The following is a 144179-nucleotide window of genomic DNA, read 5'->3' as shown; positions in this document are numbered from 1 at the left end:
AAGGGGGGGTCAAAATCAAAAGTAACAGTCAGTATCTGGTGTGGCCACCAGCTGCATTAAGTACTGCAGTGCATCTCCTCCTCATGGACTGCATCAGATTTGCCAATTGCTACTGTGAGATGTTACCCCACTATTCCACCAAGGCACCTGCAAGTTCCTGGACATTTCTGGGGGGAATGGCCCTAGCCCTCACCCTCCGATCCAACAGGTTCCAGACCTGGGTCATGTCAGGATGAGCCTGCAGGAAGGGTACCACCTGAGGGAGAAGGATGTCTTCCCTGTAACGCACAGCGTTGAGATTGTCTGCAATGACAACAAGCTCAGTCCAATGATGCTGTGACACTCCACCCCAGACCATGACGAACCCTCCTCCTCCAAATCGATCCCTCTCCAGAGTACAGACCTTGGTGTAACGCTCATTCCTTCGACGATAAACACGAATCCAACCATCACCCCTGGTGAGACAAAACCACGACTCGTCAGTGAAGAGCACTTTTTTCCAGTGCTGTCTGGTCCAGCAACGGTGGGTTTGTGCCCATATGCGACATTGTTGCTGGTGATGTCTGGTGAGGACCTGCCTTACAACAGGCCTACAAACCCTCAGTCCAGCCTCTCTCAGCCTATTGCAAACAGTCTGAGCACTGATGGAGGGATTGTGCGTTCCTGGTGTAACTTGGGCAGCTGTTGTTGCCATCCTGTACCTGTCCTGCAGGTGTGATGTTCGGATGTATGGATCCTGTGCAGGTGTTGTTACACGTGGTCTGCCACTGCGAGGACGATCAGCTGTCCGTCCTGTCTCCCTGTAGCGCTGTCTTAGGCGTCTCACAGTACAGACATTGCAATGTATTGCCATGGCCACATCTGCAGTCCTCATGCCTCCTTGCATCTTTCTTTTGTTGTTTTCAGAGTCAGTAGAAAGGCCTCTTTAGTGTCCTTAGTTTTCATAACTGTGACCTTAATTGCCTACTGTCTGTAAGCTGTTAGTGTCTTAACGACCGACCGTTCCACAGGTGCATGTTCATTAATTGTTTATGGTTCATTGAACAAGCATGGGGAACAGTGTTTAAACCCAATACAATGAAGATCGGTGAAGTTATTTGGATTTTTACGAATGATCTTTGAAAGACAGGTTCCTGAAAAAGGGACGTTTCTTTTTTTGCTGAGTTTATATCCCAACCCTACCTTGTCACAACACAACTAATTTGCTCAAACGCATGAAGAAGGAATCAGATCTGTATTCAAATAGTTTTGAAAAGTAGTCACATTCTGAGATCTGTATTCAAATAGATTTAAAAGTAGTACTTTTTTGGATGTGTATTGAAATAGATTTAAAAAGTAGTACTTTTTTGGATGTGTATTCAAATAGTTGTAGTCACCTCCCAAGTAACTATTTGTTCCCTACATATGCGTTCAAAACTCTATGTAGTTCCTGTATCACTAAGAGAATGTCCCAATTAATAATGTATACATTTATGCAGTACAAATAATACAGTAGAAGGCGTATTTGTATTTCCATATTCATCTTTATATTTTAATACTTCCCATAGGTAATAACCTTGAAGTTTATCTGAATTTGGATGGGGGAGTGCAGTAGTTGGTTGGACTGAATTAGTCTCAGTAGTTTAGCCAAGCTCTGGGGGTTAATGCAGCTGGATCCGTGGCTGCATGGCAGTATAGAGTCAAATACTTAAACAGTAAAGGCAGTGGTGTAAAGTACTACTTAAGTCGTTTTTTGGGCTACCTTTACTTTACCATTTATATTTTTGACTACTTTTACTTTTACTTCACTACATTCCTAAAGAAAATAATCTACTTTTTACTCAATACATTTTCCCTAACACCCAAAAGTACAGTACTCGTTACATTTTGTAAGCTTAGCAGTCCAATTAACATACTTATCAAGAGAACATTGCTGGTCATCCCTACTGCCTCTGATCTGGAGGACTCAACACAATTGCTTCGTTTGTAAATGATGTCTGAGTGTTGGAGTACGCCCCTGGCTATCAGTAAAAAATAAATAAAAAGAAAATAGGGGAAAGTACAACTGAATGCCTTCAACTGAAATGTGTCTTCAGCATTTAACCCAACCACCCTGAATCAGAGAGGTGCAGGGGGCTGCCTTAATCGACATCCACATCTTCGGCCCCAGGGGAACAGTGGGTTAACTGCCTTGCTCGGGGGCAGAACGACAGATTTTTACTTTGTCAGCTCGGTTACTGGCCCTACGTTCTAACCACTAGGCTACCTTCCGCCCCAATAGAGCTGTCTGGTGTGTTTAATCAAAATAATTTGAAATTATTTATACTTTGACTTTTACATTTGATACTTAAATATATTTTTTTCAATCACATTTACTTTTGATACTTAAGTATACTTAAAAACAAATACTTTTAGACTTTTACTCAAGTAGTAATTTACTGGGTGACTAACACTTTTACTTGAGTCGTTTTCTATTAAGGCAATCTTTACTTTTACTGAAATATGACAAGTACTTTTTCCACCACTGAGTAAAGGTGTTATTATTATAATAATTACTATAAATAATATTGTTTTTTCAGAGAGACAACATCTGTTTGGACACATTTCCTTTGTTTAGACAATTTGTATTATTTATGACAGGCTGGCATTGGTCATGCTTCTCTGTGCAACAGAGTTGTGCAATAGTAAATTAGCATGCGCTTGGATGTCAATTTTGGAACGGGAAACCCCTGTTGATCTTTCTGTGAATATTGATTCGATTCACCCATATTTACATAACAGAGGTAGTTTTGTGAAACAAGCTCATGTGATGAGTTACCTTGTCTGGACCTGAAGACTTGCATTAGCTTCCCGAGCTAATACCGTGGTTTTAGCTTAATGGGCTAACACTGCCTTGTGGAGTGCAGGAGAACCAGATCACGTCAGTAATGTAACCGGGGTCTCCTGCAAGCAAACACAAGTCTTCAGGTCTCAGGCAAGGTAAAGCATCATGCAATCCTGTATTACATTTGCAAAATGTGTTAGCAAAGCAGTATTAGTGAGACAAGATGTATTTACCCATTCACACATGAAAGTGTCTATCTTGATGCCACAGACCAGGAAATCAGAAGAAAAAAATCTATCTCTATTGGTTGAATTCTAACAAGAGGAAAATACAATGACAGCGCCTAAATTGGGCTACATTCATTCAGTATGAACTGTAGCATAACTCATATAAAAAAATATTTGAGTTGAAAAGTAAATCAACAATTCTGTTCCTTTCCGTCCAAAAAAATGACTTGCTCTTGCTACATAAAGTACATTGGTTGGTGCATGAAATGTTCTCTAAATGGTTGAGGTAATTACATCTAGGTCGGCATCTCATTACAGAAGACGTGCAATCACAAGTGAATGACTCCTTCAAAATAGATCTATTTTGGGCACTTGATTCAATAACACTGTGTTCTTTGTTCATGGAAAAATAATGTGTTTGCAAAACCCCTGAGGGTAACAAGTTTGTTATAATTTTAGGAAATAAAATCAGTTTCAAACTACTGTATATTATGGGCAAGAAAGCCTTCCGTTGAAAGCTGTGCCCCTTGTTGTCCTTCTCCTTTGTAGCGTCATGGTGTCAGTGTCCCTGTCTAGTTGTGTCCTTGTTTTGTCTCATATTTAATTTACATTTTAATGCACTCACTGTAGTACTTTGATTGTATTTCAGTGAAAAGTGTGAAATAAATGCAATGTATTATTATGATGAAGAATTTTTCAAAAATGTTTTATAAGATTTGAGATCCATTTGCAGCCAAGTTTCACCCTCCTGGCAGAAGCAACTGTGTTTTTGGCTAAAAATGTCCTGGTACTTGGTAAAGCTCATGATGTCATTGAACATAACAAGGGCCTCAAGACCAGTGGAAGCAAAATAGCCCCATAACATAACCTGATATGGATAGGGGGCAGTATTTTCACGGCCGGATGAAAAAACGTACCCGATTTAAACTGGTTACTACTCTTGCCCAGAAATGAGAATATGCATATTAGATTTGGATAGAAAACACTCTGAAGTTTCTAAAACTGTTTGAATGGTGTCTGTGAGTATAACAGAACTCATATGGCAGGCAAAAACCTGAGAAAAAGTCAACCAGGAAGTGTAGGATCTGAGAAATGTAGTTCTTCTTTCTAGTCCCTTTCGAAACTACAGTATCTGTGCTGTTACGTTGCACTTTCTAAGGCTTCCATTGGCTGTCTAAAGCCTTCAGAAAGTGGATTGAGCCTTCTCCTGTCTCTGGGCAGAGTATAGGAGCTCAGTTACTGAGTGGTCTGCCTGAGGACAAAGAGATTGGATATGCGCGTTCCCACGAGCACGCTGTTTTTTCTTTTCTTCCTTGAATGAATACACTATTGTCCGGTTGGAATATTATCGCAATTTTATGTTAAAAATACCATAAAAATGTATTTTAAACAGCGTTTGACATGCTTCTAAGTACGGTAATGGAACATTTTGACTTTTTGTGTCTCGAATTGCGCTCGCGCGTTACCCTTTGGATAGTGACCTGAACGCACAAACAAAACGGAGGTATTTGGACATAACTATGGATTATTTTGAACAAAAACCACATTTATTGTGGAAGTAGCAGTCCTGGGAGTGCATTCTGATGAAGATCAGCAAAGGTAATACAATATTTCTAATACTAATTCTGAGTTTAGGTTGCCCCGAACTTGGCGGGTGTCTGAATAGCTCGCCGTGATGGCGAGCTGTGTACTCAGAATATTGAAAAATGTGCTTTCTCTGTATTTTGTCAACGTTTATGATGAGTATTTTTGTAAATTCAAAGGAAGTTTTTGGTGGGAATACATTTTCTGAACATCACGCGCCAATGTAAAAAGCTGTTTTTGGATATAAATATGAACTTGATTGAACAAAACATACATATATTGTATAACATAATGTCCTAGGAGTGTCATCTGATGAAGATCATCAAAGGTTAGTACTTCATTTAGCTGTGTTTTGGGTTTTATTGACATATATGCTTGCTTGGAAAATGGCTGTGTGGTTATTTTGGTCTATGTACTCTCCTAACATAATCTAATGTTTTGCTTTCGCTGTAAAGCCTTTTTGAAATCGGACAACGTGGTTGGATTCAGGAGAAGTTTATCTTTAAAATGGTGTAAAATAGTCGTATGTTTGAGAAAATTGAATTGTGGTATTTTAGTTGTTTTTGTATTTCGCGTCATGCGATCCCATTGGTTGTTGGCTACGGGTTCCGCTGGCGGAACGGGGTTCCGCTAGCGGAACGCCTAGATGTAAGAGGATAAAATATCCACTACCATATTTTAAAGTAGGTGTTAGGTACTTTTCTGCATTATTGGCACCCCTGTTTTATGAGATTGGAGAACACATTGGGAGGGATCTTAGACCATTCCTCCGTACAGAATATTTCCAGATCCTTGATATCTTTCATCTGCGCTTATGGACCGCCCTCTTCAATTCAAACAACAGGTTTTCAAAGGGGCTCATGTCAGGATACTGAGATGGCCATTGCAAAATGTTGATTTTGTGGTCAATTAACCATTTCTTTGTGTATTTTGATGTGTGCTTGTCATTATTGTCTTGCTGGAAGATCCACAAGTTTCAGCCTCCTGGCAGAGACAACCAGGTTTTTGGCTAAATAATTTTGACCCCTCTTTAAAATATATATATTACTTGTGAAACACAGTCTATTTCTCTGAGCAATTGCATTTGTATAAAATAATATCACTTTCCAATTTGAGCATATAATACAGCTCAGTATTTGTGTTATTTACTTTATACCGTTTTTGTTTTGCTCATCTTTATCAATGGTGCCAATTATTTTGGACCTGCCTGTATGTGACATCCATTTCAATCAGTCTCCCCAAAGCTCTCATTTACATTTGCTGCGGGCAAATATTATTAACAAGGTTATTCAAAAACTGCTAGATGTTGTTAGTTCAAACTGCAGTTTAACTGTCACCTACACTGAGACAAGCAAAACTTTCCGTTCCTATTCTTTCCATTCATTATTTCCATTCTCCCCCTCAGGTGTTGTGTCCCCATAGACCACAATGGCTCAGTATAACTGTTCCTCTCTGGGTCTACCTGCCACCACTCCTGACCAGCTGGGTTGGAATTTGTCCTGGGCCCTGGGCAACATCAGTGCTGATGACATGGAGGACATGTGTCTGAGTCGGAGTCAGTACCTGGAGAGGTTTCTAGGCTTCCGGCGGTCACCCATGTTCCTGCCTGTCTGCATTACATTCCTCATCATCTTCATTGTGGGATTGTTAGGGAACATGCTCACCTGCAGCGTCATTGTGCGCAACAAGGTGATGCGGACGCCAACCAACTACTACCTGTTCAGTCTGGCCGTGTCCGACTTATTGGTCCTTGTCCTGGGTATGCCATTGGAACTCTATGAGATGTGGAGCAGCTACCCGTTCCTGTTCGGTGCTGGCGGCTGCTACTTCAAGACCTTCCTGTTCGAGACGGTCTGCTTTGCGTCCATCCTCATTATAACAGCGCTGAGCGTAGAGCGATACATCGCCGTGATTCACCCGCTCAAGGTCAAGCACGTCGCCACTCGTGCCCACGCCAAGCACGTCATCCTGATGCTGTGGGCCATGTCCATGGTGTGCGCCGTGCCCAACACCAGCCTCCATGGGGTGGCCGTGCTGGGAACCCGGTTCGGGCGCCAATTCCCCGAGTCGGCCATCTGCATGATGGTGAAGCCCCGGTGGATGTACAACCTGATTATCCAGGTGACCACGCTGGTCTTCTTCCTGCTGCCCATGCTCATCATCACCGGCCTGTACCTGCGCATTGGCATGCAGTTGGGGATGGAGAGGGGCATGCAGGGGCTGGGGACCGGGCCGAGTTTTGGTTCTGACAGCCACTGGAGTGTCCAAAGGCAGCAGCAGACGGCACGCCACCGGCAGGTCACCAAAATGCTATGTGAGTTTCACATCCACTGTCTCTATAGTACCATAATGTCCTGGACATGTGCAGATTATAGACCTACTGTATAGCTATATTCAATTGTGATTTAAAACTCTTTCAATTAGCAAGATGCTGTGTAAGTCCTCACCCACTTTCTCTACAGTACCAGAAGGGTTGAGAGGAGAAAATAGGAAATTACAAATTATATCTCCATTGAATTGGGCTTTCAAGGTATTTTCTGAAGTACAAACAAAAAGATTAGTTCCTAATCATGTCCATTGTTACTTAAATATTGCTCTTGCTTTCAGATGATAAGATGTTCTGGAAAGTGACAAATTATAGACCGATCTCTTTTGAATTTGGACTTAAAATTCTCTGCTGAAGTACAAACCAATATATTAGTTTCTAAACATGTTTATTGTCACTTAAACATGTCTTGTTCTCAATGTCTGCAAATGCATTTTCTTCTATCCGCCTGTCCACTTGTCTGTCTGTGTCACGTTCTGACCAGTAAAGGGGTTATTTGTTATTGTAGTTTGGTCAGGACGTGGCAGGGGGTGTTTGTTTTATGTGGTTCGGGGTTTGTTGGGTTATGTTATTATGTAAGAGGGGGGGGGGTTAGTTTAGAGTGTTTCGGGGTTTGTTGGGCTATGTGTTATGTAGAGGGGTGTTTGTTTAGAGTGTTCCGGGCTTTTTGGGTTATGTTCTAGGTTAGTGTATTTCTATGTTAGATCTAGGTTGTTTAGTTCTATGTTTAGTTTATTGGGATTGGCCTTCAATTGGAGGCAGCAGTTCCTCGTTGCCTCTGGTAGAAGGTCCTATGTATAGGGGTGTGTTTGTAATGGGAATTGTGGGTAGTTGTCTCCTTGTTTAGTGTCTGAGCACCTGACAGGACTGCTAGTGTCGGTCGTTGTGTTTGTATACGTGTTTTGTTTGTTTTTCCTTCTTTTAACCAATTAAAGAAGATGAGTATACACGTTCCCGCTGCACCTTGGTCCAATCATTACGACACCTGTTACAGTCTGTCTGCATCTGTCTGTCTGAGTGCCTACCTGCTGCTCCGTCCATCTGTCTGCCTGCCTTTCTGTCCATCCATCCGTCCATCTAACTGTCCGTCTTTCCACCAGGCGTACTGGTGATCGTCTTCGGCATCTGCTGGGCTCCTTTCCACATTGACCGCCTCATGTGGAGCTTCATAAACTCCTGGACTGGCCACCACCACCTGGTCTTCGAGTACGTCCACATCGTCTCCGGTGTCTTCTTCTACCTCAGCTCGGCGGTCAACCCCATCCTCTACAGCCTCATGTCCACCCGCTTCCGGGAGATGTTCCGGCAGGTCACGTGTCGCTACGGCCCATGCGGCGGTCACGTGCACCGGCTGACCTCTGGCTGCACCCAACTGACCCTACGTAGTACTGTCAATGAGAAGCCACAACACAATGGGACCCAACAGAGAAGAAACTCAGACAGAGAGGAGCAGAACGTGTACGTAGACTTCCACCACCAGTCTGTATATGCCAACACAAGCCCAGATTAGATATGGGTGAGGGGGTGGGGGTACCAAAACGAGGCACCAAAATGAACCAAGATTTGGTACCAAAATGACCATATTTGTGACTGAATGAACGTGTACAGTACAGTGAAAGTTTGGATGGAGCGAAAGCAACAGTGTTGAAGTTTTGGTCTTGACTTTGGAGTAGAATTCTCACTGGGGATACCAAAATGAACAAGGATGAGGTACCAAAATGAAACAAGATTAATATCAAATGTATCACTGATTGAATGTGTACAGTGAGAGTGGCTAGAGCGAAAGTTGGCTTTGGATTTAAAATAGATTTCCCACAAACATGCTAATTGTTTTGTGGGATATTCAAATGATTATTCTGTGCCGATGAAAGTGTTCTTCATTCGGATATTAATATTCAGGTGGAACACGTCATTTATAAAGCTTATCTAATAATTGAACTGTGAAAAAGAAACAATACCCAGCTTTGTAAATTAGCTTATTAATGTGTAATCAGTGAAGCTTGAATATCTTATTCTGTTCAAATGTTTAAGGAGACACAATTATAGATTGTAACGGTCTTCTTAACTGTCTTCTTCAATGTGTTGTTGTACTGTTCGGTGTACTAGCTATACCATCAAAATCCCACTCACTATGAATGTTTAGCACAGGCAATATGGAAGTACAGTACATGGGAGATGGAAAGGACAGCTTTCATAGAAATAGAAAATGTGACATGCGATTCACGAATGACATCCTTAAAGAAATGTAAAAAGGGGGGAATTTCCATCGACAGTAAGTAAATACATATGCTAAACACGTGTGCCTTTGTGGTACTACTCCAAAATGTATAGTATTTAGCTTCAAGTGCTATCTGAAAACTGCAATGTTTTATTCCTGTGTAAACTGATTTAGAATTGAATATTTTTAAAATGACAAAAGTTTGCAGCATCACTTACATTTTCATTGCTAAACAAAATGTATCATATTTAGGAATTATTTGCATGCTCCCATAGTCTCATATTTTGGAATGGTCTTAAGTATAAAGAGATATAGTTGAGATACCTGTCATTTGGGTTTAGTAAGGGCTTGATTGTTTACAGAAGACTAATTACATTGCTTTTAAGAAGCCTATTGTAAAGCATGTACATTAAACAGTGCTTGAGGTGTCACTACAGGCACCCTGATTCGAATCCAGGCTGTATCACAACTGGCTGTGATTGGGAGTCCCACAGGGCGGCGCACAATAGGCCCAGGTTTGGCCGGTGTAGGCTGTCATTGTAAATAAGAATTTGTTCTTAACTGACTTGCATGGTTAAATAAAACAATTATAAAAACAGTTTCAACTTTATGGTTTTATTAAGGAGATGCATGACATAAGTGTTTTTATTTTTGTTATTTCCGTCTTTCAATTGCAACAGTGTAATTGAAACTTAATAGAAAAAAGACTGCATGGGGATGTCCAATGAATGCATCGCAGGCGTATCCTAAAGCCAGTATGTGTTTGATCCCACAAGTGTGATAGGAACACATTCCTTCAAGATGAATAAGACTTCTCTTGAACTTTCTCTGTGTGCCCTTGAGAATATCTCATAGGATTTAATATAGGGATAGCTAATTGTATTCACAATCTTTCCGGTTGAATGACAGCACTGGGGGAACAGTATAAATGTCCCACAGTTCCCCGGGATTACCTTTTACCTCTGCTGGATTTCTGCTCTCCTAATCAAGTAGTATATTAGACCAAAAAGGTCATTAGCTTTAAATATAACAACACTGTTCGACTTGTAGTAAAAAGCCTAATGTATACTGCATGTACGCAATGCAAGAACGCTACGAAAAATGTAGATCCTGTGTACATGGGTCAAGTTTATAACTGTGGGGCTGCACACGGTATGAATTGGGCTTAATGCAGCATCTCAGTGGAATCTCGATTGAATGACAGCATTAAGGGCACAGTACAAATGGCGCACAGTTTCCCCGTTATTACCCCGATCCATCCAGGATGAGTCTACTGACTGCTCCGGTAGCTTTCTGCTCTCAAGTAGTTTAGTAGACAAACACTTTCTTTAGCATTCTAGCTAACGACAACACCGACCGACCGGCATCTCTCCTCAGCAAGTATTTTATTAGATAATGACCAACACTTTTCTAGTTAATGACATACTTATCATAACATCTCAGAATCACAATCTGTCAGGTCAAATGACAGCACTGAGGGCACAGTATAAATGCCCCTTGTCACATCTGTCGGATGTATTAGACCAAAGCACAGCATGTTGAGTGCTAATCTTCTTTTATTAGAGTAACGTGAACTTAGAGTAACGTGAACACTTAAACAAAAAATAACAAAACGACACACGCCAGTTCCGTTAGGTAACATAGACTATACGAAAACCAACCACCTACAAACCCAAAGGAAAAAAGAGGCTGAGTATGGTTTCCAATCAGAGACAACGAAAGACACCTGCCTCTGATTGGAAACCATACTCGGCCACACATAGAAAATGAACATAGAAAATGAAAATTAGAACAAATCCCCATGAAACAAACCAACCCCAACACACAAAAACACCCCCTGCCACGCCCTGACCATACTACAATGACAAATGACCCCTTTTACTGGTCAGGACGTGACACCCCCAAAATTCCCAGGATGATTACTTTTTACCCTGAGCCATCTGGGGTAATGAGTCTACTGAATGCTCTGCTGGCTTCACTCTGCTGTGGGGCGGTAGACAGTAGAGTGCTCCTACTCAGAGAGAGGTGTGTGTGTGTGTGTGTGTGTGTGTGTGTGTGTGTGTGTGTGTGTGTGTGTGTGTGTGGAGGATGGGGGGGGGGGGTTCCCAAGTGGTTACAGAGTGACTGGCACAAGTTGAGGCGACCAAGGGATTTAATACAAAAATATCAAGACAAAATTCAATGGAATTGAAAAGCAGTGCAGGTGGTGCTTTTGAAGATACATCCTGAGATTGTCTGGTGGGAGCACGCTCGCCTCTGCACACGCCAGTTTTAGAAAATGGTCAGAATGCATTAGTATCATACTCATTATAGTCATGTAATGAACATGGAGATACAATGATTAATGAAATCATTAAATGGTCAAAAATCTATTAGATTCATAATAATTATAACATACATTTTCCGAGGTAAGTTGAGAACAAACTCCCATTGACAATGACAGCCTGACATCAAATACAGAAACAACATCAAAGACAGATGAATGATCTGTGAATTAATTGTTAGAGTTCGGGAAATTGGAAATTCAAGTGCCAGAGGCAATATTCGGTCTCTCTCTTAACTGTCAGAAGTTGCTAATCTGAAGATAATGACTGCACACACTGAATGTCAGTGTTATTGATTGACAGGCACCAACTCCAGAAGCTTCTAAGCTGAAATACAGTTGAAGTCGGAAGTTTACATACACTTAGGTTGGAGACATTAAAACTTGTTTTTCAACCACTCCACAAAATTGTTGCTAACAAACAATAGTTTTGGCAAGACGGTTAGGACATCTACTTTGTGCATGACACAAGTAATTTTTCCAAAAATTGTTTACAGACAGATTATTTCACTTATAATTCACTGTATCACAATTCCAGTGGGTCAGAAGTTTACATACACTAAGTTGACTGTGCCTTTAAACAGCTTGGAAAATTCTTTAGAAGCTTTAGAAGCTTCTGATAGGCTAACTGACATAATTTTAATCAATTGGAGGTGTACCTGTGGATGTATTTCAAGGCCTACCTTCAAACTCAGTGGCTCTTTGCGTGACATCATGGGGAAATCAAAAGACCTCAGAAAAAAATTGTAGACCTCCACAAGTCTGGCTCATCCCTGGGAGCAATTTCCAAATGCCTGAAGGTACGACGTTCATCTGTACAAACAATAGTACGCAAGTATAAACACCCTGGGACCACGCAGCCATCATACCGCTCAGGAAGGAGACGCGTTCTGTCTCTTAGAGATGAACGTACTTTGGTGTGAAAAGTGCAAATCAATCCCAGAACAACACCAAAGGACCTTGTGAAGATGCTGGAGGAAACAGGTACAAAAGTATCTATATCCACAGTAAAACGAGTCCTATACATAGAAGCCACTGCTCCAAAACCACCATAAAAAAGCCAGACTACGGTTTGCAACTGCACATGGGGACAAAGATCGTACTTTTGGAGAAATGTCCTCTGGTCTGATGAAACAAAAATAGAACTGTTTGGCCATAATGATCATCGTTGTTTGGAGGAAAAAGGGGGAGGCTTGCAAGCCAAAGAACACCATCCCAACCATGAAAATTATGTGGATATATTGAATCAACATCTCAAGACATCAGTCAGGAAGTTAAAGCTTGGTTGCAAATGGGTCTATTGGAGTCACCATCACAAAGCCCTGACCTCAATCCCATAGAAGATTTTTGGGCAGAACTGAAAAAGTGTGTGCGAGCATGGAGGCCTACAAACCTGACTCAGTTACACCAGCTCTGTCAGGAGGAATGGGCCAGAATTCACCCAAATTATTGTGGGAAGCTTGTGGAAGGCTACCCAAAACGTTTGACCCAAGATAAGCAATTTAAAGGCAATGCTACCAAATATTAATTGAGTGTATGTAAACTTCTGACCCACTGGGAATGAGATGAAAGAAATAAAAGCTGAAATAAATCATTCTCTCTACTATTATTCTGACATTTCACATCCTTAAAATAAATTGGTGATCCTAACTGACCTAAGACAGGGAATTTTTACTAGGATTAAATGTCAGGAATTGTGAAAACTAAATTTAAATGTATTTGGCTAAGGTGTATGTAAACTTCCGAATTCAACTGTATGTAAGTCAGTTAAAGCGATGTCCTGTTTACGAGATTCATAGGTTAACTCACTGGAGACAAAATTGCAGTGTCAGAGGCAATATTTATTTAACTAGGCAAGTCCTCTTGAGGATCCACCCCTTTTTCAATTTTCGCCTAAAATGACATACCCAAATCTAACTGCCTGTAGCTCAGGACCTGCAGCAAGAATATGCATATTATTGATACCATTTGAAAGGAAACACTTTGAAGTTTGTGGAAATGTGAAATGTATGTAGGAGAATATAACACATTAGATCTGGTAAAAGATAATACAAAGAAAAAAACACACTTTGTTTTCTTTTTTTGTACTATCATCTTTGAAATGCAAGAGAAAGGTGCAATTTTGATTTTGGCCACTAGATGGCAGCAGTGTATGTGCAAAGTGTTAGACTGATCCAATGAACGATTGCATTTCTGTTCAAGATTTTGCTTCAAAACTGCCCAAAAGTGCTAATTGGTTTATTCATAACTTTTCAAGTTCATAACTGTGCACTCTCCTCAAACAATAGTATGGTATCATTTCACTGTAATAGCTACTGTAAATTGGACAGTGCAGTTAGATTAACAAGAATTTAAGCTTTCTGCCAATAACAGATATGTCTATATCCTGGGAAATGTTCTTGTTAATTACAACCTCATGCTAATCGCATTAGCCTACGTTTGCTCAACCGTCCCGTGGGGGACCCACCGATCCTGTAGTGGTAAACATATTCTTATTTTACAATGACGGCCTACCCCAGCCAAACCCTCCCTTAACCCAGATGACTCTGGGCCAATAGTGTGCCACCCTATGGGACTCACGATCATTTCAGGTTGTGATACAGCCCGGGATCAAACCAGGGTCTGTATTGATGCCTCTAGCACTGAGATGTAGTGCCTTAGACCACTGCGCCACTCAGAAGCCCAATATCATCACAGTGAGGTAGCAATAAGAAATCACACAATACACTCTTTGAAGTTGCTCATTTTCAGCTGAATATAATGACTTCAATGTATTTACTACTAACTCCAGAAGCGTTATTAACCCCCTTTATCCCCTAATCCTGCTTACAAGATTCATAGGTACACTCTCTGGAGAGTCCGAACATCATCTCTGAGTGTCAATAACACTTTAGGATTCATGAGGGATAGTTGCATCCCAGAGCACCATCAACAATCTCCTGACATTGCACTCTCCTTGTTTCTATAATCTTACACTTGTGTTCAAAATGGTTCATAAAAATTTCAGTGGTGAAGGAAGAATTTTATTAGTGCCAAAGAAAGAAGTTTCTTCAAATCCTACAAAAATAAAAATCTTTAAAGAGGGACTGAAGGCACTGATTCTGCATGGCATTTCTCTGTTTCTCACTAAGAAAAATTTGATTTCAGTCTTGGGGGTTTGATGTGGCAGTTACTGATGTTTGTCCACCATGAGACACATTAGGAAGAAAGCCTAAAATAGTCTGAATGAATCTAAGATTACTAAAGAAATCTGTAATTAAATGTTAGGCTTTTGCAGTGATTTTACATCTACATAAGGTTTACATCTACATAAGGTGTTTGGTACAGTATTTATCAAGTAAAAACATTAGCAATGTGTTGTTTTATGTAAACAATGTCCGAGCCGCAGAGGTAGGATTGGATAGAGCGCAATTACTGCAGCTGGGTATCCCGTGTTAATGGGCAAGTGAGCATTGTCGAAATCAAAATTCAACCCCAAGTCATGACAAACTCACTTAGGCTGACTTTATGCAAAAAATGTACTATTTACACTTGAGCAAATTATGACACTAGAATAATATCGATGCCACATAGGCCGTTTTCTATCAGAAAAGTTGTTTATTGCCTAAAGTTGAGGATTTAATTGTTATACCTGGAGGGGTTCTTCAAAGCCTTCTTGCCTGGAAATAAGCAGAGCTCTGAACAGTGCCTCGTTGATTTTGTTGTTAAAACCGGAATTAAAAATGTATTAAATATATGTTTGTTCTTACCCATCCACACACAAAACCCCATAATGACAAAGTGAAAAAATGTTTTTAGAAATGTTTGCACATTTTATCTCTATGAAATACAGAAATATCACATTTTTGCTAATTTATTGAAAATGAAATACAGAAATATCATATTTACATACATAAGTATTCACACCCCTGAGACAATACATGCTAGAATCACCTTGGTCAGTGATTACAGCTGTGTCTCTAAGACCTTTGCACACCTGGATAGCACAATATTTGCAAATATATATATTTTTATTCTTCAAGTTCTTTCAACTTGGTTGTTGATCATTGCTAGACTATTTTAAAGTCACCATTGGCCTCGTGGGGATATTCCTGAGCAGTTTCCTTCCTCTCCGGCAACTGAGTTAGGAAGTTACACCTGTATCTTTGTAGTGACTGGGTGTATTGATACACCATCCAAAGTGAAATGAATAACTTCCCCATGCTCAAAGGGATATTCAATGTCTGCTTTTTGAATTTTTACCCATCTACCAATAGGCGCTCTTCTTTGCGAGGCATTGGAAAACCTCCCTGGTCGTTGTGGTTGAATCTGTGTTTGAAATTCACTGCTTGACTGTTTTCACAATTATTGCACACAGAATGAGTCCATACAACTTATTATGTGACTTGTTATTCCTGAACTTATTTAGGCCTGCCATAACAAAGGGTTTGAATACTTATTGACTCAATACATTTCAGCTTTTCATTTTTTATTATTTTGTAAAAATTTCTAAAAACATAATTCCGCTTTGACATTATGGGGTTTTGTGTGTAGATCAGTGACACAAAATCTACATTTATATCATAAGGTGAATGCATCAATTTGTAAGTCGCTCTGGATAAGAGCGTCTGCTAAATGACTTAAATGTAAATGTAAAATATTTACATTTCAGGCTAACACAATAATATGTGGAAAAAGTCAAGGGGTGTGAAAATGTTCTGAAGGCACTGTAAATCAACTTGCTTTGTGCCCACAAGAAGAGCCATCAGCTCTGTGTAGGTGTACTTATACCCTTATCACACTACTAAGCTGTGCCGAACTGTACTGCGTTGGCCTGGTAACGCATCCAACATAGTTGCTGAAACCATGCTGGAAAGGACAACTTGAAAGAAGAACCTCAGAGCCAGCACTGTACAGTTTGGCTTGATAGTGTGAAAAGGGTATTACAGAGCAGCTGAGCCGAATATTTAACTGAAGCTTATATATACAGCATATACTCTCAGCGCAAGCAGGGCTATTCCAAGAACCGGATGACTGGAAAACCTTAATTATAAAACTTTCTATCAGAGCCCTCTGAGCTCTATGAAACGAACAACAACACAAAAGTTTACATGACAAAAAGTAACCACCAACATAAGGCACTAATGTGAGAATAAAAACACTAAAGAAGATACACTGTATATATGTGGCTTCTAACCCCCTTGATATTACATCAGTCTGTGTAAACCCATTATATTGAAACTGTGTTCAAGCTAAAACAGCTCATTACATGAAACATAATAGCATCTATTCGAGTCAGCATGCAGCAGTGCCACTGAGTTAATACCTCCATATATGGGTATTCTTCACAATTCAAAGCCACACCCCCATAGGAAGAATCTGTAAGAATAATAACTGAGATATTTACTGCAGCCCTCATCCTTCCACATACAACACCCGTTCTGCCAGTCACATTCTGTTAAAGGTCCCCAAAGCACAGACATCCCTGGGTCGCTCCGCTTTTCAGTTCGCTGCAGCTAGCGACTGGAACGAGCTGCAACAAACACTCAAACTGGACAGTTTTATCTCAATCTCTTCATTCAAAGACTCAATCATGGACAGTCTTACTGACAGTTGTGGCTGCTTTGCGTGATGTATTGTTGTCTCTACCTTCTTGCCCTTTGTGCTGTTGTCTGTGCCCAATAATGTTTGTGCCATGTTTTGTGCGGCTACCATGTTGTTTTGCTGCCATGTTGTTGTCATGTTGTGTTGCTACCATGCTGTGTTGTCATGTGTTGCTGCCATGCTATGTTGTGTTGTCATGATGTGTGTTTTGTCCAATTATATATATATATATTTATATATACAGTTGAAGTCGGAAGTTTACATACACCTTAGCCAAATACATTTAAATTCAGTTTTCACAATTCCTGACATTTAATCGTAGTAAAAAATCCCTGTTTTTGGTCAATTAGGATCAGCACTTTATTTTAAGAATGTGAAATGTCAGAATAATAGTAGAGAGAATGATTTATTTCAGCTTTAATTTCTTTCATCACATTCCCAGTGGGTCAGAAGTTTACATACACTCAATTAGTATTTGGTAGCATTGCCTTTAAATTGTTTAACTTGGGTCAAACGTTTTGGGTAGCCTTCCACAACCTTCCCACAATAAATTGGGTGAATTTTGGCATCTGGTGCGGAATTTTAATAGGCAGTCAACCAAGCAAGCTTTCTACATTGACACCTTTGAAATGACTGGCATTTGGGGGAGCAAGAAATCAAAACTTAAGGTTGGTTGGATAATTCTCATAATATAATAATATATTATATGTTATATTTGACAGATTTTGAACTCAATCAACTGTATCCTTGCTCTTTTAAATTTTAGATTGATCCAATGATGTACAAGTACATTATTGGCATCATCAATGAACACAACCACTGGACTGTGACAGTAAGAGCCGCTAAGGCAGTACTAAGAACTAAGAAATACATACATAATACAGAATATACATGTGAACACATACACGTGTGTAAAATGTGTGTGTGCCATATGTGTGTATTTATGTGTGTGTAATATTTGTGAATGTAATATGTGTGTATGTATGTGTGTGTAATGTGTCTGTCTGTCTGTCTGTCTGTCTGTCTGTCTGTCTGTCTGTCTGTCTGTCTGTCTGTCTGTCTGTCTGTCTGTCTGTCTGTCTGTCTGTCTGTCTGAACTTGAAAGTTTATGCTCTCATCCCAAAAGAGGGCTCTGTTCCTCGACCCAATGGGGGAAAGTGCCAGAAAGATAAAAAGATGCCAGGGGGTGACAAGGTAAAAACTGCTTTTAATATTTGTTTTACAATGGAATCAATAAAGTCTTTGAAATGCTATACTGTTACTAATCTCTATATTGTAATCATTAAAGTGTTTCAAAATGCTGTATTTTTATTAACATATATGTTCAGATCATTCCTGTGGTACCCTTTGTCACGACGGCTCCTCTCCTTGTTCGGGCGGCGTTCGGCGATCGACGTCACCGGCTTTCTAGCCATCGCCGCTCCATTTCTCATATGTCCATTTGTTTTGTCTTGTTCCATACACACCTGGTTTTCATTACATAATCACACTGCATGTATTTAGTCCTCTGTTCCCCTCCATGTCTTTGTGTGTAATTGTTTATGTAACGGCTGTCGTATAGAGGGGACCAAGGCGCAGCGTGTTGAGTGCTCATAATTACTGTTTATTAAACTCAGAACACTAAAGAAAATAACAAAGAGAAAACGAACAGCGAACAGTTCTGTCAGGTACTGAAGTATACACAGAACACAACTAAACAGAATACAACTGCCCACAAACACACTAGAAAAAAACCCAACATAAATATGATCTCCAATTAGAGACAACGCGAACCAGCTGCCTCTAATTGGAGATCATCCCAAAAACCTCCAACATAGAAATAGAATACTAGAACATTTTACATTTACATTTTAGTCATTTAGCAGACGCTCTTATCCAGAGCGACTTACAGTAGTGAGTGCATACATTTCATACCTTTTATTTTATTTTTTTCTTCTTTTCATACTGGCCACCCGTGGGAATCAAACCCACAACCCTGGCGTTGCAAACATGTTGCAAACACCATGCTCTACCAACTGAGCCACAGGGAAGCATAGAAATACATAGAAATACAAAACATAAACAAACCACTCAAAACACCCCCTGTCACGCCCTGACCTACTCTACTATAGAAAATGACATCTTACTACGGTCAGGACGTGACAGTACCCCCCCCCAAAGGTGCAGACTCCAAATGCAACTAAAAAAAAAAAACAACACAAAACAAAACAAAAAGGGAGGGTAGGGAGGGTGACAATTGTCTATGGTGGCTCTAGTGCAGTACCCAGAACCTTACCATCCAGCAGATCCTCCAGCAGCGGAGGTGGCTCCGGTTCGGGGCGTAACCCCCGCTCCGCCCCCAGATCCCTCTGCTTCTGTACCACCAGACCGTGGATCGTCGTCGGATGACCCGGACTGTAGATCATCGCCGGAGGCTCTGCACTGCAGACCACTGCTGGAGGTTCCGGGCTGCAGGCCGCCGCTGAAGACTCCGGGCTGCAGGCCGCCGCTGAAGACTCCGGGCTGCAGGCCGCCGCTGAAGACTCCGGGCTGCAGGCCGTCTCAGGAGGTTCCGGACTGCAGGCCGTCTCAGGAGGTTCCGGACTGCAGGCCGTCTCAGGAGGTTCCGGACTGCAGGCCGTCTCAGGAGGTTCCGGACTGCAGGCCGTCTCAGGAGGTTCCGGAATGCAGGCCGTTTCAGGAGGTTCTGAACCGCGGACCGTCACTGCAGGCTCCGCGCCGTGGATCATCACTGGAGGCTTCGTGCCGTGGATCATCTCTACAGGCTCCGGGCCATGGATCATCCCTACAGGCTCCAGGCCATGGATCATCCCTACAGGCTCCGGGCCATGGATCATCCCTACAGGCTCCGGGCCATGGATCATCTCGACATGCTTCGGACCATAGATCATCACTGGAGGCTTCTGGAATAGGTCTCACCGGACTAGGGAACGTCGCTGGGAGTTCTGGACTAGGGAATGTCGCTGGAGGCTTCCTTCGTGGAGCTGGAATAGGTCTCACCGGACTAAGGAACGTCGCTCGGAGTTCTGGACTAGGGAACGTCGCTGGAGGCTCCAGACTGGAGAGCGTCGCTGGAGGCCAGGTGCGCAGAGCAGGCACAGGGTATACTGGGCCGTGGAGGTGCACTGGAGATCTGGAGCTTATGGCTGGCACAACCCATCCTGGCTGGATAACCACCGTAGCCCGACAAGCGCGAGGCATTGTGACAGGTCGCACAGGTTTGTGTTGGCGAACTGGGGGTAGCGTGCGTAGAGCTGTCGCAGGATAACCTGGGCCGAAAAGACGCACCGGAGACCAGGAACGCTGAGCAGGCATACTCCTTCCTGGCTGAATGCCAACTCTAGCACAGCACCTGTGAGGAGCTTGCACCGAGCGCACCGGGTTGTAGCTGCACACTGGCGACACAGTGCGTATCTCAGCATAACATGGTGCTTGCTCGATCACTCGCCCCCGCACGGGGAGTTGGCTCAGGTCTCCAACCAAACATTTTTTGGGGGCTGTCTCTCGCACTTGCCTAGTGGTTTGTACAGCGCCTCATAATAACGGCGTTCCGCTTTAGCTGCCTCAATCTCCTCCCTCGGACGGCGATACTCCCCAGCCTGCCTCCAGGGTCCTTTTCCGTCCAGAATTTCTTCCAAGGTCCATTCATCTGCACGCTGCTTGGTCCTTTTGTGGTGGGCAGTTCTGTAACGGCTGTCGTATAGAGGGGACCAAGGCGCAGCGTGTTGAGTGCTCATAATTACTGTTTATTAAACTTAGAACACTAAAGAAAATAACAAAGAGAAAACGAACAGCTAAGAGTTCTGTCAGGTACTGAAGTCTACACAGAACACAACTAAACAGAATACAACTGCCCACAAACACACTAGAAAAAAAAAACATAAATATGATCTCCAATTAGAGACAACGCGAACCAGCTGCCTCTAATTGGAGATCATCCCAAAAACCTCCAACATTGAAATAGAATACTAGAACAAAACATAGAAAACATAGAAAACATAGACAAACCACCCAAAACACCCCCTGTCACCTACTCTACTATAGAAAATGACATCTTACTAGGGTCAGGACGTGACAGTTTATTGTTATGTGGATATTGTCAGGCGCCATACTTTTGTTATGTTCCGTGTTTTTGGCACATTTATGTTTTTATGTGCTGTCGTTTTTGGACCAGAATTAAAGTGCGCCTGTTTACTACACTCTGCTCTCCTGCACCTCCCGTACACACCCCTAACACCCTTCCTCACAAATGCCAACAAGATACTTACTTCTTGTGGAGTCTTTGCCTTGAAAGTATGTATGAGAGTATAAGTAATGCACAATTAACCTACTGAAAGTATACTGACTAAAAGGCAAAACAGAACTGTCAAATGATATTATAGCTGTTTCGTTGTATACTTGGATAATTAGAATCTTAAGTGTAACATAATTTTGTTGGAGAAGACTGAAATGCCCATCAAATATTTTTCCCAGTTTGCTGAAGGTGTTCTGAAGGAGGAGCCTTTTCAAAAACGGACAAAGATGAGGAGTCTTTTCAAATACGGACAAAGATGTTATCATGAGAAAAGAAATAGCAGTCACTCTCCTCCAAAACACTGGTATGTTCAATTTCTAATTTAATATAATTGTAGATAAAAAAAACATTTATATGGATCTTTCAAGGTTATCTCTGATCCAACTTCTGACTAGATGGCTACTAAAACACATGTATTTAAATAATTGTGTTACAAGAAACCTTTACTATTGTCACGACTTCTGCCGAAGTCGATGCCCCTCCTTGTTCGGGTGGTGCTCGGCGATCGACGTCACCGGTCTTCCAGCCATCACTGATCCATTTTTCATTTTCCATTGGTTTTGTCTTGTTTTCCTACACACCTGTTTCCAATCCCATTCATTACATGTTGTGTATTTAACCCTCTGTTTTCCCCTCATGTCCTTGTTCGAGATTGTTTTGTTTGTTATTGATTTTCGTGTATTTTTTTGTATTGGTGAGCTATGGGTATTTTTACCCATGTTATTTTATGTACGTTGGTTTTTGGAGTTCGTGTTAGTTTATTATTTATTAAACAACTCCAGTTATACCAAGTTGGTTTCTCCTGCGCCTGACTTCCTTGCCACCTACACACACGTCGATGACAACTATTCCCTTGTTCCCTGTTCCCTGTTTGCTCTGAAAAATACATGTAAAGATGTATAGACTATTTGACATGTTTTGCTAGATGACCTGAGCCACTTCTGTGGGGAGGTGGACAATAATGAGGAAAACACTGGGTAACTGGGTAATTGCTTGTTCACTTCTAAAGGCACATTTTTACGAGTACGAATTTGTATAAGCAGTAATATTTATAGTGGTAGTATTATCCGCTATGTCTGACAATGAAATAATTGTAACTCAAGAAAATGTATTTAAAGTTTAAAATATCTTAACATTTTTCACCATACATTTCAGATTGGTTGTGGAACCATCGCTGCCCACGATGGTTCCACCAGTCCTGTATGAAAACTTTCCCATCATTCGAGGATTATGTCTGCGCTGCCTGTCAGGACTAGGTTAGGCATGAGTTTCAGGTGACGGTATCACCTGGAAAATGTTCCATAAAAAGTGGACTAAATGTTCAGTCGAGCTGTTGCTGCTTTCCAATATTTGTTTAGGTTATTTATTGTCTTTTTATATTATATTTATTGTAATTTTCTATCTTATTATGCAAAGATAAAAACGTGTATTTCCTATTTAATGTTTGTTAACAAACGTAACTTTCTGTGATGTTTTTGTGTTATTGTGTGATAATATTTGTGTATTATCTTTATTTTCTTAAACATTACAAAATGTTTCTAAAATAAATGTTTATGTTTCTTCATAATCTAATTTGGATTTCTACTGGTCGACATGAGCTACCAAAATGATTCAGAAGTCTGCCAGGCAATGCAGTCCCAAGATAAACGGTGGGGGGGAATTTTGCCAGGCAAGAAAATAGCCTTCCCGAAATCCTTCCCCTCTTCTAATATCCTTAATTTTGTGGCTAAGGTCAAATACTTTCTGTGGCACACACTACTGGTCAACATGAGCTACCAAAATGATTCAGAAATGTGACAGGTCTTGCAGTCCCAAGATAGAAGGGGGGGATGGGGGGATTTCGTCAGGCAACAAAAAAGTAAAATACTTTCTATAGAACAAACTTAACAATTAGCCTTTTAAAATGATAAACTTGGATTAGCTACACAATGTGCCATTGGAACACATGAGTGATGGTTGCTGGTAATGGGCCTCTGTATGCCTATGTAGATATTCAATAAAAAATCAGCCGTTTCCAGCTACAATAGTCATTTACAACATTAACAATGCCTACACTGTATTTCTGACCAATTTGATGTTATTTTAACAGACAAAAAATTAGCTTTTCTTTAAAAAACAAGGACATTTCTAAGCGACCCCAAACTCTTGAGCGGAAGTGTAGTTATTGTAAAAAATCTGATAAAACAAAATCAAAACCGTGATCATTTCTTTCATAATCACTCAGCACTAGTGTTTAGGATTAGGGGGTACCATGAAAGTTTAGAATTAATTGCATCAGATTACAGAAAATCCAGATTACAATTACCGGTCCATTTGTACCCGATAAAATGATATCAATTTACAAATATGTCTTAAAATATAGAATTACAGCAGGCATGCATCTGAGGAGAATCTCAGACTCAGAAACATAATTGTGCTTTGCAAAGTGTCCCACAGACAGAACAATTCATTTAGAAATATACTCTCCTCTCACTGTCTGTACATCCAAAGAGCTATTACTAGTTACCCATACATTTACAGATAAGGCCAGTGAAAATCAAAACACTGCCAAAGGTAGGCTACACATCATCACTTGACACATCTGTTCAGTGATTTTAGATATTTATCAAATCAAATCAAATGTATTTATATAGCCCTTCTTACATCAGCTGATATCTCAAAGTGCTGTGCAGAAACCCAGCCTGTGGTTCCTTATCTTGAAAACTGTCACACCCTGATCTGTTTCACCTGTCTTTGTGCTTGTCTCCACCCCCCTCAAGGGCACTCGGAGTGTGGTGTCAGGAAAACAACCTCTCACTCAATGTCAAGAAAACAAAGGAGATGATCGTGGACTTCAGGAAACAGCAGAGGGAGCACTCCCCTATCCACATCAACAGAACAGCAGTGGAGAAGGTGGAAAGTTTCGGCGTACACATCACAGACAAACTGAAATGATCAACCCACACAGACAGTGAGGTGAAGAAGGTTCAACAGCGCCTCTTCAACCTCAGGAGGCTGAAGAAATTTGTCTTGTATCAACCACCCGAGCCACTGCCTGTTCACACCGCTACCATCCAGAACGCAATGGCCACTTGAATAAATGGATTGCTAGACACTTTATACATTGCCACTCTAAATAATCCCACTTTAATAATGTTTACATATCTTACATTACTCATATCATATGGATATACTATATTTTATGCCATCTATTGCACCTTGCCTATGCCGCTCGGCCATCGCTCATCCACATACTTACATGTACATATTCTCATTCACTCCTTTAGATTTGTGTGTATTAGGTAGTTGTTGGGAAATTGTTAGATTACTTGTTAGATATTACTGCACTGTCGGAACTAGAAGCACAAGCATTTCGCTACACTCGCATTAACATCTGCTAACCATGGGCTAACCATGATTTGATTTGTCTACCATCTTCCCCATTATCCCCAGTGTATTTATACCTGCGTTCTCTATTTGTCTGTTGCTCCTGTTTTCCTATTCTCTGTTTTTTAGCCCTCCCTGTTCTGCCTGCCCTGACACTGAGCCCGCCTGCCTGACCATTCAGCCTGCCCTGACCTTGAGCCTGTCTGCCCCCCTGTACCTTTCGGACCGACCTGGTTAATTAACTTCTGCCTGTCCTCGACCTGCCTATTGCCTGCCCCTTGTATTTGAATAAATATCAGACACTCAAACCATCTGCCTCCAGTGTCTGCATCTGGGTCTCGCCCCGTGTCATTATAGAAAACAGTCTATGAACAAGAAGTGACTCGAATACACACTTTTGGATTTGTTAAACAAGCCACTGCCAGCAGTTATCAACATGAGCATTTTGGCATTCCCCATGTAAGTCAAGTCACTGAAATGAAAGCCCTTAACCAACAATGCAGATTTAAGAAAAAATAAGCGTTAAGTAAAAAATAGATAAGTAAAAATGTAGAATAAAAGTTAGAAATAATTAAAGAGCAGCAGTAAAATAACAATAGCAAGGCTATATACAAGGGGTTCCGGTACAGAGTCAATGTGTGGGGGCACCGGTTAGTCAAGGTAATTGAGGTAATATATACTGCTCAAAAAAATAAAGGGAACACTAAAATAACACATCCTAGATCTGAATGAATGAAATAATCTTATTAAATACTTTTTTCTTTACATAGTTGAATGTGCTGACAACAAAATCACACAAAAATAATCAATGGAAATCCAATTTATCAACCCACGGAGGTCTGGATTTGGAGTCACACTCAAAATTAAAGTGGAAAACCACACTACAGGCTGATCCAACTTTGATGTAATGTCCTTAAAACAAGTCAAAATGAGGCTCAGTAGTGTGTGTGGCCTCCACGTGCCTGTATGACCTCCCTACAACGCCTGGGCATGCTCCTGATGAGGTGGCGGATGGTCTCCTGAGGGATCTCCTCCCAGACCTGGACTAAAGCATCCGCCAACTCCTGGACAGTCTGTGGTTCAACGTGGCGTTGGTGGATGGAGCGAGACATGATGTCCCAGATGTGCCCAATTGGATTCAAGTCTGGGGAATTTGTGGAACTGCTGACACACTCGAGCCACATGAGGTCTAGCATTGTCTTGAATCAGGAGGAACCCAGGGCCAACCGCACCAGCATATGGTCTCACAAGGGGTCTGAGGATCTCATCTCAGTACCTAATGGCAGTCAGGCTACCTCTGGCGAGCACATGGAGGGCTGTGCGGCCCCCCAAAGAAATGCCACCCCACACCATGACTGACCCACCGCCAAACCGGTCATGCTGGAGGATGTTGCAGGCAGCAGAACGTTCTCCACGGAGTCTCCAGACTCTGTCACGTCTGTCACGTGCTCAGTGTGAACCTGCTTTCATCTGTGAAGAGCACAGGGCGCCAGTGGCGAATTTGCCAATCTTGGTGTTCTCTGGCAAATGCCAAATGTCCTGCACGGTGTTGGGCTGTAAGCACAGCCCCCACCTGTGGACGTCGGGCCCTCATACCACCCTCATGGAGTCTGTTTCTGACCGTTTGAGCAGACACATGCACATTTGTGGCCTGCTGGAGGTCATTTTGCAGGGCTCTGGCAGTGCTCCTCCTGCTCCTCCTTGCACAAAGGCGGAGGTAGCGGTCCTACTGCTGGGTTGTTGCCCTCCTACGGCCTCCTCCCCGTCTCCTCATGTACTGGCCTGTCTCCTGGTAGTGCCTCCATGCTCTGGACACTACGCTGACAGACACAGCAAACCTTCTTGCCACAGCTCGCATTGATGTGCCATCCTGGATGAGCTGCACTACCTGAGCCACTTGTGTGGGTTGTAGACTCCGTCTCATGCTACCACTAGAGTGAAAGCACCGCCAGCATTCAAAAGTGACCAAAACATCAGCCAGGAAGCATAGGAATTGAGAAGTGGTCTGTGGTCACCACCTGCAGAACCAGTTCTTTATTGCGGGTGTCTTGCTAATTGCCTATAATTTCCACCTGTTGTCTATTCCATTTGCACAACAGCATGTGACATTTATTGTCAATCAGTGTTGCTTCCTAAGTGGACAGTTTGATTTCACAGAAGTGTGATTAACTTGGAGTTACATTGTGTTGTTTAAGTGTTCCCTTTATTTTTTTGAGCAGTGTATGTACATGTAGGTAAAGTTAAAGTGACTAAACAGAGAGTAGCAGCAGCGTAAAGGGGGGGGGGGGCAATGCAAATAGTCTGGGTAGCCATTTGATTAGATGGTCAGGTGTCACGGTTGTCGTATAATGAAGGAGCCGACCAAAGCGCAGCGTGTGTATCGTTCCACATTTTCTTTATTAAACTGTGAAACTATGCAATACATACAAATAAACTAAAGAACAAAAACAACAAACCGTGACGAAGAGGTGAACCATACACTAACTCAAAAATAATCTCCCACAAACCCAGGTGGGAAAAACAACTACTTAAGTATGATCTCCAATTAGAGACAACGATGACCAGCCTCTAATTGGAGATCATCCCAAAAAGCAACAACATAGAAATAAAAAAACTAAAACATAACAACATAGAAAATCTAAACTAGAAAAAAACCCTGTCACGCCCTGACCTACTCTACCATAGAAAATAACAGCTGTCTATGGTCAGGACGTGACATTAGGAGTCTTATGGCTTGGGGGTAGAAGCTGTTAAGAAGTCTTTTGCACATAGACTTTCATAGACTATCATCTCCTTTGTCTTGATCACGTTGAGGGAGAGGTTGATGTCCTGGCACCACATGGCCAGGGCCCTGTTTCAGAAAGTGGGTTTAGTGAAAACTCAAAGTTATTTGACTCTCTGGATTTTCAGTTTCACAAAGCCAGTTCAGCTTAACTCTGAGCCAGTTACTATGGCAACATACTCTGTGAAGCTAACCTGCTCATTGGCAGGTTTTCTTCAACTAACCCTGAGTTTCTCCTCCTCTTTAGCTGAAGCCTTGCAGACTGAAGGAGGTGTCAGACATGGCGTGTCCTTTTCTTGAAGAGCCAGTTGATATTGAAGCACAAATAGTCCACATAAATCTCCGTCAGGAGAGGGTGATCAGACCCTGCTTGGATGTTTTATCATTCCATGATGATTATCTGTTTGAGTGTTTCAGTTTTTCTGCACAATCGATCATTCATCTGAACAATATTCTCAGCCCTCATATCGCTCATATGACACATCGTGGACATGCTCTCAGTTCAGAACAAATTCTTTGTGTTGCACTTCGTTTTTTTGCCAACGGGAGTTTACTATATAACATTGGTGACGCTGAGCACATTTCCAAGGCAACCATCTGTCGGGCTGTCAGAAATGTGACTCTTGCACTGAAACGTTTACTGTACACTTTTGTGGTGTTCCCAAGTCACAGACCCACAGCATTAATGTGCAGGTCAGCATAAATTGCAGCCTTTAGCATTCCAAATGAAAGATACTTCACAATACAGCTACTGCAGCTAATTACTGTTCTGCACTGTGAAGATAATACAGCCCACACCATCAGCAATGTGGAAACAAGGTGTGCATGACCCTCACATTTTTCGTGAGTGTACACTGAGAGCTAGATTTGCCAGTGGTGAGTTTATTTCCTGATAACGATCCTGACCACCCGCTGACGCACCAGATGGAAGAGCAGTCAGAGACACAATATGCTACCATCATTTCTGATTGACCCATCACCTCACCAGTGTCAAATAAATACTCCACAGATTTGTCATATCCCTTTATGACAAATCTGTGGAGTATTTAGAGGACTTACAACTGCATGGAGGTCTGTTATGGCAGAAAGCTCCACCAGACAGATTTACACCATCAGTAACTGGTAGAAGATGAAGAAGATTTGACAATTACATTTTACCCCAACTAATTTGAATTTTGTTTTTACAACAGTGTGCAGGCCACATCACAATTTTTCAAATATATAACTCGGAGTCACCTTAAAATAGATTTTGATGTCTGAAGGACAACTAAGAATCTGAAAAAGTAACAGCAGTCAATTACAAAGAATTGTACCGCTACAAGAAAATCAATGTGCAAAGTGTTTAAAATGGATGGGTGGGCATCACTGAGGTAACGCTGGCAAAAGGATGAATGTACGTATATCATTCATTTGAATAACTAACCTCTTATGTAGGCTCCTGTGCCCTGGGGGGTGGTTGGGTCAGATGAGCTTCCTCCAGAGATGCCTTTAGCAATAGGTTGCCCACTGTTTTCACTGAGGGCCTTTTCTTCAGCCTCTGTGAGTGCTCGTGGTGGTGGATCCCCACCTGTTTTTCGGCCATCAGCCTTTTTTCTGTTGGCTATAATGGAGGTCAAATTTGAAATGTATAGTAAGCACAAATGTATATTTCATCTTCAGTTGCTGCCAAGTACGTTTTGTGCCTGCTGGGTTTCACCTGCATAAATATATTACTCATCCCCAGTCTAATGGCCAGTCGGAGAAAACAAATCAGGACCTGGAGACGACTCTTCGTTGCCTCGTCTCCACCAATCCCACCACCTGGCGCCAGCAACTCGTGTGGGTGGAATAAATCAAATCAAATTTTATTTGTCACATGCGTCGAATACAACAGGTGAAATGCTTACATACAAGCACTTAACCAACAATGCAGATTTAAGAAAAAATAAGTGTTAAGTAAAAAATAGATAAGTAAAAATGTAAAATAAAAGTTAGAAATAATTAAAGAGCAGCAGTAAAATAACAATAGCGAGGCTACATACAAGGGGTTCCGGTACAGAGTCAATGTGTGGGGGCACCGGTTAGTCAAGGTAATTGAGGTAATATATGTACATGTAGGTAAAGTTAAAGTGACTAAACAGAGAGTAGCAGCAGCGTAAAAGGGGGGGGGGGCAATGCAAATAGTCTGGGTAGCCATTTGATTAGATGGTCAGGAGTCTTATGGCTTGGGGGTAGAAGCTGTTAAGAAGTCTTTTGCTCATAGACTTTCACAGACAATCATTTCCGTTGTCTTGATCACGTTGAGGGAGAAGTTGTTGTCCTGGCACCACACGGCCAGGGCCCTGTTTCAGAAAGTGAAAACTCAGAGTTACTGAGGGCCTTTTCTTCAGCCTCTGTGAGTGCTCGTGGTGGTGGACCCCCACCTGTTTTTCGGCCATCAGCCTTTTTTCTGTTGGCTATAATGGAGGTCAAATTTGAAATGTATATTAAGCACAAATGTATATTTCATCTTCAGTTGCTGCCAAGTACATTTTGTGCCTGTTGCGTTTCACCTGCATAAATATTCAGCAAGCGCACTCACATGCGCGCGCACTCACACACACACACACACACACACACACACACACACACACACACACACACACACACACACACACACACACACACACACACACACACACACACACTCAGCAAAAAAAGAAACTGCCCTTTTTCAGGACCCTGTCTTTCAAAGATAATTCGTAAAAATCTAAATAACTTCACAGATCTTCATTGTAAAGGGTTTAAACACTGTTTCCCTTGTTAAATGAACCATGAACAATGAATGAACATGCACCTGTGGAACGGTCATTAAGACATTAACAGCTTACAGACGATAGGCAATTAAGGTCACAGTTATGAAAACTTAGGACACTAAAGAGGCCTTTCTACTTACTCTGAAAAACACCAAAAGAAAGATGCCCAGGGTCCCTGCTCATCTGCGTGAATGTGCCTTAGGCATGCTGCAAGGATGGCATGAGGACTTCAGATGTCGCTAGGGAAATACATTGCGTGGTCCTGCACGCCTCCAACACAATCATCAAGTTTGCAGACGACACTACAGTGGTAGGCTTGATTACCAACCATGACGAGACGGCCTACAGGGAGGAGGTGAGGGCCCTCAGAGTGTGGTGTCAGGAAAATAACCTCCCACTCAATGTCAACAAAACAAAGGAGATGATCGTGGGCTTCAGGAAACAGCAGAGGGAGCAGCCCCCTACACATCGACGGGACAGTAGTGCAGAAGGTGGAAAGTTTTAAGTTGCTTGTGGTACACATCACAGACAAACTGAAATGGTCCACCCACACAGACAGCGTGGTGAAGAAGGTGCAACAGCGCCTCTTTAACCTCAGGAGGCTGAAGAAATTTGGCTTGTCATCAAAAACACTCAAACTTTTACAGATGCACAATCGAAAGCATCCTGTCGGGCTGTATCACCGCCTGGTATGGCAACTACTCCGCCCACAACCATAAGGCTCTCCAGTGAGTCTGCACAACGCTTCACTGGGGGCAAACTACCTGCCCTCCAGGACACCTACACCACCCAATGTCACAGGAAGGCCAAAAAGATCATCAAGGACAACAACCACCCAAGCCACTGCCTGTTCACCCCGCTATCATCCAGAAGGCGAGGTCAGTACAGGTGTATCAAAGCTGGGATCAAGAGACTGAAAAACGGCTTCTATCTCAAGCCCATCAGACTGTTAACCTCTATGGGACCCCTTCCCGTTCTCATCCCATTAATGGGATTGATTTTGACAACAGCCAGTGGAAAATCAGAGCGCCAAATTTAAAACAGCTAAAATCTCATAATTCCATTTTCTCAAACAATCAACTATTTTACACCATTTTAAAGATAAACCTCTCGTTAATCTAACCACATTGTCCAATTTCAAAAAGGCTTTATGGCGAAAGCATAAAATTAGAAACACCACACAGCCATTTTCCAAGCAACTAGATGCATCACAAAAACCCAAAACACAGCTAAATGAAGCACTAACCTTTGACGATCTTCATCAGATGACACTCCTAGGACATTATGTTACACAATACATGTATGTTTTGCTCGATAAAGTTCATATTTATATCCAAAAACAGCATTTTACATTGGCGCGTAATGTTGAGAAATGATTTCCCTCCAAACCTCCAGTGAACGAGCACAATGAGCACACATAGTACGTAAATTCTCATCGTAAACATTGATCAATATAGAAGTGTTATGCACAGAATTATAGATACACTTCTCCTAAATGTAATCGCTTTGTCAGATTTCAAAAAAGGTTCACGGCGAAAGCACAATTTGCAATAATCTGAGTACAGCCCAGATGACACTAACAACTAGCAAACAGAAACCCGCTATCTTGGTGTCAATAAAACTAAGAAATTACATTATAAATATTCACTTACCTTTGATTATCTTCAACAGAATGCACTCCTAGGAATCCCAGCTCCACAATAAAAGTTTGATAAAGTTCATATTTATTTCCAAATAATCAATTTTGTTCGCGCGTTAGGTTCACTATCCAAATCCACAACGCGCATGCTTACTTAGTCCAGACGAAAAGTCAAAAAAGTTATACTACAGTTTGTAGAAACATGTCAAACGATGTATAGAATCAATCTTTAGGTTGTTTTTATCATATACCTTGAATAAAATTCCAACCGGACCTATCCGTTCTCTTTAGGAGTGAATATGAACTCAGCTCGCTCCCAAGTCATTGTGCGTGACTTGAGCCCATGCATTATAATGGGACACCAGTTTACCACAGCTGGTATTCCCTTCAAATTCACCATAGGTATCCCATAGAACACCGTTCTAAAGACTGCTGACATCTAGTGGAAGCTTTAGGAAGTGCAAAATGAACCCTAAGTCACTGTATACAGTCAAGGCAATCACCTGAAAGGACTACAAGCACCAGACTTCCCACTTCCTGCTTGACTTTTTCTCAGGTTTTTGCCTGCCATATGAGTTCTGTTATACTCACAGACACCATTCAAACAGTTTTAGAAACTTCAGAGTGCTTTCTATCCACATCTACTAATAGTATGCATATTCTAGTTTCTGGGCCAGAGTAGTAACCTGTTCAAATTTGGTACGTTTTTCATCCGGCCGTGAAAATACTGCCCCCTAGCCCTAAGAGGTTTTAAACAGCCATCACTAACTTTGAGTGGCTGCTGCCAACATACTGACTCAATCTCTAGCCAGTTAAATAATTAAAAATTGGATTTAATAAATGTATCACTAGTCACTTTACACAATAATTTATATAATGTTTACATACCCTACATTACTCATCTCATATGTATATACTGTACTCTATACCATCTACTGCATCTTGCCTATGCCGCACGGCCATCGCTCATCCATATATTTATATGTACATATTCTTATTCATTCCTCTACACTTGTGTGTATAAGGTAGTGTGTTGTGAAATTGTTAGATTACTTGTTAGATATTACTGCACGGTCGGAACTAGAAGGACAAGCATTTCGCTACACTCGCATTAACATCTGCTAACCATGTGTATGTGACCAATAAAATTTGATTTGATTTGAGTAGGCCATCTATCCCCTTTCTGTTTTTCCTGTACCACCCAAATGTGTGCCTAACCAAGGTACCATGTTAGCTAGCCAGCCAAGTAACATGACTAAACAAGGTTGTTTGTTATCAAACCAAAAACCTGTGGCCTGCGACATGGTTAATAAAATGATGTAAAATGTGTGCCAATTCACGGTATGAAGGGGAGAAGGTAGCTCCGGTAATATGAGGCATAACTTTTTAGTGCATGACTTTCACTGTGCTCTGTTTTTCCTCTATGGCATAGGCACTCAGAGGCTGCTTGTTCTTACAGGAGAGAATAAAAAGATACTGTATGAATCCACTTCGCTCACGCTGCGAGCCGCTCCAATAATTAAACCAATGTAACAAAAGAAACCCCATCACTGCCTGCACACCCCAGCTCACAATCATGGCTAAAACATTTAAAAACTGATGCAGAGATGCAGCTGAGTAGGATAATGGCTGCTTTGGGGATGCGGCTGGCTGCTGACAGCTGTCACACATAATATTGGATGAAGCGCTCATTCAATTATATTGGATTATATTGGAGACTGGTTTATAGCAGTGAATGTCATCTATTAATGTACTGTTATAGTATTTCTAAGTAGCAGCCATATCAGCCAGGGAAATGAATTGTTCTTACTTTATGATAGAACATTCCGATTTTTCTGCGTGACTTTGGCGCTCTTTACCTGTATTCTTAGGATTTTCTTGTGATCACAACCAAATGAATTATTGTGTTCAAAGACAGAGATAATTAAATTGTGTTTCCTTTGAAAAGATGGGCCTGTCTGAGAACAGAACATTCAGAGTGTGGCACTGTTTACCGCAACTTTCTGGATTATCTTGTGAACAGAACCAAATCAATTATTTTACTCAATTAGAAATTGAAATAAAAGATGTTTCTTCAGGAAATATAGGCCTAGCTGACATGGACTGTTTCCTCACCTTATTCTCCTTGTGGTTATCCATGATTGTTGGTTATTTACCAGGTAACAATAAGTGAAAACAAAACAAGGACTGGAGCAAAAGCCTCCTTGTTTTACTTAACTCGAGATTGAAATAAATGGTGTGTCTTTGAAAAGATGGGCCTAACTGACATGAAAAATACGTAAGGGGAAAGGATCCACAGACTCAGAAGCTGATTATCTTTATGCACCCCAGGAGGTTGGTGGAACCTTACTTGGGGAGGATGGGCTCATGGTAATGGCTGGAGTGGAATTAGTGGAATGGTATCCCATTCAATTTGCTCCGTTCCGGCCATTATAATGAACCATCCTCCCCTCAGCAGCCTCCACTGGTCTGTACATCTCTTTATTTACGCTGGCTGTCATGGTTTACGCAAATGCAGGACATTGAATGCTACCTGAATTGACTCAGAATAGTAACATAAGTAGGCCTACAGTATCATAGCGAGGTCAAACAGGTGTTTGTTAGTCAGATTGTCCAGTGTCCACAGCAACACTATTGATTATTCTCTGTCCCCAGTGCATGCGGTGTACTTTGCTCTTAGCCATGCTCTCGCTAACCCTAATACAGTATGTACTCTTTCTCTGTCTCCCCTTCCGGAGGGCCTGAGGCTCTTAAACCGCAACTGAGAACACCCTGTCCTGACACCTGGACGTGCCTGGCCCAATCCCACCTGGCCCCGCTCTACCTGCCTGCGGCTGCCTCCACTGGTTATTTCTCCCGCTCAAGTCACTATCTCCCCATGCACCCAGAAACTTGGATTCCATTACTTACCGTGACATCTTTGTGAAAAGCCATCTGACGATAGGGTCTTGAAGTGTTAGAACTTCCTCTATAGTCATTATGGGTATTGTTTGAGCCTGTTGGCCATTAATACTGGCATTGCTCATTCCTTATTGAAATGGTAAATAAAGGAAGACTATGCATTCATTTTCAATTAAGACACATTGAAGACAAATTCAAACAATGTTTACTTTTATACAGTCTGCATCTCTGTTTTACAGCAAGTCAAAAAAAGATTTGTGCAAACTGGAAGTGTGACTTATTTCCCCAATGATTTCCTAAGGATGAGGTATTTTGTCAGTTATCAGTTATCCCATACCAAGGCTGAATGGCCACTAATTCATCTCATTGGTGCATGACTGTTGACACTGTTGAATACTCCATCAATGAAAATATGAATTTCTTGCCTGAATGAAGGTTTTATTAAACCTTTAAAAGTGACACACATACACAATAAAGGCAGTTGATCAAATAAAGTTATTGATAGGAAAATTAATTTATCACATAAATTATAGTCACAGCTTCTCCCTTTCATTTACTTAACTGGGGGAATGGGACGGAGAAATGGTTTACAATAGGTAGGGTGGGGCTCAACAGGTGGAATGAGTCCCAAAGGGCACCCTATTCCCTACAACTTTTCCCTGTAAAATGCACTACTTTTGACCAGAGCCCTATGGGCCCTGGTCAAAATGAGTGCACTGTCTATAGGGAATAGGGTGTAATTTGGGACATATTCCATCTGTTGATGAAGCCATGTGAAATCAATGGCTGCATACCAATTGTACATTCCTCTCCTCATGGAGATCCAAGCATTGGATAGGTGTAAGCATTGGCTTCAGCTAATTTACATCATTGCTAAATGCCACTTTATGAGAAGGGCAATGGATATGTAGTCAATGCTAATGGTCACTCACCCTTGAGTCATTAGTAAGTAAAAAGGGGTATTCTAGAAAAGGTCAAATATTAAAGTTGTTGCTGTAGTAAAGTCCACAATTAACCTATAGAGTGGTTGGTTGTTTAGCAACAAAACTGAGGAGTGCACAATTAATGCAGGGACTTACTGGAGTTGAAGCCCCTGGGCCCAGGCCTGTGGGGGGCCCAAGAGGCAGCAATGTAAAAAAAGTATATATATATATATATATATATATATATATATATATATATATATATATATATATATATATATATATATATACAGTACCAGTCAAAAGTTTGGACACACCTACACATTCAACCGTTTTTCTTTATTTTTTACTATTTTCTACATTGTAGAATAATAGTGAAGACATAAAAACTATTTGAGATTCTTAAAAGGCTACAATGTTTGGTTTTCGTTGATATCCCAAATGATGACGTTCTAAACCAATTCGTGAGTAGGCAAAATGGAGACTGCATCTGTTTCCCTGCTGTCTCGGGTGCCAGGCTTATTATGGACAGAGAGCGACATCTACTGGGGACTGAGAAGGTGCCAACCAAGTTAATACATACTGATCCCTCCAAAGCGTTACATATTAATCTTAAAATAATATACGTTTAATCAATATTTAAGCAGAAAGTGAATATCCAACAGATTGGTAATACAAATATAGAGTCACTTTTTGAAGGTATACTAAAATAAAAACAATGCCTTCCAATATGGAGAAAGTTATCATGTTTGTTTTGTTTTGTTTTAAACCTTGCAATAGGGGGAAATGCAGAATGTTGTTTGAGAATTATCTGTGTGTATAAGTAGCAGATTGAGAAAGTCTTCCTATGGGGAAGAAGGGAGCCCTAGTTGAAGGAAACAGATTATGGAGACTAGTGAAAGTAACAAAGTGAATGGTAATTGGCTTTCACATTGTATTCTAATAATGCATTATCTTAGTAATTTGTAGAAGATTGAGCATTGGGACTGATATTAAATTAGAGGCTGCTCACTCTTCAAGACCTGGTCCATTGCTCTCGTGTTTAAGTCATCTGTTGTTTGTGATTTAAAATAAGCTTAATGTGGAACAATACATAGCCGCACACTGAACTCAAACAGGCTGTGAGAAACACAGTGGGGAAATTAGGGATAGTTTATACAGAATTGTATGTCAAAGCAACATGCCAAAATATTAACATTACAAGAGAGTTGTTTACTTTAGAGCGTGCCCAATTCAGCTTTACGGGACACCGTATCATCTGATGTATCTGAAGTATAAATGTGTATAATTCTGTAAAAGCATGAGTTTATTAACTTGCTGCCCAAGATGCAGTAAACTCAATTATGTTAATTTTATTTATTCCAGGACTGATGGAATGTGAGCTACCAAGTTGTTTTTTCATGTTTATCAATGATTCTGTATCTCTCCCTTCCTTAGGAGAGAAGTTAACAGTACCCAGGATCCAACTTTTAAGGGATCTCCCAAATTAAGCAAGGCCTGGCCATTTTGTTTGTGTTTATCCTACAATTTTTGAATAGAAAAACATGAGCTGGCGCACACCCAGAAAAAATAATTTTATGTGGAGGTGCTGACTAACGGCGAATAAGCTATAAACTATAAAAATAAAGAGAGTTGCACACTCCAAATATAAACGCCCAGTAATTTATTGGGTAAATCACCAACATTTCGGCATCACTATGCATTCTTCAGGGTACCCCACAACTTTTGCCACACACATGCCAGCAACCACACACAACCTACCTGTTAATTAATATTTGATAGTGGTTAATACTATGTTAGGTTTAGAATTGTGGGGTCTTTTTATTTGGTTTTAGTGGGGGTTTTTATGGGTTAGAAAGGATGCTATACATAAATGAAAGATTCTACTGTCAGAGTTTTGGTTTCACACATGTAAGTTCTCATGATAAGAAATGTACTGAAAAACCCAATGTACACCTGATACACACAATGTTTTAAATGTTTGAAATATCTTTAAATAATGTCTGAGGTACAGGAAAACAAACACTCACTTAATAGGGCTGACTGACCTCTGACCTTTGTTCTGACTTCCTGGTGAGGACTGATAACCCTCATTAGAAAGACTGGAGACATTGGGTGAGATTTAAATAGTCTATGTAAACACTAATGATTAGAAGTTTATAATTTATCAATAGTCCTATGTGTGATTCGGACCACGAGAAGGACAGAGAGAAAGCGTTGCCCCTGAATGAGGGACAACTGTCTCTAGTCTATTTTAGCATTACCTTAAGGGATACAATTATTTCCTTATGGAGTTATCAAGAGTTGTAATTCTAATTTGATTTGTTCTAATTTGTTTATTTTTCATTTAGAAAATCAAAATCAAATCAAATTTTATTTGGTCACATACACATGTTTAGCAGATGTTATTGCGGGTGTAGCGAAATGCTTGTGTTTCTAGCTCCGACGATGCAGTAATATCTAACAAGTAATATCTAACAATTTCCCAACATATACCCAATACACACAAATCTAAGCAAAGGAATGGAATTAAAAATATATAAATATATGGACGAGCAATGTCAGATCGGCATAGACTAAGATACAGTAGAATAGAATAGAATAGAATACAGTATATACATACGAGATGAGTAATGCAAAATATGTAAACATTATTAAAGTGACTAGTGTTTCATTTATTAAAGTGGTCAGTGATTTTAAGTCTATGTATATAGGCAGCAGCCTCTAATGTGCTAGTGATGGCTGTTTAACAGTCTGTTGGCATTGAGATAGAAGCTGTTTTTCAGTCTCTCGGTCCCAGCTTTGATGCACCTGTACTGACCTCACCTTCTGGATGGTAGCGGGGTGAACAGGCAGTGGCTCATGTGACTGATGTCCTTGAAGATCTTTTTGGCCTTCCTGTGACATTGGGTACAGTAGGTGACCAGGAGGGCAGGGAATTTGTCCCCGGTGATGCGTTGTGCAGACCTCACCATCCTCTGGAGAGCCCTGCTATTGTGGGCGGTGCAGTTGCTGTACCAGGCGGGGATACAGCCCGACAGGATGCTCTCAATTGTGCATCTGTAAAAGTTTGTGAGGGTTTTAGGGGCCAAGCCAAATTTATTCAGCCTCCTGAGATTGAAGATGCTCTGTTGCGCCTTCTTCACCACACTGTCTGTGTGGATGGACCATTTCAGGTAGTCAGTGATGTGTATGCCATGAAACTTGACGTTTTCCACCTTCTCCACTTCTGTCCCATCGATGTGGATAGGGGGGTGCTCCCTCTGCTGTTTCCTGAAGTCCACGATCAACTCCTTTGTTTTGTTGACATTGAGTGGGTGGTTATTTTCATGGCACCACACTCCCAGAGCCCTCACCTCCTCCCTGTAGGCTGTCTCGTTATTGTTGCTAATCAAGCCTACTACTGTAGTGTCATCTGCAAACTTGATGATTGAGTTGGAGGCGCGCGTGGCCACACAGTCATGGGTGATCAGTAAGTACAGGAGGGGGCTGAGCGCGCACCCTTGTGGGGGCCCATTGAAGGAGGATCAGCGAAGTGAAGGTGTTGTTTCCTACCTTCACCACCTGGGGGTGGCCCGTCAGGAAGTCCAGGACCCAGTTGCACAGGGCGGGGTTCAGACTCAGGGCCTCGAGCTTAATGATGAGCTTGGAGGGCCCTATGGTGTTGAATGCTGAGCTATAGTCAATAAATAGCATTCTTACATATGTATTCCTCTTGTTCAGATAGGATAGGGCAGTGTGCAGTGTGATGGCGATTGCATTATCTGTGGATCTATTGGGGCAGTATGCAAATTGAAGTGGGTCTAGTGTGACAGGTAAGGGGGAGGTGATATGATCCTTGACTAGTCTCTCAAAGCACTTCATGATGACAGAAGTGAGTGCTACGTGGCAATAGTCATTTATTTCAGTTGCCTTTGCCTTCTTGGGTACAGGAACAATGGTGGCCATCTTGCAGCATGTGGGGACAGCAGACTGGGATAGGGTGAGATTGAATATGTCTGTAAACACACCAGCCAGCTGGTCTGCGCATGCTCTGAGGACGTGGCTAGGGATGCCGTCTGGGCCGGCAGCCTTGTGAGGGTTTACACGCTTACACGTTGGCCACATAGAAGGAGAAGCCACAGTCCTTGGTAGCAGCCCGCGTCGTTGGCACTGTGTTATCCTCAAAGTGGGCGAAGAAGGTGTTTAGCTTGTCCGGAAGCAAGACGGTCGGTGTCCGCAACGTGGCTGGTTTTCCTTTTGTAGTTTGTGATTGTCTGTAGACCCTGCCACATACATCTTGTGTCTGAGCCATTGAATTGCAACTCCACTTTGTCTCTATACTGACGTTTTGCCTGTTTGATTGCCTTGTGGAGGGAATAACTACAAATGTTATATTCTGCCATATTCCTAGTCCCCTTGCCATGGTTAAATGCTGTGGTTTGTGCTTTTAGTTTTACGCGAATGCTGCCATTTATCCATGGTTTCTGGTTAAGGCAGGTTTTAATAGTCACAATGAGTACAACATCTCCTATAAAGTTCCTGATAAATTCAGTCAGCGTATCAGTATAATTGTCAATGTTACTATCGGAGGCTACCCGGAACATTTCCCAGTACGCGTTATCAAAATAATCTTGAAGCTTGGATTCCGATTGGTCAGACCAGTGTTGAATAGTCCTTAGCACGGGTACTTCCTGTTTGAGTTACTGCCTACAGGAAGGAAGGAGCAAAATGGAGTAGTGGTCAGATTTTCTGAAAGGAGGCCCGGGGAGGGCCTTGTAGGCATCCTGGAAGTTGGAGTAGTAGTGGTTGAATGTTTTAGCAGCGCGAGTACTACAGTCAATGTGTTGATAGAGTGGGGGAAAAAAGTATTTGATCCCCTGCTGATTTTGTACGTTTGCCCACTTACAAAGAAATGATCAGTCTATAATTTTAATAGTAGGCTTATTTGAACAGTGAGAGACAGAATAACAACAAAATCCAGAAAAACGCATGTCAAAAATGTTAGAAAATGATTTGCATTTTAATGAGGGAAATAAGTATTTGACCCCTCTGCAAAACATGACTTAGTACTTGGTGGCAAAACCCTTGTTGGCAATCACAGAGGTCAGACGTTTCTTGTAGTTGGCTACCAGGTTTGCACACATCTCAGGAGGGATTTTGTCCCACTCCTCTTTGCAGACCTTCTCCAAGTCATTAAGGTTTCGAGGCTGACGTTTGGCAACTCGAACAGTCAGCTCCCTCCACAGATTTTCTATGAGATTAAGGTCTGGAGACTGGCTAGGCCACTCCAAGACCTTAATGTGCTTCTTCTTGAGCCACTCCTTTGTTGCCTTGGCCGTGTGTTTTGGGTCACTGTCATGCTGGAATACCCATCCACGACCCATTTTCAATGCCCTGGCTGAGGGAAGGAGGTTCTCACCCAAGATTTGACTGTACATGGCCCCGTCCATCGTCCCTTTGATGCGTGGAAGTTGTCCTGTCCCCTTAGCAAAAAAACACCCCCAAAGCATAATGTTTCTACCTCCATGTTTGACGGTGGAGATGGTGTTCTTGGGGTCATAGGCAGCATTCCTCCTCCTCCAAACACGGCGAGTTGAGTTGATGTCAAAGAGCTCCATTTTGGTCTCATCTGACCACAACACTTTCACCAGTTGTTCTCTGAGTCATTCAGATGTTCATTGGCAAACTTCAGATGGGCATGGATATGTATTCTTGAGCAGGGGGACCTTGCGGGCGCTGCAGTATTTCAGTCCTTCACGGGACAGTGTGTTACCAATTGTTTTCTTGGTGACTATGGTCCCAGCTGCCTTGAGATCATTGACAAGATCCTCCCGTGTAGTTCTGGGCTGATTCCTCACCGTTCTCATGATCATTGCAACTCCACGAGGTGAGATCTTGCATGGAGCCCCAGGCCGAGGGATATTGACAGTTCTTTTGTGTTTCTTCCATTTGCGAATAATCGCACCAAATGTTTTCACCTTCTCACCAAACTGCTTGGTGATGGTCTTGTAGCCCATTCCAGCCTTGTGTAGGTCTACAATCTTGTCCCTGACATCCTTGGAGTGCTCCTTGGTCTTGGTGTAACAGGGTTGGTTATGTTTCCACTTGCCTCTAAAGAAATGTGTACTTAATGTTCAAGCATTCGTATTGGTTGGTTCAACTGATGACAATAAGGTGTGTTGTGATTGGCCCCGCTTGCAGATAGGGGGAGATCGCGAACGTCAGGTCTTCCCAGTATGAAAATGTGATGCAAGGGGTAGGTCACGTTCTGAACACTGTTTTATATTTTATATTTTACAATGTGTACAAGTTTGCTGTACGTTACTGATTTATACATGTGTGGGTATATGGTACCTGTTAGGGATTGAGGGGCTTTCTGTGATGTGCTTTGGCATATGATTGCTGTAGATAAGTGTTAGCTAGCATTCACCGTTGTAATGGTCACATAAGCCCACTGCTAACACAGTTGTCTTCATGCTACAGCTTTTGCCATCGACAGCCATCAGTATCATTAAGCCCTGCACAACTACCGTGCTGTTTCTCATTTAACAACAGGTATTTACACATGTTATATTTTGTATTGTATTTTTGTATTTTGTGGCCCAGTATGAAAATGTGATGCAAGGGCTTTTGCCATCGACAGCCATCAGTATCATTAAGCCCTGCACAACTACCGTGCTGTTTCTCATTTAACAACAGGAATAAATGATGCTCAACTGGGACCACTGGCTGATGTGATTTATTAGGAGAAAACACAACGCAAGGAGAGTACGATATACATCTGTTACATTGGCCATGGTGGAGAGTTTGGAATCTGAATGATTGATTGCTTCTGTGGACAGGTGTCTTTTTTACAGGTAACAAGCTGCGGTTATAATCTCAGCTCGTTACCTGTATAAAAGACACTTGGGAGCCAGAAATCTATCCGATTGACAGGAGGTCAAATACTTATTTCCCTCATTAAAATGCAAATCAATTTATAACATTTTTGACATACGTTTTTCTGGATATTTTTGTTGTTATTCTGTCTCTCACTGTTCAAATAAACCTACCATTAAAATTATAGACTGATCCTTTCTTTGTCAGTGGGCAAACGTACAAAATCAGCAGGGGATCAAATACTTTTTTCCCCCACTGTAGAACTTCGGCAGCCTTTTTCTCAAATTTGCTTTGTTAAATTCCCCAGATGCAATAAATGCAGCCTCAGGATATGTGGTTTCCAGTTTGCATAAAGTCCAGTGAAGTTCTTTGTGGGCTGTCGTGGTATCGGCTTGAGGGGGGATAAGCACGGCTGTGACTATAACCGAAGATAATTCTCTTAGGAGATAATACAGTCGGCATTTGATTGTGAGGTATTCTAGGTTGGGTGAACTTGTAACGGTTGTTGTCGGGAATGGAGGACCAAAACGCAGCAGGAATGTGGATGCTCATCTTGTATTTATTTTAAATTAAAGAGAACACCAAAATAACAAAAACAAAGAACTCACGAACAACAAAACAGTCTTGTCAGGCTCACACAGGCAAAACAAGAAACAATCTCCCACAAACACTAAACCAAACACATACCCATATATAGGACTCCCAATCAGAGCCAATGAGAAAACACCTGCCTCCAATTGAGAGTCCAAGCCCAATAAACCAGACATAGAAATACAAAAGACCAGAGACCACAGAAATACAAACATAGAACATTACCCAAAAACCCGGAAATAATAAATCAAACGCCCTACTAAATAAACCACCACCCCGAACCACATAAAACAAATACCCTCTGCCACGTCCTGACCAAACTACAATAACAAATAACCCTTATACTGGTCAGGACGTGACAGAACTAAAGGACTTGAGTTCTTGTATGTTATCACAATCACACCATGAGTCGTTAGTCATGAAACATACACCCCTGCCCTTCTTCTTCCCGGTGAGATATTTATTCCTGTCTGCGCAACGAACTGAGAACCCAACTGGCTGGACGTACTCAGACAGTATATGCTGATAGAGTCATGTTTCCATGAAACAGAGTGTGTTACAATCCCTGATGTCTCTCTGGAAAGAAAACCTTTGCTCTAAGCTTGTCAACTTTATTATCGAGAGACTGAACATTAGCGTGCAATATCCTCGTAAGTGGTGGGTGGTGAGCGTGCCTCCTAAGTTGGATTAGAAGACCACTCCGAGTACCTCTCCTCCGCTGGCATTGTTTTGGGTCGGCCTCTGGAATCAGTTCAATTGCCCTGGGGCGTGCGAACAAAGGATCCGATTGGGGAAAGTCGTATTCCTGGTCGTAATGCTGGTAGTACTGCAGAGTTTCCGCCGCTCTGATATCCAATAGTTCTTCCCGGCTGTATGTAATAACACAACAAAAATCTGGGCTAATAATGTAAGAATAATACATAAAAAACGAAATACTGCAAAGTTTCCTAAGAGCTTGAAGCACTGCAGCCGTCTCTGTCTGCGTCATTTTCTGTGGTATGTAGTGTTGTTGATTTTTTTGGTCACATGAATCACGATGTGAGTCATGTGTCAAAAAGGGATTTACCAGTCCCCTGGGGCCCTTTGGTAAATATCCAAATTGATTTTCTCCAGATACCTGCCAATAACAGGAAATATATGTTGGTAATGGTTGACAGTTACTCCAAATGGATTGAAGTTTTCCCCACCTTGAGTGATATATGTGTATTTCTGTTGTTGTTGTTTCTTTTCTTTTCTTTGTTTTTATCTTGCATCAATAACAAATCTCACCAGATTGGGTCTGCTGGATGGTCGGGATTTCTCCCCAAAGATTAGCTCTCTGACTACCTGACCTGTAACTCTGTAGTGAGATCGCCATGATGATTGGGGAGTATAAGACAATTTGGGGGGAAAAATTGTTTCAACTGTGTGTTGTTATTCTCTTTGACATTTGTTTTAGAAGTCTGGATTTCCTGAATCAGGTGGTAATAATAATTTCTCATACAGTCAATAATTTTTCTAGATTTCCTGAATTAGAAATGTCCTACACCAAACTGTTGTTCTGGTCTGTCCTTTCTAGAGGTAATGGCGAAAGTGACCACAGATGGTGTCTAAATTGCATGGAAGGGATAATTTGACCAAGAACAGTGTGCACCTCAACACCCCCTCTAACAGGCTGAAGTAATGGTGACAATAGCGTTCAATATGGTACTTCATCACTTCTACCGTGAGACCTGAGTCCGAGCTAGCAACCTGTACACAGCATCCAGTCGAAGCTATAAACTGCCTTTTCTCTCATGCTTTTTCTGTCAGGAGTGTGACATGGGTCCACATGGAGTGAGCATGGAGAGAGATCCCGTCCAAACTTGCTGGTGCACTGGTAGGAAAATGGACAAAGACATAATGGACTGTAAAGGGCAGTGGCGGCTCAGGTGAGAGACATTATCAATGGCCATCCACTTTGAACATGTGCCATTGGAAAGACAAACTGAAACACTATCTGAAGAAGAACATGAAGAAACGGCAGGAAAGGAAGAATGAGTGCTGTGAAGGTGGGTTGGGGGCAACCGTGCCCGTAAATGACTTAGGCTTATCCAAAGTTGTTTATTTGGGGTATCAGGTTGATTGTGAAGGTCTGCACCCTACGAAATGTATAGTAATTTAGACTAAAGAATGCATTGAGATACCAATCTGTCATTACCACAAGTGATGATAAAAGTTAGGGTCTTAAATTAAAGTGATAGAACCAACGTGAAGCACTAAGGACCGTCATTCTAAATTTGGGTTGGATAATTTATCAATAGTTAAAATTATGATTTGGAAAGGCGAGGCTTCTAGAGACAGAGCTGTGCCCTAAAATGTGAGGAGAGCCACTAGATTGTAGCTTGGGCTGACCTTGCCCCAATCTCATTCTTAGCAAAGTTGGTGTGAAACTGTTAAAACATGTGTTCTCTCTCTCTTCCCTGTGAAATGTTAACATACTGTGCCTCTCTGGTTGATAAGATTTCAGTAGCTATCATGTTGAAACTAATGACCCGTCAACTCTAGATGAGCTCCCATTTCCTCCTGTAGATACGGACGATGAGTAATGATTGAAGGTTGTTTTCATTTAACAAGAATTATTAAACAACAAGGTTTTATATTTTGACTAAGTTGATGTCCCAGGGACAGTTAGTGAAAAACATAAGTCAATCCAACCCCATTGTGGTAAGATTTGGAAACAATGATTAACATTGAGAGATGTATTAACTTCTGAATCTACAGATCCCTTGTGTATGTGTGTGTATTTTTGATACTCCCATTAATAGAAGTATAACCTTTATGATTATATTATTATCATACTAATTGGATTGTACAACCCAGTATGAAGGGTTTGAAATGATGAAGTGTCTTTTTCTGTGTTCATGCAAGTGTCTGATTGAACGAATTCTCACTTATCAGCATCTGCAATTTGGCAGTACGCCAAGACCTTGTTTTGAGAACAAAATATATCTCAGTTTCAAGGTCTCAGTTTAGAGAGAAGATATCAGGGCACAAGGCGAGACCCAGATGCAGACACGGGAGGCAGATGGTTGGAGTCTTAGATGTTTATTGATCCAAAAAGGGATAGGCAAGAGAACGATCACAGACAGGCAAAAGGTCAAAACCAGTTCAGAGTCCAGGAGGTACAGAGTGGCAGGCAGGCTCGAGGTCAAGGCAGGCAGAATGGTCAGGCAGGCGGGTACAGAGTCCAGAAACATGCAAGGGTCAAAACCGGGAGGACTAGCAAAAAGAGAATAAACAAGGCAGGCGCACAGGAAAAACACTGGTTAACTTGGACATACAAGACGAACTGGCACAAAGAGACAGGAAACACAGGGATGAATACACTGGGGAAAACAAGCGACACCTGGAGGGGGTGGAGACAATAACGAGGACAGGTGAAACAGATCAGGGTGTGACAGAAGAAGCCTTGTGAGGTATTGGTCGGTCACATGAATGAAACAAACCGGTAATGATTAATTAATTATGCTAAATCATGCAAATATAACTTGTCTGTGTATAGCCGTATAAGACAACTGCTGCGACTGTCCCAGCACAGCTTCTGACAGACGTTCACTATGGTGCATTAAGTTTGTTGGAACCTCTCCAGCACGCTGACAAATAAACAATGATTCCTTTAAGATTGACTTTGAGTGTCTCTGTGTAATCATTTCAACAGCAGGTGTCCTTTAGTAGTGGTTTCTTTGCAGCAATTCGACCATGAAGGCCTGATTCACGCAGTCTCCTCTGAACAGTTAATGTTGAGATGTGTTTGTTACTTGAACTCTGTGAAGCATTTATTTGGGCTGCAATTTCTGAGGCTGGTAACTCTAATGAACTTATCCTTTGCAGCAGAGGTAACTCTGGGTCTTCCTTTCCTGTGGCGGTTCTCACGAGAGCCAGTTTCATCATAGCGCTTGATGGTTTTTGCAACTGCACTTGAAGAAACGTTCCAATTTTCCGAATTGACTGACCTTCATGGCTTAAAGTCATGATGGACTGTTGTTTCTCTTTGCTTATTCTTGCCATAACATGGACTTGGTCTTTTACCAAATAGGGCTATCTTCTGTATACCACCTCTACTTTGTCACAACACAAGTGATTGGCTCAAACACATTAAGAAGGAAAGAAATTCTACAACATTAACTTTTAACAAGGCACACCTGTTAATTGAAATGCATTCCAGGTGACATGAAGCTAGTTGAGAGAATGCCAAGAGTGTGCAAAGCTGTCATCAAGGCAAAGAGAGGCTACTTTGAAGAATCTCAAATAGAAAATATATTTAGATTTGTTTAACACTTTTTTTGTATACTACATGATTCCCTTTTCTACAATGTAGAAAATAGTAAAAAAAAAATCAGAAAAACCTTTGAATGAGTTGGTGTGTCCAAACTTTTGACTGGTACTGTATTTCTGTAAAAAATAGGTATGACAATGGAAACAAGTCCTCGACTTTATTGTGCGATCCCGGTCACTGAAACAAATTTTTGTGTATATACACTACATGACCAAAGGTATGTAGACACCTGCTCTTCGAACATCCCATTCCAAAATCATGTGAATTAATACAGAGTTGGTCCTCCTTTTTCTGTTATAACAACCTGCCCACTTCTAGGAATGCTTTCCACTAGATGTTGGAACATTGCTGCGGGGACTTGCTTCCATTCAGCCACAAGAGCATTAGTGAGGTCGGGCACTGATGTTGGGCGATTAGACCTGGCTCGCAGTCGGCATTGCAATTAATCCCAAAGGTGTTCGATGGGATTGAGATCAGGGTCCTGTGCATGCCAGTCAAGTTCTTCCACACCGATCTTGACAAAGCATTTCTGTATGGACCTCGCTTTGTGCACAGGGGCATTGTCATGCTGAAACAGGAAAGGGCCCCCAAACTGTTGCAATCAAGTTGGAAGCACAGAATTGTCTAGAATGTAATTTTATGCTGTACAGTTAAGATTTCCCTTTATTGGAACAAAGGGACCTAGCCCGAACCATGAAAAACATCCCCAAACCATTTTTCTTCCTCCACCAAACTTTACAGTTGGCACTATACAAATTCTGGCAATATACAAATTTTAGTTTTGTTCTACTTTTTTGTTCACACTGACTGCTTACTGTACTATACCAGAATGTCAGTTTTGTCTAGCTGAATGCTATTGTGTATCACACTGAGCTTTTTAGATACCGACTTCAACAGTAGGTAAAAGTTTACTGGTAAAAGTCAATATTGTAGTACACAGAAGGATATGCACATTTATACACTGCTCAAAAAAATAAAGGGAACACTTAAACAATACATCCTAGATCTGAATGAAAGAAATAATCTTATTAAATACTTTTTTCTTTACATAGTTGAATGTGCTGACAACAAAATCACACAAAAATAATCAATGGAAATCCAATTTATCAACCCATGGAGGTCTGGATTTGGAGTCACACTCAAAAGTAAAGTGGAAAATCACACTACAGGCTGATCCAACTTTGATGTAATGTCCTTAAAACAAGTCAAAATGAGGCTCAGTAGTGTGTGTGGCCTCCACGTGCCTGTATGACCTCCCTACAACGCCTGGGCATGCTCCTGATGAGGTGGCGGATGGTCTCCTGAGGGATCTCCTCCCAGACCTGGACTAAAGCATCCGCCAACTCCTGGACAGTCTGTGGTGCAACGTGGCGTTGGTGGATGGAGCGAGACATGATGTCCCAGATCTGATCAATTGGATCCAGGTCTGGGGAACGGGCAGGCCAGTCCATAGCATCAATGCCTTCCTCTTGCAGGAACTGCTGACACACTCCAGCCACATGAGGTCTAGCATTGTCTTGCATTAGGAGGAACCCAGGGCCAACCGCACCAGCATATGGTCTCACAAGGGGTCTGAGGATCTCATCTCGGTACCTAATGGCAGTCAGGCTACCTCTGGCGAGCACATGGAGGGCTGTGCGGCCCCCCAAAGAAATGCCACCCCACACCATGACTGACCCACCGCCAAACCGGGCATGCTGGAGGATGTTGCAGGCAGCAGAATGTTCTCCACGGCATCTCCAGACTCTGTCACGTCTGTCATGTGCTCAGTGTGAACCTGCTTTCATCTGTGAAGAGCACAGGGCACCAGTGGCGAATTTGCCAATCTTGGTGTTCTCTGGCAAATGCCAAATGTCCTGCACGGTGTTGGGTTGTAAGCACAACCCCACCTGTGGACGTCGGGCCCTCATACCACCCTCATGGAGTCTGTTTCTGACCGTTTGAGCAGACATGTGCACATTTGTGGCCTGCGGGAGGTCATTTTGCAGGGCTCTGGCAGTGCTTCTCCTGCTCCTCCTTGCACAAAGGCGGAGGTAGCGGTCCTGCTGCTGGGTTGTTGCCCTCCTCCACGTCTCCTGATGTACTGGCCTGTCTCCTGGTAGCGCCTCCATGCTCTGGACACTACGCTGACAGACACAGCAAACCTTCTTGCCACAGCTCGCATTGATATGCCATCCTGGATGAGCTGCACTACCTGAGCCGCTTGTGTGGGTTGTAGACTCCGTCTCATGCTACCACTAGAGTGAAAGCACCGCCAGCATTCAAAAGTGACCAAAACATCAGCCAGGAAGCATAGGAACTGAGAAGTGGTCTATGGTCACCACCTGCTGAACCACTCCTTTATTGGGGGTGTCTTGCTTATTGCCTATAATTTCCACCTGTTGTCTATTCCATTTGCACAACAGCATGTGAAATGTATTGTCAATCAGTGTTGCTTCCTAAGTGGACAGTTTGATTTCACAGAAGTGTGATTGACTTGGAGTTACATTGTGTTGTTTAAGTGTTCCCTTTATTTTTTTGAGCAGTATATGTAAACAGTACATTTCTTTTTTAGCAATGTGTTACATGTAAACAGAAAATTCACGTGTTTCTTACATGTAAAGTCATATAGTGAACAGAAAATTTGCCAGAAAATGACATCCATGCAACATTTTTTTTATAAAAACGCAACAATGAAAAAACCTGCTGTAGTTCTGTAAAAAACAATAAATTGTACCTCCTCACAATACGTAACACTACAAGTTCCCATCTTCTTGGTGGACACCCGGTCGCTCTTGTAGGTCTGGCCAGAGATTTTCGTCAACGTCACATCTGATGTTTTCCCTTGCGATGCACGAGGAGAAAAATCTCCTTGCGTGGCGCAACCATTCCCTGCAATGATCGCCTGTGATGTCCTCACAAGCAGCGTTCCTGGCATCTAACAGAGACATCTGATCTTATGCCCAATAGTTATATTCTTTCCACCTCCATGCTGAAAAAAAACCTCTTCTATTGGATTCAGGAGTGGGGAGTATAGTGGAAGGAACTCCATTGTTATCCTTTCATGCGCAGCAAACCATTCCCTAACAATGTTGGTTCGGTGGAAGCTGACATTATCCCACACAATTACATCATTTGGCAAATCTGGTCGAACGAAACCTCTTTCGTGTTCTGGTATTAGGTCTCTGTAAAGTGTATTTAGGAAGGCCAGGAGAATTTGGGTGTTATAGGACCCAATGTGTGGAATATGTGTGCTCACACCATTCTCAGAAACAGGAGCACACATTGTAATATTGCCCCCACATTGGCCTGGTGTTCCAATTGTGGCTCGGCGTCCAATGATACTGCGTCCACATCTCCTGCCTTTGGCCAGATTGAACCCAGCCTCATCCACAAAAACAAGAATGTGGGTCATTTCATGACCTTTCAGCTCCATTATTCTCTATATAGTAACACAGAAACAAAATATAAAGTTAGTCTATTCTACAATCAGGCAGTTTAGTAAAGTAGAAATGTTTTCTGTTCTTATGGGTATCTACAACTTCAGGAAGTATATACAGGCATCATTGAAATACAGTAAAACTCCCTGTGTCACAAGCGGCGTATTGAAGAGACCAAGGCGCAGCGTGTATAGTGCTCATCTTTAGATGTTAATGAATGCACTTCAAACAAACGCTCAACAGTTCCGTCAGGTACAACAACTAAACGGAAAGTAACCACCCACAAAACCCAAAGGAAAACAGGCTGCCTACGTATGGCTTCCAATCAGAGACAAAGAAAGACACCTGCCTCTGATTGGAAACCACACTCGGCCAAACATGGAAAACGAAACATAGAAATAGAAAACTAGAACAAATTCCCCTAGAAACAAACAAACCCCAAAACACACAAAACAACCCCCCTGCCACGCCCTGACCATTCTAATATGGCAAATGACCCTTTTCACTGGTCAGGGCGTGACACCCTGTACAATATACCATGTGCACACCAATGGTTTACCCAGACATACTGGTACCGCAGCTCCTTCACTCTGTCACTATTCCTCTCAAATGGCACCTTGTCGAATTGTTTCATAGTCATTTGATTTTTTTTATAGTGGTGTGCATAGTGGAAATGCTGACAGAATTGATATTTGCGAAGATATCGTTGTCATTTATGATTGCACTTTGGATCTCAGCCTGACGGAATTGTTGGCCATGACCATGTTGCAAATTTCTTGTTCTTGCTGATGGCTGAATACTGCTGCTCTGCCACCAGCATGAGGTTGTTGTGCAGTCCTATATATGACATGTATAATTCACAAATAGACCATGTTACAGATAGTATATTGTATTCAAATGGTGCTGTATATTCCTCATACATATCTTACGGTACATTGTGATTTTCAGACTTGCATTTACCTTTACAATAGTTGCTGTATTGTTGTGAAAGAAATGCTGTAACAAAAGTAAAGGACGAGTACATATTTACCCGTTTTCCCCATACGGAATGTTAGCACAATTTATGACACTGTGGACCTGTTTACATTAGACTGTACTCTCCGACCAGCCTCTGTCATTGTAAGACCATGGTTTATGACATGGTCCACAATTGTGCCTCTGGCTTCCTCTATTATGTCTTCCCCTAACACCACCACCAGGCATTCTTACACATCTTATTTCTCTTCCACGAGCATGTAGCTGCTGTTCAGCGTTGTGATGTTCCTCCATATTCAAAAATGGTAGTTATTGTGCTGTGGGCAAACTCTATATATATGCTTCCAAACTTGATTGGTAAGATTGTGATTCTTATTTCATTACGATGTCACCTGGCAGGTAATTTGCCAATTTAGCAGACATCACAAACATTCCATGTCATAGATATTTATGGTATATACATGTATGTCTGACAGATTTTGATAATTGAGTGGATAATGTTGCATGTGACTGCTCACACGATGACAGAATGTTTAGAAATTGTGAAGAGTATGACAGTTTCACTGAGAATCAACTCATCAGTTTTGATCAGCAAGCCTTGTGTATGTAGTTATTGTGCAAGCTGATCTGGCGACTCACTAAACACATGCTTCGTTTATAAATGTCTGAGTGCTGGAACATGCCCCTGGCTAGCCGTAAATAAAATTTAAAAAAGACAATTATGCTATCTGGTTTGCTTATATAAGGAATTTGAAATTATTAATACTTTTACTTTTGATACTTAAGTATTTTTAAAACCAAATTCTTTTACTCAAGTAATATTTTACTGGGGGACTCACTTTTACTTGAGTAAATTTCTATTAAGGCATCTTTACTTTTACTCAAGTATGACAATTGGGTACTTTTTCCATCACTGGTAGTAACCCCAAGGTAGTTGTTACTGACCGAAGTCCAGTGCTCTCCAGTGAGAGCAACAGCTGTTGTATGTTTCAACTCCTCCGCTTTCGTAGCCCTCTCGCTTTCATACAGCTCGTGTATTCTTGTAACGACGGTGGCACTCGAAGGTAACTCATACGTTGAGTCGTTCGATGCTATCCAAATGATAGCCTTTATCCTCCAAAATGTGGACAGGCCTCCAAGCTGTAGCTATCCACTTGGCTGTTGCTTGTGTTAGCTTGCTGCTAGTCGACTTGTCCATAGGCCTCCCGTGCGTACACTCTTCTAGCCTGCCGAAGATGTCCTCCATTGCTACTAGTAACGTTACTTGTATTGCCGGCGTCAACAGTATGTTTCTGTAAGGACCGATGCTGGAGAAGAGAAGCAGGTACGGGGAGTCAACATTTAATTGTAACAGACATGAAAACAGGACAAGAACAGTGTCAGATCCGGGTAATACACAGACGCAAGTCAATTAATGCAGCAGCGGGGAACAGAGCTGGGGAACTGATAAATATAGGGGAGGTAATAAACAGGTGATTGAGTCCAGGTGAGTCCAATAAATCGGTGATGCGCATGATGAGGGAAGGCAGGTGTGTGTAATGATGGTGGCGGTAGCGCGTAATGCATGGCAGCCTGGCGCCCTTGAGCACCAGGGGGGAAGAGCGGGAGCAGGCGTGACAGTACCCCCCCTCCCTCTAGGTGCGCCACCTGGCGTCCCACCTGGGAGAGCCTGACTGGCCAGCCGAGGCACGGGCGCTGAACAAGCCGGCTGGGCGTAAAATCCCGATGAACTGGCAGAGGCGTGGGAGTCTAGCGAGCCGGCTGAGGCGTGAAAGCCTGTCAATTCCGCTGAGGCGTGGTAGCCCGATGATCCGGCTGAGGCATAGCAGCCTGACGAGCCGGCTGGGCATAAAAACCTGACGATCCGGCTGAGGCCTGACCTGGGATGGGCGCCTTCTGAGCCAACCGGGGCAAGGAAACCTCTCGAGCCGGCTAGGGCATGGAAGCCTGATGATCCAGCTAAGGCACACCTGGTAAGGCACACCTGGTTCGATCGGCGGCAGCCCCCGGACCCAACGTCACCACCAACCGAACCGCCAGCACTCCCCGATGCTTCCTTTGATGACTGCTGCATTCTGTAAGGGCCGACACTGGAGAAGAGAAGCAGGTACGGGGAGTCAACATTTAATTGGAACAGACATGAAAACAGGACAAGAACAGCGCCAGAACCGGGTAATACACAGACGTAAGTCAATTAATGCAGCAGCGGGAAACAGCCGGGGAATTGATAAATATAGGGGAGGTGATAACAGGTGATTGCAAATTACTTTGGTTTTATCCAGAGAGCCATCTGGGAGTGATTTGAAATTGAATTAGCCTTACTAGCATTCTCCATCATTCAGTCATACAAGTAGCTTTCTAGTAAAGTGGTTGTCAAACTAGCGCATTGGCTGCCAGACTTGAATTTGAACTATGGAATAATCAGGGGGTCAAGCTAAAAAGTATGCAGTAAAAAGTACATTATCTTCTTTAGGAATGTAGTGGAGTAAAAGTAAAAGTTGTCAAAATATAAATAGTAAAGTACAGATACCCCCAAAAATTTACTTAGATAGTACTTTAAATATTGTTTTACTTAAGTACTTTACACCACTGTATGTATGTATGTATGTATGTATGTATGTATGTATGTATGTATGTATGTATGTATGTATGTATGTATGTATGTATGTATGTATCAGAGGTTTATTGGTTCCACCGGCATCCAAACTACACATCCCAAAATGCCATTCGTGTCTAGTGCGCGTGTATTAGACGTTTGCAGAGGGAGTTTAATTTCACGTAGATAGCTAGGCTAGCTAGCTTGCTATAGTTTGCAGTTGAAGCGCAGTTTGTAATTTTATCCATAACATTCTCCAGATTTTTACAGTATGAGTAACGTTGGTTTTTCGGCTGTACGGGGGAGCACTTCTGAGGGACCTGATAAGGTTGACATGTCTTTAGGTAAGGCCGCTCGCGACACTTGATGTGGTGGTTACCAGAAGCTCGGGTTTGGTTGTTGTAACTAGCCATGGCTAATGTTCGCATGTAATGTAGCAAGCCAGCTAAACGGTTATAAGGTCATAATATACACTGTTATATAACTAAATATATGTATATATATTCCACTGTCTATTTCAAAGTCTAAAAGCTCTTACTACTCTGGTAACTTTGTTAGCTAGCTGGGTTCATTCAATGCGACCAAGCCAGCTAACGTTAGCTACAGTAACGTAGTATTTTGTAGGTATTATGAGTTGAACATAAGCTATTTTTATATATTTGGCCCATCCAAACGTCAGTGTGTGTAATGAATGTAGCTACTGTTAGCTATAATGTACAAAGTCAGCTCAGACTTCCAGGAGTCAGACAAACTTTCATTCATATGCTTGGCATTTAGATTTTACATTGACTAGAAAAAGAGCTCACTGACGAGTCAACTTATATTGTTTTGTTCATCTTACTTCCCTAGATGATATCATTCGTCTGAACAAGAAAGAGCAACAAGCACGGAGGCCAGGCCCAGGGAACCGCAGGCCATTACAGAAGGGAAAGGGCTTTGTACAAGGGAAACCAGTTGGAGCGAGAGCTGGAGGACCGACCCAACGAGGTGTGTACAGGAGCTTTGTTTGTGGTGCTCAGTAATGCAGCTAGTCTTCTATTGTTGAATAACTTCATACAGTCATTCCTGTGATATTTGAAATGGCAGACTTTAGCTCCACTTATAATACCAATGAACCTGTTCAAGACATCACATTTGGATTGTCCCCATGTCATTTCCAGGAGGTGGTGTAGCAAGAAGGGGGCTAACGAGAGTGGGTGTTGGAAGAGGCTGGAAGATTCCCCCTCCAGTTGGTCAAAGCCGGGGTCAAGGGGTCATCACTGGACTGGCGGCCCGGAAGACGGCAGCCATACAGAAAGGCATCAGTCCACTCAACCGACCGACTGTCAACCAGGTACTAAGGGCTCGTACATCTGGGACATGTTCATTAGGGCAAAATGTTGCACTGAGTTTTGGACCGTTTTCCTGTTTCATGACTAATGAACACAACCCTTGTTGGGATCGAAGAGGAGGAGCGAGTTAGTTTCCAAAGGAGCCCTCGCTCCTCTGCTCACCATCTCTATTTACGTTTTCCCTCTTAGAAGTCGCGGCCCTTCAACAACCAACCGCGGCCCTTCAACAACCAACCGCGGCCCTTCAACAACCAACCGCGGCCCTTCAACAACCAACCGCGGCCTTTCAACAACCAATCGTGGCCTTTTATCCAATCAGCCCAATTCAGACAGACGCAAGGCCAGAGGAGGCCGTACAGACAGACAGACGTACAGAGAGGCCCCAACACGACGACACAGACAAGACCCGTTCAGCTGCGGGGACGGTAACAAAATTACAATTGCAGAATTTACTCCTGGAATACTCCCCTCCATGGAATATAACCACGTCACACTGTCAGTCGGTATGAATTCGCTATCTACCCCTTCACCTTAACCCTTCAATGTTTGCAGATCTGTACCATTCAAGTAATGTGGTGGAAGCGCCATATCAGGTTTTCCATTAGAAAAATGTGGCGTCGGACATTTGACCGGCAACATTTGAATTTACCGGACATTTTAGAAATGTACCAGACCCATGTGCGTTGGGTGCGTAACCTGATTACGGCGTCCAGCCGCTGTGCTCAGAATGACAGAAATCATATTTAGAATATGGTAATTCATTTTAACAGAACGTGCAAGTCGAGAATGCAGCAATGTGTGGTCCTTACCGAATTCTGATTTAAACATGTTAGAATAACTGTCCGCATTTACGTTTCCTCAGCCAACAAGACGATTAACAGCTTATTGTTTTGAATAGGCTATTTCTTTCTCAGACTATGGACAGTTGGGGGACGATAGATCTGAAATTCATACAATTATTAGGCCTAGGCTAAAAAAAGTGTTAAATAAACTTTAAAAAGCAATCAGTCTGACGCAACCGATCAGAACCTTTAGCTTAAAATGTTGATAAACTATTATTTCTTCACATATGCGTAGCAATGTGCACAAGGCAGTAGGCTACGTGCGAATGTTCGTTCCATGATGCAATTAGTGGGAAAACACTGTTTTCAAAAGGGAACTGCAGATGTGAGCAGTTTCATGTGACAGAGATTACATTTTGAAGCAAGGTAAGATATTGCCTCAGTATGTATTAAAACATTCAAGTTTCAAGCAATTAAGTATATGTTTTCAAAATGCATACTGCCTCCAATTCATTGCAAAGTGGTGTGTGCCATGCTGATGAAGCCTGCCTGCCTTCTGTTGCCATTTGATGCCGCGTTCAAAACAACTCTGAGCTCTGACTTCCAACTTCTGTGTGTTCAAGACCACTGGGAACTGGGGAAAAAGAGCTCTAACTGGGCAAAATCGGTTTGATCGGTCATCCAACTCGGGAACTTGAGCCTCTTTCTAGAGCTCAGACTTTCCGACATGAAGATCACTGACGTCATGATGTGACCAATGCCCCCCCCCCCCTGGTTGTCTTAAAAGCGCCACAAGATGCAGCAGCTCTTGCGCTGTCTGACAGGTTTTCCACTCAAAGGCTCTGTATGCTGTAGGTCCTACACGTGTGATAAATAGATTATGCAAATGAACCTATCGACTAATAAAAATGACCCGTCAAATTAATGTACAGTGAAATATTTCCATCAGTGATTAGGCTAAAAAGCATTAATTCGCAATGGGATTTTTTCTTCTTTGCGTTAGCCGGTGCCAATTTTATTTATCGGCTTTTCTTCTATTTTTTGGGTCAAAAGTTGGCAATTACCGGTTAACGGAAACCCTGCGCCATACTGTATACACACCGTATACCTATCCAGGCCTGTAAAATCTGCAAACATCGAAGAGTTAACTTCAGGGCAAAAGGGTAGGGAATGAATTGGGACTAGCTCAGTCTGACACTGAGAATCACTGTCTCCTGTTAAGTATTTCCAAGTGCTTTCCAATGACATTGCATAAACGAAGGACGTCATGGAACATTTTTTAATCTCCGTTCCTGTCTCAACCAACCTTCCATCTTGTGTCCTCCTTTTAGGCCCCTGCCCCCTGTCCATCAAACCCAGAGAGAAGCCCGCCAGGCCACGTTTCTCTTTCACAGGGGCCTCAAGGTATGCTCTCTATTTGCCTGTAGGTGTCTGATCGTAGGCAGACTTTTTTTTGTTAGAACAGACCCAGTGCATGAAAGGTTGTCTCACTTGTACATTCGTCCATACTGCAGGTTCACGCCCAGGTGCAGAAGCCAGCTCCAACCTCTCTACCCCCTACTCCAGTTAGATCTCGCCAGTGAGTATTTGACCTGTGTGTGGATTAGGGCTGTGAATATCCATATTACAAGAGGCTGCGATTATTTTGAAATGCCACTTAGCTATCTGTCATGGCCACTTTATAAAAAAAGGTTTTGTTTATTGCTTAATCCCACACACACCAAGCCCCGCTCCCTGTCACTCAAGCAGGCAGATCCTAATGCTCAAATAGACTGGTACCAGTGGTGGAGTGTAACAGCTTGTTCTTAATCAGAGAGGATAAGGTGAAGAATATTCTAAAATCTTTGTCTGAATGTACCTTATTTAAATCTAATTAGGGTCCCATGGGAATCACTGACCAACACTTTAGTTCCTACTGTCACAACCATCTCATCCCTTACTTTTTCATTTGTTGTCATGCCAAACAAAAGTGCATTCAAAGTTCCAACCACAGAATTATAATGAGGATTCTACTTTTATGATTCCAACAGTTTACCTAAGTGTTCTGATCTATAATCGCAAGTAAAATCACGATATTTGGTACAAAAATCTCAGATGTTTTTATTATTTTTTACCATATCGTGCAACCCTAATGTGGATGGGTGTGTTTGTGTGAGAGAATGAACACATTGACTGTCACCTCTTGACAGACCACATTCCTCTGTATAATTTGGTGCACCCTCATCATTCTTGAATACCACAAATGTTACCTTTGCTTGTCATTATCCACAGGTTGTCTTACGCTATGTTTTCTGTCTGTCTACCTGTCTGTCCACCAGATGGCGCACGTCAACAAACAGCAGTGGGATCCTGACCGTTTCCATCGACAACCCAACTGCCACCATGACGCAGCCTGAGTGAGTCCCATTATGAGCTCACACAGACCACTTTCAGAACAGAGGCTGACTGAATACACAGGACCAGTAGTTTTTCCTTAACATATGACCTGATCATAATGAAGGGCCAGAGTTTTGCCTGGACAATTCACATTGTCAGGAAATACTCCTGGGCCGAGATAAACAACCACTCACCATGTATTTTCTTCTCTGTTCCCCCAGGCCTCCCAGTGCTTGGTCCCTGCACCCCTCGGCACCCATCAGCCCGGCCCCAGTCAAGGTGGAGGAGGAGAAGAAACCAGTACCACCTAAAGGAGTCCCCCTGCAGTTTGACATCAACAGCGTGGGGAAACAGGTGAAAATAAGATACAAGTGCACAATCACACAGCGGCTGCGTTTACACAGGCAGCCCATTTCTGAGTTTTTGCCCAATTATTGACAAGAGTCGATCTGATTGGTCAAAAGACCGATTAGTGGAAAAACATCAGAATTAGCCTGCCTGTGTAAATGCAGCCCAAGTGGCTAGGTTTTGTCCTGATGAGCGTTAGTATACATTTTATGAACTGTGTTTGAACTAAATAGTCAAAAGTATAACTCTCCCAGGTGGTTCAAAATCAAGGTTTCACCCTGTGAATTGGTGAGTACAGGGTCCTATTCGTTAGGGTACACTCTATCAAAATGTGAAACCGTTTTAAAACATGCAATGCAAAGGTAGTCAAGCGTTTCTTATTTGAAATGTTCTGATTGCCTACATTTTGTGCCTAGTCAACATGACCCAGTTGTGTGACGTGAATTATTGGTTTTCTGACAATCTTTCTCTCTCCAAACTGTTGTCACAGCAGACGGCGATGACTTTGAATGAGCGATTCCGCATCCTGAAAGACCAGCGCATCGCCACTGCGCAGACCAGCAAAGGCAGCCGATTCGTCACCGTGGGTTAAGCCAACGATAACGAAGGAAACCTTTGTGTCCCACTCAGACAGACACGCACACTGACCCACACTTAACTGATTTGCTGGAACCATTCAAAGGTCTGAAAAGGCCTGCGCTGATCTTAAGCTGATTCTCCTGAGTGACTTTCCTCATGGAGCAGCAGAATGAGATGCACAAAGTGCACTACTCCTCAAATGTGAGAACTATATACGGGTGCAGTTATTGTGGAAGATTTTTTGTTTTTTTGTACCATAATAGGACACTATCATTATTCTTAACAATGTATACTGAACAAAAATATAAACGCAACAATTTCAACAATTTTACTGAGTTACAGTTCATATAAGGAAATCGCTCAATTTAAGTAAGTAAATTAGGCCCTAATGTATTGATTTCACATGACTAGGCAGGGGTGCAGTCATGGTTGGACCTGGGAGGGCATAGGCCCACCCACTGGGGAGCCAGGCCCAGCCAATCAGAATGAGGTTTTTCCCCACAAAATGGCTTTATTACAGACAGAAATACTCCTCAGCTTCACCAGCTGTCCGGGTGGCTGGTCTCAGATGATTCCGCAGGTGAAGAAGCCAGATGTGGAGGTCCTGAGCTGGCGTGGTTACACGTGGTCGACGGTTGTAAGGCCGATTGGACATACTGCCAAATTCTCTAAAACTACGTTGGAGGCGGCTTACGGTAGAGAAATTAACATTCGGTTCTCTGGCAACAGCTCTGGATGACATTCCTACAGTCAGCATGCCAATTGCACGCTCCTTCAACCTGAGACATCTGTGGCGTGTTCTGTGACTGCAAATGTTAGTGGCTTTTTATTGCCCCCATCACAAGGTGCACCTTTGTAATGATCATGCTGTTTAATCAGCTTCTTGATATGTCACCTGTCAGAAGGATGGATGATCTTGGCAAAGGAGAAATGCTCACTAACAGGGATGTAAACAAATTTGTGCACATAATTTGAGAAATATTTTGTGAATATGGAACATTTCTGGTATCTTATTTCAGCTCATGAAACATGTGACCAACGCTTTACATGTTGCGTTTGTATTTTTGTTCAGTGTACTTAGCTGTTGTCTTCAGGAGCTTCAACATTTGTCAGGACGTAAAGGAAAATCCTTTTTCTCACAAGGAGGTGCAGCTGTGGGAGTTGTACTGAAGGCCATTGGAAGAATGTTTTTCAATACAGATGTTGCTTTGTGCCAGTAGGAAAGGGTTTTGTTTAGTGTCTTTTATTAAATTCTTTTTTTATTGATGGGCCATTTTTTTTAAATACTGTTTTGTTTCAAATAAAGAAATGTGGCACATTGTTTCTCTCTAGCTAGATTTCCATTGAATTCGTGACAGATTTTCATGCTAAAGTTCTAAAATCTGCATAAAGAAAATACATATTTTCCCACCTGTGGAGGTTTTCCACTAAAACAGACTTGTTGCAGATAAAAATCAGGGGTGTGTGATGACGTAGTGTAGACAATTTACTTTTAGCTTTCATGTACCGAATAAAAATCTAAAGTTCGTTGTTTCCATCTCATTTTCAACTCTACTGATAGTTTTGACACACTGTTACTTGCATAAACTACATTTTCAGCCACAGTTTTTATGTTGAAAAATTAAGTGCTCAAGTATTTTTGCCCAATACAATCCTTAACCACAGTTCACTTCACCTTTGAAACCCTTCACAGTTATAAAATAACGGAATTTATGTAACGTAAATGTGGTAAAAATGTGTATTTCTTTTAGTTCTGATAAATGTGGGCGGCTGTCCTATAGGAAATGCTCGTCGGCGTATCTGTGGCATCATTTTTTTGCTACCTTTTCATACCCAAGTAGAGAACTGTAACCAGGTTTCCTTCCAACCTTTTATAAACTCAGCAACAAAAAAAACATCCTCTGTCAACTGCATTTATTTTCAGCAAACTTAACGTGTAAATATTTTTATGAACAAAACAAGATTCAACAACTGAGACATAGACTGAACAAGTTCCACAGACGTGACTAACAGAATGGAAAAATGTGTCCCTGAACAAAGGGGGGGGGATCAAAATCAAAAGTAACAGTCAGTATCTGATGTGGCCACCAGCTGCATTAAGTACTGCAGTGCATCTCCTCATGGACTGCACCAGATTTGCCAGTTCTTGTTGTGAGATGTTACCCCACTCTCCCACCAAGGCACCTGCAAGTTCCCGGACATTTTCTGGGGGGGAATGGCCCTAGCCCTCACCCTCCGATCCAACAGGTCCCAGGCGTGTTCAATGGGATTGAGATCCCGGCTCTTTGCTGGCCATGGCAGAACACTGACATTCCTGTCTTGCAGGAAATCACGCACAGAACGAGCAGTATGGCTGGTGGCATTGTCATGCTGGAGGGTCATGTCAGGATAAGCCTGCAGGAAGGGTACCACATGACGGAGGAGGATGTCTTCCCTGTAACGCACAGCGTTGAGATTGCCTGCAATGACAACAAGCTCAGTCCGATGATGCTGTGACACACATCCCCAGACCAAGGCGGACCCTCCACCTCCAAATCGATCCTGCGCCAGAGTACAGGCCTCGGTGTAACGCTCATTCCCTCGACGATAAACAATTTTTCTATTTTGCGATGGCCGGTTCCGATTTTATTTATCTGCTTTTCTTCTATTATTTTTGGGGTCAAAAGTCAGCTATTACCGGTTAACGGAAACCCTGCGCCATACTGTATACACACCGTATACCTATCCAGGCCTGTAAAATCTGCAAACATCGAAGGGTTAACTTCAAGGCAAAAGGGTAGAGAATGAATTGGGACTGGCTCAGTCTGACACTGAGAATCACTGTCTCCTGTTAAGTATTTCCAAGTGCTCTCCAATGACATTGCATAAACGAAGGACGTCATGGAACATTTTTTAATCTCCGTTCCTGTCTCAACCAACCTTCCATCTTGTGTCCTCTTAGGCCCCTGCCCCCTGTCCATCAAACCCAGAGAGAAGCCCGCCAGGCCACGTTTCTCTTCCACAGGGGCCTCAAGGTATGCTCTCTATTTGCCTGTAGGTGTCTGATCGTAGGCAGACTTTTTTGTTAGAACAGACCCAGTGCATGAAAGGTTGTCTCACTTGTACATTCGTCCATACTGCAGGTTCACGCCCAGGTGCAGAAGCCAGCTCCAACCTCTCTACCCCCTACTCCAGTTAGATCTCGCCAGTGAGTATTTGACCTGTGTGTGGATTAGGGCTGTGAATATCCATATTACAAGAGGCTGCGATTATTTTGAAATGCCACTTAGCTATCTGTCATGGCCACTTTATAAAAAAAGGTTTTGTTTATTGCTTAATCCCACACACACCAAGCCCCGCCCCCTGTCACTCAAGCAGGCAGATCCTAATGCTCAAATAGACTGGTACCAGTGGTGGAGTGTAACAGCTTGTTCTTAATCAGAGAGGATAAGGTGAAGAATATTCTAAAATCTTTGTCTGAATGTACCTTATTTAAATCTAATTAGGGTCCCATGGGAATCACTGACCAACACTTTAGTTCCTACTGTCACAACCATCTCATCCCTTACTTTTTCATTTGTTGTCATGCCAAACAAAAGTGCATTCAAAGTTCCAACCACACAATTATAATGAGGATTCTATTTTTATGATTCCAACAGTTTACCTAAGTGTTCTGATCTATAATCGCAAGTAAAATCACAATATTTGGTACAGAAATCTCTGATTTTTTAAAATCTTCTTTTTACCATATTGTGCAACCCTAATGTGGATGGGTGTGTTTGTGTGTGAGAGAATGAACACATTGACTGTCACCTCTTGACAGACCACATTCCTCTGTATAATTTGGTGCACCCTCATCATTCTTGAATACCACAAATGTTACCTTTGCTTGTCATTATCCACAGGTTGTCTTACGCTATGTTTTCTGTCTGTTTACCTGTCTGTCCACCAGATGGCGCACGTCAACAAACAGCAGTGGGATCCTGACCGTTTCCATCGACAACCCAACTGCCACCATGACGCAGCCTGAGTGAGTCCCATTATGAGCTCACACAGACCACTTTCAGAACAGAGGCTGACTGAATACACAGGACCGGTAGTTTTTCCTTAACATATGACCTGATCATAATGAAGGGCCAGAGTTTTGCCTGGACAATTCACATTGTCAGGAAATACTCCTGGGCCGAGATAAACAACCACTCACCATGTATTTTCTTCTCTGTTCCCCCAGGCCTCCCAGTGCTTGGTCCCTGCACCCCTCGGCACCCATCAGCCCGGCCCCAGTCAAGGTGGAGGAGGAGAAGAAACCAGTACCACCTAAAGGAGTCCCCCTGCAGTTTGACATCAACAGCGTGGGGAAACAGGTGAAAATAAGATACAAGTGCACAATCACACAGCGGCTGCGTTTACACAGGCAGCCCATTTCTGATTTTTTGCCCAATTATTGACAAGAGTCGATCTGATTGGTCAAAAGACCGATTAGTGGAAAAACATCAGAATTAGCCTGCCTGTGTAAATACATCCCATGTGGCTAGGTTTTGTCCTGATGAGCGTTAGTATACATTTTATGAACTGTGTTTGAACTAAATAGTCAAAAGTATAACTCCCCCAGGTGGTTCAAAATCAAGGTTTCACCCTGTGAATTGGTGAGTACAGGGTCCTATTCGTTAGGGTACACTCTATCAAAATGTGAAACCGTTTTAAAACATGCAATGCAAAGGTAGTCAAGCGTTTCTTATTTGAAATGTTCTGATTGCCTACATTTTGTGCCTAGTCAACATGACCCAGTTGTGTGAAGTGAATTATTGTTTTTCTGACAATCTTTCTCTCTCCAAACTGTTGTCACAGCAGACGGCGATGACTTTGAATGAGCGATTCCGCATCCTGAAAGACCAGCGCATCGCCACTGCGCAGACCAGCAAAGGCAGCCGATTCGTCACCGTGGGTTAAGCCAACGATAACGAAGGAAACCTTTGTGTCCCACTCAGACAGACACGCACACTGACCCACACTTAACTGATTTGCTGGAACCATTCAAAGGTCTGAAAAGGCCTGCGCTGATCTTAAGCTGATTCTCCTGAGTGACTTTCCTCATGGAGCAGCAGAATGAGATGCACAAAGTGCACTACTCCTCAAATGTGAGAACTATATACGGGTGCAGTTATTGTGGAAGATTTTTTGTTTTTTTGTACCATAATAGGACACTATCATTATTCTTAACAATGTATACTGAACAAAAATATAAACGCAACAATTTCAACAATTTTACTGAGTTACAGTTCATATAAGAAAATCGCTCAATTTAAGTAAGTAAATTAGGCCCTAATGTATTGATTTCACATGACTAGGCAGGGGTGCAGTCATGGGTGGACCTGGGAGGGCATAGGCCCACCCACTGGGGAGCCAGGCCCAGCCAATTAGAATGAGGTTTTTCCCCACAAAATGGCTTTATTACAGACAGAAATACTCCTCAGCTTCTCCGGGTGGCTGGTCTCAGATGATCCCGCAGGTGAAGAAGCCAGATGTGGAGGTCCTGAGCTGGCGTGGTTACATGTGGTCGGCGGTTGTAAGGCCGATTGGACATACTGCCAAATTCTCTAAAACTACGTTGGAGGTGGCTTACGGTAGAGAAATTAACATTCGGTTCTCTGGCAATAGCTCTGGATGACATTCCTGCAGTCAGCATGCCAATTGCACGCTCCCTCAACCTGAGACATCTGTGGCATGTTCTGTGACTGCAAATGTTAGTGGCTTTTTATTGCCCCCATCACAAGGTGCACCTTTGTAATGAAAATCCTTTTTCTCACAAGGAGGTGCAGCTGTGGGAGTTGTACTGAAGGCCATTGGAAGAATGTTTTTCAATACAGATGTTGCTTTGTGCCAGTAGGAAAGGGTTTTGTTTAGTGTCTTTTATTAAATTCTTTTTTTATTGATGGGCCATTTTTTTTAAATACTGTTTTGTTTCAAATAAAGAAATGTGGCACATTGTTTCTCTCTAGCTAGATTTCCATTGAATTCGTGACAGATTTTCATGCTAAAGTTCTAAAATCTGCATAAAGAAAATACATATTTTCCCACCTGTGGAGGTTTTCCACTAAAACAGACTTGTTGCAGATAAAAATCAGGGGTGTGTGATGACGTAGTGTAGACAATTTACTTTTAGCTTAAGTTTTCATGTACCGAATAAAAATCTGAATTCATTGTTTCCATCTCATTTTCAACTCTACTGATATTTTTGACACACTGTTACTTGCATAAACTAAATTTTCAGCCACAGTTTTTATGTTGAAAAATTAAGTGCTCAAGTATTTTTGACCAATACAATCCTTAACCACAGTTCACTTCACCTTTGATACCCTTCACAGTTATAAAATAACGGAATTTATGTAACGTAAATGTGGTAAAAATGTGTATTTCCTTTAGTTCTGATAAATGTGGGCGGCTGTCCTATAGGAAATGCTCGTCGGCGTATCTGTGGCATCATTTTTTTGCTACCTTTTCATACCCAAGTAGAGAACTGTAACCAGGTTTCCTTCCAACCTTTTATAAACTCAGCAACAAAAAAAACATCCTCTGTCAACTGCATTTATTTTCAGCAAACTTAACGTGTAAATATTTTTATGAACAAAACAAGATTCAACAACTGAGACATAAACTGAACAAGTTCCACAGACGTGACTAACAGAATGGAAAAATGTGTCCCTGAACAAAGGGTGGGGGGGGTCAAAATCAAAAGTAACAGTCAGTATCTGGTATGGCCACCAGCTGCATTAAGTACTACAGTGCATCTCCTCATGGACTGCACCAGATTTGCCAGTTCTTGCTGTGAGATGTTACCCCACTCTTCCACCAAGGCACCTGCAAGTTCCCGGACATTTTCTGGGGGGGAATGGCCCTAGCCCTCACCCTCCGATCCAACAGGTACCAGACGTGTTCAATGGGATTGAGATCCAGGCTCTTCGCTGGCCATGGCAGAACACTAACATTCCTGTCTTGCAGGAAATCACGCACAGAACGAGCAGTATGGCTGGTGGCATTGTCATGCTGGAGGGTCATGTCAGGATAAGCCTGCAGGAAGGGTACCACATGAGGGAGGAGGATGTCTTCCCTGTAACGCACAGCGTTGTGATTGCCTGCAATGACAACAAGCTCAGTCCGATGATGCTGTGACACACATCCCCAGACCAAGATGGACCCTCCACCTCCAAATCGATCCCGCTCCAGAGTACAGGCCTCGGTGTAACACTCATTCCTTCGACGATAAACGCGAATCCGACCATCACCCCTGGTGAGACAAAACCGCAACTCGTCAACGAAGAGCACTTTTTGCCAGTCTTGTCTGGTCCAGTAACGGTGAGTTTGTGCCCATTGGCGACGTTGTTTCCAGTGATGTCTGGTGAGGACCTGCCTTACAACAGGCCTACAAGCCTTCAGTCCAGCCTCTCACAGCCTGTTTTGGACAGTCTGAGCACTGATGGAGGGATTGTGTGTTCCTGGTGTAACTCGGGCTGTTGTTGCCATCCTGTACCTGTCCCGCAGGTGTGATGTTCGGATGTACCGATCCTGTGCAGGTGTTGTTACATGTGGTCTGCCACTGCGAGGACGATCAGCTGTCAATCCTGTCTCCCTGTAGTGCTGTCTTATGCGTCTCACAGTACGGATATTGCAATTTATTGCCCTGGCCACATCTGCAGTCCTCATGCCTCCTTGCAGCATGCCTAAGGCACGTTCACGCAGATGAGCAGGGACCCTGGGCATCTTTCTTTTGGTGTTTTTTAGAGTCAGTAAAAAGGCCTCTTTAGTGTTCTAAGTTTTCATAACTGACAAATGCCTAACGTTTGTAAGCTGTTAGTGTCTTAACGACCGTTCCACAGGTGCATGTTCATTCATTTTATGGTTCATTGAACAAGCATCGGAAACAGTGTTTAAACCCTTTACAATGAAGATCTGTGAAGTTATTTGGATTTTTACGAATGATATTTGAAAGACAGGGTCCTGAAAAAGAGTTCATGTGAGTAAAGTAGAAAATGTCACGACTGGTCTGATGGAAACAGCTAATATGTCGTTAAACTTTCCAAATGTCGACAAAACAAAGTACACTAGAGAATGTGGGGTCTTTTTGAATCGGTAAATAAATTATGCAAGAAATATAAGTGGAAACGACTGTGCTAATATTGATATAACCATCATATTGAAGTAAAGATTCGTGATGATATGATGTATAGTCCTCACACTCAGGGCCAGATTATTGGGGGGGGGGGGGGGGGGACACAGATAGCATATGAACATGTCATAATCAATGGTAAAATGTGTAGAATTGCAAGAAATTTCATTCAAAACTGAAAATGTTCATCTCAGCCTAATGGCAAAATGTGTAGAATAGCATGAAATAAGCTTTAAAACTGCTAAATGTTCTCTCATCCTCATGGCAAAATGAGCATGAGAGATCTATGAAACAGCACATTTTTTCTCCGCGCTATGGCAAAATGTGTAGATTTGCAGGAAATTAGCTGTTTAAAACAAAAAGTGGTAGTCCTCCTCCCACTACAACTCGGGAAAGCATGCAGTTTATTAGGCTACAGATTAAATAAATAATGACGAGTTCACAGGGTGTTGAAAGAGCACGGTGATGAGCTTGATGCTCTTTCCAATCAATAGCCTATTCAGGGTCTTATTTTGGTGGCATGATCAATGCTTGGCTGCCATTTGAAAATAAAAATAATCTTACTCTTTTGTACATAATATTACGTAGGTAGCCAGAGGCGTCATGCCCAAAGGGGGCACAGGGGCACGTGCCCCCTCAGATTTGTCCTTTGTTTGTTTTTTTGTAAAACAAAACATTTTGTTTCTCTGTAATACTGCTAGCCGCCTAGTAATTTTATGAAGTTGGCTTTAGCTAGCACAGATAGATTCCCAATCTCCCAAACTCATAACTAGCTACCAACAAGCCATTTCAGCCTAACAATCAAGTTAGAGTAGCTAGCTTGTCTAACTATGCCTGCTGGCAAATTTGGTAGACTTTAGAAAAGCAAGCAAATACTAAATGTACTTAATAAGACTCATTCCTTGCAATCTTTTACCCAGATTTTAGCAGATAAGCGTATTTAGTTTCTTTAAAAAATAACCACCAGTCAGGAGGAATGCTTAGACATGCAGAATTAAGCATAATGATTATGGCTCTAGATTGCAGGAAAAAGCTATTTCAGGTGTTTAAAGTCATTCTACATTTTCCAACGGACAGGGGCATAGCCCATCTTCGGACTACCATCACATACTTTCTGCCCCCTCAGATGTTTTTGGTGCATGACTCCCCTGACGGGAGACTACCTGCTCTGTCTGTAAGCAGTTGGCTGGAGGCACTGACTAGAGTGCACATGCCAAGACAACATTGGGCACATTCGCTGTATAATGCAAAAATAAATTATTACAAAACCATCAGTAGAGTTGAAAATGCAATGGAAACCCATTTAACTTGTACGTTTTATTCGGTACATGGGGATTAACCTGAAAGCATTATTTTCATTTACACTGTTATCACACAGCCTTTTATTTGGAAGAAGTACATTTTTTATTTATGATTAGGCATCGCTCAATACGAACTACAAAATCATTATTTAGTTGAATACAATGAACGTACTTAATCCCGGTAGGCGTTTACCCTCCACTACACCACTGCTACAGAGCATACCCAGTGTTGCGCTAGGCTAGCCATCTAACATTTGCTCCCCAGTTTATTTTAGGAGAGCAGTATGCCTCCAAAAGTTTGGTTGGGATCAGAGAGAGAGAGAGGGGGCATTGGTTGGTTGGCTCCCATCCATATTCTTTTTTTTTTATTCTGTAGCAGTTGTTTCTTTGGCCTTGAATGTAACAGAAATGGCAAAAACACAAGACTGTGTGTCCCAAATGGCACCCTATTCCCTGTATAGTGCACTACTTTTGACCATAGCCCTGTTGCTACTTTGGCTCAGCATGGCTTATTGCATCACCATGGCATATCATGATGTCATCATGGGGTAGGCTAGAAAAGGTCCGAACAGCTGTTTATAACTCAAACACCTGTTTTATTATTTTATGGACAACCTTTTAGCCTACTACTACAGCTTACCACTTGCTTGTGATCATGTATTGTCATAGCCCAATACCTCGGCCCTCATCTGCGGAGAGCCAAACCATGGACATCCCCATCCACCCCAAAAGCCGCTTGGGTGAATGCAGGGACGGATCAGAACGCAGCCAAACTAGCCTATGCTCCAGTACCAGCACCGTTGAGTCATGGCCCTTCTCGGTCTACCCAAGGTGCGAGGACATTGTTATCCACCACGAGAGGGTACCATCGCTTGAGATGGTGAGAAAGGGGTCCGGTAAGTGCCGGGCCAGGTCTGCCCAACCACTGGGCTCCAATGCCTCGGAGCAGACCCTCACCAGTGTCCCAGAGGATGCCCCCATCCTGGTCCACCACATCACCCAGGCTGTGCCCGAGGAGACTCCAGGAGGTCAGAGCTGACCTGGCTAAGGATGCTGCACCTAAACCTGCCAAGAAGTCCCTCTGGAAAAGGCTGCGAGGTTACTTCAATAGGACTAAGACCCGTGCCAAGAAAACTGAGATGCAGCAAGAGGACGATGACGACAAAGACACAGATGAAGATTTGACCAGGGGATGCTGCTTCCCCTACCTGGATTTCCTGAAAAAAAATGTAATTACTTTTTAAAAATAAAAATGTGACAATGTATACTTGTGTTTTCTTGATAGGCTAAGTTATAACAGGTTCTCTACTCTTGATGAATTTCAAAATATTACACAAATTAATTGAAAATTCAGGTTGGGTTATTATAGGTATTCAAGCTCTTCATAAAATGTTAATAAATAGGGTACAATATCAGCCATGTGGAGAGTCCAACTGCTATGACATGGCTAATAGTCAAGTCATGAAGTGAGACTCAAGACAAACATTATCAGCAAAATAAACAAATTTGAGAACACTTACAAAAATTCCAACTGAGGGTTTGTTCTGGACAGGTCACAGGTAATTGCAGAGGAGCCAGGGGCTGATTTGGGATTGGGCATATTTTCAGACCAAATCATTCAGTAAGGAATGAGTTGCTCTCGACAGGCTGGCAAACCAGTCTTGTAGGAAAGACTTTTTAGGCCAATTCCAAATCCTCCTGTAAACCCTGCGCCCTATAGACAGGTTGGTTGTTTAGCAACCAAACTGACATGTGCACAACTATGGGGCAAAACAGACCGGATTGGCTTAGACTATTAATATGTAAACTATATTTAGTTACCAAAAGTTTAAAACAAATACATTTGCACAATGAACACTTATCCTTTAAATGCATTATTACAGTATGTTAGCATAAACAGTCAAAACATGGTATCAAGATACAAGCCACCTACGATTCCCAGCATGGCAGATTCTTGTCATTGTCGCTAGCCATCTGACCGTTCAGAATCATAACACGCCTTCCAGCCACATAGATGATTTGATTGGTATAAGCAATATGGTGAAACTCACCTAGCCTATCAGAGGGCAAGATGGCGCCATTACCAGTTAGATTACACCTGTCAATTCCTCCTAGGTGCAGGGTTTAGGGGAGGATTTGGGATTACTCCTCTCTGGTTAAGTGTGTGACATTTGCTAGAAGCAAACTAATTAGAATGGTACCATTCTTTAGGCATTTATGGAAAGACTTTAAAACGCAGTGACACAATTTAAAATACTTCAAGTCTCCCGTGGTTCCGAATGGGTAGTCATTTCACAAAAAAGTACTCAGGTTTTCACAAAATTTGAATCGGAAGATTGCATTTATTTAAATAGATACAAATTTGCAATGTAACAAAACTATTGGCATATGAAATTCAAACACCATTTAAATGAACAAAACATGGCTCACTTCATTTTTTTGCAGCTATTGTCTAACACTAGTTTGTGTTGCTCAACCAAAACCCTAGCTCTGTCTCCATGTCTTCCCCCCCCCCCCATTTACATTGTTCACAGATCTTACAATAAGAGTGCTGAATAAAAATGAGGTAAGAAAGTGGTTTGAAGATTACAGATCATGCAGAACATGCTAAACAGCAACAAAAATATTTTGTTGTGAAGGAGGAAAAGTAACAAAATACATAGGAGTGTGCAAAATAATAATAGAATTACACAGCTTTGCATCTTTGGTTACAAAGTAGGTTTTGAACGATTTCACAGCATTTTTTTTGCCCCCATCCCGGAAACAAATGCACAAGACGACATTAGGGTAGGGGCGGGGAAGTATGGCAATAAACTGTCAATTTGAGACAAAGAAACTAGCAATTGGATTGGAAGTTGTCGTCAAAAAAAGCCTACCGCAGATTCATGTTCAAATTTCCTGTCACAAGAGTTGGTGTTCACCTGTACAAACTTTGCTACGCGCATAATACTTTACACTCTATACAAAATGTACATTCAAACTAGATCTTGACTGATGCGGATAAACAATTGTAAAACAGCCCGTTTAGTGTTAGACATGTCAGAGTTTCTTTATTATTGCCTACATATTCAACTGGTTAATGCAATAAACTGCCCATTGGATGTAGGGCCAGTTATTATTAACACTAATGACAAAAAAAAAAGTAATAAAGAAAAAAAAAGGCTCAATGTTTATTTTAATTTTTTTAACCTTTTTTTTTTTTTTTTGTGAGACATTGTTCCTTTATGAAAATAGCAGCCCAGTAATAAATAAACATTAACAGTAGAACTTTAGACTGATGCATGGATTGGACTTATGTCGAAGAAGAAATGGTGGCGCGGCTCCGAAAATAGATCTCTCCCACTTACTTACAACATGAAACTGCAAGGCTAAAAATAAACCCCTTCCCGACTCGATTCTCTTTAAAAAAAAAAAAAAAAACTGACACGATGATTTGCCCTCATGAGTTTCCCCTTTCCTCTGTGTGTTGCCCCTGGGTGGGTGGGGGGGTTGGTCAAAACTCCAGCATGGCGCCCCACAAGAAATGCCCCCCTTTCTCTCGATGATTGCATTAACACTGGGAAGGCCGAACAGCCGGCATACAGTACACACACAGACACACTGAAGCACTGCTCTTGGTTGTGGTGGTCAAGCTGGTGGCGAACAAGACAATATTGTTTTTTGCTTCGTATGCCAATTTAGAATTGGAGGATGTTTTCTACTTTTTTCTCCCCCCTCTCCTGTCACGGAGAGAGATAGGGAGGATGCACTTCAAGCAGAGTTGACGTTGGGCTGCGGTTGCTGCGAAGGCGGGGGCTGGCTGGTGTCAAGCTGGAGCTGGGGTTGAGACAAAGGCTGTAGTTGCTGGGACTGGAGCTGAAGCAGCACTTGAGGCTGGGTTTGAAGTTGCTGGGACTGGGCCTGGAGCGGAGGCTGTGTTTGAAGCTGGGCTTGTGGTGGAGCCTGTAGTTGTAGTTGCGGCTGGCCTTGGCCCACCCCTTGCTGTGGAGGCGTGCTGCAGGAGGAGTGTGTGTCGGCCGGCCGGACAGAGAGCTGAGACAGCTGGTCGCTGTTGGCCAGGGATTTCAGCACTGCGTTCTCCCGCTCCAGCATAGAGTTCCTCTCAAACAGCTCCTTGATCTGCTCCTTCAGCACCTCCACCTCCTCACGCACCGCATACATCAGATGGCTTTTCACCAGGTCCTGAGGAGATAGAAAACAAGGGACATGCTAATAGCATTTAGCTCGCTAACAGTCATTACGAGAGGACAGAACAGAACACTAGCCAGTAACTGAACAAAGCAGGCCTCTAACATGCACATATTGCAATCAAAATTCAGCCATAAAACAGACCACATGCTTGTTTACGTCCTCGTCATCAACACAGCGACCAGCTCAGAGCAGGAAAACTAGGTGATGGCGTCTTTAGATGGCAACTTATTTGAATTAGTTTAGATTTTTTAGTTAAGTACCAAGAGAAGACCTAAACCAGTGGCACCTGAGCAAATGAGTTGAGATCCATTCCTTACCAATACAGTAGTTCCATTTCATCAACACGGTTTAAAACCAAAATGACAGCAAAATTTGATACTATAAAATGATTATGATTCAACAAAAACCCTTACCATGGCCTGTTCTATTTTATTATCAATGGCAACAACACTGGCTCCAGAGGCACTGTAAAAGGAAGAGAGGAGGTTAGAATGAAGACAAATCACAGGTGAATTATTCAACCAATCATAAAAATAAATGTAAAAAAACAGAAAAATCACCTTTATCTAACCAGGTAAGCTAGTTGAGAACAAGTTCTCATTTACAACTGCGACCTGGCCAAGATAAAGCAAAGCAGTGCAACACAAACAACACAGAGTTACATATGGAATAAACAAGCGTACAGTTAACACAATAGGGGGGAAAAGAAAGTCTATATACAGTGTGTGTAAATGGCGTGAGGTGGTAAGGCAATAAATAGGCCATAGTAGCGAAGTAATTACAATTGAGCAAATTAACACTGGAGTGATAGATGAGCAGATGGTGATGTGCAAGTAGAAATACTGGTGTGCAAAAGAGCAGAAAAGTAAATAAAAACAATATGGGGATGAGGTCGGTAGATTGGGTGGGCTATTTACAGATGGGCTATGTACAGCTGCAGCGATCGGTTAGCTGGTCAAATAGCTGATGTTTAAAGTTAGTGAGGGAAATATAAAAGTCTCCAGCAATTTTTACAATTCGTTCCTGTCATTGGCAGCAGAGAACTGGAAGGAAAGGCAGCCAAAGGAGGTGTTGGCTTTGAGGATGACCAGTGAGATATATCTGCTGGAGCGCGTGCTACTGGTGGGTGTTGTTATTGTGACCAGTAAGCTGAGATAAGGCGGAGCTTTACCTAGCATAGACTTATAGATGACCTGGAGCAAGTGGGTCTGGCGACGAATATGTAGCGAAGGCCAGCCAACTAGAGCATACAGGTCGCAGTGGTGGGTGGTATAAGGAGCTTTGGTGACAAAACGGATGGCACTGATAGACTGCATCCAGTTTGCTAAGTACAGTATTGGAAGCTATTTTGTAAAATGACATCGCTGAAGTCGAGGATCGGTAGGATAGTCAGTTTTACGAGGGTATGTTTGGCGGCGTGAGTGAAGGAGGTTGTGTTGCAAAATAGGAAGCCGATTCTAGATTTAATTTTGGATTAGAGATGTTTAATGTGAGTCTGGAGAGTTTACAGTCTAGCCAGACACCTAGGTATTTGTCCACATATTCTAAGTCAGAACCGTCCAGAGTAGTGATGCTAGCCGGGCGGGCGGGTGCGGGCAGCGAACGGTTGAAAAGCATGCATTTGGTTTTACTAGCGTTTAAGAGCAGTTGGATGCCATGGAAGGAGTGTTGTATGGCATTGAAGCTCGTCTGGAGGTTAGTTAACACAGTGTCCAAAGAAGGGCCAGATGTATACAGAATGGTGTCGTCTGCGTAGAGGTGGATCAGGGAATCACCCGCAGCAAGAGCGACATCGTTGATATATACAGAGAAAAGAGTCGGCCCGAGAATTGAACCCTGTGGTACCCCCATAGAGACTGCCAGAGGTCCGGACAACAGGCCCTCCGATTTCACACACTGAACTCTATCTGAGAAGTAGTTGGTGAACCAGGCGAGGCAGTCATTTGAGAAACCAAGGCTGTTGAGTGTGCCGATAAGAATACGGTGATTGAGAGTCGAAAGCCTTGGCCAGGTCGATGAAGACGGCTGCACAGTACTGTCTTATTTATTATTATGGTCATATGACGAAAAAGAGAGGTCTTTGGCGACGCACACCAATGTGTTCTCCAAATAATCTCGTTAGCCTCACAAGGGGAGGGTGCTAGAGTAGCCTATTGAAAACCGGGGATCCAATAATTAGATTATTTGTATTGTTAAACTTTTTTCTCTGAGCAATTGTATTAGTATAAATTATTTGTAAAACGTATTAACAGTATTTCTATTTTTTGCTAATCTTCATAAAGGGATCCAATAATTCCAGACCCCACTGTATATACTGTGCTTTTCACAAGTTGAATGTGCAACGGAAACTGACAAAAACTACAGCGAACACATAGTGTGGTCCTGTCCGTCAAAGTTATGAGGGCCAGAATGGAAATAAGTCTCAACTTTTTGGATCCTCAACAATTGCATTGCATTGTTTGACGCAACCATGTTTTTTAAAATCTGTCAAATGTATTCATTCGACAGGTGTAATTATTCTGCACTTGTGACCTTTTATCATCTATTGCCCTGTAACTCACATCTGTAATCCTGAAGTGCTTTAAAAGCTGGTCATGGCACACAACACCATCATCCAATACCCACTCCAATTAACATATCACCCTAACAGATCCATAGATGACGCAATCTCAATTGCACTTAGGGCTGGGCGACATACTATTTTTCTAAATTCTTGACAGTATAATGGCATAAATTAATTTTTTTATTTTTATATATACTGCTCAAAAAAAATAAATGGAACACTTAAACACATCCTAGATCTTTATGAAAGAAATAATCTTATTAAATACTTTTTTCTTTACATAGTTGAATGTGCTGACAAAAATCACAAAAATAAATGGAAATCCAATTTATCAACCCATGGAGCTCTGGATTTGGAGTCACACTCAAAATTAAAGTGGAAAACCACACTACAGGCTGATCCAACTTTGATGTAATGTCCTTAAAACAAGTCAAAATGAGGCTCAGTAGTGTGTGTGGCCTCCACGTGCCTATATGACCTCCCTACAACGCCTGAGCATGCTCCTGATGAGGTGGCGGATGGTCTCCTGCGGGATCTCCTCCCAGACCTGGACTAAAGCATTCGCCAACTCCTGGACAGTCTGTGGTGCAACGTGGCATTGGTGGATGGAGCGAGACATGATGTCCCAGATGTGCTCAATTGGATTCAGGTCTGGGGAACGGGCGGGCCAGTCCATAGCATCAATGCCTTCCTCTTGCAGGAACTGCTGACACACTCCAGCCACGAGGTCTAGCATCGTCTTGCATTAGGAGGAACCCAGGGCCAACCGCACCAGCATATGGTCTCACAAGGAGTCTGAAGATCTCATCTCGGTACCTAATGGCAGTCAGGCTACCTCTGGCGAGCACATGGAGGGCTGTGCGGCCCCCCAAAGAAATGCCACCCCACACCATGACTGACCCACCGCCAAACCGGTCATGCTGGAGGATGTTGCAGGCAGCAGAACGTTCTCCACGGCGTCTCCAGACTCTGTCACGTCTGTGTGCTCAGTGTGAACCTGCTTTCATCTGTGAAGAGCACAGGGCACCAGTGGCGAATTAGCCAATCTTGGTGTTCTCTGGCAAATGCCAAATGTCCTGCACGGTGTTGGGCTGTAAGCACAACCCCACCTGTGGACGTCGGGCCCTCATACCACCCTCATGGAGTCCGTTTCTGACCGTTTGAGCAGACGTGTACATTTGTGGCCTGCGGGAGGTCATTTTGCAGGGCTCTGGCAGTGCTTCTCCTGCTCCTCCTTGCACAAAGGCGGAGGTAGCGGTCCTGCTGCTGGGTTGTTGCCCTCCTCCACGTCTCCTGATGTACTGGCCTGTCTCCTGGTAGCGCCTCCATGCTCTGGACACTACGCTGACAGACACAGCAAACCTTCTTGCCACAGCTCGCATTGATGTGCCATCCTGGATGAGCTGCACTACCTGAGCCACTTGTGTGGGTTGTAGACTCCGTCTCATGCTACCACTAGAGTGAAAGCACCGCCAGCATTCAAAAGTGACCAAAACATCAGCCAGGAAGCATAGGAACTGAGAAGTGGTCTGTGGTCACCACCTGCAGAACCACTCCTTTATTGGGGGTGTCTTGCTAATTGCCTATAATTTCCACCTGTTGTCTATTCCATTTGCACAACAGCATGTGAAATTTATTGTCAGTGTTGCTTCCTAAGTGGACAGTTTGATTTCACAGAAGTGTGATTAACTTGGAGTTACATTGTGTTGTTTAAGTGTTCCCTTTATTTTTTTGAGCAGTGTATATAATAAAAGTTCTAAATATGCTCTAGGGTGGCAACAATTAAGTGATTTAAAAAAGAACGGCTTTCTCCGTTCTGATTGTTTTATACCAGGGCTGTCCAACCCTGTTCCTGGAGAGCTACCATCCTGTAGGTTCTCTCTCCAACCTTAATTAGTAGAATCAGGTGCGCTAGATTAACTGGTTGATAAGCTGAATCAGGTTAGTTACAACTGGGGATGAAATGAAAACCTACAGGAGGGTAGCTCTCCAGGAACAGGGTTGGACAGCCCTGTTTTATACAGTTCAATTCAACCCCAAAATAAATGTATAGCATTTACATTCATTTCTGAATTTCCCACACGGTGCCAAGCAGGGCTGCATGATATAGGCCTAGTTTATTGGTGTACTGTTGGAATCATGGAAATATGATTATTGTAATTCAATAGTTGGAATAGAGTGGGCAGCCCTTTGAATACATTGTTGTTTGACATGATAAATGAATAAGCCAGGGAGGAATTATTGTGACAGGGTAGGAGCCAAAGTGTTGGTCAGCATTTCCCAGGGGATACTTCTTCGTGTAGCTAGCTAGGTAGCTAACATATTTATGCGTCGCCTATTCCTCTCGGATTTACAAGATACCGTTGTACAAACATACTGATCCAGACCTACACCAGCACTGATATCAGGCTGTATTAGCTAGTTAGGTTTGCTCTGACTGATTACATTTAGCTAGCTAGCCCTCTAACTAGCAATTAGCATTAGCAGCTAACAATTTATTTTCACTTAAGAAACTAGCTGTTTGCAGGTAGTGAGCTACACAAACTAATAGTGTAATTATAGAACACTTTAAAAGCAGCATCGTTGTCACCAACATCTTCTTGCGTCTGACCATGCAGACTGAGCAAACGGCAAGTGAAGTGCTCATGACTCCGTGATCGAGCAACACCAATAACTACTCTCCTTGAGTGACAGGGGGCAGGGCTTGTTGTGGGAAGTGGCATGCAGGTCATGATGTAGATCTAAATCAGGGATGGGTAACTGATGGGGGTGGTGGCCACCAAAAAAACGAAACTCATCATGATGGTCCGCAGCGGCTTGTGGATCTGCGTATACATCCATACACACACCCCCTTGCGAGCAAAATATTTTAGTGGCCCACCTGACACCAAAGAGAAAAACATTTTGTTTTAAAGTTCATTTCCTGTAAAATTCCTGAGAAAATGTTGCCGTTTTAAAGCAAGTTTGCTGCAATTCTACACATTTTGACATGAGGCGGAGAGAGGATTTTGCAAGTTTATAACAAATTTCCAGCAATTCTACACATTTTGCCATAGGGTGGAGGCAGTTTTTAATATGATAAATGATTATCAATGGGCCCGACCCTGGTCGGTAATTCGACCTTGCTTACTACATTGTTTAGATTGAGAAAGACGCCTCACAAGTCCTCAACTGGCAGCTTCAGTAAATAGTACCAGCAAAACACCAGTCTCAACGTCAACAGTGAAGAGGCGACTCCGGGATGCTGGCCTTCTAGACAGAGTTCTTCTGTCCAGTGTCTGTGTTCTTTTGCCCATCTTTTCTTTTTATTGGCCAGTTTGAGATATGGCTTTTTCTTTACAACTCTGCTTAGAAGGCCAGCATCCCGGGGTCACCTCTTCACTGTTGACGTTGAGACTGGTGTTTTGCAGGTACTATTTAATGAAGCTGACAGTTGAGGACTTGTGAGGCGTCTGTTTCTCAAACTAGACATCAATGTACTTGTCCTCTTGTCCCCAAACCTTTGAACGGTAGTGTATATATAAAATCAGGAGGTTGGTGGCACCTTAATTGGGGAGAACGGGCTCGTGGTAATGGAGTGGAATGGTATCAAATACATCAAACACATGGCTCTGTTCCTGCCATTATTATGAGCCGTCCTCCCTTCAGCAGCCTTCACTGAGATATATATGAAAATATTGGTCCGCGGGCCTACAAAAGGGCCGCCAGTTGCCCATCCCTGACCTAAATCATTGCATGCAGGAGGGAGCTGACTTGCAAGTAGCAAACGGAATAAACTATAAAAACGGACATTACACGCGCCGGAGTTGCATATCACACCTAACAAACATTGAAGTACAATTATAGAAGGTAAAGTAAAAATCCAAACCAGTCCATGTATAAATACCGGCCCTATTTCACACTGCTCTCTCCCACCTGGACAAATGGAATACCTGTGAGAATTGTGTTCATTGACCACAGCTCAGTGTTCAATGCCATAGTCCCCTCCAAGCTCATCACCAAGCTCAGGACCATGGAACTGAACACATCCCTCTGCAACTGGATCCTGGACTTCCTGAAGGGCCACCCCCAGGTTATTACAAAGCATGCGCATCAATACAAAGCATGCACATCAGTTGTGTTTTTTTGTTGGTGTAATTTCAGAAACCCAAAATATTTTGGCTGGTAAAAGACATGTGTTGACATGTGTAGCTTGTAGATTTTAAATCTACCTGTCACTGTGGCTGGTGTACCAAAAATTAACATTTTAGGCTCTGCCAAAGACTTCAGCCACCTAAGCCATGGAATGTTCTCTCCGCTACCTTCCGGCAAGTAGTACCGGAGCATCGGGTCTCGGCCAACAAGCTCCAAGACATGAGACTGCTGAATAGTTTATCAATCAAATGGCTACCCGGACTGTCTGCATTGACTCTATTTGGCACTGACTCTACGTACACTCACAGGACTCCACACACACACAAATACGCTTGCTGCCATTTTATTTATTAACTTTATTATCATCTATTCTAATATTCACCTTAAACCTGCCTACATGTACATATCTACCTCATACCCCTGCACATTGATATGGTACTGGTACTCCCTGTATATACAGTGCCTTTGGAAAGTATTCAGACCCATTTACTTTTTCCACATTTTGTTAGGTTGCAGCCTTCTAAAATGGATAAAAAAATCCTCAGCAATCTACACACAATACCCCATAATAACAGTGAAAATAGGTTTATAAATGCTTGCACATTTATAAAAAATAAATACTTACATAAGTAATCAGACTCTTTGCTATAAGAGACTCGAAATTGAGCTCAGGTGCATCCCGTTTCCATTGACCATCCTTGAGACGTTTCTACAACCCGATTGGAGTCCACCTGTGGTAAATTCAATTGATTGGACATGATTTGGAAAGGCACACACCTGTCTATATAAGGTCCCACTGTTGACAGGGCTCGTCAGAGCAAAAACCAAACCATGAGGTCAAAGGAATTGTCCGTAGAGCTCCGAGACAGGATTGTGTCAAGGTACCAAAACATTTCTGCAGCTTTGAAGGTGCAAGAACAGTGCCCTCCATCATTCTTACATAGAGGATTGGAACCACCAAGACTCTTTCTAGAGCTGGCCGTCCAGCCAAACTGAGCAATTGGGGGAGAATGGCCTTGGTCAGGGAGGTGACCAAGAACCCGATGGTCACTCTGATACAGCTCTAGAGTTCCTCTGTGGAGATGGGAGAACCTTCCAGAAGGACAACCATCTCTGCAGCACTCCACCAATCAGGCCTATATGGTACAGTGGCCAGACGGAAGCCACTCCTCAGTAAAAGGCACGACAGCCAACTTGGAGTTTGCCAAAATGCACCCAATGGATTACGACCATGAGAAACAAGATTCTCTGGTCTGATGAAACCAAGATTGAACTCTTTGGCCTGAATGCCAAGTGTCACATCTGGAGAAAAACTGGCACCATCCCTACGGTGAAGCACGGTGGTGGCAGCATCATGCTGTGGGGATGTTTTTCAGCAGCAGGGAGTGGGAGACTAGTCAGGACCTAGGCAAAGATGAACAGAGCGAAGTACAGAGAGATCCTTGATGAAAACCTGCTCTAGACCACTCAGAACCTCAGACTGGGGCAAAGATTCACCTTCCAAAACAACAACGACCCTAAGCACACAGCCAAGACAATGCTGGAGTGGCTTCGGGACATGTCTCTGAATGTCCTTGAGTGGCCCAGCCAGAGCCCGGACTTGAACCCAATCGAACATCTCTGGAGAGACCTGAAAATAACTGTGCAGCAACGCTCCCCATCCAACCTGACAGAGCTTGAGATGAGCTGCAGAGAAGAATGAGGAAAACTCCCAAAATACATGTGTGCCAAGCTTGTAGCGTCATACCCAAGAAGACTTGATGACGTAATCGCTGCCAAAGGTGCTTCAACAAAGTACTGAGTAAGGCGTCTGAATACTTAGGTAAATGTGATTTATGTTGCTTCATTATTGTATTTTTTATTCCTCATGTTTTTATTAAATGTTTTACTCTGCATGGTTGTGAAAGAGCATTGTAAATACGCATTTCACTGTGAAGTCTACGCCGGTTGTATTTGGCAAGTGTGACAAATACATTTTGATTAGATTCAGGAAATGTAGTGTACATTTATTGAACGGGTGCACAAAACATCCAATTGAGACTACTTTTAACCTCATTTTAGGAACATAAATCCAACGACAACTAGACCCCGTCATCAAAACCAACACTCCACTATTGAAACGAGCAATACACTTACCTGTGTTGTTCCCTGTAATGGACCAATGATACTGAATAACTAAAGAGGAGAACCAGGACAGCAAAGTAGTTTGTAGGATAGTGTGTAGCGCATGGTTGAGAGAGTACTCCATGAGAGTACACCACGAGAGCACTGAAGGGCTTAGGCATCACTAGGCTACATAGAGAAAAATAAAACATGAAGCTGCGCACGTCAAGAAGACATGTGTTGACAAGTTGGCCAGGGATACATTTCATACCTTCCGCGGTCACTTTGATGCGTATGCAGGGAGATTGCAAATGTATTCAGATATTCAAAATCATGTCAATCAAATAGAAACAAAGTCAAAGTTCATCTAGCTGCGCAACAGTTATCACGCCACATCATAGATCAAAATGGCAATAGAACGGTGGTTTATGACCGGGGTCAACGGCATTTATCCAAGTGCGAATGACTCAACAAAGCAGGGGAAGTAGTAAAACGGAATGGGTCCGCAATCATCACCTTGCTTTTTAGGACCGGTAACATGTATTGCTTGTGTGCATTTTGGAGCAGGTTAGGCTGACTATGCACTAAAACACTGGTTGAAATTTTAAAAAAAGGTTAGGGAAGGGGCAACCCTCCCCACACCCAAAGGATTTGTGTAGTTTCATGACATAAGACATTGTGATACTACACTGTGTACAAAATATTAGGAACACCTTCCTATCATTAAGTTGCACCCCCCTTTGCCCTCAGAACAGCCTCAATTCATCGTAGCATGGACTCCACAGTGAGCCCATGTTGATGCCAATGCTTCCCACAGTTCTGTCAAGTTGTCTGGATGTCCTTTGGGTGGTGGACCATTCTTGATACACACGGTAAACTGTTGAGTGTGAAAAACCCAGCAGCGTTGCAGTTCTTGACACACTCAAACCAGTGTGCCAGGCACCTACACAATACCTCGTTCAAAAAGGCACTTACATTTTTTTGTCTTGCCCATTCACCCTCTGAATTGCACACATATACAATCCATGCATCAATTGTCTCAAGGCTTAAAAACCCTTTAACCGGTCTCCCCACCATCTACACTGATTGAAGTGGATTTAACAAGTGACATCAATAAGGGATCATTTAGAGGTGTACTCAGTCTAAGTCACGGAAAGAGCAGGTGATCCTAATGTTTTGTACACTCAGTGTTTATCATATGTAGTTTACGTAACCATTATTACCTTCCAAGTTGTTCGATTGATGCTCCAGGCTCACAACCTATTATACACAAAGGCTAGAACTTTCAGATCTGCTATCAAATCTTACATTTACATTTTAGTCATTTAGCAGACGCTCTTATCCAGAGCGGCATACGTTTCATAAAAATGTTTTTCCCGTACTGGTCCCCCGTGGGAATCGAACCCACAACCCTGGCGTTGTGGGTTGCAAACACCATGCTCTACCAACTGAGCCACACGGGACCAGATCTTCAAAAGGTATGACATATATTATATCGCCATTTCTGACTTTCGTGTCGCAACTCCCTGGTTGAAAATGATTTGTTATGCATTTGTGTGCTGGACGCTGTCCTCAGATAATCGCATGGTTTGCTTTCGCCGTAAAGCCTTTTTTTAAATCTGACACGGCGGCTGGATTAACAACCAGTTAAGCTTTATTTTGATATATTACACTTGTGATTTCATGAAAGTTTAATATTTATAGTGATTTAATTTGAATTTGGCACTCTGCAATTTCACCGGAAATTGTCGAAATTGGACGGTATCGTCCCACTAATCCGCAAGAAGTTAACAAGAAATTTGTGGAATGGTTGAAAAACGAGTTTTAAATGACTCCAACCTAACTGTATGTGTATTCACCACCAGATATGGATGTGGTTACCTTCATCAGCTAAAGACTGATTGCATGGGTTGACATTTGGTGCCATTCTAATGGTCATTCTAATCAGTGTGTCAACTAATTGCACCATGTCATAACACTTCAGAAGGATGTGTAGGACAGCGGCTTCTTTTTGACGTCTCGGGCTCTAATGCGCACAGGGGTTCCCTCAAAATAAGTGTTGATGAACACGGCGCAGCACAAGACATTATGTTCTTTCACCGTCCAAATGTACTTGTCCAAGAGGAGCGGAAGCACAAGCAGATTACCATCAACGGGCTCCTCCAGGGAGAAATGTTCTCCCAGCCCTTCAGCCAGTACAGTGACTTTTTGTACCACAAACCTCCACTTTGGTCTCGCTGACGAGAGGATGATGGATAACAAAAGGCTGAGTAAGACAAAACATTTATACATTTTGGGGGAAGTGTGCCTACTGCCTCCTCGCATGTGAAAACACAAAATGTGTACACAAGCAAGAGGCAAGCTCAGCGCACACTCCCTACACCAGACCTGGATTCAAATACTATATCTGTGGTTGATTGAGCTTGCCTGTTGCCTGAACTAATTGAAAAGTCTTGGAAGTATAAACCCCCCCCAACACCTGGCCCTTCAGGCAGGCTAAAGCAAATGCTCAAAGTATTTGAAAGATTTCAAATAGTAATAGGTCCCAACAGCCAAATAGTTATGGATGCCAGAAAAACCTTAAGAGAAAGAGGCAAAACAAACTTCACCCTACATTGCCCAAATTTGTTTCAATTAGGTCAGTTCCTAATGTGCACACAGTCCCTCCTATAGGTTTCCTGCCTGCTGTGAGTTTCCAATGGGTCTGACCCAACGGCTCTCTCCCCTGTAAAAGCACAGATCTTGTGGTGGGCCCTAAGCCCAAATACCTCCAGACTGGTCCTGTGCCAGTATGAGACCAAAACAAGAAATCAGTTCAAATGATTAAATCAAATGCATGAACTAGCCTAATCATTTGAAGTAGGCCTAGTCATTTTCCTAAACCAAACACTGGTCACTGGTCCAATTGCACTTTAATGACAAGAAAATCTTAGACAACTAGGCTAGTAGTGCATTAATAATATAAAAAACAACCAGTAATAAAACATTGGGCTTTCTAGCGAGCTACTGTACACTAAACTGCCTAACTGGGCATAAACCTTTAATACCAGCGTTCCGGATTCAGACACTGGGACAGACTCAAGTGGAGTGTGTTTATTCGTCTCAATTAAAGACGGCTTGAAAAAGACCAACACGAGAGAACACAGGCCCGGTTTACAGGAGAACATAGAATGGAGTACATTAGTGTAGTTTTCCCATGTTCGATAAAGAGGAGTTTGGATAAAGCCAGTCACTGGCAGGGCTATGGTGGAACCCCCACACATTCTGGGGAGGATGGTAGAGTCTAACTACACGGCTGTGGCAGAGTTGAATTTACACTAGACGTGTCACTGTCCTCATGGTCACACCTCGGTCAGTTCTGGCCTACAGGCACAGTAAATAGAAGAGACTGTGCTATTCAGTGTAAAGGACATGTGGGGGGAGGGGGGGGTGCCAAAAATAGCTCGTGCTGGACCAGAACAGGTGGTATTCAGCACAGGTCAGCGCTGCCACAAACCAGCTGGTCATAGATCAGTCTGGGCAGTGCCCACTTTAAAGAATTTTTTTCAGTGAAATCCTACCAATTGAATAATCCTTGCACTCCTCAACAGACCAAGAAAAATAACAGAACTAGCTACCAAAGCCAGAATGGCAGCATGAGTGTCTAAAAGTCCTACGCCAATTCTCAAACAAACTAAATTACTCCTGAGAGTTGTGATTTTTTTGGTTGAAGGCAAAACAATGTGTGGCCAGGTGGTGTAACAAGCTCCAGTTTTCCCAAGCCCCTTTGAACATGTGATCTTCTCTTAGCCACTAGTTAAAGCCACCGACTTCTCGGTAAAGCCATGTAGGCCTAACTCTTTGCTAAAGCTTCTGACTTCAAACACGTACAGTACGTAGTATAAAGGTACTTCTCCGGCTCTACCTGGGTAAAGGTAAACAGTGTAAAACCACCTCTGTTCGTCAGAGCCCACAGGGCTTAGGGCTGGGGCTGAGATCAAACAGAAAGCTGCCATCGTCCATTTTGCGAAACTCTATAAAGTTTACCTTGTGCAATTCACTGGACCGAGCTTAAATGGAGCTTGAATTCTTTTTTTGTTGTGGTTACAAACAGAATGACCGAGACGTTCCGAACCTCAAGGGTTCAAGAGAAGAATGTGAATCAAAAGATGCATTAGCCACCAAAGAGTGGACAGTCACAAAGCGCTCCTACATTGACAGGGACTGAGGCGGGAGCAACTGAGTAGGAACCTGGGATAGTTGTCATACCTTGCCCCTGGCCACTGTTGCCTCATGCCATCACTGGGATCAGTAACTTCAGTGAGAGGGAAGCCCAGTTGGGGCCTCTGGCTCAGCATATGATAAAAACAGCTCAAAGCTGAAAAGCGAGGCCAGTCCACATGTTCAGTATCTGCAGGTGGGCTTAACTACCGTGACACTTGAATGTACTTACCTGCTTCTACCATGAAAGACATTTCCCAAACATGCGTGACTACAAGCAGATTCATTTCGGAACTAGAAGGAACACACTAGCATTTCTTCATGCAAGAGAACTGGCTATTTGGCAATCCATCTCGTTTTTACAGAGCAAAACATCAGTGGGAAACAGTGGAGCATGATGTTGAGAGACATCTGAACAATCTCAAAGGTACCATGTTGAGAGAGCCCAAATCGGTTACCGAATGAGGTCGAATAAAACTGACATGAAATACAAACTCGGAGCACCAGGGGCAACATTGAGATCTACAGAGGACTTGCGCACAAAGCCTGGCCTGTTTGCATTTCTGCCACGGAAACAGGCACTCGTGGAAGTGTGTACCCACGGAACGCCCTACATACAGCACCTCTAAAACAGGAAGTGAAGCGCAACGCCCCTGCCATCCCGCGGTGGTGCTGGAAACCAACTCCAGATATGCAGTACATTCCAGGTGCTTGCAGTAACAGTAAAGTCTCCAAACACAGCACAACTGAAATCTGCATGTACTATTCCAGGCAGAAGAAGTACATGATGTTACTGCAGCGTCCCAGTTAGAAAGCACTCAGTCAGTGCTTTCTAACTCAGTCAATCAATCGATGCTTTAGTGCGAGTGGGTTTCAGGCACACAGCGTAATGGCTGGAGGTGGTTGGGTGTATGAAATTACTGCCTGTGTGTACAGTTCTCCTCCGTGGTGTCTGTCAGCTGAGCGTTGCTTTAACAACGCGCTTTCATTTCCCGTCTGGTGCTCTCCTGTCAGATATAGTTTTATATGGTTCCCTTTTCACTTCTATAGAGGCTTCTCAAGAATGTCCTGCCTCCTGAATGCACACTCCATCTAGCACTCGGAAAGGGGTAGGTGAAAGGTCATAATAGATTGACAAATCATCTGCTTTGTAAGTGGGAGTGTTAGGGAACGGTATTGGATTTGGCATGTTCTATTTAAATCATCCGATTATTCCTATTGATGACTTCATATGACTAAAAGTGGTTTGCCCTTTATAGCACCGCTCTGTTCAGTGTCATACGCTGACAGGCGTGAGTCAGTTGAGGGGCGGTTCAGGGAACAACTGTTTGTTTATGGGCTTTAGTGGGCCTTCGTGTTACTGAGAAGGCAGCTATTAATGTAGGCCTATTGGCTGAGTGTGAGAGGTTTGGCTGGCCAACACATCCCCGCTGCCATGCTCTGTTTCCAGCCATGCACATCCACAAAAAGAAAGCTCACTACTGCTGCTGAGCTGCAAATGCACTGCACCATAAACACACACAGGCAGGCCCGTCCCATCCAGTCCAGTACCTATCACTGTGGGCCCGCAGCCTGCTGCCAGACTGGAAGGCCTGGTAGAACGCAATGGAGGGGTTCCTGTGCCAACAAAAGTCAGAGAAAAACAGGGAGAAAGAGAGAGTGAGGGGATGAATCAGAGAAGACAAGAGAAAGCAAGGCTCGTATTGCAAAATGTCTTGGAGGTAGAATACCCTGTGTGCAAAGCTAACTAGTTAGGAGGATAGAGGCTAATGTATGCCTAAAAGCCTTTCACTAAATTGAGCTCAAGGTAGCAAACAGTACGCAATTCACAACTATTCAAATAAAAACTCGCTTTGGGGGAGTTTCAAAGAACAAAGTGCCTGTTGAGTGAAACACACTGTACTTATTCAACCCCTAGTTTAAATCTTTCGAAAGCAGTGCAGGCAATGGAGGCTAAAACTGTAAAAATCGCCTAAGTGTTGAGGTCTACAGAGTAAGAAAATTATATTTTGCCAATTGCTGTGTTGATAGGGGGGCGAGCTCAGATGGTTAACATTACCGCCTATGTCCTGACTATGGGGCCTTTGAGGCCACAAGTACACTGTTTAATGATGAGACATATGAGGAGAAGGGAAATGGCCCACCCCCAAGCTACTGTTGATTGCAAAAATGAAGGCCTTTTTCATTGAGGTCAAATGAAAGACTGTGCCTATAAGTTTTAATATTAAAGAGGACAATAAGAACCGTGGTTCAGCCAAATGCAGGCTATGTGCAACTTGCATGGATTTACGTTTTCATATTTAGAATCATTTGTTTTATCATCATCATTACTGTAGGCCTATTTATTAATCTAAACCAACTCTTTAAATATTCAAAACGTGTGTGTGTTTTATTCTGTTAATTGTGTGCTCCATATTTAGCTTAAGATATGCCTGTATTTATATTTTAGATTCATCAATGTAGCCACCATTTGCCCTGAGGACAGCTTTGCACTCTTGGCATTCTCTCAACCAGCTTAACCTGAAATGCTTTCCAACAGTCTTGAAGGAGTTCCCACAAATGCTAAGCACTTGTTGTCTGTTTTTCCTTCACTTTGAGGTCCAACTCATCCCAAACCATCTCAATTGTATTGAGGTCAGGGGATTGTGGAGGCCAGGTCATCTGATGCAGCACTCCATCACACTCCTTGGTCAACTAGCCCTTACACAGCCTGGAGGTGTTTTGGGTCATTGTCCTGTAGAAAAATAAATTTTAGTCCCACTAAGCGCAAACCAGATGGGATGGCGTATCACTGCAGATCGCCGTGGTAGCCATGCTGGTTAAGTGTGCCTTGAATTCTAAATAAATCACAGACAGTGTCACTAGCAAAGCACTCCCACATCATCACACCACCTCCTCCCTGCTTCACGGTGGGAACATGCAGAGATCATCCGTTCCTCTACTCTGCGTCTCACAAAGACACAGCGGTTAGAACCAAAAATCTCAAATTTGGACTCATCTGACCAAAAGGACTGATTTCCACCGGTCTAATGTCCATCGCTCGTGTTTCTTGGCCCAAGCAAGTCTTCATATTGGTGTCCTTTAGTAGTGGTTTCTTTGCAGCAATTCGACCATGAAGACCCGATTCACGCAGTCTCCTCTGAACAGTTGATGTTGAGATGTGTCTTTTCCTTGAACTCTGAAGCATTTATTTGGGCTGCAATTTCTGAGGCTGGTAATTCTAAATGAACTTATCCTCTGCAGCAGAAGTAACTCTGGGTCTTCATTTCCTGTGGAGGTCCTCATGAGAGCCAGTTTCATCACAGCTCTTGATGGTTTTTGCAACTGCACTTCAAGAAACTTTCAAAGTTCTTGAAACTTTCCAGATTAAGACAAGAAGGTCAGTCAAAGTAATGAACTGTCATTTTTCTTTGCTTATTTGAGCTGTTCTTGCCATAATATGGACTTGGTCTTTTACCAAATAGGGCCATCTTCTGTATACCACCCCAACTGATTGGTTCAAATGCATTAAGGAAAGAAATTCCACCAATTAATTTAAGGCCCACCTGCTAATTGAAATGTATTCCAGGTGACTACCTCATGAAGCTGGTTGAGAAAATGCCAAGAGTGTGCAAAGCTGTCATCAAGACAAAGGGTGGCTACTTTGAAGAATCTCAAATATATTTGGATTTGTTTAACACTGTCTTGGTCACTACATGATTCCATAGGTGTTATTTCATAGTTTTGATGTTTTCACTATTATTCTACAATGTAGAAAATAGTAAAAATGTAATAAACTGGAGTAGGTGTCCAAACATTTGACTGGTACTGTATACATCACAAAAATCACAATATCAAACAATTACTATATCATAATTGGATCAGAGGTCAACATTGGAATAATATTCAAATACATTTTTCACGCACATAAATAAATTAAAAAAAAGCCTACATGTCAAAGTACAGGTGATATGCATAGTCGACAGCCTTATGTCCAAACCGATGCTGACATGAGGTGCCAGTAAAAATGTAGCCAAACTTTAGACTTTTAATTACATAAATATATGCTATACGCCAGTCATGTGTGACAAATTAAGCGGCCTAGAGTTTAAAGTTTTGAATACTTTAAACTCTTATCATTGTATTATTACTGAAGGAAATAGTTTCCAAGGTTTTTTGACAATAGCTAGCATGCCCAAAACGCTAGCTCCAACTTTCCTTACCCTAGAATGTCGCAACAGACTTCGCCCCTTCAAGATAACATGCTACAGATCAATTAAATCAGGCAGGTTTAGATAGAATAAACAACGAAGCTAGTTAGTAATGTAGAATTATCAAAGTTGTAATTTACAATCAACAATGTAGTTATGAATACCAGTGGGGCGGATTTTGTGTACAAGTAACTGTACGCCGGAGCTAACGAGTACTGCTCATAAGAGGTTCACACTTTACTTCCGATGTTGCTTGATCAATGGGTAGGCCTATTAGCTGGCCAAAATGACATGAAAAGTGATCAAAAAATATTTAACAGTAATGAAGTAATTTTGGCAGTTCAGAATTACTTGGATTTTATAAAGCAAAGCAATCGATAGCCTATCCTAAACTTGTTGGAAGCGAGAGTCATCTTGCAGTCATTGGTTAGCCATGTCATTTTGAGCCGCATCCCATTTCTTGCTAGCGCTGGCCATTAGCCTTATCTCCTGTTAAAGATGTAAAAGCATTGGGTAGGTTGTCTACCAATACAGTCTACAGAAAAGTGGTCATACGCACATCCTTAAAAACATACAGTGCATTTGGAAAGTATTCAGACCACTTCCTTTTTCCACAATTCGTTACGCTACAGCCTTATTCTAAAATGGATTAAATAAAATGCTGTTTTCCTCAATTTACACACAATACCCCGTAATGACAAAGCGAAAACAGGTTTTTAGAAATACCTTATTTACATAAGTATTCAGACCCTTTGCAATGAGACTCTAAGTTGAGCTCAGGTGCATCCTTTTTCCATTTATCATCCTTCAGATGTTTCTACAACTTGGAGTTCACCTGTGGTAAATTCAATTGATTGGACATGATTTGGAAAGGCACACACACCTGTCTGTATAAGGTCGCACAGTTGACAGTGCATGTCAGAGCAAAAACCAACCCATTACATCGAATGAATTGTCTGTAGAGCTCCGAGACAGGATTGTGTCGAGGCACAGATCTGGGGAAAGGTACCAAAAAAAGTGTCTGCAGCATTGAAGGTCCCCAAGAACATTGGCCTCCATCATTCTTAAATAGAAGTTTGGAACCACCAAGATTCTTTACAGAGCAATCGAGGGAGAAGGGCCTTGGTCAGGGAGGTGACCAAGAACCTGATGGTCACTCAGAGCGCACCAGAGTTCCTCTGTGGAGATGGGAGAATCTTCCAGAAGGACAACCATCTATCTCTGCAGCACTCCACCAATCAGGCTTTTATGGTAGAGTGGCCAAACGGAAGTCACTCCTTCCCTATGATGAAGCATGGTGGTGGCAGCATCATGCCGTTGGGATGTTTTCAGCGGCAGGGACCGGGAGACTAGTCAGGATCGAGGCAAAGATGAACGGAGCAAAGTACATAGAGATCCTTCATGTAAACCTGCTCCAGAGCGCTCAGGACTTCAGATTGGGGCGAAGATTCACCTTTCAACAGGACAACGATCCTAAGCACACAGCCAAGACAAAGCAGGAGTGGGTTCGGGACAAGTCTCTGAATGTCCTTGAGTGGCCCAACCAGAGCCTGGACTTGAACCAATCGAACATCTCTGGAGAGACCTGAAAATAGCTGTGCAGCGAAGCTCCCATCCAACCTGACATAGCTTGAGAGGATAGGCAGAAATGAATGGGACAAACTCCCCAAATACAGGTGTACCAAGCTTGTAGCGTCCTACTCGAGGCTGTAATCGCTGCCAAAAGTGCTTCAAAGTACTGAGTTAAGGGTCAGAATACTTATGGAAATGTGAAGTCAATTACATTTTTTAAATACATTTGCATATATTTCTAAAACCCTGTTTTTGCTTTGTCATTATGGGGTATTGTGTGTAGATTGATGAGGGAAAAAAACGATTTAACCCATTTTAGAATAAGGCTGTAACGTAACAAAATGTGGAAAAAGTCAAGGGGTCTGAATACTTTCCCGAATGCACTGTAGGTTCTGGGCTAACAAAGAACGCACACTGTTGAAGCTCCCAATTCACCTCTTTATTGACAACGTTTAGATCCGAAACGGATCTTCGTCAGTACCAATACACTTAAACCAATCCACTGCTTTAATCTTTTTTTTGTGGGGGGGTGAATGAGTGTACAGGCGAGAAGGGTTGCATGCACCCTGTCTTCCCATTTTCTAGTTAGTCAACAATCATTGAAGCCCACTTCTCAGATAAATAGCGATGTTGTTTGATTTTAGCTAGTTGGTTGTCATTGGTCAGATTCAGAGATTCAGATTAACTTTATTATCCCACCAGTGAGAAACTAAATTTGGTCATGTGCTTAAAAAGACGGTATATAAAACAAAACAGATACTATGCTCAGAATTACCGGTAATCAAGTATTATTATACGAGTGGTCCCAACGGGATCGTCTGTCACCTCAGATCATGGATGGAGTGATGAATCTTCAACAAGGGGCAAGCAAGGCAAGTTAAGCTAGCTAGCTACTTAAACACAATGCATTAGCTAAACTTTATAAGCCATCAGGCCTTCACTACCTGCATCTTCTTTGCATTGTTCAAGGTAGGCTATAGCCAGTGTTGTTGGAGTGACAGTACTATTGAAGACAAGCCGCTATAGCTAACGTTAGCCTAAATGTTTCACTGCCTTCACCAGTAATGGTATTTTTCATCCCTGTAACCCACAAAACAAGTTTGGTAGCTAACACGTTAATGTTAATTCATTGAAGGAGAGAGATAAGAGAGTGGTTTGAAGAGGAAAGAGCCCTTTTTTTGTGTGATTTAAAGACATTTGGGTCTCCATGACAACTTACTTTGTTGTGGACACAAATGATGACCGAGTAGTTTGTGTTTGTTAGAGATCTCTTTGGTTGTTTGTCAGAGAGAGAGAGAGGGAGTCAATAATCATGACTCTCGAAATGAATCATTAACATCAATATGAATTATATCCTTCTTGTCTACTGCCATCCGGGCCTTCAACAACACAAGGTCCAAAGGACAAGTGGGGAAAAAAGTTAGACAGCAACACATGACTACCACCAAAAACTGATGCTGGCACTAAGACCACAATCAAAGAGCTGTATAGGACATAAGCAAACAAGAAAATGCACATCCAGAGACGGCGTTTCTCGTGGTTGGTGATTTTAATGCAGGGAAACGGAAACCTGTTTTACCTCATTCTAACCAACTTCTCACCTGTGCAACTAGAGGCGACAAAACTCTATATTACTTTTACTCCACACACAGAAAGGCATACAAGGCCCTCCCTCACCCTCCCTTTTGCATCCTGCTTCCAAACAAAAACTCAAACAGGAAGTACCAGTGACGCTCAATACGGAAGTGGTCCGATGAAGCGGATGCTAATCTACAGGACTGTTTCGCTAGCACAGATAGGAATATGTTCCAGGATTTATCCGATAACATTAAAGAGTTTACCACATCAGTTATTGGCTTCATCAAGTAATTATTACAAGTCAAAACTTCTCTATAGCACAGAGAAATGCGCTGAATAATATTCATAAATGGCAAAAAATAAGATAAGAAATTCAGGAAATTTCACAACACATATTTAACCACTTTTTTAGGTCGGCACAAAACGACCTTTAAACTGGTACCGGTTCCTTCAGACGAGTCAAGTGACACTTGTAGGGATTGTACTTTTTTTTTTTTTTTTTAAAGATTACACCATCATGTTTGTGAGAATCTCCCTTTTCCACAGTGGGGTCACACATTAGTTTGTAGCCCAAACCATTCGGATGCTACAGATGTTTTCGTGATCTCATGGTCTGACAAATACCGCTCTAACGGCCACCTTTCAACACAGATGAGGAAGTGTGACATAGGCGGATTGAGACGCTGCCAATGCAAACATACAGATATCACTACTGTCGGACATTACACACTTTATTACAAAAGTTTGGAAAATACTCAACTTTAATTTAATTTGTCTTAATGGTTTTTAGTAGGATTAGGTTTGTTTGGTTCTCAATGGCAAGTAGGGATTTTTTTCCTAGCATGCGTGCATAATGTATGTATGTATAATGGTTTGTTCACATTTTGCATTCGATTATATTTATTGTTTCTTCCATCTCTCATTATTACCATGTTTTTTCGGGTTATTGAAAAACAACTTTGAGATTGAAAGCCTGTTAGATTCATTGTTTGATCATGAAATAATCAGGTAGGAGAAATCTAGCATGCATTAAAACTGAAAGTGGCTTAGTAGGCCAATTCATATCAAATGTGATCCGTTTCAAGAAACTAGGCGTATGTCGCACGTCACTGCTTCACAGGAGAGGCATTTGAACGTTATATTATTTTTTAGCAAAATACATTTTTCGGGGGGCAGAAATGCCTTATGGAACATCAACTTTTATGTGCCTCTTAAGGATCAAACCATTTTTTTCAATTTGCGCCTAAATTGAATTGCATTCAAAAAATGTAGATTTATTGCACTGCTTTGGTGAGACTCGGTCTACATTGTTCTCTTGCTTTATGTAAATATAACATGTATTGAAATAGGCTATAGCAAATAGGAATATAGGCAATTTACTCAATGTCAACCATGCACTGCCCTGCCTGTTCCAATTCTGATCGGAGTAATTGTTTGATATTGTGATTGTTTACTTGTCCATTCGGACAACTGAAATCTATATTCTGGTTGTCCAACTTTTTTCTTCTTTTTTTTGACAAGCCTTTATGTTGAGCCCTGGTATGGCAACTGCTGTGCATCTGACCGCAAGGCGTTACAGAGGATAGCGAGTACGGGCCAGTACTCACTGGGGCAAAAGCTCACTGCCATCCAGGACCTCTATACCAGGCGGTGTCGGAGGACTGCCCTAAATTTGTTTTTAGAAGACTCCAGCCACCCAAGCCATAGACTGTTCTCTCTGCTACAGCACAGCAAGCGGTACCAGTGCAGCAAGCATGGAACCAACAGCACCCTGAACAGCTTCTACCCCCAAGCCATAAGAATGCAAAACAAGACTGCTAAATAGCTAATTAAATGGCTACCTGCCTTGGCCTTATTTTGCACTGGACTCGGCGCACACACACATACAGTACTGACACCCCCACACTACATACGGCCACACAAACACACTACCGTTGAAGTCGGAAGTTTACATACACTTAGGTTGGAGTTATTAAAACTCGTTTTTCAACCACTCCACAAATTTCTTGTCAACAAACTATAGTTTTGGCAAGTTGGTTAGGACATCTACTTTGTGCATGACAAGTCATTTTTCCAACAATTGTTTAGACATTATTTCACTTATAATTCACTGTACCACAATTCCAGTGGGTCAGAAGTTTACATACACTAAGTTGACTGTGCCTTTACACAGCTTGGGAAAAAAACAGAAAATGATGTCATTGCTTTAGAAGCTTCTGATAGGCTAATTGACATAATTTGAGTCAATTGGAGGTGTGCCTGTGGATGTATTTCAAGGCCTACCTTCAAACTCAGTGTCTCTTTGCTTGACATCATGGGAAAATCAAAAGAAATCAGCCAAGACCTCAGAAAATAAAAATTGGAGACCACAAGTCTGGTTCATCCTTGGGAGCAATTTCCAAACGCTGAAGGTACAACGTTCATCTGTACAAACAATAGTATACAAGTACAAACACCATGGGACCAATAGCCGTCATACCACTCAGGAAGGAGACGCATTCTGTCTCCTAGAGATGAACGTACTTTGGTGCGAAAAGTGAAAATCAATCCCAGAACAGCAGCAAAAGACCTTGTGAAGGTGCTGGAGGAAACGGGTACAAAATGATCTATCCACAGTAAAACGAGTCCTATATCGACATAACCGGAAAGGCCGCTCAGCAAGGAAGAAGCCACTGCTCCAAAACCGCCATAAAAAAGCCAAACTACGGTTTGCAACTGCACATGGGGACAGAGATCGTACTTTTTGGAGAAATGTCCTCTGGTCTGATGAAACAAAAATAGAACTGTTTGGCCATAATGACCATCGTTATGTTTGGAGGAAAAAGGGGGAGACTTGCAAGGCGAAGAACGCCATTCCAACCGTGAAGCACAGGGATGGCAGCATCATGTTGTGTGGGTGCTTTGCTGCAGGGAGAACTGGCGCACTTCTCAAATATTTGATGGCATCACGAGGAAGTAAAATTATGTGGATATATTGAAGCAACATCTCAAGACATCAGTCAGGAAGTTAAAGCTTGGTCACAAATGGGTCTTCCAAATGGACAATGACCCCAAGCATACTTCCAAAGTTGCGGCAAAATGGCTTAAGGACAACAAAGTCAAGGTATTGGAGTGGTCATCACAAAGCCCTGACCTCAATCCTATAGAAAATGTGTGGGCGTGTGTGAGCAAGGAGGCCTACAAACCTGACTCAGTTACACCAGCTCTGTTAGGAGGAATGGGCTAAAATTCACCCAACTTCTTGTGGGAAGCTTATGGAAGGCTACCTGAAACATTTGACCCAAGTTAAACAATTTAAAGGCAATGCTACCAAATACTAATTGAGTGTATGTAAACTTCTGACCCACTGGGAATGTGATGAAAGAAATAAAAGCTGAAAGAAATAATTCTCTACTATTATTCTGACATTTCACATTCTTAAAATAAAAGGGGTGATCCTAACTGACCTAAGACAGGGAACTGTTGCTGGGACTAAATGTCAGGAATTGTGAAAAACTGAGTTTAAATGTAGTGGCTAAGGTGTACGTAAACGTCCGACTCCAACTGTACTTTGTATTCCTCATTTACTCAAGTGTTTCCATTATTTTGGCAGTTACCTGATCACTTAAACACTGCTCACCTAAATACTGTGCATAAATAGCCCTTTGTTACGTACAGTAACAGTACTTCCCCATGAAGGAACTGTTTAACCAGTCTATTATTGGCAGCGAAGCGCTGACATGCCTTCCTCTCCAAACAATGGAGGGCCTCTGTACCTGGAGCAGAGTTGATGACTGAGGAAGAACCTAAAGACGAGGACAGGCAGAGTGGGTCCGCGGAGAACAATGCACCTTTCTTTAGAATAGCATTAAAAAGGCAGATGGGACTTAAAACACAAGCAGTTAAAGGGAGTTCAAAGCAGTGCAAAAGATTACCGGTGGTAGGCTAATTCTGTTCACCTGTTTTAGCCAAAAGAGCCCCCTGCCTGCTGAATGGTAACAAAGTAAAGCGTATGGGGTTGGATGTAGGCTTATGCCTTCCTGTACAGGTAACTGACAAAATAAAGGAAACGCCCACATAAAGTGTCTTGATAGGGCGTTGGGCCACCACAAACTGCCAGAACAGCGTCACTGCGCCTCGACAGGCAAGATTCTACAAGTGTCTGGAAAAATTCCATCATTTGGTGTTTGTTTGACGGTGGTGGAAAACGCTGTCCCAGGCACCGCTCCAGAATCTCCCATAAGTGTTTAACTGGGTTGAGATCTGGTGACAGACACGCACACACACTTTAAACCCCATTTGCTCCCGTGACCCTCCTTTTTTAAGTCACTGAGATCTCTTCTAGCCATGTTAGCAAAAATAAAGGGCAACTGGGTATTTTTATTCATGGCCTTCTGCATGATGGGATGTTAATTGCTTAATTAACTCAGGAGCCACACCTGTGTGGAAGCACCTGCTTTCAATATACTTAGTATCCATCATTTACCTAACTGTTACCTATATTTTGTCAGTTACCTGTACATTGCTACTCATTTACAGGAATGTCCCCAGAGCTGTTGCCAGAGAATGACATTTTTATTTCTCTACTATAAACCACCTCATTTTAGAGAATTTGGCAGTACTTCAAACCAAAACTCCAGGCCGGGACTTCCACACTTCTTCAACTGCGGGATCCTCTGAGACCAGCCACCCAGACAGCTGATGCAACTGTGGGCTTGAACAACCAAATAATTTCTACACAAACTGTCAGAAACCGTCTCAGGGAAGCTTATCTGCGCGTTTGTCCTTCTCACCAGGGTCATGACCCGACTGCAGTTCGGTGTCGCAACCAACTTCAGTGAGCAAATGCTCACCTTCAATGGTCACTGGCTCACTGGAGAAGTGTGCGCTTTATGGATGAATCCCTGTTTCAACTGTATCAGGTATATGGTAGACAGTATGTATGGTGTTGTACGGGCGTGCGGTTTGCTGATGTCAATGTTGTGAACAGAGTGCCCCATGGTGGGGTTGTTACGGGCAGGCATAAGTTACGAAAAACAAACAATTGCTTTTTTTTTTTTTTAAATCGATGGCAATTTAAATGCAGAGACATCTCGTGACAAGATCCTGACGCCCATTGTCGTGCTATTCATCCGTCGCCATCACCTCACGTTTCAGCATGATAATGCACGGCCATCAAAGATTTTCAGCTTCACGGAAGCTGAAAATGTCCCAGTTCTTCCAAGGCCTGCATACTCAGAAATGTTTGGGATGCTCTGGATCAACGAGTACGACAGCATGTTCCAGTTCCCAGTCATGTGAAATCCATTAGATTACAGCATAATGAATTCGCTTCAATTGACTGACTTCCTTATCTGAACCTCTGTAAAAATCGTTGAAATTTTTACATGTTGCATGTATATTTTTGTAAAGCATCAAAATTGTAAGCGAAAAGTTCTGAGCCTCATCGCTTTAAAAAAATGTTTTAAATATATGTAGCCTAGGCATACTGGCTGTATGAATTTGGTATCCATTGTCCCACAACTGTCCCAGAGTTTGTTTGGAATAGGCCATTTTTCCTCAACCAACTGACCAATAGAATAGATGAACTTTTCTACTATGGGGGATAGTAGATTGACATAGTTTATATAGTGTCCAACCTATAACACATAGGCTAGTGATTTTGCTGTTTGTTACTTATCTTGTTGGCTGAGGAAAAGTAAAAATGTGAACAGTTGTTCGCATAGTAATTCGGTGAGGACACATGTCGTTGCATCCTCGAGTTACAATGTACTGTTAAGATGAATTACCATAATCTACGTGCGATTTCTGTTATTCTGAGCACTGTGGGTAGACACCCAAATCAAGTTACGCACCCAAAGCATACAGATCCAGTAAATTTCTCAAATGTCCGGTCATTTACATAACGGAAACCATGGTCGGGACAGTGATCATACCCCTCTTCTCACTCTCTGGTGATCAAAACAGGAAACAGCAGGACACCCTAGGCCGATCGCTGTCACACAGACACACAGGAAATCCACAAGACTTCCCTTAACGCGACTGTTCTAGTCAAAAAGTGAATCCCCCACCCCCCCCCCCCCATCTTCCCCCACCTCCTTGTCCACCTACACATACTGGCTCATTTCAGTGTCAATCACTCCTTCACTTCTACTACTACTGCAACAGAGGACGTTCCCAGTGGCTGCTGGCACGAAAGACACAAGAGGTGGAACAGACGCAAAGTTGGTCAGGTCTCGACAGCCAGTGCCCCAGTGTGGTTTTGATTCCGGACAAGTGGCGGTGGGTGACAATGACGAATTTCGATGTTTGAGGCAGATGTTGATAAGGAGAGAGAAAAAAAAATACATGTCAGATAGTGTAGTGAATGACGTCCGACACACCACGTTGACGGGGCCTTATCTGTAGAATGGCGGCACGGTGGAAAGACCACTTCGCTGCCTGATAGCAGCAGCCCTATCATGAGACCCCCACTTGAATCATTTGGAGAGAGAGTTTTCATTCTCACGAGCCTGGGACAAGCGGCTGCTTGCTTCACTCACAACAGCTAAAAGAAGATAGTCAGTCACTTTGTTGCAAGGCGTGAATCATTGCCGTTTTAAACACAGCAACTTACAAATGGCAAAACTGAGAAACTGAGTGGCCTATACGTTCAAACGCACTACTAAATAACTTTTTAAAAGGCTAAGAGGCAAGTTAAGCTCATGAATCAACAAAGGGCAGAACCAGAGCCTTCAAAACGGCAAAAGCCTGTGCTGCAAAAACACACTAAACAACTTTCTGAAAAAGCTTATAAGGCAAGTCACAGCCAATCTGTAAACAGCCCCACCCAACTACCTCATCCCCAGATTACTACTTACCCTCTTGCTCTTTTGCACCCCAGTAGCTCTACTTGCACATCATCATCTGCACATCTATCACTCCAGTATTAATGCTAAATTGTAATTCACCTCTATGGCCTATTTATTGCCTAACCTCCCTACATTTGCACACATTGTATATAGATTTTTCTATTGTGTTATTGACTGTACGTTTTTTTTATCCCATGTGTAACTGTTGTTTTTGGTCGCACTGCTTTGCTTTATCTTGGCCAGGTCGCAGTTGTAAATGAGAAGTTGTTCTCAACTGGCCAACCTGGTTAACCTGTTGGGGCTAGGGGGCAGTATTTGCACGGCCGGATAAAAAACGTACCCGATTTAATCTGGTTACTACTCCTGCCCAGAAACTAGAATATGCATATAATTAGTAGATTTGGATAGAAAACACTAACGTTTCTAAAACTGTTTGAATGGTGTCTGTGAGTATAACAAAACTCATATGGCAGGCCAAAACCTGAGAAGATTCCATGCAGGAAGTGCCCTGTCTGACAATTTGTTGTCCTTCTAGGTTATCTCCATCAAAAATACAGCATCTCTGCTGTAACGTGACATTTTCTAAGGCTACCATTGGCTCTCAGAAGGCACCAGAAAGTGGAATGAGAGCTCTGCAGTCTCTGGGCTAAGTACAGCAGCTCTGTTTCTTACTGGCCTGCCTGGGGACAGTGACACTGGAGATGCGCGTTCATGTGAATTCTCCATTTTGTGCTTTCAGTCTTTGAACGAATACAACGTCGCCCGGTTGGAATATTATCGCTATTTTACTAGAAAAATCGCATGCAAATTTATTTTAAACAGCGTTTGACATGCTTCGAAGTACGGTAATGGAATATTTTGAAATGTTTTGTCACAAAATGCGCCCGCGCGTCACCCTTCGGATAGTTACCTGAACAAAACGGCGCTATTTCAATATAACTATGGATTATTTCGAACCAAAACAACATTTGTTGTTGAAGTAGAAGTTTTGGGAGTGCATTCTGACGAAGAACAGCAAAGGTAATCCAATTTTTCTTATAGTAAATCTGAGTTTCTTGTGGGCCAAACTTGGTGGGTGTCAAATTATCTACTCAGAATATTGCAAAATGTGCTTTCACCAAAAAGCTATTTTAAAATCGGACACCGCGATTGCATAAAGGAGTTCTGTATCTATAATTCTTAAAATAATTGTTATATATTTTCTGAACATTAATCGTGAGTAATTAAGTAAATTCACCGGAAGTTTGCGGTGTGTATGCTAGTTGCTAGTTCTGAACATCACATGCTAATGTAAAAAGCTGTTTTTTGATATAAATATGAACTTGATTGAACAAAACATGCATGTATCGTATAACATAATGTCCTAGGAGTGTCATCTGATGAAGATCAAAGGTTAGTGCTGCATTTAGCTGTGTTTTTGGTTTTTGTGACATATATGCTTGCTTGAAAAATGGCAGTGTGGTTATTTCTGACTATGTACTCTCCTAACAATCTAATGTTTTGCTTTCGCTGTAAAGCCTTTTTGAAATCGGACAGTGTGGTTAGATTAACGAGAGTCTTATCTTTCAAATGGTGTAAAACAGTCCTATGTTTGAGAACTTTGAATTATGACATTGTGGTTTTAAATTTGGCGCTCTGATGTGTCACTGGCTGTTGAATAGTGCGGGACAATTTTGTCCCACCTACCCTAGAGAGGTTAAATAAAGGTGAAATAATATTTATTTTTTAAATGTATTTTTAAGTTAGGCTTGCAAAAAAAAAAAAAAAAAAAGGGCTAAACTAGGTATCTAGGCCATATGTTACCGAACCCAAAATGCCTGCGCTGCTGCATAGGATGCCTGGTCTATATTTGTCTATAAAACCTGTATATGGAAATGATCAACAGAGCCAAGCCATTTTACCATTTCCTCTCACGCTTGCCAACCCAGGCAAGCGCTCAGCTCAGGAACTGAAAGTTTTAGCGTATGAAAAGGAAGTGTGAGTGACACCGCTCAACCAAATCTGTACAGATTAACATATGCACTAAGATTCTGTGAAAAGTTAGTCTAAACTGCATATCTACACTAAAGGACTGTTTTCAGTCAAGGTTTAGTATCTGTAACTTAAGGCTCCTATGTCAGACTAGGGTTAGGGTTGTTCCATGTCATTTCAGCAAGCCATGACACCCACCATCTCAGATGGATCTGAAATCATTTCTGTAGTTAGAAACCGATAAGATTAGCATTCCTACAACATTATTTTGTTGAAACAATTTGACCTGAGAAATTGAGCTAATTGATTGCACCCCAAAAAAATTGGCCATTTTAAATTCATAGGATTCTTATAATATTCAATAAATATAGTATCGAACATAAAATTTGGACCAAACTTTTTTTCTAACAATAAGACATGAGGAATCCAAAGAGACTCTCCCTCCCCCACCCTAACAATGACTATACAGTATCAATTCCCCCCCTCCCATGACATGTAAGCAGTTTATGGACAAGGTATAACACCAACCTGTTTACCTGGCCACTGTTTCAAATGCTAACTTTTTAGCATTTGTGGCACAAAGTCAATGCAAGTCAATGGTACCTATATTAGCATTTGAGCGTCATATCCACATCTTTAAGTAACATCATTGAGTTACACAATAAATGTGATACTTCAGGATGATTTGGACATGAAGCGTGAAAATGCCAACATACTGTAGGTACCGTCGACTTGCATAGGATTTGTGCCACAAATGAAACAGTGGCCAACAAAACCAACACATGGATTGCGGTCATATCTTGTCTGTTTACAGGGTAAGGAAACCAATACGTCATTTTGTATTTTGGGGGAACTGACATTGAGGGGGGTATATAAAAAATAAAATAAACCTGGAACAGCACCATCTAGTGTTCAGAAACTGGTAATATCAGGATGTAGGATTGGACCTAGCAACTTCAATGCCTAATTTCTCTGGACAGGGGAAAAAAAAAAGAAAATCCTTAAATTCACTGGGAATACATTACAATACTCTGAACCGCAGTGCCATACTACTTGTCAGACATAGCGAACTGAGAATCGTTGTTGGGGTGGGAGGTTTTTGACAATTTAATCTCCCTGTGGCTCAGTTGGTAGAGCATGGTGTTTGCAACGCCAGCATGGTGTGTGCAACGCCAGGGTTGTGGGTTCGATTCCCACGGGGGGCCAGTATGAAATTATAATTTTTTTTAAATGCATGAAATGAAATGTATGGATTCACTACTGTAAGTCGCTCTTGATAAGAGCGTCTGCTAAATGACTAAAATGTAAAATGTTCTTTGGATTCCTCACTCATTGCTAGGTACTATATTTATTGAATATTATATGAATCCTATAAATAAAAAATGACCAATTTGGGTGCAATCAATTAGCTTAATTTCTCAGATCAAAATATATTTCAGGAACGGTAATTTGATCCGTTTCTAAAAAGAAACAATTATTGAACAATCTGAGATGGTGGGTGTCAAAATCGACTTGTTCTTTGAGGTGGACCGAACCACTAGCCTATCCTTCCTGGATATTAACAGTTAATCTGTTAGCCGGCGAAAAATAACATTTACCGGTCATGCTTATCTGTCTGTTAATTTGCACAATTTAGTGGAATTGAAATTGGGCCGTGTATTTTTGTTAGTCCTCGTGCGTCTTATTTAAATCACACACACGCACTCAGAACCAAGTTTGGAGTGGAATATCATGGACAGCAAAAGCTGCTGCTCCTCAAACAGCTGGTTGCTGCTGGTGTGAAACAATTCTTATAAGCCCAATCATTGCGCAACAATTCTAAAAACAGTTAAAAAAAAAAGAAAAAAAAAAGGATGCCAACTTTATTGCTACTATTTTTAAATCAACTACTAATTGAAGTGTGTCCTCCATTCGCCATTCGAGTGCATAGGCAATCCAGTAGGCAGACCATCAACGAGTTACCCACCACCTCGCAATCTGAGCTGGAGGCATTTTGAAAACATATACTTAAAATTGTTTTAAACCTGGACATTTTAACTCATGAGGCATGTCTTACCTTGCTTCCAAGTAGCCTAGCCAAAAGCCAACATTAGAAAACGGAGGAAACTATTTTATATAGACTTCCTATTATGCCATTGAAACCGGAATCTCTCCTCCTCTATTGGTTTTCATATTAACTTTATTTTGTTGTCCAGAAGCTAATAGTCATATTAGCAACCCACCGTAGTTGTATCTTTAGATTTTCCCTCTAAATTTCTGAGATTTTAATCTCTGTGTCTTTAGAACTGTGTTTTCCCACAAATTGTATTTTGGCAAATTATTTAAAATGAAGTTTTACATGAGCTGCTTCATTACAGGAGTTGCATGTTCAATAAAATAGCATTTTGGCTGTGAAACGTAGGCGTCTATAGTTGCATGTTTCAATTAAGCTCTTAATGAAAAATTCCATGTATGCATGCATAGTATTTTCTGTTGGTCAAGTCATTTTGCCATTTGAAACAAATTGAACCATTTGTTAACCGGTTAATGAGGGTCAGTTACTTTACATCAAAATTGACCAAAATTTGCATCCCTTCTTCCAAGATGTCATACTTATGTTTGTAGGCCAATCTTATCCCCAAACTTTTCTCCTGTATCAAATGTATACATATCATACATCCTAACCACAGTATTTGAGAAATCCACTTGGCTTGACTTACCTCCCCCCCAAAAAAAACACCCAGCAGCAACCACTTCCAGAAGCATTGCACCAACTCCTGGCCCATCTTCCCAGAACATTTTCCTAAGGGGAGGGGGGGTCTACTACGTGAATATCATCAGGCAGCTATGGTGAGAAACATGTTGGTTCCTGGGGCAAAAACCCTTTGCTATACTGGAGCACGAGTACAGGACAATACAAGGCTGTCCAAAAAAAAGTGAACAATTATTTGAGGCCCGGCATCGTCGCTGGGCCGCGGGTGTGAAAGACTCAGCAGGCTACTGGCATTACACATCTGGCTAGATGACTACAGTAGCTCTGTTGGCATATCGATAAAAGTTCACTTTGACACCTTTTGGAAACAGAAGATGCTTTACAGGAATGACGGAGTCCATCCAAATCATTTTGGCTCCTGTCCTAGTATTTAAAGGTTGCATTGAGACTTATCAGTGACCCAAGCCCTGCTCAGATAATCCCTACCATTTTGTCGCCGAGTTGTTGTAGTGCTGTTGTTGCATATGTACATTGTCCCAGGGGTGTTGGCAGTCATAATGTAAATAACCTAATTTACATCCAGACAACTCCCCTGAATGCCTCGGTCAACCCTACAGCTATTGTATGCGGTAATCGTGAGCCTATGAGCTTGAGTTATACTGTCACCACTGAGGCTGTTTGACCTAGAAGGAAGTCCACTATGTGCAGTTCACCCTGCACTATCAGCTCAAACATAAATATCAGTGTCATGTCTACTTCTGATAAGCCTCCCAGTAAAGCAATAAAAACATGTGCTAAAAATAGCCCACATTAACATGTAGCCTAGGAAACAAGGTTCATGAAATCGATAACTTGCTAGAAGATAACGTTCATATACGGACTATCTCTGAAACTCACTTAGATAATACCGTCGATGATACAGTGGTAGCAATACATGGTTTCAACATCTTCAGAAGAGACAGGAATGCCAATCGTGGAGGAGTTGCTGTTTATGTTCAGAGTCTTATTCCTGTAATGCTTTGAGGATTTCATGCCAAATGCTGTTTAAGTAATATGGGTACAGGTTCACCTGTCCCACCTAAAGCCCATTCTTGTGGGAAGCTGCTATAGACCAAGTGCCAACAGTCAGTATCAGGGTAATGTGTGTGAAATGCTTGATATCAACAGGTGACCCAAATATTACCTGGCTTTCATCAAGCTGCCCACTCAGGAAAAAGCTTTAAAACTGTAGCCTGGTTCAGGTTATCAGTCAACCTACTAGGGTATTTACAACCACCACTGGAATTAATGGAATCCTCTCCAACATAATCCAGTTAGAGTCAGGCATTCCCCAGGGCAGCAGTCTAGGCCCCTTTTTTAAATCTTTACTAATGACCTACTACTGGCTCTGAGTAAAACCTGTATCTACTGTAAATCTTGCAATGAATAATGTAGAAATTATGCAAGTTGAAGAGACTGAACTCCTTGGATTGTAAACTGTCATGGTCAAACATATTGATGCAACAGTAGCTAAGATGGGGAGAGGTTTGTCCATAATAAAGTGCTTCTCTGCTTTCTTAACATAGCTATCACCAAGGCAGGTCCTACCTGCTCTAGTTGTCGCACCTGGACTACTGTCCTGTCGTGTTATCAGATGCCACAAAAGAGGGACTTAGGAAAATTGCAATTGGCCCAGAAAAGGGCAGCATGGCTGGCCCTTAAATGTACATGAGAGCTAACAATATATTCATCTCTCCTGGCTCAAAGTACATGAAAGATTGATTTCATCACTACTTGTATTTGTGAGAAGTATTGACATGGTGAATGTACTGAGCTGTCTGTTTAAACTATTAGCCCACAGCTCAAAAACACATGCATACCCCACAAGACATGACACCAGAGGTCTCTTCACAGTGCCAAAGTTGATCCGCTTTAATATTGCAGATAGATTGTAGCCTCCATCAAAACACACTGCATTCGTATTTAGACCCCTTCCCTTTGTTACGTTACAGCCTCATTTCAAAATGTATTCAATAAATGTTTATCCTCAATCGACACAATACCCCATAATGACAAAGCAAAAACAAGTTTAGAAACCATGGAAATCTGCTCCAGACTGCTCAGGACCTCAAACCGGGGTTCACCTTCCAACAGGACAATGACCCTAAGCAGAAAGCCAAGACAACGCAGGAGTGGCTTCGGGACAAGTCTCTGAATGTCCTTGAGTGGCCGAGCCAGAGCCTGGGCTTGAACATCTCTGGAGATACCTGAAAAAAGCTGTGCAGTGACACTCTCCATCCAACCGGACAAAGCTTGAGAGGTTCTGCAGAGAAGAACTGGAGGAACTCCCCAAAAACAGGTGTGCTAAGCTTGTAGCATCATACACAAAACGACTCAAGGCTGTAATCACTGCCAAAGGTGCTTTAACAAAGTACTGAGTAATGGGTCTGAATACTTAAGTAAATGTTATAGTTCTTCATTTAATACAATTTGCAAAAATGTCTAAAAACCTGTTTTTGGAACATCATTATGGGGTATTGTGTGTAGATTGAGGGAAAAAAACTATTTATTCCATTTTTGAATAAGGCTGTAAATGTTGAAAAAGTCAAGGAGTCTGAAAACACTGTACACTGTCCCATCCCTGCCGCTGAAAAACATCCCAGCATGCTTCACCGTTGGGATGGTGTCAGCAAAATGGATGCGGAGGACGTGAAAAAGAAACTTGAAAACTGGGAAATATTTACTAGGTGCAGGAGGGAAAGTCAGATGTGTGGAATACATTTGATTTAGTTGTAGAAACTACTGGAGATAAAGAAAAAGGAGGAAGGTAAGGAGCAAGCGCTGTGTGCATATTGTGTGCAAAACAGGTTAGATTACAATTTCTTTAAAAAAATATATTTTTAATTGGGGACCGTTTGGAACAATGTAAAGACTAAATTATAAAACTACCAGAGTTTAAAAATGTGTGTTGTAAAGCCTTTATTACAGACTAAAAACAGTAGCATGCATTTGTTAATGCAATTGCCAACATGGAACAGTTTATTTATTGTTTATGCTAATTATTCTAGGGTCCCTTCATAATTTCATTTAAAAAGTAAAATGCTTGAGTACATTTCATGAATGACTTGTATACTGTGTGATAATATTGATACAGTAGCCGATATATTGACATTTAGGCCTAAGTAACGGTATTAAGACTAAACAGGATGCACTCTTAAGGCCTACAGCTCGATGGTGGTTATACAAGGCTACTATACTAACCCTACTAATGACATTTGAGATTCAAAGTAGCCACCCTTTGCCTTGATAACAGCTTTGCACACTCTTGGCATTCTCTCAACCAGCTTCATGAGGTAGTCACCTGGAATGCATTTCAATTTGCAAGTGTGCCTTGTTAAAAGTCCATTACTTTACGACATGAAGGTCAGTCAATTCTTAACATTTCAAGAACTTTGAAAGTTTCTTCAAGTGCAGTCGCAAAAACCATCAAGCGCTATGATTAAACTGACTCATGAGGACCGCCACAGGAAAGGAAGACCCAGAGTTACCTCTGCTACAGAGGATAAGTTCATTAAAATGTTACAAGCCTCAGAAATTGCAGCCCAAATAAATGCTTCACAGAGTTCAATTAACAGACATCTCAACATCAACTGTTCAGAGGAGACTGCGTGAATCAGGCCTTCATGGTCAAATTGCAAAGAAACCACTACTACAGGACACCAATAAGAAGAGACTTGCTTGTCCATGAAACACGAGCAATGGACATTAGACCGGTGAAAATCTGTCCTTTGCTCTGATGAGTCCAAATTTGAGATTTTTGGTTGGTGGTGGTTTGCTGGTGACACCGTCTGTGATTTATTTAGAATTCAAGGCACACTTAACCAGCATGGCTACCACAGCATTCTGCAGTGATATGCCATCCCATCTGGTTTGCGCTTAGTGGGACTATCATTTGTTTTTCAACAGGACAATGACCCAACACACATCCAGGCTGTGTAAGGGCTATTTGACCAAGAAGGAGAGTGATGGAGTGCTGCATCAGATGACCTGGCCTCCACAATCCACCGACCTCAATACAATTGAGATGGTTTGGGATAAGTTGGACCGCAGAGTGAAAGGAAAAACAGCCAACAAGTGCTTAGCATTTGTGAGAACTCCTTCAAGACTGTTGTAAAAGCATTCCTCATGAAGCTGGTTGAGAGAATGCCAAGAGTGTGCAGAGCTGCCATCAAGGCAAAGGGTGGCTACTTTCAATAATCTATTTTTTGTTACATGATTCAATATGTTATTTCATAGTTTGTGTCTTCACTATTATTCTACAATGTAGAAAATAGGAAAAATAAGGAAAAACCCTTGAATGGGTAGGTATCCAAACTTTTGACTTGTACTGTATATGGATGACTTAAAGTCAGGCACATTTAACAGTTTGGCTATTGATTAGACCTAATTAAGTCGGGGTTTCCCCTCTCCTCACTTTTCTTAGACAATTAAGGCAAGGGCTGTTTTCCTGTCTCCTAATTCTACTGCTGCCTCCTCCGCATTGTTCTCAACAACAATATGCTGGTTAACTTCGCTATTATGCACATAGCAACATGGAAAAGGCACCAATTCAACAGCGCACTGGCGTTTCAGAACCATGGACAGCGACGGCTCTAAAGGCAGGAGAATGCGCGTTATAAAATTATATTTTTATTAGCTGCACCATTGTTCTTACATAACATATACAATTTCAGTAACACAAAAGTGACATCCCCACAGCCTCCGCAATGGATTAGTCCACTCACAGGTGCGAATCAGACAGGTATCGTGTGCACCATGAATTTTTTTGTGACTGGTCAACTAGAGAAATCTAGGTCGACCAACATCATATCAACTACACAATCGACCAGTCATTAATTTTTTTTTTTTTAAATAAAAATGGGGTCAGTCCTAGTTGCACGCCCCTGATCAGACAAAAAAATTTAAAAAAAAAAAAAAAAATGTAAATCACTCTTTACTTTCAATATAAAAACTCCGGTCAAAAGGTTTAAAAATGCAGATGATGGTCTGCGTTTTGAAAATGCTGATTTCTTAACTCTAAAATTGACCCATTTGCATCGTGACATATTTCATTATGCTTCAAGTCATCCTCATGGAGTCTTGTCCCGCTACTGAACGGACAAGTGTTTGCAATGCAAGATGGAGGAGAGCAGCTCTCTCGGCTGAGATCGCATGTATTTTGGGAGATTAGAAAATATGAACATTTCATTCATGCCAGGATAAATACTGTTTCAGGTGATAATAAAACAAGTTGTTTAATTACTTTTTCCTCAACTTGTTTCTCAAACTGTATAGCAAGTCAAGCTAGCTTGAACTGTAGAGCAGCTAACTAGCTAGCTAGCTAAAAGACATGCTAGGTTGAAGATACCATTGTAGCTTGAGTGCAATTGGGGGAGAAGGGTCTTGGTCAGGGAGGTGACCAAGAACCCGATGGTGACTGACAGAGCTCCTCTGTGGAGATGGGAGAACCTTCCAGAAGGACAACCATCTCTGCAGCACTCCACCCATCAGGCCTTATGGTAGAACGGCCAGACGGAAGCCACTCTTCAGTAAAAGGCACGTGACAGCTCCCTTGGGGTTTGCCAAAAGGCCCCCAAAGGACTCTCAGACCATGAGAAACAACACTCTCTGGTCTGACAAAACCAAGATTGAACTCTTTGGCCTTAATGCCAAGTGTCACGTCTGGGAAAAAACGGTGAAGCATGGTGGTGGCAGCATCATGCTTTGGGGATGTTTTTCAGCGGCAGGGACTGAGAGACTAGTCTGGATCGAGGGAAAGATGAACGGAGCAAAGTACGGAGAGACCCTTGCTGAAAACCTGTTCCAGTGTTCAGTACCTCAGACTTGTGCGAAGGTTCACCTTCCAACAGGACAATGACCCTAAGCACACAGCCAAGACAATGCAGGAGTGGCCCAGCCAGAGCCCGGACTTGAACCCGATCGAACATCTTTGGAGAGACCTGAAAATAGCTGTGCAGCGACGGTCCCCATCCAACCTGACAGAGCTTGAGAGGATCTGCAGAGAAGAACGGGAGAAACTCCCCAAATACAGGTGTACCAAGCTTGTAGCGTCATGCCCAAGTAGACTTGAGGCTGTAATCATTGCCAAAGGTGATCAACAAAGTACTGAGTAAAGGGTCTGAATACTTAGGTAAATGTGATATTTACGTTTCTAAAAACCTATTTTTGCTTTGTCATTATGGGGTATTGTGTGTAGATTGAGGAGGAAAAAAATGATAATACATTTTTGAATAATGCTGTAACGTAACAAAATGTGGAAAAAGTCAAGGGGTCTGAATACTTTCCAAATGCACTGTGTGTCCAGGGAGCTGGCTGCCACATAATTTCAAACACAGACCCTCCCCCATGTGAACACACACACACTTATAGCTCCCACACCCCCTGCACTTTATAAAACCACTCCACAGCTGCAATGTTTTTCCACACTGATATAAAAACCTGCCAATTGTACTGCTTACAGAGAGAAACCGTACCAAAATAATTTATACCTCAACCAAGGAGATTGAGCTATTGATTCCCTATAGCTAATCAAATCAAATTTTATTTGTGACATAAATACAACGGGTGTAGTAGAAATGCTTGCCTACGAGCCCTTCCCAACAATGCGGTTTAAAAATAAACTAGTGACACGTGGAATACAATTAAATGCACAAGAATGGAGATGTATACAGGGAGTACCAGTACCAGATCAATGTGCAGAGGTCAAGTATTAGAGACAGATATGAAGGCAAGGTAAAGTGACTAGGCATCAGGATAGATAAGACTAAAATAAAGAACAGAGTAGCAGCAGCAAATGAGTGTGCGTGCGTGTAATGTGTGCATTTGTGTTGTCGGTATATGTAGTGTATTTGAATGTGTGTGGGTTTTGTGTGGGAGTGTCAATGTAGTGTGTGTGAGTGAGTGTGTGTATATATAGTCTATTGAGCTTTCATAAGGGCAGTGCCAGATGGAGAGTCAGTAAAGATAGTTTGGGTACCATTAATTGACTATTTAGCAGTCTTATGGCTTGGGGGTAGAAGCTGTCTCAAAGCCTGTTGGTCTGTTTGCCGGATGGTGAAAGAGTGAACAGTCTATGGTTTGGGTGACTGGAGTCTTTGGCAAGTTTAGGCTACGCCTAAGTCATGTATCTGAATGGCTCTGCCCCTGACAGTCCATAGTATGTGGCCTGACAGCATTTAGTTGACTTTCTAGCTAGGTTATTCCCTTCTATGGTGAACTGTAACAGGGTGAACGATGGTGGTGGGGTCTTACCTGTCCTCGTCCCAGTCCATTTGTATGGGTATTCCAAACAGGCTGTTCACAGAGGGGTTGTCGGACTGATGCAGGCCCTCTGGGGTCTTCATCAGGTTTTTCTCAGCGATGGCGGGAGGCTGGGCCGCTGCGAGGCCCTCCACTTTCCTACCGCCCTCCTCCACCTGGTCAAACCCGGCAGCCAGGAGGCCCTGCACCCCCCCGCCATTGCGGGCCATGGGGGCCTGTTGCCCGGGCAACAAGGCGGCGGTCAGGTTTGACATGGTGGCAGGGACTGCTGCAGCGGTGTTGGAGGCACTGGGCACAGTGGTGGGCATGCCGGCGATGCTGGTGTCCACGGTTACGACGGCGGTAGGCACGTTTTGGGCACTAGGGGGCATGGAGTGGAGCCCGAGGGGCTGAGGTATCCCTGTGGGGGCGTACTGACCCACAGGCTGCTGCAGAGTAGAGGCTCTGCCCAGCAGCATGGAGGCCCCAACACCTCCAATACCTGCACCCATCAAGCATGGAGCTGGCTGACTAAGGGGTAAAGGGACTCCTCCCCCCGCCGCTGCCAAATCCCCTACCTGGCCCTGCATCGGCGCCCCGGTGGTGGGAGTCATGACCGGCGACGGGCCCTGACCCATAGGTTGTCCCACAGAGAGGCTAGTCACGGAAAGGGTCTGGCCAGCTGAGGCCACTGCCTCCATGACAGGTTGGTGGTGTTGGTAGTAGTCCGCCTGGTTCTGGGGCAGGCCTGGGGGTTGGTTGGATAGATGGTGTCCCAGTGGAAGATGCTGTAGCATGGGTTGCTGCTGCTGGAGAGGGTAGGCCAGCGGCTGGGTCTGGGCTGCCGGGGGCACGCTATGAGATTTCTGTATGTGGATGCCAGTTTGAGGCAGACCGTTGAACCCCACAAGGAGGTTCTGGGGGGCAGCGGGTTGGATAGTGCCCAGAGCTGGCTGCTGAACTGAGACAGCCATGGGTTTGTTGGTGGGGAAAGCGTTGGATGTGGCTGTTCCAGGCTGCCCCATGTTGTAGTTTTGGTGGCGGAGCTGCTGTAGCAGTGTGTCCACTGCGTGAATGTGCGAGGCACTAAGTGCAGCAGCATCCACTATAGAGTCTAGGCCCTGGCCTGAGAGAGTCGCCGGTGCAACCGCCGAACCACCTGTCAACCCCAGCCCGCTGTCCCTGTCGGCGCTGGGGTCCAACGCATTGGCATGCCTAATGTTATCCGCAGTCCTGTTAACCACTGTGTTACCCTCCGAGTCTTTCTCATAGAACTCTGTGCAAGTCCATCGGCCCCTTCTGAAGGGCTCTCCAGTACCATGATCAAGTTTGATGACCCTGAAACGCGAACTGCAACTTGTTGTGGACGTCGTAGAAGTAGGGGTTGAACTAGTCACTACTGGCTGGGATGTGCTCACTGACACGTTGGTAGCCACCCCACTGGTCACTGGGGCAGGCTGTTGCATGAGCCTGGACTGAGCGATACTAGGGAGGCCGCTTGAGGAACCAGTTCCCAGAGTTTGCTGGCTAACATGAGAGCCTGCCACTCCCACCTTTCGAATAGCAAAACCCTCATTTGGGGGACCCGACATTGCAGATAGCTGCCCAACTTGAGGTATAACGCCAGGTGCCTCTTGCTCCCCTACATGGTTTAGGGTTTCCTCAGATGAACTTCGATCACATACCTCCGGCTCATAGTCAGCCCGGGACATGTCGAATATTTCCGAAGACACGTCTTCAGTCCGTGATTCGTCTGGGTCGTCCAGGCTCTCTGTGTCATCCGTGGCACTGCTGGCCGCCACCTGAGCCTGTGTCACACTTGTGATCTGAAAACAGCTCTTCTTTTTAGCCGGCATTTTAGACATTTTGAGAGCCTGCGTTTACAACTTCCAGTCTAAATATCCTGCATCAAACGCGAGTGTGCTAGTATCAGCTGACAAATGGCTATCTGAAACAGCGTATTTGCATCGATTTCAGTTATTCTATTATCAAGATGAGTTTGTCATCCTACCTCCTCTCGTCTCCTGTTGCATTTTACGAGTTCATAACATTGAAGACCGACCCTCTCAATTCAAGCAATGCGGCGTTTGCCAATAGAAGTAGCTAGCAATTAAATAACTGATCCAAAGCTTTGATCCGTCCGAACCGGCCTGCCCAGTAAGTAATGTCCCGACTCCGTAGTTGTCAGATGGCCGCTGTCGCAGATAGAGCTCCCCAGCTGCAGGAGCTACTTTAGTCTGAGGCGGGCCCGTACCCCTCCACTCCACTCAAAGAGCTAACGTTGGCTTGCTAGCTAGCTAGCTTGCTAGCTACAACACTCCTCTACGTTGGGACAAGTATGTAAGACATCATGCGGATCAAGTCTACTCTCCCCTCTTGACTTGCGAATTAAAAATTATTCAATACTAACACTGGTTTAAAAAGTAATTGAAACACATTTCCAAGAATACACTGTCACTATTTCCCACTTCATGGAACTGACATTCCAAACAGCGCCTACCTTACTCTTGTCAAGAAGATGGCTAGCCAGTTATATCAGAGAGGAAGAGGCAAAGCGAGAGGGTTTACTCCGCCCAAAATCTGTCCACGAAAATAAGACTACCAATGATAAATTGTTGTAAGGAAGTCTATGACAAGTATCGAATTTGGTCCAAAAATATTTTATTGCTTATTTGATCGAATACACGTTTCGTAATTGTTTGATTGTCACGAATGCACTGATATAAGTAGACGCACATGGGATTTCAGCAACTTAGAAAAACAACTTTATATCGGAGTTGTGACCGTTGTTCACACGCGTATTTGCCCTCTTATTCTCTTTCCGCCTGCCTTCCATCTTCATGGACATGTATTTCCATTGTTAAAGCAGTCACTCGACTATCTTGTCAATATAATAGAAAATATTTGGTTACGTACTGCATCGTGTGAAGCAAACGCAACCATATTTACGTACATAATGATTGAGAATTTCATTTCTCTCGATATATATATATTTGCTACACTTTTAGACCATTTGTCTTATTTATTTGTAGACCACTTTTATTATTTGAAAGGCGTTTATACATTGCATGTTGTATGTTTCTCTCAAGATCTCTCAATGTAAGACATTTGAAATGTTTAAAATGTTAACATGTTAAACTTGTTTGCTATTTGTATTACTCACTTGGCTGATATCACAATTTTTGGGGGGGAGGGGGACTGCACCCCTTACTATCCGTTCCCCTCAAGGGATTGGTGAAGAACACTATTGAAGGGAGCAGGAGCAATCCAAACTAAAACTCTGCCATGGACCCCTGGTGGAAGGTTTGTATCTTTGGACCCCTGGTGGCCAATGTATACAAATCTTAAAATATTCAGTCAGTTCAATGAACTATAGACGGCTGTGAATCCCTCGAAAATACACTATATATACAAAAGTATGTGGACACCCCTTCAAATTAGTGGATTTGGCTATTCCAGCCACACCGTTGCTGACAGGTGTACAAAATTTTGCAAACTGCCATGCAATCTCCATAGACAAACATTGGCAGTAGAATGCCCTTACTGAAGAGCTCAGTGACTTTCAACGTGGCACCGTCATAGAATGCCACCTTTCCAACAAGTCAGTCCATCAAATCTCTGCCCTGCTTGAGCTGCCCCGGTCAACTGTAAGTGCATAAAAGCCTAAGATCACCATGCGCAATGCCAAATGTCGGCTGGAATGGTGTATAGCTAGCCGCCATTGGAATCTTTAGCAGAGGAAAACCGTTCTCTGGCGTGATGAATCACGCTTCACCATCTGGCAGTCCGACGGACTAATATGGGTTTGGCGGATGCCAGGAGAACACTACCTGCACGAATGCATAATGCCAACTGTAAAGTTTGGTGGAAGAGAAATAATGGTTGTTTTTAATGGGGCTTTTTTTGTGTTTCGGGCTAGGCCCCTTAGTTCCACTGTTAAAGCGGCAAAGGGGGGACCAACTCCATATTAATGGCCATGATTTTGGAATGAGATGTTCGACGAGCAGGTGTCCACATACTTTTGGTCATGTAGTGTAGTTTGCATTAGGATCTAGCAAGTTAGAACCTGTGCCTAACGATATTTAGGTTTGACATTGTTCATAGTATAACTGCCTTAAGTTACAGGGGCATTCCAAGCACATCATGATGATTTTTGTTTTAGTAGTTTGAGATGTTTGGATTGGTCCTACCCAGCTTCTTCAAAATTATGTACTTTTCATTTATTTCTGCTCTAATGTCACCATGAGATCTCATTTTCCAGGTGGGCTGTAATAATGTATTTCTGTAGATGCTTATTTACTGAATCAGCTCATGGTAACTTTCTTTGCTTTGGGCCATAGCAGCAATATGCAACGTCTTATGACTACAATTCTCTGATCACCAGACTTGGTGGTACCTGTATCCTTTACAAATTGGTCATAGTGCTGTATCAAAGCATTTTAGGCACTTTATGAACAGCCTCCACTGAAAAACCCATGATTCAGTTCTTATATTTGAAAAAGAAAACACTGCGTAACCCTGCATAGTCTGCGTAACATCGCTGACATATTTCTGGTGTTGCATTGGCTAGTTACATAGATAGATCATGTGTTCTTTGTCACCAGAGGAACATAAAAGCATTACATATCAAAGGGAATATGTGGTTAGGAATATGTATATGATGGACTTAGCAGTTTAGTTAAATACACAAATCCCAATTTACATCCATATAGCACAAAGGGAATGTTCTTTACAAATTTCCTAGAAACTTGTCATGTTTTATATAATTGGGCATTTTAAAGGTAAAACTTTGCATACATTTTACATAAACTCAGCCAAAAAAGAAAATTCCCTTTTTCAGGACCCTGTCTTTCAAAATCATTCGTATAAATCCAAATAACTTCACAGATCTTCATTGTAAAGGGTTTAAACATTGTTTCCCATGCTTGTTCAATGAACCATAAACAATGAATGAACATGCACCTGTGGAACGGTCATTAAGACACTAACAGCTTACAGACGGTAGGCAATTAAGGTCACAGTTATGAAAACTTAGGACACTAAAGAGGCCTTTCTACTGACTCTGAAAAACACCAAAATAGAGATGCCCAGGGTCCCTGTTCATCTGCGTGAATGTGGCTTAGGCATGCTGCAAGGAGGCATGAGGACGGCAGATGTGGCCAGGGCAATAATTTGCAATGTCCGTACTGTGAGACACCTAAGACAGGGCTACAGGGAAACAGGACGGACAGCTGATCGCCCTCGCAGTGGCAGACCACGTGTAACAACACCTGTACAGGATCGGTACATCCGAACATCACACCTGCGTGACAGGTACAGGGTGGCAACAACAACTGCCCGAGTTACACCAGGAATGCACAATCCCTCCATCAGTGCTCAGACTGTCCACAATAGGCTGAGAGAGGCTGGACTGAGGGCTTGTAGGCCTGTTGTAAGGCAGGTCCTCACCAGACATCACCGGCAACAACGTCGCCTATGGGCACAAACCCACCGTCGCTGGACCAGACAGGACTGGCAAAAAGTGCTCTTCACTGACAAGTCACGGTTTTGTCTCACCAGGGGTGATGGTCGGATTCGCGTTTATCGTCGAAGGAATGAGCGTTACACCGAGGCCTGTACTCTGGAGCAGGATCGATTTGGAGGTGGAGGGTCCGTCATAGTCTGGAGCGGTGTGTCACAGCATCATCAGACTGAGCTTGTTGTCATTGCAGGAAATTAATTTGGTCATACCAGTGTGACGTAATAATTGTTAATAATCTGACGTTCAGTGTGGGAAGGCCTTGAGAGACCATATCTTTCAATGATGCAACTTGAAATAAGTGCCATTTAAAGGTGCTACATTTAAAGGTGCCCCTAGCTTCCACATAGGAATTGCAACAGCACTAGGATGCACTCAAAACAAATCTCCCCCCTCCGCGCATCCTATTTCCATATAACATTTGGAGATTCGCTGAGCCTTTTCCCTTCGGTTTAGGTCCACCAGCTTGAAACAGCTGTAAAAACTGTATTTTTATTATGAAAAAATATATTTCATAGCGATTTAGATGGTACAATGATTCTCTACACTATTCAGTGCTTGTTTTCTCACATAAACAGTGTAGAATTTAAGCAACCAGGAAATTACGATATCTACATTGGCCACTTGACCCGATTTACGTTAAATAACACAGCCACAAAGTCAAAACATAATATAATGGCGCTGGAGGGAATAGCAGCTGTTTTATGGGTTCCTGACCAATTGTGCTATTATGTGTTTTTTTTGCGCTGATCTTAACTGTTCTTGTATATAATGTTTCCTCCATCATTCCTATAACTGACAATAACTTTGAGACATCAGAACAGAGATCACTAACCTCAATTTGGATGAGGATTTCTACTTCAATGAGTCTGAGTCGATTGACATTCTGCTCATCCTGGACCAGGCCCAAATCCGCAACACTTGAAGAAGAAAGAGGCAGCGTTATCGAGACCGGGGTGCAGAATAACTGACGAAACTAAGTCGACGAGTGGATAACGCACATCTACCAACCTTCATTCTATTGGCGAACGTGCAATCACTTGAGAATAAAATGGACGAGCTCCATTCATGACTATCCTATCAACTAGATCTGAAGAACTGTAATATCCTATGTTTCTCTGAGCCGTGGCTGAACAAGGACATGGAAAATATAAATCTAGCTTTTTTTTCAATACATCGGCAGGACAGAATGGCAGCGTCAGGCAAAGTCAGGGGGGTGTTGTGTGTCTCTATGTTAACAACATCTGGTGCGCAATCTCTAATATTAAGGAAGTCTCTAGGTTCTGCTCACCTGAGTTACAATACCTCATGAGAAACTGTAGACAATACTATTTACCAAGAGAGTTTTCATCTGTATTTTCGTAGCTGTTTACTTACCACCACAAACCGATGCTGGCACTAAAACCACACTCAATGAGCTGTGGAACAACAGTCAAAAAACTCTAAATCACCTTTATTACACACACAGAGACGCATACAAAGCTCTCCCTCACCCTCCATTTGGCAAATCTGACCATAACTCTATCATCCTGATTCCTGGTTACAAGAAAAACTTGTAAGTACCCAGTACCAGCTCAATACGGAAGTGGTTCGATGAAGCGAATGCTAAATTACAGGACCGTTTTGCAAGCACAGACTGGAATATATTCCGTGATTCTTCCGATGCCATTGAGGAGTTTACCACATCAAATCAAATCAAATCAAATGTATTTATATAGCCCTTCGTATATCAGCTGAAATCTCAAAGTGCTGTACAGAAACCCAGCCTAAAACCCCAAACAGCAAGCAATGCATGTGAAAGAAGCACGGTGGCTAGGAAAAACTCCCTAGGAAAAACTCCCTAGAAAGGCCAAAAACCTAGGAAGAAACCTAGAGAGGAACCAGGCTATGAGGGGTGGCCAGTCCTCTTCTGGCTGTGCCGGGTGGATATTATAACAGAACATGGTCAAGATGTTAAAATGTTCATAAATGACCAGCATGGTCAAATAATAATAATCAGAGTAGTTTTTGAGGGTGCAACAAGCACGTCCGGTGAACAGGTCAGGGTTCCGTAGCCGCAGACAGAACAGTTGAAACTGGAGCAGCAGCATGGCCAGGTGGACTGGGGACACCAAGGAGTCATCATGCCAGGTAGTCCCGAGGCATGGTCCTAGGGCTCAGGTCCTCCGAGAGAAAGAAAGAAAGAGAGAAAGAGAGAATTAGAGAAAGCATATTTAAATTCACACAGGACACCGGATAAGACAAGAGAATACTCCAGATGTAACAGACTGACCCTAGCCCCCCGACACATAAACTACTGCAGCATAAATACTGGAGGCTGAGACAGGAGGGATCAGAAGACACACATCAGCGTCCGGATCAGAAGACACACATCAGTCACCGGCTTCATTAATAAGTGCATCGACGAATTCATCCCCACAGTTACCGTACGTACATATCCCAACCAGAAGCCATGGATTACAAGGAAAATCTGCACTAAAGGCTGGAGCTGCCGCTTTCAAGGAGCAGGACACTAATCCGGACGCTTATAAGAACTCCCGCTACGCCCTCCGACGAGCCATCAAACAGGCAAAGCGTAAATACAGGACTAAGATCAAATCCTACTACACCGGCTCTGACACTGTCAAAATGCCTACTATGGTTGCTTCGAGTCAAGCAATGCTGAACCATGCATGAGAGCACCAGCTGTTCCGGATGATGTGAGTAACCCCTTTAAACAGATTAACATTCACAAGGCCGCAGGGCCAGACAGATTGCCAGGACGCGTACTTGGAGCATGCGCTGACCAGTTGGCAAGTGTCTTCACTGACATGTTCAACCATGTTCAACCACCATAGTTCCTGTCCCCAAGAACGCTAAGGTAACCTGTCTAAATTACTTTCGCCACATACTGTAGCACTCACATCTGTAGCCATGAAATACCTACGTAAGAATGATGTTCATTGACTAAAGTGCAGCGTTCAACACCATAGTGCCCTCCAAGCGCATCACTAATCTAAGGACCCAGGGACTGAACACCTCCCTCTGCAACTGGATCATGGACTTCCTGACGGGCCGCCCCTAGGTGGTGAGGGTAGACAACAACACAGCCGCCACGCTGACCTTCAACACGAGGGCGTGTGGTGTGTGCTTAGTCCCCCCTCAGTGGTGTGTGCTTAGTCCCCTCCTGTAATCCCTGTTCACTCAGGACTGTGTGGACGTGCACGACTCCAACAACGGTGGTAGGCCTGATCACCGATGAGACAGCCTATAGGGAGGAGGTCAGAGACCTGGCAGTGTGGTGCCAGGACAACAACCTCCTCTCCCTGAACGTCAGGGAGTTCGTGGACTTCACGATCAGCTTCACATCAACAGGGCTGTACAGGAGCAGGTTGAGAGCTTCAAGGTCCACGGTGTCCACATCACTAAGGACTTACAGTGCCTTCAAAAAGTATTCACACCCCTTAACTTTTCCACATTTTGTTGTGTTACAGCCTGAATTTAAAATTGAGTAGTGGAATTTTGTTTGTAGAAAATTCATAAAAAATAAAAAGCTGAAATGTCTGAGCCTCCCAAGTGGCGCAGCGGTCAAAGGCTAGAGGCATCACTACAGAGCCGGCGCACAATTGGCGGGTTAGGGGAGGGTTTAGTCGGGGGTACTTTACTTGGATCATCGCGCTCTAGCGACTCCTTGTGGCGGCCGGGCGCCTGTAGGCTGACCTCAGTCATCAGTTGAAAGGTGTTTCCTCTGACACATTGGTGCGGCTGGCTTCTGGGTTAAGTGGGCGGGTGTTAAGGAGCACGCATGACTTGACCTTCGTCACCCGAGCCCGTTGGGGAGTTGCAGCGATGAGGCAAGATTGAAATTGGGGAGAAAAAGCGGGTAAAATATATATATATTTTAAAATAAATACTGAAATGTCCTGAGTCAATAAGTATTCAACCCCTTTGTTATGGCAAGCCTAAATAAATTCAGGAATAAAAATGTGCTTAACAAATCACATAATAAGTTGCATGGACTCATTCTGTGTTCAATAATAGTGGTTAACATGATTTTTTTATGACTACCCATCTGTGTACCCCACACATACAATTATCTGTAAGGTCCTCAATTGAGTAGCGAATTTCAAGTACAGATTCAACCATAAAGACCAGGGAGGTTTTTCAATGCCTTGCAAAGAAGGACACAAATTGATTAAAAAAAATGTTGATGCTGAATATCCCTTTGAGCATGGTGAAGTTATTAATTAGACTTTGGATGGTGTGTCAATACACCCAGTCACTACAAAGATACAGGCATCCTTCTTTATCTCAGTTGCCGCAGAGGAACGAAACTGCTCAGATATTTCACCATGAGGCCAATGGTTATTTCAAAACAGTTACAGAGTTGAATGGTTGTGAAATGAGAAAACTGAGGATGGATCAACAACATTGTAGTTACTCTACTAACTTAAATTACAGAGTGAAAGTAAGGAAGCATGTACAGAATACAAATATTCCAAAACATTTATCCTATTTGCAACAAGGCACTTAAGTAATACTGCAAAAAATGAATATAAAGCGTTATGTTTGGGGCACATCCGACACAACACATCACTGAGTACCACTCATATTTTCAAGCATGTTTATGACTGCATAATGTTATGGGTATGCTTGTCATCAGCAAGGACTAGGGAGTTTTTTTTATATAAAAAGAAACGGAATACACCAAAGCACAGTGGTGCGTTTGAAATTAGAAAATGCTCCGTTATTAAAATAAATAAAAGTTTAGTTCCATGTAATCCAACAATGTGTACGCCGTCATCTTGTCTACTTCAAATCTTCTCTCATTGATCGAGACAAGTATGTCATCATGACATGGGGCACTATGGGGTAGACCACCTGTCTAAATCTATGGGGTAGACCACCTGTCTAAATCAATGAGAGAAGAAATAGACAATAGACAAGATGGCGGCGTACACATTGTTGGATTACTTCATGGAGCAAAAAAAAAAAACATTTTAATAACAGAGCATTTTATAAATTCAAACGCACCACCTGAAACTGGACACAGACATTTTAGAAGACACATGTTTGGCCGAATTGAGAACGAAGATATTACCGCCAAGTTAAGGTGGGTCGAAAAGGTTCTGTGCCTAACCAAACAGTACCTAACCTCTAACTCCCACTAATAGATACCAAAAATATTTGGTTAAATCACATTATCTGGTTCAACAATCTGTAGCTAAAGTTCCTCATGACATGTGTACACATCTCTCCATAGACTTTACAGGTCTGTCATCCGATTGGGACACAATGTAGCAAAAAGCAACTGTGCAATGGACCATATAGGCAGGGTCGGTTCCAGGCATAAGCGACATAAGCGTTTGCTTTGTCATGGATCCCTCTGAAATTTTTATTGCGCACACCTGTCCCATATTCCCCATATTAAGTATTTGTATATACAGTTGAAGTCGGAAGTTTACATACACCTTAGCCAAATACATTTAAACTCAGTTTTTCACAATTCCTGACATTTAATCCTCGTAAACATTCCCTGTTTTAGGTAAAATAGGATCACCACTTTATTTTAACAATGTGAAATGTCAGAATAATAGAGAGAATGATTTATTTCAGCTTTTATTTCTTTCATCACATTCCCAGTGGGTTAGAAGTCTATATACACTCAATTAGTATTCGGTAGCATTGCCTTTAAATTGTTTAACTTGGGTCAAACGTATTGGGTAGCCTTCCACAAGCTTCCCACAATAAGTTGGGTGAATTCTGGCCCATTCCTCCTGACAGAGCTGGTGTAACTGAGTCAGGTTTGTAGGCCTTCCTGACTGATGTCTAGAGATGTTGCTTCAATATATCCACATAATTTTACTTCCTCATGATGCCATCTATTTTGGGAAGTGCACCAGTCCCTCCTGCTGCAAAGCACACAACAACATCAAATCAAATTTATTTATAAAGCCCTTCTTACATCAGCTGATATCTCAAAGTGATGCTGCTACCTCCATGCTTCACGGTTGGGATGGTGTTCTTCGGCTCCAAAAAGTACAATCTATGTCCCCAAGTACAGTTGCAAACCGCAGTTTGGCTTTTTTATGGCGGTTTTGGAGCAGTGGCTTCTTCCTTGCTGAGCGGCCTTTCGGGTTAGGTCGATATAGGATTAGTTTTACTGTGGATATAGATACTTTTGTACCTGTTTCCTCCAGCATCTTCACAAGGTCTTTTGCTGTTGTTCTGGGATTGATTTGCACTTTTCGCACCAAAGTACGTTCATCTCTAGGAGACAGAATGCGTCTCCTTCCTGAGCAGTATGACGGCTGCGTAGTCCCATGGTGTTTATACTTGCGTACTATTGTTTGTACAGATGAACGTGGTACCTTCAGGCATTTGGAAATTGCTCCCAAGGATGAACCAGACTTGTGGAGCTCTACAAAAATCATTCTGAGGTCTTGGCTGATTTCTTTAGATTTTCCCATGATGTCAAGCAAAGAGGCACTGAGTTTGAAGGTAGGCCTTGAAATACATCCACAGGTCCACCTCCAATTGACTCAAATGATGTCAATTAGCCTATCAGAAGCTTCTAAAGCCATGACATCATTTTCGGGCAGCTGCAACTGGGCCATCCAACGTCGCCACAATTGGTCCGTCCAATGCCGCCACTTCAGCAGCCACAACTGGCCCGTCCGACGCCGCCACAACTGGTCCGTCCAATGCCACTGCTACTGGTCCGTCCGACGCCGCCACAACTGGTCCGTCCAACGCCACTGCTACTGGTCCGTCTGACGCCGCCGCAACTTTGGCAGCGACAACTGGCCCGTCGAACAACGACGCAACTTCAGCAGTAGCATCGGGTTCTGATTGACCCGCACTGCGTTTCTGTGATCGTCCTCGAGGCCGGTGTTGTTGCGCTGCTGTGCAGTGCGTCGGGGAGGGGGGGGGGGTCCTGTCACAGATCCCTCTGGAACTTTCATTGCGCACACCTGTCCCCTATTCCCACTGATTAGTATTTGTATATATGTGCCCTTTGGTGTCTATTGGGCTGTCGATTATTGTTACAATGTCTGTTGGTGCGTGTGAGCACCTGTGCTGTGTGTTTTGGCTTTCGTGCTATTGTGGATTGCGCAGATGATTACGGGTCTCGTCTCATGGGTTAATCATTGTGCAAGTGTGCTTTTTATTCGCGGTACTCCTCGCTGTTTTGTTTTGGGTTTCTACCCTGTGTTTTGTTACGTGTTTGTTTGGTCTTCGTCCCAGTAATTTGGGCTTAATAAAAAAAACTATTACGCATTCCTGCGCCTGTCTCCCGAATCATTCATACCAACGTTACAGAATAATCGACCATTAAGGGAGACAGCGAGAATGGCCCATCCGACGACGCTGTGACTGGTCCATCCGGCGCCGCCGCAACTTCGGCAGCTGCAACTGGGCTATCCGACGTTGCCACAACGGGTCCGTCCGACTCCGCCACTTCAGCAGCCACAACTGGCCCGTCCGACGCCGCCACAACCGGTCCATCCAACGCCACTGCTACTGGTCCGTTCGACTCAACTTCGGCATCGGCAACTGGCCCGTCCGATGACGACGCAACTTCGGCAGCTGCATCGGGTCCTGATCGACCCGCACTGCGTTCCTGTGATTGTCCTCGAGGCCGGTGTCGTTGCGCTGCTGGTGCAGTGCGTCTGGGAGGGGGGTACTGTCACGGATCCCTCTGGAACTTTCATTACGCATACCTGTTCCCTATTCCCACTGATTAGTATACGTGCCCTTTGGTTTCCATTGGGCTGTCGATTTTTGTTAAAATGTTCGTTGGTGGGTATGAGCACCTGTGCTGTGTGTTTTGGCTTTCGTGCCATTGTGGATTCCGCAGATGATTACAGGTCTCGTCCCGTGGGTTAATCATTGGGCGAGTGTGTTATTTATATGAGGTACTCCTCGCTCTTTTGTTTTGGGGTTTTATTGACTCCAACCTAAGTGTATGTAAACTTCCGACTTCAACTGTATGTCCAAACCTTTGACTAGTACTGTATATACTATTCTTAAATGTTTAAGGAACTTACTATTGAGTGTAAGAATAGTAGAATACACCAGGTGCAATTTTGAAATTTGGTGGTGCATCAGCAGTTTCTCTTGTAATATCAGCCACTGACAGTCACTCAATTAGCCATGTCAGCTAACAATTTTTAGACTGGTAATATCAGGTATGCAGGTAAGTCCCAGAACGTCGAATTAACAATGGTTTAATAATCCAACAGGGGCAGGCACTAGACAGGTCAAATTTAGGCAAGGGTCAGTAAACCAGAGGTGGAGCAATGGTACTGCACAGCAGGCAGGCTCAGAGTAGGCAGAGGTCATTAATCCAGATGTGGGGCAAAGGTGCAGGTAGGCAGGTTTAGAGTCAGAACAGGCAGGAGTCAAAACCAGGAGGGTGAGAAAAAGAGAGACTGGGAAAAGCAGGTGCTGAGACAAAAAACTCTGGTTGACTTGACAAACTGGCAAAAGACAATCAGAGAACACAGGTATAAATACACAGGGGATAATGGGGAAGATGGGTGACACCTGGAGGGGGGTGGAGACAATCACAAAGACAGGTGAAACAGATCAGGGTGTGACAAGTAGTTAGTCTAGCCAGCCATCTAAACTTGTATTAATCATGGGCATGGACAAATCCCGACCTGGGATGCAGGGTCCCTTACCTCCAGGGGGCCAACATTGGTTTTATTAGTCATTTTCACTCAGATATCATATTAAATCAAATAAAATGTTACTTGTCACATGCGCCGAATACAACACGTGTAGACCTTACAGTGAAATGTTTACTTTCAAGCCCTTAACCAATAATGCAGTTTTAAGAAAAATACCTAAAAAATAAGAAATAAATGTAACAAATAATTAAAGAGCAGCAGTAAAATAACAATAGCAAGGCTATATACAGGGGGTACCGGTACAGAGTCAATATGCGGGGGCACCGGTTAGTCGAGGTAATTGAGGTAATATGTACATGAAGGTAGAGTTATTAAATTGACTATGCATAGATAATAACAGAGAGTAGCAGCAGCGTAAAGGAGGGTAGGGGGGGCAGTGCAAATAGTCTGGGTAGCCATTTGATTAGATATTCAGGAGTCTTATGGCTTGGGGGTAAAAGCTGTTTAGAAGCCTCTTGGACCTAGACTTGGCGCTCCGGTACCGCTTGCCGTGCGGTAGCAGAGCGAACAGTCTATGACTAGGGTGGCTGGAGTCTTTGACAATTTTTAGGGCCTTACTCTGACACCACCTGGTATAGAGGTCCTGGATGGCAGGAAGCTTGGCCCCAGTGATGCATTGGGCCGTACACACTACCCTCTACAGTGCCTTGCGGTCAGAGGCCGAGCAGATGCCATACCAGGCAGTGATGCAACCCATCAGGATGCTCTCGATGGTGCAGCTCTATAACCTTTTGAGGATCTGAGGACCCATGCCAAATCTTTTCAGTCTCCTGAGGGGGAATAGGTTGTCGTGCCCTCTTCACGACTCTCTTGGTGTGCTTGGACCATATTAGTTTGTTGGTGATGTGGACGCCAAGGAACTTGAATCTCTCAACCTGCCCGTCAATGAGAATAGGGGCGTGCTCGGTCCTCCTTTTCCTGTTGTCCACAATCATCTCCTTTGTCTTGATCACATTGAGGGAGAGGTTGTTGTCCTTGCACCACACGGCCAGGTCCCTATAGGCTGTCTCATAGTTGTCGGTGATCAGGCCTACCACTGTTGTGTCATAGGCAAACTTAATGATGGTGTTGGAGTCGTGCCTGGCCATGCAGTCATGAATAAACAGGTAGGACAGGAGGGGACTGAGCATGCACGCCTGATGAGCCCCCGTGTTGAGGATCAGTGTGGCAGATGTGTTGTTACCTACCCTTACCACGTGGGGGTATCCTGTCAGGAAGTCCAGGATCCAGTTGCAGAGGGAGGTGTTTAGTCCCAGGGTCCTTAGCTCAGTGATGAGCTTTGAGGGCACTATGGTGTTGAACGCTGAGCTGTAGTCAATGAATAAGTCGCTCTGGATAAGAGCGTCTGCTAAATGACTTAAATGTAAATGTAAATAGCATTCTCACATAGGTGTTCCTTTTGTCCAGGTGTGAAAAGGGCAGTGTGGAGTGCAATAGAGATTGCGTCATCTGTGGATCTGTTGGGGCGGTATGCAAATTAAGTGGGTCTAGGGTTTCTGGGATAATGGTGTTGATGTGAGCCATGACCAGACTTTCAAAGCATTTCATGGCTACAGATGTGAGTGCTACAGTATGTGGCGATAATAATTTAGACAGGTTACCTTAGTGTTCTTGGTTACAGATGACTATGGTGCTCTGCTTGAAACATGTTGGTATTACAAACTCAGACAGCGAGAGGTTGAAAATGTCAGTGAAAACACTTGCCAGTTGGTCAGTGCATGCTCGGAGTACACGTCATGGTAATCCTTCTGGCACTGCAGCCTTGTGAATATTGACCTGTTTAAAGGTCTACTCACATCGGCTGTGGAGAGCGTGATCACACAGTCGTCCGGGAACAGCTGATGCTCTCATGCATGTTTCAGTGCTACTTGCCTCGAAAAAAAGTATAGAAGTAATTTAGTTCGTCTGGTAGGCTTGTGTCACTGGGCAGCTCTCGGCTGTGCTTCCCTTTGTAGTCTGTAATAGTTTGCAAGCCCTGCCACATCCAACGAGCGTCAGAGCCGGTGTAGTACGATTCGATCTTAGTCCTGTATTGACAATTTGCCTGTTTGATGGTTCGTCGGAGGGCATAGGGGGATTTGTTATAAGCTCCTTGAAAGCAGCAGCTCTACCCATTAGCTCAGTGCGGATGTTGCCTGTAATCCATGGCTTCTGGTTGGGGTATGAACGTACAGTCACTGTGGGGGACGGGGGACGGGGGGGACGGGGGGGGGGACATCATCGATGCACTTATTGATGAAGCCAGTGACTGATGCGGTGTACTCCTATTGCCATCGGAAGAATTCCGGAACATATTCCAGTCTGTGCTAGCAAAATAGTCCTGTACCTTAGCATCTGCTTCGTCTGACCAGTTTTTTATTCACCGAGTGACTTGTGCTTCCTGCTTTAATTTTTGTTTGTAAGCAGGAATCAGGGGGATAGAATTATGGTCAGATTTGCAAAATGGAGGGCGAGGGAGAGCTTTGTAGGCGTCTCTGTGTGTGGAGTAAAGGTGGTCTAGAGTATTTTTACCTCTGGTTGCACATTTAACATGCTGGTAGAAATGAGGTAAAACAGATTTAAGTTTTCCTGCATTAAAGTCCCCGGCCATTAGGAGCACCGCCTCTGGATGAGCGTTTCTCTGTTTGCTTATGGCGGCATACAGCTCATTGAGTGCGGTCTTAGTGCCAGCATCAGTCTCTGGTGGTATGTAGACAGCTACGAAAAATACAGAAGAAAACTCTCTAAGTAGATAGTGTGGTCTACAGCTTATCATGGGATTTTTTAATTTGATTTAACCTTTATTTAACTAGGCAAGTCAGTTCAGAACAAATTCTTATTTACAATGGCAGCCTATGCTGGGCCAATTGTGCGCCACCCTATGGGACTCCCAATCACGGCTGGATGTGATACAGTCTGGATTCGAACCAGGGACTGTAATGACATGCAATGCCTTAGACCGCTGCGCCACTCAGGAGATTACCTCAGGCTAGCAAAACCTAGAGACTTCCTTTGATATCGTGCACCAGCTGTTGTTTACAAATATACATAGACATTGTCTTACCAGAGGCTGCTGTTCGATCCTGCTGATACAGTGTATAACCCACCAGCTGTATGTTATTCATGTCTTCGTTCAGCCACGACTCGGTGAAACATAAGATATTACAGTTTTTAATGTCCCGTTGGTAGGATATATGTGCTTTTAGTTCGTCCAAATTATTGTCCAGCGATTGCACATTGGCCAATAGGACCGATGGCAAAGGCAGATTAGCCACTCAAGGCACCCCGATCTCCATCTATGATACCTCTTCTGTCTCTTTCTCCTTACATGCCGTAAGTCATTCCAAAATGGGTATGATTGCAGGAAATGAGCTGTAACTCAAATTGCTATCTCCTCCCCATGGTAAAATGTGTACAATTGCAGAAAACTTGCAACATTTTCTATATTTCCAATGGCAAAATGTGTAGAATTGCAAGAAATTAAAAACACCTTGCTAAGAGCAGCCAAAAGGCTAGATCCGACCCTTCATATGGGTCTCGAACCTGGGCAATTTACTAAACACTTCTCCCGTTAAAAAGATTGTAACGATCCCATAGGTATGCAAGAGTTGTTACAATATTGTCTGAAATACAGAGGTCCTCAAATCATGAAAGATGTTGCTTTACTGCAGCAATGTTCTATAGACACTCACCCTGTCTATTCATTCCTCAATTTATCTCACAATATAGTTTCGAGAAGAATATTACACAAATCACATAAGTACTATAATCCAAAGCGTTGCAAAACCGTGAGGACATTGTAAAAAATGATTCTGCCCCTTTAAGTATATAGTACCAGTGAGCACATTGTGCGGAGGGATCTGATACTGACTACGCTCAGCCGCTGCATGATTACATTGGCTTTCTTTCCTGCCCGAGCCAAGACGTGTGTGAACGTCGAAGTGGGGGTAGCTATAGTTGGAGACACTAAATTGACCCGTAAGCAGTGGCTGTAAAGGTCTTGTCCTAGAAACTACATCTTTGAGTGCGTAGGAAGCTGTATACTTTAACAAATTCAAAAATGTCTTGGCAAAGCTACGTGGATAACCTGATGGCCGACGGCAGCTGTCAGGATTCCGCCATTGTTGGTTATACGGACGCCAAATACGTTTGGGCAGCACATGCCGGTGGTACTTTTAGCAACATAACGGTAAGAAATGAAAGGGAAACCAATTTTTATATATATATGTATGAATGCCACTAGTGGATATTTGTCTGAATCAGAATGAATGCTGCCTGAGAATCACAACCTCGCCGGACCTAGCAAAGAATGAGCTTGCTACCTAATGTTAGCCAGTTAACTAATACAGTAGCTAGCTTCCGTTAGCTAGTTAGCTTCACCGCACATCCCCGTTTGGCCAGCAAAGTCGATAAGTCAGCAAGCTAGTTTGCTATTGCTAACGTCAAATTGGTGCACTGACTTGTTGGCCAATAGTATTGAACTTAAACTGATGTGAATTTAACCAGGCAACTACTCGAATGCCAATTATGCAACATTTTCTGGCTGCTATCAATGTTAAGTAGCGTATTGTACTAGCAGTCTGCTTGCCGACGTTAGACACAATGAATGAGTGTCGTTGGCTAGCTAGCTAACGTCAGAGCCATATTCGACCCACTACTAGGCTAGCTTAGCCAATAGCCAACTATCGTTAGTTGGCTAGGTAAGTAAATTGTTAAGACTTGTCTTGCCAACGTTAGCTAGCATACACGAATAAACATTTGAAGCCGCTAGCTAACGTTAGTTGCTTACTACTTGTAGTAAAGTTATTTGGCTAATAGCCAAGTTGGCTACCTAATGTTTAAAATTGGAGACGCTAGCCAATAATTGTGCATATATTTAAACATTTTATAATATCTAACTAGCTGGATAAGTAAATGTAATTGGTAGCTAGCTATTTTCTTAACTAGCTAGCTGAAAGAATGCTTAAACGTTTTGCTCAAATCAGGACCAAGATGGCTGCTCCCTATCTCATCCACAATGGGTAAACTTGCTAACTACCTAGATTAGTTTGCAACTAGCTATTGCATTTTGAAATCAGATTAGCTAAATGCTGTACTACTTCCACATTATTCCTCAGGTGTAATCAAACCAACTGGTAATTCGTCATGTGTTAGAGGCTCCCCAGAGCAAGAAGGGGAGGACCATCAGTGAATTTCAAAAAAAGAGTAAAACATATAGTTAAAACTATACAAAATATATTCACATGTCACCAAAGAATGAAAACACTGTTTTGCAATGAAGGTCTACAGTAGCCTCAATAGCACTCTGTAGGGTAGCACCTGGGTACATTGACTTCAATACAAAACCTAGGAGGCTCATGGTTCTTACCCCTTCCATAGAAATACACAGTAATTATGACAACTTCCGTAGGACTTCCTCCAACCAGTCAGAGCTCTTGTAGCATGAACTGACATGTTGTCTACCCAATCAAAGGATCAGAGAATGAATCTAGTACTGAAAGCATAAGCTACAGCTAGTGAGTAGTTGACTCAGAGAAAGACGATAGTTGAACAGTTTTGAACCAATTCATATCTTACATGAAGGAGAAGCAAGAGAGCTATATTTTGCAATGGAAGTATCTGTATTTACATGTGATCAGGGGTGTAGTCATTCTGCCGATTCTGGGGGGAGGGGGGTCTTAAATGGTAGCAAACGAAACTGAGATAAATATACCGGCATTTGTCCGATAGAACTTGTTTGCAATTGTTGGACTGATTACACCCTAGATTAGCTAGATGCAGGCAAGAGTGCACGGCGGGTATTGAATGTGTCACTGTCTATCACCTCAAATATTTCTTTCAACCTGTGCAGCTTCGTTGTAAACTTTGATGTTACATTGAACTGAATGACTAGAATATGACTGACAGCCATACAATATGCTGTAATAGAAATATGGACATGCTCGTGAAGAAAAACAAATCTTCACCCCTCGTCTTAAAAGTCACTGACCGCCACTGGTTCAAAAGTACCATTCATACTCCCCTTCAAACTTTATAAATTAACAAATCAATTTTGGCAAACATGAACACGCCTGTGATTACTACAGCTGTGTGTTATGAAAGGGTCACCACTTATTAATAAGTGGTGCCACACCCACCAATAAAATCAAGATTTGACTAAGACAGGTTGCGGTTTGCAGCTTTCTTAAATTAATAAAAGATCACTTGTGCATTAGAATACTTCTGTTGTGCTCTTTTTCGGGAGATGCCGTCGCCCTTTAAAATATGACTTAAACCCAGATGAGCACCCCATTCCATAGAAGCTTTTAGTGGTGCACGTCATTTCTAAGCGTAACATGTCTGCATTAACTTTCTGTCTACTACCACTGTTTTTCAGCCTCAAGAAATTGATGTCCTCATTGGGAAGGACAGGACTAGCTTCTTCACCAACGGCATGGCCTTGGGTTCCAAGAAGTGCTCCGTCATCAGAGACAGCCTCCATAATGAAGGGGACTGGACAATGGACATCAGGACAAAGAGTCAAGGAGGAGAGCCAACATACAACATTACTGTAGGCAAAGCTGGCAAAGGTAAAGGGTGACCACTTCTTTTTTTTATAGTGGTAACCAAAATAAATTCAGGTATTGCAACATTCTAGGATGTATTTGTTGCTATAATATACTGAAGTGGCTGTCCTTAATCAATGCAAGCATCTTGCAGATTGTTGGTGATTATTTATTCTCTAATGCTCTCTGTTCCCATATAGTATATGCAGTTTTTTTTGTTGTTGTATAAAATACAAAAAACAGCAGAATATATTATTGTTAGTCTGAGCATGAAATATTGCAGAGGGAAGTGTGCATTTGTTCCATCAATTTAGACAATGTGTACAATTTAAGGTATGACATTGTAAGCCACATCAGACAGAAATTGGAGAGCTGTTAAATTTCCTCACTGGTCGGCAAGATGTGTCCATTGTGGCAAAGTTCATGTTATTCCTTGGATCCATACTTTGTTTGCGAAATGCTAATGGTGCGTTAGGCTTCATTCTATTTAGTGTATTGAGTTGAGGTTCAGAAATGGCATGAGAAAAGAAACAAGAAGCCAAGGTTTACCTACTAAGTCAATCTGCCTTTGTGCTCCTTAAGGCTTGCGCACATCGCACAGAATGTTGATCTAGAGTTGGTATGCCGATCGTTCAATGTGCTGTAGATTTCTGGCTCCTGACATTTTTCGCAGATGCTACATGTAAAATCGGTGTGCACTCGGGCTCACAAATTACTTTGAGGCGCTAAGTGCTCTTGGTCAGCTAACTCTGGTGTGTCTGAGCTCTTACTCTGACTGTCTGTCATCACCTGAGTCTAATCAACAACTCTGAGGGTCTTTACCTTTGATTATTTTCTTAAGCTGCTCCTTAACTATTGGGTGGTTGTCAACCTCACTAACATTTTAGCTGCATGCTTTGGGTAGTCTGTTTAATGCCTACATTATTCCTAGCCATCTTGTCACTCTGGACAGTAGCCTACAATGTCTCTTCACATTTTGGCACGCTAGACTTGTATGCAAGCAGTATGGGTCTGTAGCCTGCTTAATTTTGGATAAACTAGCAGTCCATTGACTTCTGTTTAAGTCAGTCTGTCACGTTTTGAAATGCTACATGAATTAATAATATTCGGGCTCAAATGTTTTTGGGCAAGATGGCAACAAGTGTTATGAAGAGAAATGGTAGGTGACTGTCCAATCTCCCTGTGACACTTCTCTAACATCACTAATAATCCTGACTCGGGTGCCAGTGAAGAAGTGGCTCTAAAAACACCACACACATCCCTCACCATTACTCTTCAGATGGAAAGTCGTGTGTGTAGTAAACCAGGTGGTCTGCAGTGGTTATGATGACCCTGATAAAAGTAGCCTAATAAACCAGAGATTATCGAGCCTTGCCTGTGCCTCACATTGCATACACTCCCAAGGGGCATAAATCTTTTTGACTTGCCCTTTTAGAGGCAATTTGGCTTTTACCTGGCGTCTGTACAGTTGACCAGTTTCTAAAAACATTTATCCTCAACATTTGCAAGTGTGCATTGAACTTGTATGCAAGTATTCAGTGAACTTGTGAAGGATAGATTTCTCTGGAATTACTCTCTACTTGGTTTAATGTAACGCTTTAGAACTTATAGTAAATACTTTATTTGCTCCTACAAAAAGGATAAATCATACCATAATAGTTGGCTGTAGTATTGTAGGTGTTTTGACCACTGACAAAGGTTTTATGGGTATTTCCCTGCAAGCATGCTCTTCCCTGTAATAACTTTTTTTTCAGTTATGCCAACTGTACACCTCCATTTTGTTACTAACCTTTCCTTCACTTGACTGCCTTTCCTTTAACCTCCTTAATACTCTAAACTTTTCCATTTTCCTTTCTTCTCTTTCAGTCTTGGTTCTTGTAATGGGCAAAGAAGGGGTCCACGGAGGCGGATTGAATAAGAAGGCATACTCAATGGCAAAATACTTGAGGGATTCTGGGTTCTAGTGTCACCAAGCTTGCTTAGTTAAAATTGAGGGACAAAAAGAAGAGAATAAATATTGCTTTTAAGATTTCTTCTGCAAACAGTCAAATGTCGTGGAAACTTTAATAGCAATGAAGAGTAATGGTCGTGGTGGGAACATCCTATGTCACTTTTATCCCTTCTCTTAGTGGGGAAAAAGACTTATTTTCAATTTTGTTCAATTTTCTTTTTGTTTCCTTGTGTGCTCCAGCATTAGTTTTAGTCATGGGAAAGGAAGGGGTCCATGGTGGACAGCTCAACAAGAAAGCATTTACCATGGCTGAGTACCTGAGGAAGTCTGGATCTTGAAGCAGCCTCTACCCATCCATCTTAACTCACCTCCATTGTGTTGACAGTACTTTGAGGATTAGTTAGCAGACACATTGGTACTATTCCCCAGTTCCATTTTTATGTACACCCTTTGATTTATTTTTTGTTAAATCATTTTTTTTGTCCCTTTTCCTCACCATTCTTTCTCAGAGCATTAACACTATGTACCCTATTTCTGACACTAAAGTAAGAGCATGTTCATCAGAAATGGTTGAAATGTATATTTACCAAAAGGGAAATGTGCAAAGAAATTCATAAAAATATAATTCAATTGTATACCAAATTTGGACTTGGCTTGTATAAACAAATACTTCGCAATTGGAAAATGAAAATGCCTTTTCAGAATTTTGAAGCGATGACCGTCTGGTGTGGTCTCCTTTCCTCAGCATGTCAGGGTTTGAAAGTTGCATGCATATCTTTTAGTATACAGAACTTCTTTCCTTGCCTTTCCCAAACCTTTATATTCCATCCAGAAATGTTATTTTAATTCAGTCCTCCTTGCATTCGTATTTGATACATACATCATTAAGGTAAAGATATCCTCCAGCATAATCCTCTAAACATACACTTTGAAACCCCCCAGCTGAGTCAGCCCACTCACTCTTGATTTAACTTTTTTTTTTAGGTTGCATTATCTTCCATCAAATGCTTTTGCTGTTGTAACTTGAATGTGGTCTTACAAGTCATTGATGTGGTGTTGGAATATTGTTTGAGCGTAATGGCAGATAAGATCAGCATTGCTGAGTTTAAAAAAATATATATATTCCTCCCATGAACCTTCAATACGTCTTAAAGTCCCCATGGACATTCCATCTTTGCAATAGCTCAGGCACATATCTAGGATATGCCAGCTCCTGCAATTTTATTTCACGCTGCTGACATTGCGCAGTGTATCGTCCCTACAAACCATGTTTTTTTTTTTTTTTTTTTTCCATAGGACCAATTGTCTGTCAGGGTGATTTTCAGAAAACCTTCAAACCATTGTGAAAGATTGTTGGCCTCATTTGTCAGTCATTAGACACTATACTTCAGAAGGCTTTAAAACACTTACTGCTTCTTTAGATTACTTAGAAACGTATTGATTTACTGCTAATTTGTTAACAGATGAAATTGCAGTCTCATTTGACAACTGGTAATGAGTGTATTCTTAGTGAATGACTGTAAACCCAAGCTCTGCTGGGCAAAACTCTTTGAATGAATTGCCTTGTGCTCTACTCATCAAAGATGTATCAGCAACTGTCAGCACACTACTTAACAGTATATTAAAAACAACATTGAAAGTATTTACACTAAATTGATGGAAAATGGTGTTGGTTGGAATAAGAACACTAGTGAGTTGTCTTGTGAAAACGTTCAAAGAAAACTATCCTGTGCCATAACATATATCTGATCTGTTGCTACAGTGAGTTAGATTTTTAACTTCTGCCCCAGCAAGGACTATGGCACTTTCCTCCGGTAAAGGCTTTGTGGAATATGTCCAGAACTACACATTTCTCACTGATTTGTGATTTTTCTTTCCCCTATGCATTTGGATTCAGTTAAAGTTATTAAATATGCATTTTGATAAATGTTTGGGGGAAAATGCCATAAATTGATAAATCACCTTGTTTACAGACAGATCAAATAAAAGTTATTCCAACCAGAACTGTCAACCTGTGTTCGTGCTTTATTTCCTGATAAAGTTCTTAGGTTTTAATCCATCTTCATGGTAAAGGTGCTCAAATAGAAATGTGGGGGAAACATGCAAGACACTTTACAATATGTTGTTTACACAGGCAGCCCAATTCTGATCTTATTACACGAATTGGTATTTTGACCAAAAGCTATTTTGCCAATAATTGGGCAGGCGTTCAGAATTAGGTTGCCTGTGTAAACGGCCTGAGAGGATTTTGTGTGAAAGCATTGTTGCTTATGCCTGTCACGCAGGCTGTTTTTACACAGGCAGCCTAATTCAGTCTTCAATTTGACTGGAGCAGCAGCACGGTCAGGTGGACTGGGGACAACAAGGAAGGAGACGCATTCTGTCTTCTAGAGATGAATGTACTTTGGTGCGAAAAGTGCAAATCAATATCCACAGTAAAACGAGTCCTATATCGACACAACCTGAAAGGGCGCTCAGCAAGGAAGAAGCCACTGCTCCAAAACTGCCATTTAAAAAAAAGCCAAACTACAGTTTGCAACTGCATATGGGGACAAAGATCATACTTTTTGGAGAAATGTCCTCTGGTCTGATGAAACAAAAATAGAACTGTTTGGCCGTAATGACCATTGTTATGTTTGGAGGAAAAAGGGGGATGCTTGCAAGCTGAAGAACACCATCCCAACCGTGAAGCACGGGGGTGGCAGCATCATGTTGTGTGGGTGCTTTGCTGCAGGAGGGACTGGTGCACTTCCCAAAATAGATGGCATGAGGTAGGAAAATTACTTGGATATATTGAAGCAACATCTCAAGACATCAGTCAGGAAGTTAAAGCTTGGTCTTCCAAGTGAACAATGACCCCAAGCAGACTTTCAAAGTTGTTGCAAAATGGCTTAAAGACAAAGTCAAGGTATTGGAGTGGCCATCACAAAGCCCTGACCTCAATCCTATAGAAAATGTGTGGGCAGAACTGAAAAAGCGTGTGTGAGCAAGGAGGCCTACAAACCTGACTCAGTTACACCAGCTCTGTCAGGAGGAATGGGCCAAAATCTATTGTGGGAAGCTTGTGGAGAGCTACCCGAATGTTTGACCCAAGTTAAACAATTTAAGGAAATGCTACCAAATACTAATTGAGTGTATGTAAACTTCAGACCCATTGGGAATGTGATGAAAGAAATAAAAGCTGAAATAAATTCTCTATTATTCTGACATTTCACATTCTTAAAATAAAGTGGTGATCCTAACTGACCTAAGACAGGGAATCTTTACTAGGATTAAATGTCAGGAATTGTGAAAAACTGAGTTTAAATGTATTTGGCTAAGGTGTGTGTAAACTTCCGACTTCAACTGTACCACCCTGTCTTGTCACAACACATCTGATTGGCTCAAACGCAGTAAGGAGGAACAAAAATCCACAAATTAACTTTAAACAAGGCACACCTGTTAATTGAAATGCATTCCATGTAACTACCTCATGAAGCTGGTTGAGAGAATGCCAAGAGTGTTCAAAGCTGTCATCGTTGCAAAGGGTGGCTACTTTGAAGAATCTCAAATAAAAAATATATTATTTGTTTAACACGTTTTTTTTTGGCTACTACATAATTCCGTATGTGTTATGTCTTCACTATTATTCTAAAATGTAGAAAATAGTAAAAAATAAAGAAAAGCACTTGAATGGGTAGGTGTGTACAAACGTTTGACTGGTAGTGTATATACGTATATATTTATTTATTTACATTTATTTATTGCCTCTAGTCATACATGTTGGCTCCAATAGACCCTAATCGTCCATGTTAGCACCTATCTGCTAGTGTTCCTGGTCGATCTCCTGGCCATCATCATCAAGGTGCAGGATTATGTAGGAAATGAACTGGAACATGTATTGCCACAACACCAGGGCCAGGTAAAAGTAGAACTCGCTGCAGTCGACTGTACATTGGTTGCCTGAGAAGTTGCTCTCACAGTCACAGTGGAAGCCATTGGGGAGGTTGTGGCAGTAGCCTCTGTTATCACAGGGGCCTGATGAGCACTCATCGAAGTCTAACTCACACCTGTGCAGAAGGGATTTTTTTTTAGTATTTTATGAAGTAAATAATATCAATATTATAAATAAATACATTTTGTTATTCAAATACTTTGGTACAATATTACAAGACACAGATATTGGCTGTCTTTTACTAACTATGCGTATGCACAGATTTGTGATTATATTGTGAGCTGAGCGTGGTATTCCCAATTTGTGTTTTTGAGTATGAGTCAATTTACAAATTAAAATGTAAAGGAGACCTCATCTTCATGTAATTCAAGGGTTAGTTATGGTAGCAATAAGGCCCACGGCGGTGTGGTATATGGCCAATATACCATCGCTGAGGGCTGTTCTTATACACAATGCAATGTGGATTGCCTGGACGCAGCCCTTAGCCGTGGTATATCGGCCGCATATCACAAACACCCGAGGTGCCTTATTGCTATTATAAACTGTTTACCAACGTAATTAGAGAAGTAAAAATAACTGTTTTGTCATACCTGTGGTGTACGATCTGATATACCACAGCTGTCAGCCAATCAGCATTCAGGGCTCGAACCAGCCAGTTTAAAATCCTAATGATATGATAAAACATTTCTAAATATTGACATGCTGTTGCGTTCTTCTCAACAGCTGATGTTGCGCTTTTCTTGATTGATTTAAGGATTTCTCCAGTCATTTAAAAAAATATTTTATACATTTGTCTTTGGCACATTACTTTAACCTCTCTTGGGTAGGGGGCAGTATTTTCACAGCCGGATGAAAAACGTTCCCAAATTAAATGGCCTCCTACTCGGGCCCAGGAACTAGAATATGCATATTATTAGTATATTTGAATAGAAAACACTCAGAAGTTTCTAAAACTGTTTGAATGATGGCTGTGAGTATAACAGAACTCATATGGCAGGCAAAAACCTGAGAAATATCCAACCAGGAAGTGGGAAATCTGGTGCTTGTAGTCTTTTCAAGTCATTGCCTATCTAACACACAGTGACTTAGGGTTCATTTTGCACTTCCTAAGGCTTCCACTGCAGTGAACAGAGAGCGAACAAGAAGGCTGGGAAGTTGGTGACTCGGAAAATGACATGAGTTTTGTGGCGCGCATTCACGTGATGAGGTAGCTGTGTTCCAAAACGTTTTTCAAGACATTGGAATCGTCCGGTTGGAATATTATTGAAGTTTTATGTTAAAAAGGCCCTAAAGATTGATGCTATACAATGTTTGACATGTTTCAACGAACGTAAATATAACTTTTTTTAGACTTTTCGTCGTGAAATTTTGGGCGCGCTTCCTACATTTGGAGTAGCTTACTGAACGCGCAAACAACAAGGAGGTATTTGGACATAGATTATGGACTTTATCGAACAAAACAACATTTATTGTGGACCTGGGATGCCTGGAAGTGCCTTCTGATGAAGATCATCAAAGGTACGTGAATATTTATAATGCTATTTATGATTTTAGATGACTCCAAAATGGCGTGTATCTGTATTGTCTGGTGTATTATTCTGAGCGCCGTACTCAGATTATTGCAAAGTGTGCTTTCCCCGTGAAGCTTTTTTGAAATCTGTCAAAGCGGTTGCATAAAGGAGATGGTTATCTATAATTCTTTGAATAACAGTTTAATATTTTATCAACGTTTATGATGAGTATTTTTGTAAATTGTTGTTCTGATTCACCGGGGGTATTGGAGGCAAAATATTTGCTGAACATCACGCGCCAATGTAAAATGCTGTTTTTGGATATAAATATGAACCTTATCGAACAAAACATACATGTATTGTCTAACATTGAGTCCTAGTAGTGTCATCTGATGAAGTTCGTCAAAGGTTAGTGCTTCATTTTAGCTGAATTTCTGGTATTTGTGACCCCTCTCCTGCTTGGAAAATGGCTGTGTAGTTTTTCTTGTTTGTACCTGTCCTAACATAATCTAACTTTATGCTTTCGCCGTAAAGCCTCGGACAATGTGGTTACATTAAGGAGAAGTGTACCTTTAAAATGGTGGAAAATAGTCGTATGTTTGAGAACTTTGAATTGTGACATTTTGTTGTTTTGAATTTGGCGCTCTGATTTTTCACTGGCTGTTGAATAGTGTGAACCGTGGGTGGGACAGTCGCGTCCCACCTGCCCAAGTTAAGCATTCCACAAAAGTTATTTTCCAGTTCCTGTATTGTATTTATTATGTATATGTACACAATAATATTAGAGTAGCATAAACATGAATTGAAAAATTATCGATTTAGTTTATTGTGCATATTTTATGGTGTGATAATGGCTTCTGTAGAATATACAGTATTATATAGTATCTGCTAGTAAAAACATGTCTTAAAACCTCTTAAGTATCCAACCCTTTTTTTCCAATTTTCGCCTAAAGTGACATATCCAAATCTAACTGCCTGTAGTTCAGGACTTGAAGCAAGGATGTACATATTCTTGATACCATTTGAAGGGAAACACTTTGAAGTTTGTGGAAATGTTAAATTAATGTAGGAGAATATAACATATTAGATCTGGTAAAAGATAATACAAAGAAAGAAAACAAGCTTTTTTTTGTACTGTCATCTTTGATAAAAAAAAATGTGTATATACTAGGGCTATCAGAGTTAATCAGTCCAGTTTCTGTAATTTTTGTGTATTGTAATTTTTGTTGTGATCTCAAATACATAATATATACAGTTAAAACCAACAATGCAATGTAAAAACAAGTTGACTTTGAGTTTAAAGGTCCAATGCAGACGTTTTTAATCGCAATATCAAATCATTTCTGGGTAACAATTTAAGTACCCTACTGTAATTGTTTTCAATTAAAATGATCAAAAAGAAACAAAATGGCTTCTTAGCAAAGGGTAATTTCTCAAGCAAGAATTTTGCTTGGTTTTTACGGACATGATTGTAGTATACTATAGCATTCACTGTAGTGTTTTTGTGGACTTGACTGTAGTATTCACTGTAGCTTTTTGTGGACTTTAATACTGTAATATTTACTGTACTATACTGTTGTATTTACAGTTAACTATAGTATAAATAATGTTTATAGTACAGATTATGGTATACTGTATTATTTACTGTAGTGTTTTTGCGGACATTAATAATTTACTCTAGTGTTTTATTATCTTTGAGATAGAAGTGGAGGCTTTTTCTTTGATGAAACATACTGGAGAAATACTAAAACAGCACATTTTCAATAACCTGTAAATATTTAGGATTAGCATCTATTTATTATAGTTCTGAGTTTCTGATCTTTTCTATAACCTTTAAGGAACACAATATACAGTGCATTCGGGAAGTATTCAGACCACTTCTTTCCACATTTTGTTACGCTACGTCAATCGACACACAATATCCCATAATGACTAAACAAGAAATATTTGCAAATGTATATAACATTTTTTGGGGAAATATAACATTTAAGTAAGTATTCAGACCCTTTACTCAGTAGTTTGTTGAACCTTTGGCAGCGATTACAGCCTCGAGTCTTCTTGGGTATGATGCTACAAGCTTGGCACACCTGTATTTGTGGAGTTTCTCCCATTCTTCTCTGCAGATCTTCTCAAACTCTGTCAGGTTGATTGGGGAGCGTCACTGCACAGCTATTTTCAGGTCTCTCCTGAGATGTTCGATCGGGTTCAAGTCCGGGCTCTGGCTGGGCCACTCAAGGACATTCAGAGACTTGTCCCGAAGCCACTCCTGCTTTGTCTTGGCTGTGTGCTTAGGGTCATTTTCCTGTTCTCGGTTTTTATCAAGGATCTCTCTATACTTTGCTCCGTTCATCCTGACTAGTCTCCCATTCCCTGCCACTAAAAAACCTTCCCACAGCATGATGCTGCTGCCACCACCATGCTTCAGTGTAAGAATGGTGCCAGGTCTGCTCCAGAATGGTGCCAGGTCATCAGACCAGAGAATCTTGTTTCACATGTTCCGAGAGTCTTTAGGTGCCTTTTGGCAAACTCCAAGTGGGCTGTCATGTGCCCTTTACTGAAGAGTGGCCTTATTGGTGGAGTGCTGCAGAGATGGTTGTCCTTCTGGAAGGTTCTCCCATCTCCACAGAGGAACTCTGGAGCTCTATTAGTGATCGTTGGGTTCTTGGTCACCTTCCTGACCAAGGCTCTTCTACCCCGATTGCTCAGTTTGGCCGGGAGCCCATCTCTAGGAAGAGTCTTGGTGGTTCCAAACTTCTTCCATTTAAGAATGATAGAGGCCAATGTGTTCTTGGGGACCTTCAATGCTGTAGACATTTGTTGGTACCCTTCCCCAGATCTGTGCCTCGAGACAATCCAGTCTCGGAGCTCTACAGACAATTCCTTCGACCGTATGTCTTGGTTTTTGCTCTTATATGCACTGTCAACTGTGCTTATATAGACCGACAGGTGTGTGCCTTTCCAAATCATGTCCAATCAATTGCATTTACCACATGTAGACTCCAGTCAAGTTATAGAAACATCTCAAGGATGGTCAATGGAAACAGGACGCATCTGATCTAAATTTCAAGTCTCGTAGCAAAGGTTCTGAGTTCTTATGTAAATAAGGTATTCGTGTTATTAGTTTTTAATAAATTAGCAAACATTTCTAAACCTGTTTATACTTTGTTATTATGTGCAGATTGATGAGGGAACATTTTCTATTTAACCAATTTTAAAATAGGGCTGTAACATAAAAAAAAGGAAAAAGTCAAGGGGTCTGAATACTTTCCAAATGCACTGAATGGTCTAGCCTCTCAAATATAATCCAGTTGAATCAGGAATTCCCCAGAGTAGCTGTTTAGGCCCCTTGCTTTTTTCAATTTTTACTAACGACATGCCACTGGCTTTGAGTAAAGCCAGAGTGACTGTATGCGGATGACTCA

General features: G+C 42.4%; 5 protein-coding genes across 13 annotated transcripts in view; 4 read left to right on the top strand and 1 right to left on the bottom strand.

Moving 5' to 3' along the window:
• LOC115156652 (neuromedin-U receptor 1-like) overlaps positions 1-9626 on the top strand; it is an 11762-nt gene extending 2136 nt beyond the window's left edge. The window contains exons 2-3 of one of the 2 annotated variants that reach the window (XM_029704174.1): positions 6020-6928; positions 8041-9626. In XM_029704174.1, coding sequence (XP_029560034.1) covers positions 6043-6928; positions 8041-8450 — 1296 coding nt within the window. In that variant the 5' untranslated portion in view covers positions 6020-6042 and the 3' untranslated portion in view covers positions 8451-9626. Of the gene's footprint in view, positions 1-5823; positions 6929-8040 lie in introns of those variants that run through there. The other variant, XM_029704175.1, reaches the window with a different exon arrangement.
• A 43759-nt stretch (positions 9627-53385) lies between these two features.
• On the top strand, positions 53386-60225 carry LOC115156650 (UAP56-interacting factor). Of its 6 annotated transcripts, none has more exons than XM_029704169.1 (10): positions 53392-53993; positions 54743-54826; positions 55332-55469; positions 55643-55815; positions 56003-56238; positions 57927-57999; positions 58110-58174; positions 58914-58991; positions 59193-59325; positions 59810-60225. In XM_029704169.1, exons 1-10 carry the CDS (start codon positions 53936-53938, stop codon positions 59909-59911), a joined length of 1140 nt encoding a protein of 379 aa, XP_029560029.1. In that variant the 5' UTR covers positions 53392-53935; the 3' UTR covers positions 59912-60225. The 6 variants fall into 6 exon arrangements, with proteins under 6 accessions (XP_029560032.1, XP_029560029.1, XP_029560028.1 ...); XM_029704168.1 differs by having other exon boundaries at positions 53392-54071; positions 59813-60225; XM_029704167.1 differs by having other exon boundaries at positions 53397-54071.
• Positions 60226-62835: 2610 nt separating this feature from the next.
• On the top strand, positions 62836-65141 carry LOC115156649 (UAP56-interacting factor). The gene is made up of 5 exons (XM_029704166.1): positions 62836-62912; positions 63021-63085; positions 63830-63907; positions 64109-64241; positions 64726-65141. Exons 3-5 carry the CDS (start codon positions 63894-63896, stop codon positions 64825-64827), a joined length of 249 nt encoding a protein of 82 aa, XP_029560026.1. The 5' UTR covers positions 62836-62912; positions 63021-63085; positions 63830-63893; the 3' UTR covers positions 64828-65141.
• A 6512-nt stretch (positions 65142-71653) lies between these two features.
• Positions 71654-115179, bottom strand: LOC115156648 (TSC22 domain family protein 2). Of its 2 annotated transcripts, XM_029704164.1 has the most exons (4): positions 112657-115179; positions 88085-88150; positions 73947-73998; positions 71654-73524 (listed from the first exon to the last, which is right to left on the bottom strand). In XM_029704164.1, exons 1-4 carry the CDS (start codon positions 114507-114509, stop codon positions 73093-73095), a joined length of 2403 nt encoding a protein of 800 aa, XP_029560024.1. In that variant the 5' UTR covers positions 114510-115179; the 3' UTR covers positions 71654-73092. The 2 variants fall into 2 exon arrangements, with proteins under 2 accessions (XP_029560024.1, XP_029560025.1); XM_029704165.1 differs by lacking the exon at positions 88085-88150.
• Positions 115180-130692: 15513 nt separating this feature from the next.
• On the top strand, positions 130693-137323 carry LOC115156647 (profilin-2-like). Of its 2 annotated transcripts, none has more exons than XM_029704162.1 (3): positions 130693-131005; positions 133193-133385; positions 135553-137323. In XM_029704162.1, exons 1-3 carry the CDS (start codon positions 130877-130879, stop codon positions 135648-135650), a joined length of 420 nt encoding a protein of 139 aa, XP_029560022.1. In that variant the 5' UTR covers positions 130693-130876; the 3' UTR covers positions 135651-137323. The 2 variants fall into 2 exon arrangements, with proteins under 2 accessions (XP_029560022.1, XP_029560023.1); XM_029704163.1 differs by lacking the exon at positions 135553-137323 and adding an exon at positions 135228-135364.
• Positions 137324-144179: the final 6856 nt, after the last annotated feature.

This window comes from Salmo trutta, chromosome 21 (assembly GCF_901001165.1).
Source record: "Salmo trutta chromosome 21, fSalTru1.1, whole genome shotgun sequence".
In the NCBI taxonomy this organism is placed as follows: Eukaryota; Metazoa; Chordata; class Actinopteri; order Salmoniformes; family Salmonidae; genus Salmo; species Salmo trutta.
Note: the sequence above shows the minus strand (reverse complement) of the source record. Positions and strands in the feature narration are given on the sequence as shown.

Coding starts and splice junctions, on each gene's coding strand:
- LOC115156650 (XM_029704167.1), top strand. CDS start 53,936: ATGCTTCCTTTGATGACTGCTGCATTCTGTAAGGGCCGACACTGGAGA. Junction 58,000..58,109: donor TCTTTCACAGGGGCCTCAAG/GTATGCTCTCTA, acceptor TCCATACTGCAG/GTTCACGCCCAGGTGCAGAA. Junction 59,326..59,809: donor TCAACAGCGTGGGGAAACAG/GTGAAAATAAGA, acceptor CTGTTGTCACAG/CAGACGGCGATGACTTTGAA.
- LOC115156647 (XM_029704162.1), top strand. CDS start 130,877: ATGTCTTGGCAAAGCTACGTGGATAACCTGATGGCCGACGGCAGCTGT. Junction 131,006..133,192: donor GTACTTTTAGCAACATAACG/GTAAGAAATGAA, acceptor ACTGTTTTTCAG/CCTCAAGAAATTGATGTCCT. Junction 133,386..135,552: donor TGTAGGCAAAGCTGGCAAAG/GTAAAGGGTGAC, acceptor TGTGTGCTCCAG/CATTAGTTTTAGTCATGGGA.
- LOC115156649 (XM_029704166.1), top strand. Junction 64,242..64,725: donor TCAACAGCGTGGGGAAACAG/GTGAAAATAAGA, acceptor CTGTTGTCACAG/CAGACGGCGATGACTTTGAA.
- LOC115156648 (XM_029704164.1), bottom strand. CDS start 114,509: ATGTCTAAAATGCCGGCTAAAAAGAAGAGCTGTTTTCAGATCACAAGT. Junction 73,999..88,084: donor CTGCGGGCCCACAGTGATAG/GTACTGGACTGG, acceptor TTCCTTTTACAG/TGCCTCTGGAGCCAGTGTTG. Junction 73,525..73,946: donor ATAAAATAGAACAGGCCATG/GTAAGGGTTTTT, acceptor CTATCTCCTCAG/GACCTGGTGAAAAGCCATCT.